This window comes from Amborella trichopoda, chromosome 6 (genome assembly GCF_054954075.1).
Source record: "Amborella trichopoda isolate Santa Cruz 75 chromosome 6, AtrichopodaSantaCruz75HAP2 v2.0, whole genome shotgun sequence".
Classification (NCBI taxonomy): domain Eukaryota; kingdom Viridiplantae; phylum Streptophyta; class Magnoliopsida; order Amborellales; family Amborellaceae; genus Amborella; species Amborella trichopoda.
Genome location: NC_142341.1, coordinates 1,890,233 through 2,034,411, shown reverse-complemented (window position 1 = coordinate 2,034,411; position 144,179 = coordinate 1,890,233). Strand labels below are relative to the sequence as shown.

Here is a 144,179-nt window from a genome sequence, read left to right as displayed (position 1 = left end):
TTAGTCACGATTTAAGAGTTTGGTGGTACTAATTTGTGATGCTTTGCTTGGTTCTTTGGCAGATTATAGGAAGCCAAGTGCTTGTAAAAGTGGTGAAAAACAAGCACGCACCACCATTCAAGACCGCAGAGTTTGAGCTCGAATTTGGCAAAGGGATCTCTCGAGATGCCGAGATATTGGATTTGGGTTGTAAGCATCGCTTCATCACCAAAGCAGGAAGCTTCTTCCGCCTAAATGGCCAAACTTTTCATGGAAAAGACGCCATAAAAACTTATCTTAGAGAAAACTTGGATGTTAGCGAAGACCTCTGCACTAAGCTGAAAGAAAAATTGTTGCAGCATGAACATGATGAAGAGAGTGAGGAGCCCACTTCACAAGAGGGTGTGTCCCCTGCTGAAAGTTGGCCACATGATATGGGCTGCAAACCCGAAGAAAGAGTAGCTTCCTCAGATGGAACTGAGGAGGAATCGATCAGTGCAGCTGTAGAGGCCTGAAACTGAAAATATTGGTTATCCATGTTGTAATTGCTCAAAAATGGTAAGGTGATGGATTTTCCAAAGAGCTTAAAACTGACTTAACAAGTTTTCCGAGAAAAAGTAGAGAAATTGTGGAGATGGGGTTGAAAGATTTACACTGCGGAATGGGAGCCCTTTTGCTCGTAAGCAAGTTGATAATTATGAGTAGGCTGGAAGGGCTTTGGAATTGAAATGGAGGGAAGTTTTACTGGAGAAATGTGGGTTTCTCAGTATTCCTCCATTAATTGGTGGAGTTTGGGGATGGAAAAGATGTCCTTTTTGTTTGGGGGGTGGGGATATAACGTCTCTCTTTTTCCTGCACTAATTAATCAAATGGGTATAGGTGATGGAATTATAATTTATGTGAGCTTGCAGTGTTCAATATTTTTGGCATATTTTAGACATTTGATCACGGCAGTTTGAGGGCAGTGGATCTTGTAAGATGGACACATGCATCCATGGGTCTTGGCATAAAGACAGGATGATACTTGCGTTACATTTATGAATCTTGGGCCATTACTATTGAAACTATGTTCTTGTCAGTTTTTGAAAAATTGCTGGGTGTCCTTTGGACCGTTGTTCTAGGCTCGGGCCATGGGCTGCCTAGTTGAAATTAGAAATGAAGCCTTGAATAAATGTGGTAAGTTGCACCAGATAATTTTTAAAGTTCTAACATAGGGAGATTCACATGGTAAAAACGTGTTCTCATTCATGAAAAAAATCCGTAGTGACATATGTAAAGCTATAAAAAGAGAAAGCATAGGCAGAAGAAATGTGAATATTAAAAGGGTGCGGTTCGTAGAGTCGAGGCTCTAAACAATCAAACTAAAATGTATCTCCAAATAGTGTTGAAAACATGGTTTCAATGTTGGAAATCTTTGTAATAGCTTTAAAATATATTTTCATTTCTAATTATAAAATTTAAAGCTTCAAAAATAGTGGATCATACAGATTTATGAACATTGGAAAATTAACGGCAAAAATTGTATTATAAGACGCACTATTTTTTAAACTTGAAATCTATTTTTATGTTTATGTATCTTGAGGTTGAGATGATCAATTTGAGGATATTTGAGCATCAAAACCTCTAGTGAAATTTTTGATATGCGTCTTAATTTGATTGTTCAGAGCCTTAAACTTATATAAACAAACTTAATTGTTTAGAGCTTTACACTTAAATAAACAAACTTTTTCCATACGATAATAATGTGTGCAATGTCAAGGCCATTCTATATATTTATAAACACAGGATAATTTTGTTGATCTCTCTGGAAAAAATCAAGAACATTTACCAAATACCAACGGCCAATCCGTTTCTCTTGTTTATACCCTTCATAGCCCATCTGATCTGTCTCTCATATTTGTACCCTTCATGGCCCATCTAATTTTTACTTCCCGAGTACAAATTACAAAAATGAAAATTGATTTTACCGATGTGTGCCTCAAGAATTGACCTATCCTAACCGGAAAACAATTGACTTTTAAAAAACAAATAAGTTTCTATAAGGCTTAAGCTTTACAAAAATAAAATAAAATACAATATACACAATTTTTAGAGCTTAAAATCCTAATTTTTTTTCACAACTAAATATCTTCAAGCTAAGATAATCAATGTAAAAGTTTTTCAATGCTTGAATTATAATTTTCAATGAATTATAAGGTGAAGCTTTACTTATTTTGAAAGGGCTGCCCTATCAAACCATTTTCTTTTAAAAAATATATATATTCCACCAAAATGCATCTTGGTGATATACATGTATCGTGCATGAAAATCTCACTGAACTATAAAAATATTGATTGGAAAAGGCTCTCCGATACGTAATCCTGGGCAATACAAAGAACCATTTCCCCTAGCCATCACCAAAATAAGTTTATCATGGTGGGTCCCACTCCCAGTCTTTAAGTTTTCCAAAATTAAAAAATATGACAATTTTTCATATTGTATGCAGGGTTTCCTTTTTGTCAATTTTTTTTTTCCACAATAGCCCCACCCTGAACCTGAAGGACCGGACAAACTCCATATCATGTCGGTCTGGCACTTTGAATGCCAAACCAGCCTTTACCAACTTTTTTTACCCCAAACAGGTCTCACTAGACTTCATTTTTTTTCATTCAAGTGAATCCAGACCAGCATAAAATAGAAAAGACTCGAGCCAGTACTACTAGTACCAGACCACATCTTTTTCATTATAACTCGAATGTCGGACCAAGTTTTGGGGAAAAAAGAAAACAAGAGCTCCTACATGCAGTCCAACTCAAAGTGCCAAAGGGTTATGATATTAAGATCCTAATTCCTCAGTGTTAGAAGTTACAGATGTTTATGGTAGTAAGATCCTAATTCCTAGCAGGAATGCCAGTGGCAGCAAATGCTGCTTGCGTTAAGCACTATGATCTTACTATTCCCATTGTTTATAGGTTCAGTGGAATGCACATTGTGCCCACTAAAAAGCTAAATTACTCAACTTCTAATTGCCTCAAACATAAATAACTCTTCATGGAAAACCATGCTATATACAAGAAAAAAAGCGACATATCAGACAGCAACGGGATGCCTAATCAACCCATGCTCTTCATCCAGCTCAAAATTGGCTCTCGAAAACTGGTTGCTGGTGAAGAAGGGCTTCAAATCATATATTTCATATTCTTGTGCCTGTATAACAAAATATATAAGACTATTCGGCCTCAGTTTATAAAATAAAGTTAATGCTCCATAAGGATTGATGCCATAGGATATATGCTTCCTTAAATGTTGTCAAAATCTTCATTAACATTGGTAAATTATAATTAGGGGCTGCATACCATACATTGACCTTCGGTACAAAAAGGTCACAATTACCACTAGACGAGGGATGTGAATCGGCTGGCGGTCCACATAAAATCAGAACATATTTTCCAAGATGGAGTACTCAACAGTAAAGCCTCAACTGCACAATTCTATATTTGATAGCTAGGAGTGATTGTGACATTTTTTGTACCATAGATAAAGAACCTTATTGTATAATCCTTGCTCAAATAATATATTGTTTATATTTGAAGAAATATCTTGAGAATACTGTCAAGATAACCATACAATGATAGTTTATTACATAATTCCATGTGCATGTTTATACTACTTAGACAGCAATCACACACAAGACAGGAATAATATGCCCAATTATCAAATTTCTGAGATAATTTTACCTTATTCCTGAGATCCTCAACTTTCACTTCAACATGTGTAGGCAGCCCGCCCGTTCTCGACATGAATTGTAGGAATTCCAACACCTCTTTCACAATGCCCCGCAGAAGATGCAGGAGCAGTTCATTGTAATCCTTCTTGAATGTCATATACTTCTTAAATCTCTACAAAAAAAAATTGAAATAACTCTTATAAATCCTAATCAATGAGTACATGACCCATAGAAATACAATAATTATTCAAAAGACGGGACTATTAGCTAATTAACCTTCTGCAAAGCCTTTTGAACACCAAACTTTTGTGTTGAGATAAACGAGTCAAGCAGGACCCGGATAGCCATATCAACATCCTCCTCTGATACATAACTCCTCAGATGCATTCTAGCATGGGCTTCAGACGTCCTTATCATCGACTCAATATGCCTTACTGCAATTGGAACTCCTTGACCATGCTGATGGTAAATTTCAAAAATTAGAACAATGGCATGAGAATGTGGAAAATAAGATTACACATACTATGCTAGAACGACATAGCAGCCCCAGTGAGAGAGTGGGGGTGATAACAGAAACAATTTAGAGAGAGAGAGCGAGAGAGAGGCTAAAAAATACACAGAAACTCACAGAAGACTCTCGACGCAATTCAGCATAAACATGTGTGAGTTTGTCCATATCAGAATCATGCAACTTGGGAAAGACATTTAACTTTGCATATGTTATGTACTTCCTGAGCATATCTTGAGATAATATCTGATAAAATTATGCCTTTGTTAGGTATCTGAAAAGGAAAAATAAGAATGAACAAAGAACTAAATAAGATTGTTGAATTTTGAACCTCAGGATCCACTGGGGGCTGAAAATCTTTTTCGACGGAATCATTTGGGTTGGGATTTCTAGGCTGGTCTTCCAGAATGGTTCCTTTGGGTTGAGACTTGGCATGGCTATCTACAACAAATCTGGCAAGCATTTCATCTGTAACTTCATCAACTACATCCTGTAACAGATATTGACACCATAAGAAGCATTTTCATATACCTCAGAACCCAAACTTATTCTCAACTTTTTGGGGGGTGAATAAAACAAGTAACAACCTTAACAACACAAAGGATATCAAATCGAGACAGGATCGGATCCGTCAGCTCCACATTTTGAACAAAAGTCTTTGATGAGTCGTATCTGTTTACAAAGCACTATTCTTAAGACCCAAGGAAGAAGGTATAATGGAAAGCCTGCAAAAGCAATCACAAAATATTGGTGGTATTTGTTGAACTAACCTTCCTCCAATTGGATTAGCTGCTGCAATAACAGAGCACCGTGCTTGTAGTGATGTCACAATTCCAGCCTTAGATATACTAATGCTCTGTTGTTCCATCGCTTCATGGATACTCACCCTAAAGACATGGTTAGTGAAGAAACTCCATAAGTTGGATACACAAAGATTATTTGCTTGCATGGGGCTACAGAAAAGAATAAGAGTAGAGTTCCAAAACGCAGTAGTGGAAAGTGACGTGAAGCCAAGCACATCCAAAACCCCACGACCAACCCCACTCACATACAACCCCACAAATATTACACGAAAAAAGAGACCAAGTACATTTGTTGTAGTTTACAGATCATCCATCTGTGCATGCTTTTCAGATCTGGCAGGACAAAAGTTTTACACAAACATCAATTGCACCAGAGTCGCACAAAAAACAGCCATGGCATTTTGATCATATTGGTCACTTTGGTTATTCCAGAAAAGATCATGAAAAACTATGGGGTAAAAGAAGATCTATGTAGGCCAGAAGTTTCACCATCAGAGGTTTTATATTGAGAACAATTGTGCAATTTTGTATTTAATTTAATTAAGGCACTCTAGTCATATTTAGAGAACAATTTGAAGAAGAGGCCAACAGCACAGATACATAACCATTTGAGATGATGTGACAAGCTCAAGATATTTAGACAACACCAACAAATATAAATTATAGAGTTTCTCTTACTTCAAAACAAATTAGACTTATGGCAAAAAGTCAGAAAATGGAGAATACGATACCTATGCTTTTAGTTTATCAAGGATGAAGAAGAAAATAAATCCAAGGCCAAGATTAAATACCTATCCTGGTCATTCATCTTGTCAAACTCATCAATCAAGCAGATACCTCTATCGGCTAAGACAAGGGCTCCACCTTCAAGAGTCCACTCTCTAGTGACAGGATCCTTGTGCACTGCAGCTGTAAGCCCAACAGCTGAAGCTCCTTTACCAGTAGTATAAACAGCCCTTTGCCCCGTTTTTTCAACATACCTATGGAGAAAGTAAATTACAAAAATCATAGATTCGAGCCAAAAACGAATAAGGCACAAACATCATGTGTTCTAGACCCAAAAGAACTCTTTTCCTACTTGTTTATGGATTTCTTTTATCATTGATGATGATTCGCTGAGAGATAAAAAGAGCAACAAGACAAATCGACCAAAAGAAATAAAATAAAATAAAATAACTAAAACTGAACTTCTGTAGAATATAATGAGAATTTTGTGCATATGAAATAAGCTTACTTGAGAAATTGCGATTTGGCTGTGCCAGGATCACCAAGCAGGAGAACATTTATGTCTCCTCTGAGGCGGTGCTTTCCTTTCACATTCTTTTCTTGGCCTCCAAACATTGCAAGAGCAATTGCAGTCTTTATGTCTTCATGTCCATAAATGGATGGAGCTATAGACTTGATAATCTGTAGGAACAGAGATGGGGACATTAGTAGAGAAGTGGATGAGAATTAGCTCACCGCAATTAAAAATAGACAGAACTCCAATCTCAACTAACCCTTTCTCCTATGCGTGGGTCCTTAGCCAACCTCTCAATTTCTATCTTATCATCATCAGTGAGCTTATAAGCAGAGAAGAGGTCCTGCTTTTTTGTGACATAGTTTGCTTCAACTACTGTTGCAAAGACTGGAAACCCATTCTTTGTATTGAGTGAGAAGTCAAAGTTATTTGTATATATGCCTGTAACCTCCTGAACAAAGTCACACGATACATAAATTAAATTCAAAACAACAATCCAGGTGGCACACTATTATTATCTTCATTCATTTTGTAACTTCAAAAAATATGTTCAGCACTATCATATGGGGAAAAAGGAAAAGGATTCAAATTTCATGCTCCACGTGGGAAATTATACCATACTCCAATAGACTATAGAAAACAGAGTCCACTAGGGGCATCAATATCCAATGAAACTCTGATGGAGAGATTGCAGAATGATAAGAAAAGAACATGTTGAGTCCCATGCTCTTTCTTTCAACACACATCATTTCATTGGACTGCAACAATCCCAATGGATTATGGGTGTTGGCAGTACATTAGGCTACTGTATATTTTTTTGTTTCTTTGCATAGAACTCACAATTTCTTCTCCAGGGCGTGCACAATCAATCAAGTCATTCAATAGAATAACTTCCTTGCACCGTGGAAGCCGACCAGCAGGCACAATTCCTGGACTTTCCTGGAGGGTCATTTTCTGGTAGTTCCTGTAAATTGTCTGGCAAATAAAGGCGGCTATTGGATCAACTAACAAATCTCTACATTTCAATTACTCACACAAGCACAAGGAAATGTCTAACAAACCCACTAGCCAAACTACCAAAAGTAAATTCATAAAAATAAAAAAATGAAAGAAAAAGGAACACACCCACCTGCTCAATATTGACAGTGAAAGGCCCTTTAGATTGGCATTCAGGGCAGGAACCCACTTTAACTTCTGAATAGGAGTTCTGGAAGAAAGGCCCAAGGATCATTCCACATTTGTTACAATCATATTTCACTTGTTGTAATTGAGGGAAAACCCCAGATCGCCTGGTCACAACCCCTCCAATGCGAATCATGGTGTTCAGATGGATCTGCCTGATATCAGTGAAAGAAGGCATATAAGGCAAACTACATTTATGTAATAGGAATCTAGGAAGGAATGGTACCATGCAATGAATTATGCAAAACCATACTCCATTGGGGTCACCATCCAATGAAATGATGGACAGTGATGGAGAGAGCATGACACTTACATTAACAAGACATGACCACAACAAGGGTCCCACTCCTCATCACTTTATTGGCTAGTGATGAACCCATTGGATTGAAGTACACTTTCCCGTGTCACCATTACAAAGAATAAAGAACAGAAAATTTGCCTTACCTAATATTTCTTATCTGATCATAAATTGGTAAATTGGTTACTCTCACATAAATCCGCTGACAGATGTTCTTGTAGTTCTTATGAAGATCCAAAACCACACTTTGTGCCACCTCTTCCATGACTTCAAGCACCGGCTGAGGTGCATCAGCCAGCCAGATAGCAATATTTGGATGAACAAATATGAATTGTTTATAATCAATCTCCAAACTACACCCATTAGCTGTAAAAAAAATTTCAAACGACAGTAAAAAAAAAATGCCCAAAATAAGAATTTCTTGAGAATATCCAAAGAAAAGAAAAATCCTCTGATTTACAAATCATACAAATTCTGGAAAATGCAAACTTCATTTTTTGAAAGGCTGGAAAATAAATATCCAAGAAAAATAAATGCAATGTAGCTTGTGAAATCTTCAATTCAGGGGCTTCCACAAAAGAGAATTCATTAAATGCACACAAAGTGCAAATATCTGATATCATTTCACACATACATACCATAGTACGAGGAATCAGGAATAAGAAATTATCACCTGCAACCATTTCATTTATCAGGCGAACGTATTCATGCTCCCCATTTCCATTCTTTGGATTTACATAGGTGAGCAAGAACTCCTTGAATTTCTTTGCAATGACACGACGTACTTCATCTCTTGTAACCCACTCTCTCAGAGTTCCTTGGACACGGTATATTCCATACTCTGCATCATCATCTTCATCCTAGTAAAATTAACAAACACACCAATCAAAAATATTATTGTTTAGCCAACCCAATTAAAAAGCCATCAATGTAGATGCAACTGCAATCAAGCTTCATAAGAAGCAAAAGAAGTAAAAAGTTTGCATAAGAAACCACGGTAATAAAGTGTAGTATTCTGACCTCATCTTCTGTTTGATCGGTAGTGGGTGGCTCACCTCCATGGTAACCTCCATGTGATCCTCCTCCACCGGGTGAGATTGGTGTTGCCCCGTCGACATCTTCATAACTCATTCCTCCTCTGGGTCGCCTGTAATCAACTCTAGACCTTTTCGGCCTGTAATCAATGTCATCATCGGTGTCTGCGACCAAAATTCATGGGGGATGAACCTTTTGTTTCACTCATCATAAAACTCGAGCTATAAAAATTCAGGAGTCTAAAGGCATATCATTTCAGGCTGCAAACAAATACAAGGGTTAAGAAAAGTAGAATGCCTATGGAAATTCGTGACCACTGTCAAAAATTCTTTCGGAGAAAGAAAATGATCAGGTTAAGAATGCATTTGGAATCAAATAGATGACCCATTCAGAGTGCAAACATTCAATTAACGGAAATAAGAACTGTTTCCTCCTAATTTTAAATTGAGATCAGTTTAAACGTAGTTATAGGAATAGTGGGAGGCTATAGCATTACGTTTCAGTTTAAGAAGGTTGGGACTTTGCATTTGTAGTATCATAGCTTATTCATAGAGTGATATGCAGAGCCCTGTTAAGTTTCTAGTGAGACTTTGCTTATGCACCCAAATCAGATCAAGCACTACTATTCGGTCTGGATTTTAGGCGGCCTAACCAACTAAAAATGGAAAGATGGTCACCAGAAGAGGAGGTGAAGAATCAATTGGTGTAATATCCGTGAATGATTTAAAAAAATAGAAGTAAAAAATAAAAAAATCTCAGCTGGTCTAAATATTTCCATTTGACATGATATAAGGATAGTGACCCAAGACTCAATGGAGACAATTATATTTACATCCTTTATCTCGTCTTTTAGTGGCCATCTTTCCCTTTTCTAATTAGTTAGGCAGCCTAAAATCAGGATCACAAAGTGGTTCTTCATCTGATATAGATTTTGAAATAGCTACTTAATGGGTGAAGTGCTTGAATTTTCATTTCATCTATCTAGGAGTTTCAGAATGAAGCACAAGAAAATTTATCCATACCAATGTTTGAAGACTCTAACAAGTCCCTGAAATGGCTGGCTTTTTGGGTATATTTTACATATCTTGTAGCAGGATTGTTAAATGGATATCTACTGGTTGCAAACTATGACTTCCTGTTCAAACATTTCACCTACCCCAATTCACATAAATCAATTTACACGACTTCCGCTACGAGAACAATGCAAATGCCCCCACTTCCAGATCTTGAGCAGACATTTCCAAGATAATATACATTAAGTAGTCAATCAATTAAGATAAAAAAGAACAATAACTCAACAAAACAAACTACGGCTCCACATTGGTCACCGTAAAGCTAAAGGATCACAACAGTCCAGGATCCTATCACATCCTGTGGAGAAAGACCACAATACCGAAACAATCCACTTCTTAATTAGTGAAATAGGTTCTTCCAGGATAAATCTTTGAACAAAGATACTTGATCTTTAACAAGAATTGAGAAATAGAAAGATCGCCTTGAATTGAGTTCTGAAACTCAATAGTAAAACCATTTGACCTTACACCTGAATCCACCTTCAAAAAAACAATCAATCTACTTCACCAAAAGAGTCAATACAATATCACCACCACCCTTGTGGCTCTAATACCATGTGAAGAAAGACGGATGCCACAATAGCGGAACAATCCGCTTCTCAATTAGTGTAATAATGTCACACTAGCTAGAGACTCACCGCCAAAGAGATAAAAGAAGAACAATCAAGATGAGGTAGAAGAAAAAACAATTCATTCAATGATGAAAAATGGGAAAAATAGTGTACATAAAAACATTACAAACTTGATACATGTGACCCAATTTCCCACAACACATTCTTACAACAATATTTACTACAATAAATACCCACCTACAACAATAACTACCTATTTACAGCAATAGCTACTCACCACGAGTAGTTCCATAACTTCCTAATACACAAAATTACAAATATAACCTCACTACATCACTAAAAATAAACTAAAATAAAACAAATATAATTTCTAGAATATACACTTTAACCATCTTGATATATCCAATAGAGAATGCAAGCAGCAATCATAAATGGGTCTCTTTTTCTGCATAAGCCAATGAAGGCCCAAGCAAACATTACAGAATCAGGGTTGCCTAAGTTAGCAACGAATAACCCAAGGAACCGAAAGCTAAGTTTCCAACAAGGTTAAGCCAAGAGATCAGCACAAACGATAGCCTTTCACCATATAGAAGCATAGAGACATGATATCCGAAAGATTGCAAAAGGAAAAATTGGCTCTCTCATATGACCATGAAGAGCATGTGGAGCATCAGTGAGATAGCGCTGTTTACCTTGATCATGGAGAAGCCTTGGGAGCTTCCTGTCAAATCTGGTTCCATCTCTTGCATCTAACTCAACTTCTGCTGCTCTTCTGTCCTCCATGATTTGATCCAGATCCCTCTCATCCCCCACGGAATCATCTAATCCAGCTGATTCGTATCGATCTTGCTCTTCCATGGGACGATAATCACTGCATGGAAAGGTACAATAAGTGGACAAATTATCACAAAAGTAATAGACTCCTTAACACAAAAATATTAGACTCCACAAAAATTTCACAAAAGAAATGGAGAATAAACTCCACAAAAGAATGCAAAAAATGCAGATAAAAACCTTTCAACCACAAACCATAAGTTCACAGAAAACACTAAAATCCAGGAATGTAAACATTAAAGCGAAATATTTGAGAAGTTAATCATAGTATTCATTTGATAGAATGAGAGAGAAGCAAAGATTTCACTTACTCAAAAAAATTATCAGTGTAGAGATCCTCGCCTTCCTCTTCTTCTTCTTCTCCCATCCCTTCCTCTTCTTCATCTCTAATGATCGCAGGATCAACTGCTGCTTCATCCGAAAGCGACTGAGAAGTCCTGCTTGTATTTGGTGGCAACCTGTCGGTGCTAAATCCAGCAGAGGTCGGAGAGGCAGGGGTTGATGGGTCATCGGAATCCTGAAAATATGGCCATAAAATGACCGGAAAATGGCGGAAAAAGTTCAGAAACACAAATCCCTGCAAGAAACATGCAGCAGAGAAATGGATCGTAGTTACCATGCTTCGAGGGTTTCCATTTCCACTAGGGTTAGGGCTTCGTGCTCCATTGGAATTCTGAGCTCCCGATCTCCTTCTAGGGCTCGCCATTTTCTCTTCTTCTCGGCTTTCTTTTCAGGGATTATGATGTGAGTTCAGTGAGCAGCATGTTTCCTTTCTCTATTGATGGGCTGGGGCTAGGGCAAGTTCTGGCGGGAGATTTTGGCGGGAATGTGAAATGATTACCATAACGCCCCTAAGTTACTGAGAGTATGACGATTTTACCCTTGACTTTAATACTGCTGGTTAGGTACGTGCTTTGTACGTGCGAGAAACGCGTTTGTTTCACATAAAAATGTTTTCATGTGGAAAACTTTTATCATGTGATTATATGTATGAAAATATTTTCGCACCAATTTATCTTGTAGCATCTTTTCTATAGGCAGTTGATTGGAGTGGAAATGTTATTGCGCCTATCTACACAATGGATGTAAATATTTTCAATGATTGTTTACCAATAGATTATTTATCTTTGGGTGCGGTTTGTATAGAGCATAGGAGCTGAACCATCAAATTAGAGCCTACTTTCAAATAGTTTTGAGAAACGTGGTTTCAATACTGAAATTCTATGTGATTGCCTTCAAATATATTTTCATCTTTATTTATAAAGTTTAAAGCTTCAAAAATAGTGTAGATCAACATATCTATGAGAACTTGATAATCTTGAAAATTGACGGTCCAAAAATGCGTTGCAAAGTACATTGTTTCCAAAACTTGAAATCCATTTTTCTCTTGTGTCCATGCATCTTGATGTCGAGATGATCAATTTTAAGATATTTGTGCATCAAAACAACCACTTATAGCGAGAATTTTGAAGTAAGTTCGTATTTGATTGTTTGGAGTCCCTATATTTTTTGTACATGGAGGTCACCATCATTATAGTCCCATTTGGGTGGTTGTAAAAATGTTATTGAATAGACACAAATTTTATATAATTATTTTTCTTTTATTTTTGTACATTGATGTCACAATCATTATAATCCCTTTGAATAGTTGTAATAATGTTATTGAATAGACACAAAGTTCTAAAAAAAGAAAATTTCTCACTTCACGACTTGCCCTAAACCATCAAATTTGAGATCTAATGAGTGGGGATGATTGTGACCCAATGATGAATGGTATATTCGTGAACAATCTCATGTTTTCACTCAAACCAAACGCGTCTTAAAAGATGAAAATAAATTAACAGAATAAAAGAAAATATAAAATTTATTAAAATAGTTTAACTTATTAAGCTTTTAATATTATATTTTTTCAACTATTTCAATTTGCGGCCGTGTGTATTTTATAAGTACTTTGAAATTAAATTAAAAGATATGGTTTAAATATTAAACAATTCACCTCACGGTAATAAAATTTCTACAAAATTGTGAAAGGTATACAATCCAAAAAAGAATTCAAACTGTTAAAATAAAATATACTATAAATATTTAAAATAGAAAACTAGATAAATAAAAGTCATATTTAATTGGAAATTTTGTTGGAAATGGGTTAAATTGAGAAATATGTGGAAAAAAAAATTTGTTATCAAAATTAAAAAGTAGAAGCGTACGAAATGACTACTTAATTTTAACGATTATCTACAAAGGAACCATTTATCTTTTGTACATAGAGGTCATCATCTTTCCCACACATTAGATATCGAATAGAATAGCTTGGAGAGAGCCACGAAATCCAATAAATTTTGTTTTAGAACTTTGTATCTGTTAAATGACACTCTTCCATTTTGAAAATTAAGGAACAATAATGATTGCGACCTCCATGTCCAAAAGATTGATGATCTATTTATAAACAATCCCTTCATTTTAATACAATAAGATTATTTCCACTCTTATCTGTCAAATTCTAAATTGAGTGATTGTGAATGTGTCATTGACTAAACTATTTAACATACTCCAAGTCATCCAATTTCAAATCTAATTGTTAATAGCAATTAAAATGTCTCGTAGCACACTATCCCAATTAAAAAGTAATCTTTTATATTTTATATTCATGCTCAATGTCCAATTTTTGAAAGCGCATATTGTTGTATCTTTTTCTATAGATCGAATTGAGCTCTAATCCGATGCATCTATTCCTTTCATCATCATCGTAATTATTATTATTATACAAAATATATTTGTTGTCTTTCATTCCCTTCCCATTTGGTTTAGCAATGGGCTTTACAGACAAAGCAAATGCCTTTACTAAACAAAGGTTGTTCATTTGCAAAGAATATAACGCTCATATATCCATTGTTTTAAGGAAAAAGTTTATATAGAGCCGAGGCTCTAAACAAATAAATTAGAACCCACCTAAAAAATTTCACTAGAAGAGGTTGTTTTTATGCTCAAATATCCCAAAATTGATCATCCCGATAAAAAGATACATGGACACGAGAAGAAAATGGATTTCAAGTTTTAGAAACAATGCATTTGTAATCATTAATTTTCAAGATTTTCATATATTTGCTCGTTCTACCTTATTTTTAAAGCTTTAAATTTTATAATTAAATATGAAAATATATTTTAAGGCTATCACAAAGATTTTCAGTATAAAAACCACATTTCTTGACACTATTTGAATATGCGTTTTATTTTGGTGGTTCAGAGCCTCGGCTCTATACAAATCATACCCTTGTTTTTAAGGATTGTATAGAGTGAGACCATTTACTTTTGATATGAGGAGGTTACAATTACTTGCAACTATACGAAGTGAAATCTGATAGCTTTGGTGTGTCACAAAGTTAGAGAATTTTTATTATGAAGTTTAAGCTTGATCAATGGAATAAATATAACCAACTGATTTCACATTTAATGGTTAACTGTGACCACCTTGTGCCAAAGATAAACGGTCTCATTAAATAATTTTTTTTGTTTTAAAACCATATTGATGGGGTTGATCATCTACCACAACGATCCATGTTAGATAGTTTAATTTTTTATCTGCATCAGTCTGGAACAATCCAAATAAGCGATCTAAAATAACCATTAAAAAAATTAAAACCAATAATAAAAATAAACGGGGTATTTGGGGAATAAAAAAACACTAGATAGACTTAGGAAACAAAAAAACAGATTTATAAGATGGGGCGTTTAGGGAAGGGATTGAGACTGTACCAATACCTTATTTGAACCAATTAAATCTTGATTGATTTCCGATCTATATCACTAGATTTTAAAACGATAGTTTGAAAGGAAAAACATGTATACCTCCTTCCCCAAAATTATTATGTCAAATAAACCCCTAGCCTGATACCTTTAAGCTAAATAGAAAATGATGTTTAACCACCTTCTCGTCTTTTTCATCATCCAAATTACAAAATTTATCCTTATTATTCTTTCTAATAACCACCTCATAAAAATCAAACTTGTGATGTCATTTTTTGTGTATTTGTGAGGTTCACAAGAAGAGAGAGAGATAAGAATTTAAGGTAATTTGCTAGAGGGAAATGGAGGAATAGGTTCACCGATGAGGAAGAAAGAAAAAGAGGAGAATAACTTTGTTATGATCCAGAAAACATGGTAATTGAGAAAAAAAGAATGGGACATCTAAAGTTGCCAGTTAGCTCAATAGGATAAACCTCATCACACTTCGTTTTATAAAGGTTGGACCAAAAAGTATTTGGCGACCGCCTATTGTTTTAAATTGAATTTTGGTGGTATTCATTACGTAACCCAAGGATGGCAGGAGTGGGTGATATTTATAGAGATAGTGAGGGTATAGTTATTTTTTGTTATGCCGGTCCTCATGGTTTTGTATTTGTCAATCATACTGAGATTGCTTCTCTTGTGCAAGGCGTCTTAATTTGGAAGGAAAGGTGCCTTCATGATATTCTGGTTATTAAAAGTGACTCCCTCAATGTATATAATTTATGTAATAAGATGTCGAGACCACCTTGGCGTATTAGATCCTTGTGTTTACTGGATTTAACAGTGTATAGAGAGGCGAATGGGATTAGGGATGATTTGTCGAAGAAAGGTACCTCATTGGACTCGTTCATGAGTTTTGTTTTGATCAATGTCTAATAATTCACTTTCAAGTAATGAAAAGTACCTACTATTGTCAAAAAAAAAAAAAAAGAAGTAATGAGGAGGTTAAACATTATTTTCATGGAGAGATTCTATGGAATATTTAAGGAGTTATTTAATATTATAAGTTTAGAGAGGGGGTTTATCTTAGTGATTTCCTGAAAAAATTAGGATTCATACCCCCTTCCCTCGTACAAGAAGATAATTAGTTGTCTACAACGTACTCGGCTGAAATGCAATAGAGAAGTAGCTATTACTGGCGAAAACACCCGTAAAAGCATTTTCTAATCAATGTCTTTAGGGGGCGACACCTCAACCTCGTTTTTAAATGTATTGAGGTCGCATTTATACATTTGAGGTCTCCGAGGTATAAAGCATCCACTTTTAGGTGGTCCATCTAAAATCAGTTGAAATTAAAAACTCACGGTCCAAATTGTTTATTAATAGAATTATTATTCTAAATATTTCAAAAATATTTATTTTTTTATATTCATGATCTCCATGTTAGAGATTACGTGTCCTTAAATATTATGTAAAAAATTCCATCTTAAAATAGAATTTTAAGAGATGACTCATTTCGACATAAACTGTATCCAATTTATTTTCTATCCCCCAAAAAAATAAAAAAAATGGAGCTTTAAAAAGCTGTACATATAATCAACCTACAAATTATTTTTTGAACTTGGACTGAAGATAATGGATATGAAGCTTTCCTAATATGCCACGCAACGGATCAGGCTTAGGCCGAGTCGGCTGCAAAAACCTAGAACCATAGCCCGAGTCAGGCAAGGCTCGGCCAAAAACTGCCCGGCCTAAGAGTACCCAAGCCATGGCTTGCCCCACCAGAGCCAAACCCTATGACAAGGTCGGGCCTTGACCATAATTCAGTTGCACATTGGCTCTGCCTTCTTTCTAGCTCCTTAACCATAAAAAAAAATTCTCATACCGGTTTTAAGTGAGGCTAGAGTCACACCATACCGATTTATTTGTATAAAATGGAGGTTGATGGTTCTAAAAAGGAGAGGAAATCTAAAAACATGGACACCAAATCTTTAAAATGAAATTTAATTACATTCAAATCAGTTGAATATCCTAAAATCTCCCAAATCAACGACTTTTTATGTGTGTTTTTTTATAAAGAAAAAGAAAAACCACCCAATGAGAATCTTTACCATAAAAAAAGCAATGATGCATCCCTACTTTTAAATTTTTTTGACTCATTTTAAGTATGGAAAACACACATTTACTCGGGGGAAAGCATACATCATGATACCTACAGAATTTGAACCCCTTGGAATTCGCATTTCCCATTTTATAAAGTAATGGTAATTCTATCAAAGGAGTGGGATTTGAATCTGAAGAAATGGCTTCAATGAATTTGAATTTGAAGAAGTATTCCATAATGAGCTGGTGACCATTGAATTTGAATAACTAAAGTTTTCTTGGATTGCCATTGAATTTGAATAACTAAAGTTTTCTTGGATTGCCAGCTATATGTTATCCATTGACTTGCATGGTAAATTGGATTGACTTGCATGGTAAATTGGATGTTGGAAGAATTTATGGATGATGAGTAGAGATGACTTGGCCATTTCTCACTCTAAACTTTTATAAGAAAATAAGTTTAAGACTATCACTCTAGGGTAAAAATTTATCCGGTTCGATCTAAAACCCAAATTTTAGACCTTATACGGATTTGAGTGTGGATCCAAGATTTGGATCCAACGCGTCGAATACAAATCCAAAAATTGGATCCAAATAATAATTCAAATCTAATACGGGTACAGGTGGATCCAATTCAATTATTAAAATATTATATATTATTTCATATATATACATATATGTTATATAGCATTAGTTGTTATTTCTCGTCATATATATATAATAAAAATTTGGATCTGATTAGATCCAGATCTTGTATATACTATTTAGATCATGATTTGAATCCGAATATTCTTTATCCGATTGGGTCTAGATGCAAATCCAGATCCAGATCTAAATTCCATGTTTACTTTTTGAATCCGAATTTGAATATGTGGATCCGGACTCAATCCAACCCATTCTGAGCCCTATTTCTCACTCTCACATATATATATATATATATATATATATATATATATATATATATATATATATATATATATATATATATATATATATATATAAGTAAAAAAAGTTCAAGGCTCTCTCTCACATATATGTCATATTAGATAGATGAATCATATATATGAAACTAATAAGCGCTCTCTCTCTCTTACGTCCATTAGAAGCATATGATATTAGGACCCATGATGCAGATGCATATAGACACTCCTTGTCCAATGAAGCACATGCTATTCTTCCTAGCATCTAAAATAATGGGTCCACGCCTCTTCACTCTTGGATGGTTGTGAAGACAACCAAGAGGGTCTACAACCAATTCCCATTTGTCCTCTCTCTCTCTCTCTCTCTAACTAATAGATAAAATGCCTTCTCTCTCCAACACACAAACGACTCTCTGTCTGCAATGTCTATGTTAAAGGAAGCATCAGGTACGTGTCTCTCTCATGGTCGTGATGACGATGAAGACAATTTATGATGCCCAGGGATAAGGCCTCAAGGACTGACACCGATCGAATTTCAGAAATGTCAAATCAAGATTGGTTTTGTTAAGGCGCAATACATCCGTATACCATTTAAAAAAGAACAGTAAAGGTTTTTATGTTACATTAAATATGGTTATGGTGAGATTTTATTAAAAACTGCTAAAACAAATGTCTAGATTTAATGCTTGATGGGGAGGTGTTAGTGTCATTGACATGTTGACACATACAAAACACTATAAAGACATGTGTTGATGTTACATAGGCTACAACCAATACAAATTCTCCTCCTCCGACACTCACACTGGCACACAAGTAGTAAGTGTCTCTCCCTCTTACCAGTAACACACCCATGGATGGACCTTATCTCTCTCCCTCTTTGATGAAATTGCTCTCGCTTTCATGCATCCACACATCAAACTTCTCTCTCTCCCCGGGAAATTACTATTTTCCCGAAGTTTAGGTATTAGGGGTGGTAATGGACCCGAGGGGCAGATTAGATCTGGTCCAGGTATGGGCCAAAAAATTGAACCTGATAGATGGGATCAATCTCCGATTCGAACACTATTTAGGTTGGGTCAAGAAATATTTTTGGGGTCCCAATATATAAAATATAATAAAATAAATAATTATTTTAATTTTTGGGTTGGACCTGGGTTTGGGTCCGGGTCCTGTACTATATTTTTGGATATAAGTCTGGCGAATTCGGGTCGAGTCCGGATCCGGATCCGGATCCGACATGTTGCCACCCCTATGAGGTATCATCAAAGCTATCACTGTGTATATATATGGTATGTGTGTGAGTGCATGGTCTATGAAATTGTTTGGTATTTACTTTCATCAGCAGCCGAGTCCTCCGGAAAGAGACGCTTCTTATCGGAACCTTACCTCCTTCCTTTTGCGCTTTCAATAAGCTTTTTGCAACTTTACGTTTCATTGAGAGTGGTGCACGTGAAGGATGAATTGATGGATAATCAAGTGGAGTTTTTCTATCCAAGTGGATTCATCAACTCGTTGAGAAATCCATCTCTCTCTCCCCCCCCCCCCCTAAAAGTTAATAAGATAACGGTTGCAACAATTGGCTTTTATTCCATCTTCCACTTAACTCTTATGTCATGGATGTCAATGATTCCTTGTTCTAATAAGAGAGAGAAGTGGATTGATGAATCCTTTATATCGGTTGATTAATGAAGGAAAAAGTTTATATAAGTGCGAGGTTCTAAACAATCAAATTTAATCAAATTAAGGTGCATCTAATAAATTTATTAAAAAAAAATTGTTTCAATGCTGAAAAACCCTCAATTCGATCGTCTCAACTTCAAGATATAAGTATTGAAAATAGTACATCTTGTAATGTAGTATCTGGACCGTCAATTCTCAATATTTTCAAGTATTCATAGATTTGTTCAATCTATACTATTTTTTAACTTTAAATTTTATTATTAGAGGAAAATAAATTTCCAGGCCATCATAAAGATTTTTAACATTAAAACAACATATTTCAACACTATTTAAAAATGCTCCCTATTTTAATTATTTAGAGCCTCAGCTGTACAAACCACACCCATTATTGAACCTCTGTTGTATATAGTCATACACCAACAACTACCAACAACTAAGTTGATAGAGAGAGGGATTGATGAATCTCCATTCATATACACCTCTGAACTTCATAATGAAATGCAATTTCGGTGTCAAGAATCATAAGGATAGTGCAAGGATCTATTTTTTCCCTAGTTATAAAAATTTAAACTCTAAACATAGTTAAAATCAAGTAGATTTGTAAACACATGAAAATAAAATAATGTTTCGCAAGATGTACGATTTTTAGGACGTTGAAATCTCTTTTTCTTCTATCCACTCCCATACATCTCGATGTCCATATTTTTCCATCATGAAACAACCTTTTCTTGAAGGATCTTAGAGGTGCACCTTAGTTCAACTGAGTCCATGGTTATGTAACGGAGGAAGAAACCAAAGGGATACTGCAACTAACACATGAGCATTCTACGAGACAAAATGTGATACCTTCACTATTATTATTTCTAACATTTATATATAAGGGTTTGTACAACCAGATGCCAGATGCTTAACAGAGAGTAACAAACAAGGAAATAGGAGCAATTCTCACAGTAAAAATAAGGACTCTCTCTCATCACTTGAGTCTTGAACTCTGACCCTCTACTTTGGCTTCCAATAGTCTAGACTTCAGACTACTCTCTCTCATCCCTTTTGCCATATCAGTTGCCTTTGATCTTTCACCAGATGCAGCAACTGATTCTTGTGAAGGCCATCTTTGGCTCCATTGCCTTGTTGGGCTTGCAAATCCTTGAGCAGAAGACACCCTAGTACCAGCCATCCCATAACTACTACGGCCCTTCAAAGATTTGAGCTTCTGTAGTTCACTGTCATTATCTCTCCTCACTCCGTTGATCTCGGATTGTGTAGGACCACGGCCTCCGTGGAGTTCACTAGTATCAGAGCATCTCCCTGGATCAAACCCATTTTTTTCTTGATAAAATTCATCAAACCCATCTTTGTGTTTAGAGATTTGATTGAACCCATCTTGTAGATTTTCTAGGTCTCTTCTACCGACCAATGGGGCAGTTCCAGTGCTAAAATCCCACTCAATTCCTTCAGATAAGCTTCTCTCTAGAGTAACCTTCGACAAATCATGGGACCGAGCGCCCCCATGAAGTGATCGGTTAACCCTGTCGAGAGAAGGAACTTTCTCAGACGACTTCCTCCCCTTAACTTCTTCCTCAAATGACTTTCTCTCCCCTGACACGTAGCCCCATTTGTAGCCTTTACTGTGATCATCCCTGTTCAATTCGATAGAGTGCATGTCACTCTCGGCTGAATCATCTTCTTCCTCATCCACACCCTCCTCTTCTTTTTGGTCACCTTGGGCTCTAACCCCAACTTTTCTCTCTTGGTTTTGCTGCCTTTCCTCCTCAACCTCACCCATGCTATTTGCAGGGGCAGCCTCTGTGGCTGTACCTTTAGTCCTTTTGGCTCTCAGAAAGGCTTCGAGCTCATTCCTAAGCTTGTCAAGAACAGCGTTCTTCTCTTCGAGTTGATACCTGGCATCTGCAAGCTTCATCTGAACCCTCTCTTCACGCCAAACATCAGCCAATTGAAGCATCTCTCGTTCTCTCTCTACTTCCTCCCTCACCTTTGCCGATTCCCTCTTGAGTTCCTCCACCTCTGCCTTGTCTTCCCCGATGCCCCTCGCCAATTCATCACACACCTCTTCCATCAACTCTCTAGCCTTCCTTTCTCTCTCTAGCTCTTTCTCAGTTTCCACAAGAGAGGTCCTCATGCTGTTTATCTCTCTAGAGAGCTTCTTATTCAGGCTCTCAGCTCTCCTCCTCAATCTCTTCTCGGCGTCAAGCTCTTCTGTTAGTGCTTGAACAGCTGCTCTGATTCTCTCTTGCTCCCTGCTCTTCCACATTGCTTTTTCGTCAGCAAAACGCTTCATTAAGTAATCTATTTCATGGCGATCCGATCGATGATCTTGCATTAGCTGATCAAGTTGAGACTTGGCTCTGTCAAGCTCAGCACGAAGGGCAGAGACAAGGGCTATGTGAGAAGAGTGTTGCTCTTCCATGCCCCATATTCGATTGAGTATCTTTAGGAGCTCTTTGGAGGTGGTTAGGCCATGACCCAACTCTTTGAAACGACTGTTCATTCCCACCATTGAACCAGAGGGAGTGAGGCCTCTAGAGCGGGTCTCGATCTGCATTTCCATAAGGAATATTTGTCAAAAAATAGTTTTCTTTCTTTTGAAAGTCGTGGGGAGTAAGATAGAGGGAGAAGGTAACTCCATTAAAGAGATCACTTCCCTAAGATTGGTGATAATTTCTGAAAAACAAACCCAAGTCCTACATAGAAGAATTTCTAGGTGAATTCAAAAGCATGTCTTGGTCTGAGAAAAAGCATAAGCTTGGGTTTCTTTGCCAGTTTCAAAGGCCAAATTGCTCATTAAGCTCTCACTTTAAAGAGAACGAGAGCTTGAAACTTTAATTTTTCAAAAGACGAAATGACCAAAGGAATCAGCACAACCCAGCTGCAAGGGAAAGTTGTTGATTTTACATAATGTTGAAATCGATAATTACTACGAGAAACTTTTTCCTTTAAAATCTTGAGAATTGAACCTAACCTCGGTTAAAGGTATCTCAAGTTCAGCAAATTGAGATCCCGAATTCAAGTCAAGGCTCTCTTCAGTCTTTACTGATCTCTTTCGCGAAAAGCATTAAGCATTTAACGTGTGAGTTTTATAAATCAAATTCACATAAAGTCATATACCATACAGAGGAAAGAAAATGAACATTAAGAAAGATAAATTATATACAATTCTAATGAATTAATCCATCCTTTCTAAAGAAAAAACTTAATTGATTCTTAAGCAAAAATTAATAAAGGAAAAAAATTAAAATCAAAAGGTAGAATTCAGATTACCTCCATTAAGCTTGTACTGCTACGGGAATCCATAGCTACACTGTTTCTCTCTCCATATTTATTATATCTCTGAGAGATTGCTGCCAGTCTTCTTCTCAAACTACCAGTACCAGATCTATCTCCCATCTGAATTTTAAGAAAAAGCAACCATAATCTCAAGCAAGTTATTACATCAATGGAGCAAAATCACATTAAAAACAAAAAAAAAAAAACAGTGAAATTAAACAAGAGGAGGAGGAAAGCATATTTTTTCAGAGCATATATTCAATTGAATGGACCAGAAAAAAACATGAAATACAATGCCAATGAAAATAAAGAAAAAAGGGGTGAACATAAATTTTCAGCAGATTCTAAACTGAACTGAAAAAAAAGAAGAACCACCCAAAACAATAATAATAGAAAACAAATCATAAATCTTATATAAATTCTCATTAAAGTGACAACAAAAAATGACCCATAATTTCAAAAGGGCAACAAGATAGAAAGAAACATACCATTTCCAATTAACAGATGCATTAAACATAATATTTAGAGAAAAAAATCAGTAATAGTAGTCATAAAAATAGAATTAACGTCACTTACAAGAACAAAAAATACTGTAATAACGCCGAAGTAAAACCCAAAAAAACAAAGAAGGAAACTGAATGCCGACGTAAAACATCAATCCAACACCCAAAGTAAAAGCCATCGCCTTTCTCTCTGTGTGTAAGAGAGAGAAATGAAAAGAAAAAGAGAGAGAAAGAGAGCCACCTCCGACCCTGGACTATGCGATGGATCCGAGAGCCTCCGAGGCAGGGAACTCGACTGCATAGACCTCCTCCTCGCCCTCTTATCTTTCCAATCTTCCTCCTCTTCTCTCTCTTCTTTCTCTTTCTTTCTCTGTTGCTGACCACAAGGAACCTCGTTCATCTCCCACAGAGTAGCAGCGAGCTTCCTCGCCGAGATAGTGCCACCGTTGCCATTTCCACTCTGTTTGGCCTTCGCCCCACTTTGAGAGAGAGACTGATAAATGGGGGATTCGGCCATCGAAGAAGGTGAGCTCATCTTCCATGTGGGCACAGGCGTGCTCGATCCCCCTCTTCTCCCCACCAAAATGGCTCTTTTAAACCTGTTATTTTGCAGAATAGAGGAAGAGGAAGAAGAAGAAGAGCACCCTCTCTTCCTAACCTTTCCCCTTACATGTATCAGACCCTCTAAGTTTCGATTATGCCTTGGCATTTCTTCTGCTTCTTTGTAGAGAGCGAAACAAACGCACAGTAAGAAGACCCACGGTTCTATTATGCTCTCTTTTTGTAGAGAGAGAAACAAACCCACAGTGAGAAGACCCACTGGTTCTACCCACAAACTAAACCCCAGAAAGAGAGAGATTATATATCGCCATTTTTGCTATTTTTGGAGACAGTACACTATTTTTAGAGAGAGAGAATACAGAGAGAGAAAACACTGTTTTTTCACTCAGATCAAATGGGTTTTTGGGGAACACAAACTCCAATCTCCAATCGGGTTCTTTGCTGCAACATTCTTTACTCACTTTTCCTAGAGAGAGAATTGAAAGCTTTCATCTTTCCCTTTTAGAGAGAGAAAAACTGTCTTCTGTGCAGAGAGTGAGGACTTTTTTCATGCGTTTTGGGTTCTTCACTCGTCTTACAACTCGGCCTCGGGTCCGCTTATATTGTTATATGAATCGGCGCGTTTTATTTTACATCGCCGATCATCTTAGTTGGTCGTGGCTAATAATGGGCATTTCCCCCAAAAAACCGCCGTGAAATCGACGGCTATTAATGTGGAAGCAACGGAGGGCTAAGATCTACAGTTGAGGGTCCATCAGTTATCCTGACCGTCAGATGAATCAGGAGTGATCTAGACCGTTAAGACTAGCACGTCATAAAAGCTAATGGGCTGTGTCGTGCACCGCACGTGTAGGGCATTAATTATTGGAAATGGAAGAAGGCCGAAACCGACATCGTTTCGTAAGTGGGGCCGAAATTTCAGTGAATTTAACCATGATCCGTTGCATTATAGAAGGGCAATCGTCCCACCCTCTCGCTCCATTGTCTATCAACTGATTGGACGGTGATGACACATGTGGCCAGAGCTTTTAATGGTCATGTAATATATAGGGGTGGCAAGTGGTCAGTTGAACCCAATCTGTCTTGTTCTGATTATTGGAGCCCTCAGGTTGGGTCTATGTCCTCTTAACCGAGACCCACTTACGTTAGTTCGGTGTCTTGTGCATCCTCGATGGGTCACATCTGGCCTGATGGTCTAGGAAGTGTGAGGATTTAAGACTTTCTTTTGACCTGTCTCCGTGTCTTGTCCAACCTAGACCTTATTAGGATGGTTTAAATCGAGCCCGGTGGTCATGTGTGGACCTTATATTTCTTTTTAACTTGTCTCAAACTCGAACAAAGGAGGTGAGTGTGGTAGATAGGCAGGAAGCGTTAAACTTTGTCAAAAAATTTTATGAATCTGGAATATTATCAGCTTATATGAAGGCATCGGCAAACTTTGTCAAAAAATTTTATGAATCTGGAATATTATCAGCTTATATGAAGGCATCGAAGCGTTAAACTTTGTCAAAAAATTTTATGAATCTGGAATATTATCAACTTATATGAAGGCGTCGATATGCCTTGAATAGAGCATAATAGGGGATTGAACCAGACTCCATCTGGTGGGTTTGGGTCCAGTGACTTAAGACTCGATCCGATTTTAAGTCTCGCCCCAATTTGGGACTGGTCTAGGTCCAGGTCGATTGGAGCCCATCTAGAGCCCCAATTATGTACATTTGCATTTGGATCGAGGGAGTCAACATGTTAATAACTTCTGAGTGGATTTTAAAGTGGGGATTTAGCTAATGGATTAGGCTTTGGTGAGGCTATTGACAAAGTAAAGCAAGACAGTATGTCAAAACCTTGCCATAAACATCACACCTTTTTTGTATCAAATTTTTTTGTGATGGCAAGTAAATCGACTTTTACTCGTGGTTCGTTCAATTTTAAAATCTAAAAATGATATAGATTTAGAAATCAGACTTAGGCTGACTCTTGAGAGGTTTGCAATTGATGTCAAGTACTGGTACGTCTCAACTTCAATTCCTACCACTAAACGGCCCAAAAAAAAAAAAAAAAAAATTTTCTTTTTTCAAATCCATGAACATCGAGGCAGAGATTATCTATTCGTGTATTTCTGGATCTACATTCTTCAAAATTCGCTGAGGAGATTTAAAATGCAGCTGCATACGATAAAGGAATAAGAAAGAGGGAAAATTGAATGATGACATGAGCATTTGTCTAGCAAAAGAGGGCTATTCAAAAGTTTTAAATTTAAACTTACGAGGAGGGAAGTAAAGTTGGTTTAGCTGGAAATTCAAAGTAATCAAAATCATTAAATTTTGGTTCACATTTCTTGTGGGTCGGTGAAAGACGAGTGTTTTTCGATGAGAAGTAAAGAACCGCTCCAAGGCACATAGCTGCATATAGATACAAGGGTACAAATTTGCAATAGTTGGACTGATTGAGTGATAATACACAATTTGTACCTACTATGCATTTGAAGTGTATATTTATAGGGGATAGTATAACCATTTATTTTTGGTATAGGGAGGTCACAATTATTTACAATCAACCGATGTGAAATATGATAGTTTGGGTGTATCACAAAGTTCAGGAAAAATGTTTTTGAACTTTGAGTTTGGTCAATAAAATAAATGCAACCACCCAATTTCACATCCAATGGTCAAGATTAATTGTGACCACCTTGTACCAAAGGTAAATGATCTCATCATATATTTTTCTTATTTATATAAGGGATTGTATACAATGAGCCGATTTACCTTTGATACAAGGTTATCACGATTACTTACAACTATCAGGTTTGAAATTTAATAGCTTGGATGTATCACAAAAATTATTTTTAAGTTTAAGCTTGGTGTGAACTTTGTATCATTCAAATAAGGCGCACTTCAAAAATCTTGATGAAATGAAGTACTTTGATGTTGGAAAACTCTCCAACTGATCATCTCGACTTCCAAATGTATAAATCATGAGTAAAAAAAGATTCCCATAAAAAAAAAAGTGTATTTTGTAACAAGTTATCTTGTTAAATATTAATTGCTTGTTGAACTTTGTGAGTCACATGAAAGTAGGATACTCAAAATTCGAGGGACAGTATTTTTAATTTCAAGTATTTTAGATGTGCTAAATATATACAATTTTTAGAAATTTGAATTCCATAACTATGGATGAAAATAGATTTTCAACCCATCATAAGGTTTTTGAGACCGGAACTATATTTCCAAGCAAATTTTGAGGTGGCATAAATGCCGTAAATATGATTTTCTAGAAATGTGATTTACATTATATCAAAAGTAAATGATCTCATTATATATATATATATATATATATATATATATAGGAAGTCATTATGCAACGCCTATGAGTAAAAATGAATAGTGCTTTTGGACGACGTGGAAAAATCAATTGCACCGTTCATACTATGTCCGTTGCGGTCGATTTTCAAGAGAAAATCACAGGAGCAAAACTGTAACGGCGTAGAGCTGTTGCAGTTGAAATCACTGTTCACTTTTATTTATTTATATATGTGTTATGTTAGGGTGCTCACACTATGGAGTAATTTATCATTGTACTAAATATTTTTTAGCACTTCTATATCATTGTTTTGTACATAAAATACTTTTTAATAAGAGTATTTTTGGTCGCTAAGAGGGGTGTGATGTCGTCTACATAGGGCATGACATCACCCACATGAAGCACACTAGTGGCATTTAATGCTCCATGTGGGTGATATGATACCCCATGTAAATGTTCTAATTATAAAAAATGCCCTTACTAAAAAAAAATTATAGATACAAAAGAGGGTATATATGTATCCGAATTTCGTTGAATACAGTGGTAAATTACTTCATATAGTGTGAGCACCCTAACATAAGCATTTATATATACTTTTAGTATAATGAGGTCACAATTACCCTTGCCTATTAGATTTTGCACGAGATTTGTTGACTATGTCAAATAATGATGGAGACAGGAGTGAGAATGTGAATCGGGCAAGTCCTGGTGATCGTACTGAGAAGGGAGGAGTGTCTCGTGGGCCTCAACTTTACAATATTTGGTAAAGTCAACACATCAAAATTCCACTGGAAATGTTGTTGGAATGCTGAAATTCTTGTAATGTTTACAAATTTATTTTGATATTTGATTGTCGAATTTGAAGTTCCATAAATAGTGTAGGTACAAATAATTCAAATTATTGATCTGAAAAATGTGCTAAAAATATAACAATTTTGGGTCAAATCTTAACCAGAGCCAAGATAGTGAAGATGAATTTTTACCGCAAATAGGATAGAAGTGGGAGATGCATATAGAAAAATTTGCCAATTTATGTGGCAATATTGTTTAGAAACAATGAACAACACAGAGAAAGATCTTCTTTTTTCCATGCTCATGTAAGATCATATTATTATCGTCAAATTATTTTTCAACTAATTGAGATAGTCTCCATGTTTATGCAATATGTTTTCTTAAAATAATATTCGCTCTTCGCATATAAGAATCAGTGCGAGTATCAGTTTTCATGGCAAATTTGTCCTTAAAGTACAAAGAAACAAGATCTCAAAATATGACTTCACTTATACAGTTTTCATGGCAAATTTGTCCTTAAAGTACAAAGAAACAAGATCTCAAAATATGACTTCACTTATACAAATGAACAAAAGCAATGAGTTCCATATAGTTCTTGCTCTCAGGAGAAAAAAGAGTAAAAGAGTGTCTTATCATGTAGAATCACATCTACTGATTCTTAACAGTAGTTAGTTGCATATGTATTGGTTGCCCACAATCTCACTTGTTCATTTTTGTCACTCTCCAAGTTTTAAAAGTGAACCATTGCACTCAAATCTGTTAATTCTAATTGTAGTAAGTATAAAAGTGCATTACCTGCAACCGAAACTAGTTGGTTACTGGTCATAAATGGGAAATGTTGTTATACTTCCCCTGCATATATATGCTTCCCCCTCATCTAGTTGTCCATTTAGATCAAGTAAGCCATTGACCGTTTGATTTAGATATGACGTCTCAAAGTATTTTATTTTAATTTTATTTTATAAATTATATAAATATATATTTGGCTATGTGCCTCAAATAAATATTTTAAAAATACTTTGGATAAAATGTAATAACCAAAATACCCTGCAACTTTTAATGGCATTTTGATCATTTTATTTTATTGGATGTTTTTTTTAATGTTTTTTTCCATGTGTGAGTTTAAGAGAGGAGTGGACACCAAAAATTTGGTGTCAAAATTGTTTGTAGAAAACAAATTAAATATAAAAGATGTGTGGCATTGTGATTGGGGTTATCTCAACCATCCATTCAGAATGAATGGTTGGATAGGGGAAAGTGTATAAGTTTTGTACAGTAGGGGAACTATAGAAAGCTTGCATATTAAAAATACCTTGTCTGTGTAAACAAACAAATTCTTATGCCCATATGGGTGAGATAAATACATTATGTGCAATGCCAAACAACATCTTACACTCATCTGCAATCAAAATTAATCATATGCATACTCGTGCAATTACTAAGGGATTGGTCTCACTGAAGGTATAGTCTTTAATGGAGCATAATAGAGGACCATCATTCATACCGCCGACTCCAATTAATTGAGAAAAAACTATGATAATGATAATAATGATAGGAAAAAATTTATATAAGGATACAACTTTACAATGTAGAACTACGGATGCACATAAAAAATCCATTGGAAAAGGTAGTTTTAATGTTGAAAAACCCTTTGATTGATCATCTCGACATCAAGATGTATGACTAAGAAAAATAAAAAGATTTTAAGTCTCATAAATAGTGTATTTTACAACATATTATCTACACTTTCAAGATTTTCATATGTTTATAGATCTACTTGATCTTAACCATTTTTTAAATTTAAAATTTTATAATTAGATATAAAAATAGATTTTGAGATAATCCTAAAAACATTTTACATCAAAATTACATGCTATAATAAAATTTAAAAGTGTACCTTATCTCTACAACTACGGATGCATCCGTATGCAAACTGCACCCATAATAATATTCACCTGTCAAACTTTGTCGTGCATCAAGCATAAAGTGGATCTCAAGTACCCTTGCACCCATTTGTCATATGCTTGGCATGATTCGATTAGCTTTGCTTTCTCATTTGTCATGTGACCACAAGATGAAATAAAGTTATCTATATATACGTATCTCTCTCATTCCAATTCTTTGGTGACTACAACCCCACCTTTTATCTGGACTTGTACAAAAACTATGGTTTAAAGATACTTCCTTTTTAAATTTTGAGTTGAGAACATGAAACTGTACTCGCCACAGTGGCAGCTGCCGGACAACCCAAGACTAGAGGCTATCCCTTATTTTAAAAGATATCGTTTTCAAATAAAATAAAATATCACTCTATTAAAAATATTAATTTATAAAGCCAAGGTTTTAAACAATCAATTTGAATCTACCTCAAAAATTTATTACAAGAGGCCGTTTTGATGCTCAATTATCCTCAAATTGATCATATTGACATCAAGATGCATGGACATGAGAAAAAAATGGATTTCCATTTTTAAGAATAGTACATTTAATAACACATTTTTGGACCATCAATTTTCAAGGTTTTCAAGTTTTCATAAATATGTCAATCTACATTATTTTTTAAGCTTTAAATTCCATAAATAAAGATGAAAATATATTTTAAGGCAATCACAAATATTTCCATTATTGAAACTACATTTCTTGACACTATTTGAAGGTAAGTTGTAATTTGATCGTTTAGCGTCTAGGCTCTATACACATTGCACCCTTTTTCTTTTTGTCATACATAAATTGTCATTGTGAGAACTGAGATTATTTATTGGGAAATGTTTCTATGCTTCTCCTACAACATAGAAGTTCTATCCTCCCCCTACCATCTAGCCATCTAATTTTGATCAAGAGAGCTACTCACTGTTGGTTCTTAAATCCGATGTTTTAAAGTATTTTATTTTTAATTTTTTTTATACAAATTGTATGAATATGAAATTTGGTACGTGCCATCTTTTTATTGGGGTGCACCTATAAAAAATATTAAAAATAATATTTTGATAAAATATAATGACCAAAATATCCCTTAAAATTTTCAGAGGTATTTTGGTTACTTTATTTTATTGAAAATTATTTTTTTTATATTTTTCTCTAGTAGAGTTTAATGAATGAATGAACGTTCAAATTTTGGTGTCAAAATAGTTTATAGATTTTTTTTTTAAAAAAAAATAATGTAGAGACATGACATTGTGATTGAGACAATCTTAACTCTCCATTCAGAATGGATGGTTGCATAAGGGAGAGGATAGAACTTCTATGCTATAGGGGAAGCATAGAAAGCTTGCCCTTATTTATTTGGGGAGGTGGCAGTGGATGGGTGGCCTGACCCTAAAAAGCTTGAACCTTGTCCACTAAATAGACTTTGGCCTAAAACTTAGGCCATGTAGCCGAATAGGGTTGGGTTGGGCTATGGTCATTGGCCGACTTTCTCCGACTTGTTCATTATTTTCTTTGTCCATATTTTTTAAATTGATTTTTACTTTGCCGGGCTCGGTGTTATCCAACCCATTATGGCCTGGCCCCATCACATAGCCCAGTAGGAGGGCTGACCCTAGTCAAGGGCCCCTTCATCCTGATCCAAGCTGGCCTGGCCCTAGTAGAGCCCCTAGTACCCCAGCCCAACTATGCTCAACTCTGAAGAACTCATAAATATTTTTTATATAAGCATTTTGTGGAGGGGTAACACCAAGCTCGATATCTCCCGACCGCAATGCATTTGGGTGATTGTGTCTTCAAGACTTCATCCATCTTTGTTCTTAGATAATAACCATGTACGTGGTTTGCACCTTAAACAATCAAATTACGAGATACCTCCAAATTTTATCATAAATACGCTTTTGGTGTAAATAATTCTTAAGATAACTTGAATATATATTTTCATATCTAATTACCAAATCTTGAACTCCAAAAAAGGTTCAATAAATTACATTTATAAATATTTAAAAATCTTGAAATTAGATGGTCCATGTTTCAAGATACATTATTTTTATGACTTGTAACATTTTCTTTCTTTTCATATTCAGACATCTTGATATCATGATGAACAATTAGATGATTCTCAAACTTCAAAACAACTTTTTATGACATATTTTAAAATTGTAACCTTCTATAAACTTTTTCAAATAACTATTTACTCTTTTATAAAAGGTGTGGTTTCTATAAGGTTGCAACCTTAAACAATCAAATTAAGGCGCAGCTCCAAATTTTATCATAACATATAATATTGTTGTAAATTTTTTTTAGGATCATCTTAAAATTTATTTGCATATATAATTAAAAAAATTTAAACTCAAAAAATGGTTAAAATCGAGTAGATCTATAAACATATAAAAATCTAAAAAATTGACGGTTTAGATAATGTGTTGCAAAATACACTAATTTTGAGGCTCAAACTTTTATTAAAAAAATATTCATACATCTTGAAGACAAAATTGTCAATTAGAGGGTTTTTCAACATTAAAACAATATTTCTCGATATATTTTTGAGGAGCATCTCTAATTACACATTTTAAAGTTGTAAATTATTTTCTTTTCTAAATGTTATTCTCATTCTATGAAAAAAAGCTGAAATCCCCATCACTCTTTTGCATTGAAAAGTGGTACTTGGCAACGTCACTTTGGTTGGGATGGGAGACGACTTCCTATCGTGCTTTCTATTCACGCAATGACAAGTGGGGCTTTCCGTGGGCCCCACATTTTGGACCTTTTTACATGCCCAATGCTCAGGTGAATTTACTTCAAGACAATAACCCCAGAAGAAACTAACAAGAAAGGTTTTATGGTCCTGCGTGATCCAATGCATATTTGATCCAGCAACTGATCTAGATGCTTAAGAGCGCAAATTATTATTTTTGTTTTAAAAATACATATCGTGGTGATCTAAAAATAATTTCCATACATATCAATAAAATTATCCTAAATGGGCCACTTTATCATGGTATCAGTGCGCATTTTACTCCTGCAATAGCACAGTATTCACCCTGTCACCACACAATCTCGTAGGCGAGATCGTATGCAAAGAGGCCATTAATCTGCATTACGAGGTTGTAGTCACAACCCTTCTTATTCATTAGATGTCACAATATTCATAGATGTCACAATGTGGCTTGGGGCGAGGTACGATGTTCAATTTATTTTTGTTTAGTTTTAAATTTTGTGTCTATATTTTTATAACTACAAATTTTAAAATTTAAATAATAATAATGATTATGACCTTTTTATATAAAAAATAAATGATTTTTTTATACCGTTCTCCATATTATATACTCAAATGAAGTATGTCGTGTATCATGTACATGCTTCATTCACTCTCCGGTATAGCTTTATTCTTGACCTAAATTTTTGGGCATGGAACCTCTTTAACCTAACGATCAACCCCCATAATTATCGAGGTTGGAATGTTCAATTTGAGGGTTTTCCAATATTGAAACTTCAATTTTTGAGGAGTTCTGAGATGTGATTTTACCTTATTTATTATTCGTACCGTTTTGCCTCTTGTAGAATAGAACTCCTTGTGTGGCCAATAAATAACATGAAAACTAGACCTTGTTTTGAGATAGACCAAGTAAGGTTTTAAATAGTTAAGAATAATTCCATCTAATATATTATTTCGTTGGAAATTGCTGGCATCTGTAGAAAGAATGTTAATAGAGATAATTTTGTAATACAAGTTGAAAAGTATTAAAGACAAAAAAAATACTCATCATGTATTTTTTTTTTTTTTTTTTTTTTAATTCAAGGATGAAAATTCAGCTAGGGCTGGGGACTTTGGCCCTACCCGAGCCAAGTTAGTAAAGCAAGTAGGAGTGGACTCGCTTCAAAAAATGCTAAAAAAAATAAAAAAATAAATTTATTTGGTCATTCTTTAGACTCTTTGCCCTTTGGGCAATCAAGTGGCCATATCTCGTTATACTTGTCCCCTAAGAAACAAAACTCCCTCGTCTTGTCTACTTCCATCAGGAAAACAATGGTCCCTCTCTCAAGCGGCACGAATGCTTGGAAGAGAAAAGAAGCCTATGCTCATTTATTGTTTCCAACCTTAAAAAAAATCACCAAGCTGACTCGTGACTGCCACAAATCAAGAGCCATGAGATTTTAAGACCATAAACTTGTAAATCGCTCGAGTTTCTTTATTTTTTTAACATTTAAAACCTTACTTGACTTGGATTCACCCACGTTGGAACGTAGGAACTTCGGCTCGAGCCTTGGGAAGTCGGATACTGAGTTTGAGCCAAAACCTGGGATTAAGTTATTACATTGGTTGTTTATAAATGTGTTTTCAAGTTAGTAAATTGTTGGATTTGACAATAAAGTACCGGATTTTTAGTCTAAAAAAAGTTTATATTAGTGTGAAGCTTATACGGTAGAAGTTGGGTCCGCGTCAAAAACCCACTGAAAAAGGTTGCTCTTTTGCTGGAAATCCATCCAATTGATCATCTGGATCTCAAGATGATGTATGAAAATAGAAAAAAAAGAAAAAAAAAAGAAATAAAGAAATAGATATTCTTAAAGATGGTGTAACTCATCATCTCAACTATCTACATACAAAATTTTTAAGTGTTTATAGATCTATTTGATTCGCATTACTATTAAAATTTTAAATTTTATAAACAGGAGTAGAAATGGATTTTCAAGTTATCCTAAGTTTTTGAGCACCGAAAACATATTTTTCAAAGGTGTTTGAAGGTGCAATATACTTTCATTGTTTAAGGTGGACCCCTTGTGTAACCTCACTCTTTATTTTATTAAAAGTTGTGTAGATTAATGGAGGGGAGGGGAAGGGTAGGGTTCATGGGAGGCACACTTGTGGACCCTCTCACAAAATTAAATCAAATTAAATACTTTATTTTTGTGGAGCCACACGGCCCTTTGCAATCTTATAGATAGATAAATGAGGCATCTTTCAATTTTATAAAATGAGAGTGGCCTCCATGCCAAGTGTTGTGCAAATAAATATCTGGTCGATTTGCAAAATCAATTCCGACGTGTCGTATGCGGACCCAGATGAATACGGTGTACCACACCACATGTGGTTGGTCGATCTAGAGAGAGAGAATGAGAGATCGAATTTTAGGAGAGAGAGAGGATTTTAAGGGAACGAGAGCAAGAGAGAGAGAGTTCGTCAAGAATTGTGCATAGAGAATGATGAGAGAGAAAGAGAGATTTGCACATAGATTTATGAGAGAGAATTGCCTCCTCTCAATTCAAAATCATCCTATCCTATTTCGATTGGGAATCGTTGGGATCATTCTAGTTCTAATTATACATTGAGAACTGGTTCATCAATCCGGATTGCCAATCTGTCCATGCGGATCAATTTTGCAGAAATGGGTCACCAAACCGTCCCTTTTAAACACCGCATGGAAGACTGACGAGAGAGAAATTTTGCATGGAGACTGATGAGGGAGAATGTTTACATAGAGAGTGATGAATATGAGAGAGAGTGAGTTGGCTCGGCCCGGTTACTCGACTCATACCCCATCCACATGCTCACTCGAGTCCGAGTAACATCATAAAAAATCCCAAAAAAATGTTGAAAGTAAAATTTATCAAAATACATCTAATTATAGTTAAAAAAGTAGCAAAACAATATATTTAAAAAAAATGAGTTCGTGACCGTGGGTATTTTCAAAGTTTTGTAAAATATATTGAAAACTGTAAAAATAATTATTTGCCGTCAAAATACTTTCCAATCATTGTCAAAATGACAGAACATGTAAATAAACATGTCACAAATATATTTCTTATTTATTGGGAATTTTTATAAATTTTTAAACTTTTTTTTAAGATCCCCAAATTGGACCTCCAACTCGGGCTCGGCAAGGGCTCGAGCCCGAATAACTTGGCCGACTTTTCAAACATTGTATGAATAGTATAATACTACATATATTCCATGTAGTTGCAACGATCCACTCAATAATGGGCGGTGGATATGAAATCTGTCTTGGTCGAACCGGCAATGGCTGATCCATTAGGAGGAATCTCAACTGTTCATTATTGACTATAGAAGGTTGAGATTACACGTAATATACTATACGACTATTACGCGTCATGTGCTGCGGATTTATGTGCCAAGAAATCTAGTAGGACACTTTAATTTTAGGAAAATGGTTTGATAGGGTTGCAGCCCTATCAAAGTAAGTAAAGCCTTACCTCATAACTCATTCAAAATTACAATTCAAGCATCGAAAAACCTTTAAATCGATTATCTCGAGTTGAACAAAAAATAGTTTACATTGTAACAAATTATCTAGACCGTTCATTTCATCATAAAAATAAGTATTTATAATTCCACAAATTCTTTACCATTTTGTTAATTTCAAATGTTTTTATTAGTGTTTAAAATGATTTTAGAGCTATCATGCAGATTGCCTTTGCTGAAAGTGGTTAGGATTTGACTAAGGCTTTATATTCTTTTCATAAAACCTAGGCCTTATAAACCTTATAATTCATTTTATGATTAAATTTCCAACACTTTGAAGGGTTTTTTAACTTATTTGTTGCCAAAATATTGTATTATTCAGCGGAAGTTAGTTTTATATTTCCTTCTAGGCAGAATACAAAAATTGATAAAAATTAAATATAAAAAGGATATTTGGACCTTATAAAAAAAAGTGAAAAAATAAAAAAGGGCATTTGCAACAAAAGAGAACAATTTGCAAAACTTGTTGTCTTGCCTTACATTACAAAATATGGGTTGGGTGGGCTTTGAATTCCATGCCAAAAGGACTAGTCGATTATTGCGATCACAATTGATATCAAGGCCAAACCACAAAAAACATTCATGTCCATACAAAACAAAAGCATGTATAGCATATACCATGAGAGCACATTATACCCTTGCTCCCTCGAATAAACCTAATTATGAGGGTGTTATCGATATGAAATTCTTGGAATCACTTTAAAATCATGAGATGAATATTTGCAAACAAATTTTGAGTTTTTTTTTTGGGTAATTTAAGTGGGGATGATAAGCCCCTACCTGTTTTTTGAAATCGTTAGTGGTTTTTGAATGCCTTAGGTGAGAATGGGAGCCTCAATTTTAGCTGGGGTACAAGTAGTGCTACCACCACAATCCTAACCCCATTATGAACAAAATTTGAGATCCAGATTATAAATAGTTATATGTAAAAAAAATGACAATATTCTCTGAATATCTGGATGTTATTTTTCTCAAACACTTGTAGGATCTGTATAAATTATTTTTTTATTTTGGATTTTTATTAGTTATTTATTATTATTTGAAACTTATTCCCGAGAAGGTTATATCCCAAAATTTTGCAGTCCTAATCATGATTATGACTTTAGTTCAGGGAGTGAATATTGCATGAGCATATAATCTTGGGAAAATACTGTACAGACCCCTAATTCCCCATCTTATTTTATGGTAGACCCTCATTCTATTTTTCTTTCAAACGACATAAAAAAACCCTCTAGTATAGGGTCGTACCCCCTCATTTATTCTCTCATGCGTTTATTCACTTTTGGCCACAAATACTAGCCCCAATAAATTGTTTTATTCCATCTCAATCCAAAAGCCCTTTTAACCCTATTTTGCACTTTTTAAAAAAGCTTTTGGATTGAAATGGAATAAAACAATTTGTTGAGGCTAGTTTTTGTGGCTAAAAGTGAATAAACGTGGGAGATAAGAGATGAGGGGGTACGGTGAAATACTTGAGGGTTTTTTTATGCCACCTGAAAGAAAAATAGAAAAAGGGTTTACCGTGAAATACGATGGAGAATTAGAAATTTGTATGAATTTTTCCCTATAATATTTTAGCTAAAATATTCATGGCCCATCCAAAATAAGTAATAAAGATTCCCTTGAATTCAATAAACTATTTTAATGTAGTCTCCCTTAAATGTTTTGGTTCTAGATTAGCTAGAATTGGAGCCTTTAAGACATGCTATTGTCCCTTAAACCCCAACTACAAAGAATTTCAACCGAAAACACCAATAGTTTCATAAAACCATTGTGTATAGAGATATATATTGGGATGGTATACAATGAGACCATTTATCTTTGGTACAAGAGGGTCACAGTTACTTATAACTATCGGATGTGAAATTTGATAGTTTGGACGTGTTACAAAGTTTGAGAAATTTATTTTGAACTTTGCGCTTGGTCAATGGTATAAATGCAACTATCCAATTTCATATACAATGGTCAAGATTAATTGTGACCACTTTGTACCAAAGGTAAATGATCTCATTGTATGCTTTTTTATTAAACATACAGGTGATTAATATATATATAGAGCCTGCAAACTATACATTATTATCCATTTTGAAATTATCAAATCACACATAGTAAAATTAAGTGAATCAAACTTTGGTATATGATTTGATAAATTTTCATTTTGGTTTTTTGTCTTTGTAAGAAATTTCATGTACGGACTCAATTTACTACGTATTTGGATCCACTCAGTTTTTTGTAACAAGCATTTATACATCATTTTTGACAAAGCAAATGAACATTAAGGTTCAAATTTATTTAAAAAACTAAAATAAAGTAACCAATATATTTTACTGGACCTGACTTGGGTCAAGTCTGGGGCCAGACCTACCTAAGACAAATTCGGGTTGGGTTGGGACCAAGCCCGGTCGATTCGATCCGATATATTACATATAATACATATGTTTTTTTTCATATATATATATATATATATATATATATATATATATATATATATATATATATATATATATATATATATATATATTTATTTATTTATTGCCCACCTAGCCTGGGTTTGAGTCCCACTAGGACCCAGTGGGGTCACCTCCAGGTCTTTGCACCCCTAAGAATTATCTAAGTTATTGCAGACTCACAAATTTTTTAAAAAAGACTCTAAGGAGATAATCATCTCTCTCCTAAATAGGCTCCACCATTTTCTGACTCGTGCAAATTCAGTTTTGATGAAAACTTAAGGAGAAATCAAACTAAGATTTGATGGTAGCTCGAATGGAAACCCTGATCATGTGGGGGTAGGCAAGGTCTTGAGAGATAACTATGGTTATAAAGTGGTGAGTTACTCAGGCCCAACTAGTGTTTGAGGTTTGAACGAAGCCAAGGCCCGCTCCATACCCAAAACCCTATGATTGATAAAGAAGGGCACAACTAATTTGTAATTGAATGTGATTGCTGGAATATTATCGAACAGTATGTCAGGGGTAGTTCTTTATATGGCAACTTCGCGAAGTGTTTGAAGAAATTTGGGTGCGGCTGGCCGCTCTCGATGACTAGTGTATCACACACTCAGAGCTAATACAGATGCATATAAACAACAAACATACGTATCGTAGATCAAGTACAAGGCCCTATGTTTTATCTTCTTAAGAGTTGTCCAGGATTGTCCATCCCTTAGAAGTTGAAACAAGCCAAGGCAATATCATTGGAGCCTAAATGGTGCATATCATTTATCTATGATACAAGGAGATCACAACCACCCACAATTATTAAAATGTGAAATTGGGCAGTTGGAGATGTACCATTAGATATGAAATGGATAAGTTGTAGTTGTGCCACATACTAGGCTCGAAGTCCTAAAAATTCTCGATGGTTGTAACACAACCCTACATGTTGATTTTCAAATATGATAGCTAGGGTGATCATAACCTTTTTGTACAAAATGTATATGATCTTATAATGTACTATCCTATAAAGAATTTGGATTGGTGCTTTTACAAACTAGATGAGTATAGAGAAACTACATCACAATGACTTAATCTCAACGAGCAAGACTCAGATTCGATTGAGTTACTCGCCTCGGCAGACTAAAATAATATGGAACCAAATCCATGAGAGTTGGCTGAGTCTCACTTGCTCTCAATATTTTATTGTTGACCTTTTTTTAGTAGTCGAACAAGTCTTTGACAGGCTAGGCTTAGTCCCAGGTTATTCACTTGGGCTCGAGACTCTAACGAGTTCCGAATTGAATCCTTGTCTTAAACAACTAAAAGCTTTGTAAAGAAAATAGTTATAAGTAATTGTAACATCCTTGTACCAAAGATAAATGATCTCATTGTTTACAATCCCATATTTTATTCATGTCTAATTTTTAGTAGTACTCTTGCCTCAAATCAGGACGATTAAGCATTGATGGGCAAATATTACTTTGAAAACGCTGGTATGGTTAAATTGGTGCTGCTATTATGCCCAATCTGCTGATTGTGATATGGTAGGAAGCTATTCCTCCCTATACAAAAGGATGAAAACCTCCAATGCCCTGCACCAGATTTACATATCGCTTTTTTTCCTGTTTAGTCCATGAGGATCAAACACCCAAATTTCACGATAATACAAACTTGTGACATTTAATGCAGTCAAATCCAAATTAAGTTGACCTTTATTCGGATAATACAAACATGTGACATGAAATGCGGCTAATCCAAATCAAGTCAGCCTATATTCTTTTGAAATTTGATCAAAAAATAATGAGCTATGTTAAAATTGTCTAATAGATATAAGTGAGATATTAATAATGCAACCCGTAGGTGTAGTTGACAAATTTCTCATAATCAAAACAAATAATGGGTAATATTCATCAGCTCAGACCTCATTGTGCACAATAGATATCTATGGCATAATTATAATATATGGGATTGTCTATAAAAAGATTATTTACTTTTTTTACATATATGGGAGCAGGAGTGGAAGTTGCATATACAATTCCTCCTCTAGGTTACCATGAAGAAAAGCATTGTTAACATCAAGTCGATGAAGGGACTATTGCTGAATGGAGGGAAGAGCTAACAAGCAACGAACGGTGACCAATTCCATGTGTGGTACTTTTCAAGGGTGCGTATCTCTGCAGCCATAGCATCTCGCCGCGCCACTCAGGGGATTTGACATCAGGTTTGAAAGAGGAGTGGAAGATAAGGCTACTTGAGAAGGTAAGATAAAAGTGTGATCAAAGGATGGGTAGTAGCTGACAATGAAGAGGAAGAGTGTAGGGGATGGGCAGGAGCGTTGGCCATGTTTCTCTGTTTGGAAGGGGGAAAAGGAGAGTTCCAATGGGATATCAGTGATCCATAAGGACCACAAACAAGGTAGAACATATTTTGAAAACGTGGAATCAAATTGCTGGAAGGGAAACATCCTTTCTTGAGAGAGAGGAGTGAAGAGTACCGAGACAATTTCTTCTTGCATGCATATCTATACGGGATTCAGCTAGCAAGTATTGTAGCACAAAGTTTTTCTATTTTTTAATTTTTATTTATTTATTTTTTCCATTGAATAGTAAAAACAGTTGAGGTTTTAGAAGGGCGACCTTTATAGTAATTGTTTTCTCTGATCCCACAATTTTATTATGGAGAGTAATCACCTATTTTTGAATGAATCAAATCACCAAAAATAGAACTCATGATTTTATTTTTGTAGAAAATATAATCCTTTTGATGGTTCTTGTTTTGAGACGCTTCATTCATAATGAAAGCCTTTATGGATGGGTTTCAAACTTTCAACCAACAAGAATTTTGATATATTTTCCTTTTGAAGTTGTAGAAGAACCCAAGGTTCATAAACAGAGCAGAACTGGACTATTCTCTTTCTATAAACCAAAAATACAGATTTCCCATTTCTGTGGCCATTCTTTTATTTATATCTTGTAGAATTACTGGATTTAACTTTTAATGAAATTTCTAATTTTTCAAAATTTTATTTATTACTTCAAATTCGTAGGAAATGCTCTTCCAAACTTGGGAACTTCCTGCCTCTGCATGTGTTGCTCCCCACTCCTGCTCCCAGCCCCTCCCCCTCCCCCTCTCCCTCTCCCTCTCCATCTCCAAGCAACTATGTTGCAGTCTATAAGTTGAAAGGAAGAATCATGTGGCAATGCTAATCTTGCAAATTACAAGAAGTGTGCGTTGGGCGAGTGGATCAGCGAGGTGCAGGTGAAGGGGTTGGTATATGTGTTGAAGTCTGGTTTGGCAAGCTCTGAAACTGCATGCTTGGCAACCTCACCAGGAAGAACCAAAGACCTTGAAGATGTACATCTTGTAAGAGCAGAGGAGAGAGAAAGAGCAGAGAGCAGTGAGCCGAGAGAGAAAACCAGGCTTTAGAGAGAGGGATACTTACTAAAGTTAGTGAGAGTTACTTTAAGGTCGCAATCTTAAACAATCCATTTAGGCCGCACCTTCAAATTTTATTAATATATAATTTTGATGTAAAATATTTTTAACATTATCTCAAAATCTATTTTCAAATCTAATTATAAAATTTTGAATTCCAAAAATGATTAAAATCAAGTAGATCTACAAACATATGAAAATATTGAAAATAGACGGTCTAGATAATGTGTTGTAAGATGCACCGTTTCTAAGACTCAAAATCTTTTTTTTTTTCATAGTCATACATCCAATATCAAGATGATCAATTGGAGGAGTTTTCAACATTAAAACAACATTAACTGATGGATTTTTAAAGTGCATCCGTAGTTCTACATTTTAAGGTTGCAACCTTATATAAACTTTTAGTGAAAGGCTTTTTAGTAAGGGTGTGGTTTGTATAGAGCCAAGGCTCTAAACAATAAAAGTAAAGCACAGTTTTAAGTAGTGTCAAGAAGTGTGGTTTCAATGCTGGAAATCTTTGTGATAACCTTAAAATATATTTGTCATCTTTAATTATAAAATTTAAAGCTTCGAATATAGTGTAGATAGAGGAGATTTATAAAAACTTGAAAATCTTGAAATTGATGGTTCAAAAATGCGTTACAAGATGCGTTATTTCCAAATTTTGAAAGCCATTTTTTTTTCTCATCTCTATGCATCTCGATGTCGAGATGATCAATTTGAGGATATTTGGTCATCAAAACAACCTCTTCTAGTAAATTTTTTTGAGGTGGGCTCTAATTTGATTGTTTAGAGCCTAAGTTGTATATAAACTTTTCCTTTTTAGTAAAAAAGAGACATACCGGGGGATTTTTGAGTTAAAATATTGGGAAAATTGTAAAAAGTTTTTATTTTTATTCTTTATTTTTATTTTTACGAAAGTGCCCTTCCCGTATATAAAAAAAATCATTTTACCCCAATATTGATGTCCAGTGTCGGACCCACTAACATTTGTGCAAGACCACGGTTGTGAATTACTAGACCACCCTTTTTAAATGCCGGTCTGCCCTTTTTAAGTATTGGACTGCCCCTTTTAAATGTTGGACTGCCTCTTTTAAGTGTCAGTTGTAAGTATCGGACCGTCCCTTCTAAATGTTGGACTGCCTCTTTTAAGTGTCGGATTAGTGTTATGATTGTTGGACCCCTTATTCAAGTAAAACTTGTGCCGAACTAGCTTTTATATATATTGGGTTTTTCCAGCAGCCAACCAAACAACATTGTGCTTAAAACCGGCTTTTGTATATACTAGAATCAACAAAACCAGGTATTAAGATAAGGAAAATCGTTGTATGTGGGCTTGACCGCATGACTACATATGCGATCCAAAATGTGTAAAGCATCCATCTTAAGTAGGTGTTACATCTAAAAACAATGAAAACTATCGGTACAATTGTTTTCTTACTACAATTATTATTTTTAAGTTTTAAAATTTACTTATTTTTTATTTCTAATTTTAAAATTTATTTATTTTTTCATATTCGTGATCTTCGTGTTAAAGATTCATGATCTCCGTGTTAAAACTTAAGTTCAAAGATTCATCTAAAAAATATATTTATTAATAGGCCCGCATTGCTATGGGCTTGGCCGCATAGAAACCAGGCTCTTAAGATAAACCCAAGATTTTTATTTACAAGGTTCCAAACGAGGGAGGTGAAACGACCAAAGTTTTCTTGAGATCATAGATTTTTGGAAAGTCATCTATTTGAAATCTGTACAAAGGATCGTGTCCAATGATGCCATTGCTTTCTATACAAACTCCCAGAGCCATCACATGTGAAATCAAAAAGCCAGGGTGTATCATTTTTTGCTGTAAACACATTTTCTCTCTCTTGACAACTTGTTTCTCTCTCTAACCTGCTCGTTCCTCTCACATGAGTTCGAGTGCTGAAGTGCTCACAGGCTGGTTTGGTATCCGTGACTGGCTTGATGATCTCTCTTGCTTCCTCCTCCTTTGAATTCCTCACTTTGTAATTGGAAAGCCTGAAGCCTCCAAATCAATAGCTTTTTTCTTGTTAATATGGTCCTCGAACGGTTCATGTACGAACCCATAATCATCTATTTTATAGTAAAAATGGAGAATAAACATGAATGAGAAATCTATCTGGGAACCACCCTTTTTTCCATCTCTCCAATTTTTCCATGTTTACATTAACAATTCAGCAGCAAATTAATTTATTGCATTGGCCTTTTTCCCCATCCCTTGCATCTTTGCATGCACTTAAAAAGAGCATTGAAGGAATCTACAGGACGATGGATTCCAAATTGGTGAAACGTTTCAGTGGCTTGCTTCACCATTTTACCTTGACCATAAGAGGTAATAAAGCCATGTAAGAACTTTTGCGATTTGATATAAGGCTTTTTCTTTTGGTTTTTAGTAAGATTACGATTTGAATAAAACATTGGGCTTTGGCAAGCTGCCTAATTTCTTGGTCCATCAAATACCGATCCCTAACCATGCCTGCTAGCTTAAGAGTTTAGTTAAAGATCTCACTGATTTAATCAGGGTCGCTCAAATGACGAAGTTTTGATTTTGCCGAGTTAAAAGTTAGGGTTTGGGGATAATTAGATTGAGAAACACAAGTGCCGTAATGGTGGGCATACAAAATAGCTCGACGTTTGGGGAAGAAAATTCGCTTTTTCCTATTTTGCACATAGAGAAATTACAGCCCATATGTGTAAAGGAAAAAGTTTATATGAGGATGCTACCTAATAATGTAGAACTATGGACACCCCTAAAAAATCCATCGGATTGAAAAACCTTTTGAATGATCATCTCCACCTTGATATGTATGACTATGAAAAATAAAAAGATTTTAAGTATAAAAAATAGTGCATTTTACAACATATGATCTACGTCGTCCGTTTTCAAGATTTTCATCTGTTTATAGATCTATTTGATTTTAACCATTTTTATATTTAAAATTTTATAATTAGATTTAAAAATAAATTTTGAGATAATCCTAATAACATTTTACATCAAAATTGTATACCATTTGGAGGACACCGTACCTCTATGTCCATGGATGCGTCCGTATGCCTACTGCGCCCATGTCTAAAAGGCACATAGGATCATTACTCTTTCAAAAAACATAAAAAAATGTTACGTCTTTTTCGAAAATTAGCTTATTGCATGCAACCCCTGATGGTCAGTTTTGAAATTAGATGACTTTCCCCATGCCACACAAATGATATCTCGGCTAAAGTGTACGTGACATTTGTATACGGAAATAGTCGGATCCCGGACCTAGACCGGATTGGACTGGAATTCACCGGACCTAGACACGAACCCAGACCTGGACTCAAAAATATAGTATGGGACCCAGACCTGACTCAAAGATAAAATATTTATGTATTTAATTATATTAAAATATATTTTATATATTAGGATATGGAAAAAATTATCAGACCTGGACCCTAATAGCGTTTGGGTCTAAGATTTGGACCCAGACCCAACCCACCAAGCCCAATTTTTTGACCCATACTCGGATCCGGATCAAGTCTACCCGTCGAGTCCCAAGGGGTTTGGGTCCATTGCCACCCCTCACCAGCTGTTGAATCCCCCATTATATTAGTCTTCTCTATGCATATTCCCAAGGTTTGTAATTAGGGAGTAAACTTTGGTGTAAAATATCCATATGTGGCTAATGCATGTGACAAATTTCTTAAGATTTTAGGGGGGGATATTGAAAATTCTGCTTTATTTAATTTTCTGATTATTTGGAAAGATTTGGAAAATCCGAAAGGGAAAGAAGAATAGCATCAAATTTTATTTCACTTAAACTCTTTAATTGACTGTTTTATATACTTCCCCTAATATATAATAGTTATATACTTCCCATTATCTAACTATCAGATCTTAACGAATGGCTGAGATGGATTCAATTACAATGTCATGCTTTTTAATTTTGTTTCTACAAAAATTTTGACACCAAAATGTGGGTGTCCACCTTCTCTTAAACTCGTACCTATAAGAAAATATTCTCGATAAAATAAACTGATTAAAATACTCCAAAAATTTTAGGAGCATTTTTTATATTTTATTTTATTAGAAATATTTTTTTATATTTGTTTTCGGTGCGTTTCATTGATATGATGACACGTACCAAATTCATATTCATATAATTTGTAGAATAAACACTAAAAATAAAATTATTTCAGGCGTCGGATATAGATCAAACGGTCAATGACGTATTTGATCGAAATTGAACGGTTGGATAGGACGAAATGTATAACTTCCATGCAATAGGAGAACTACATAAGCCTTTCCCTTATTCTAAACACGTGACTACTAAAAAACATGAAAAAAGATTTCCATTGTAACCCATTAAAAAAATTCTCACGAAGTTATGTCATATGTCTATCTCTTTCATAAATATCTACTAAAATTGCATATTTGCGTACGACTGGCAGCATTGGTATGAAAAATATCGTCGTTCCAATTATTTCGCTGTATTTAGGGCAATTGACATAAATATTCTTTTTTTTGATGATATTTAAAAATATCTATGATGTTCTAAAATTTACATAAGTGTCCTTTTTTTTACTGTCTACTTTTATCCTAACTTTTTCAATGGTTTTTTTTTTAAAAAAATTTAAAAGCAAATGTTAATTATTACAATATCAAGAGAAAAATGGGCAGGCAAAAAAGGGACATCTATGTAAAATTTCAGTTTTTTTAAGGACATTTTATAAGTATTCCTAAAAAAGGATATTTACATCAATTTCTCTTGTATCTATAAGAACTTTTTCTTTTGTTAATAATGTAATAATCAACATTTATCTTTGAAAATAATAAAACCTTAATTATACCCATTTGGGATTGGGATTGGGATTGTTTATGTAAATATCCACGTGAAAATGTTATCCTAGCCACGGCCGCTGCTTTTTAAAGCCTCAGCTCAATATACAAAAAATTAGAATTTAGGTAATAGGTATGGAAGAACCTCAAATTGATCATCTCTACCCCACCAATTATGGATTTCAAGAAAATAACAAAAATGATTTGAAGTTCTAAATATATTGTATCATGTTATATATTATCACGGCTGCCTATTTTCAAGCTTTCAAAGATTTGCAAGATTTACAATATTTTTGAAGTTTCAAATTTCATGAGCATTCAAAGCCTTCAAACATCTGTAAGATATTTAATATTTTTGGCGCTTCAGATTTAATAGCAGTAGTAGAAATTGATGTCCAGGCTATTATTAAGTTTTTGGACATCGAAACTGCAGTTTTTGACATAGATCATAAAGAACTGCTTGAGTAGTAAGACAAAAAGGAATATAATTCAAAACAAATTCATTCAGAAAAATTTAAGTGTGACAATTAATAGAAAATAAGATACGAGAGAGTAGATTTAGGTGGGCTGGTTATGTGTAGTGCTGACCCAATGTAATACCTGTTCGGACGTGTGAGTTAATTCAAGTTGAATGATTGAAAATGAGAAATGGTAGATCTAAAAGGATGTGGTTGGAAATAGTTCAAAAAAATATGGGGATTTTTGGCCTCACGGAGGATATATTCTTTAATAGAGCGGAATAATGGATTAGAATTCGTGTTACCAACCGTAATTAATTAAAAAAAATTTATGATGGTGCTAAAAAAAAATTGCTAAGCAAAATGTAAATGAGGCCGAGGGAGAGAAGGTAACTACTTAAATTTATTGTGATGATGATCACAAAGAATTGCTTAACAACGAATTAGTAAGGCCGAGCGAGAGAAGGACCGAGCGAGAGAAGGTAACTAGCTAAATTTATTGTGAAAGAAAGAGAGAGCCAAGGGTATTGAATTTTGAGTAGTTCACGTACAGATAAAAAAAAAAATTGAAAATATGAAATGGGCCAATTTTAGAGAAAATTAGGCAGAAAATCGGTTAGCCCATCTTTTTATATATTTTTCTAAAATGCCATACTCAGTCCAAAGAGGGGTCCGACATCCCCTTTTTTGAATTGCTCTTTGCTTCTAAAAAAAGAAACAAATCTCCAAAACTGATGCCTACTAATGAAAAAATAAAAATAAAAAAGTGGTTTGAAGATGCTATTTTGGAAAGGCCATTTTGAAAAAAAAAAAAAAAAAAAAAAAGCGGGTTCTCAAACCTTCCACTATTTTCGCTTAAAATTGGCTCTTTTCATATTATCCTTTTCTATTTCTTTTTTGGATTCCGTACATAAATTACTCTTAAAATTTTATTGTCCAAATGAATCAACCAAAATACATGTTGAGAGAGAGAGAGAGAGAGATAGAGAGAAAGCTGTGAGAATAAAATCTTTAATCTGTATACCATATCTGTTCACAAGAGTCAGGTGTGTTGAATTTTATTCTCTAAATGAATCAATCAAATACATTTTGAGAAGTCTGATTCTCAATGTGAGAGAGAGAGAGGTTTATTGAATTTCATTCTCCAACTGATCAACCAAAATATTTGTTCAGAAGGGTGATTGATTGATTGAGAGAGAGAGAGGTAGGTTTATTGAATCTCATTCTCCAACTGAATCAACCAATGTACACATTCAGAAGGGTGATTTTTATTTGAAATGTAGAAAGGGAATAGATACAGTTAGAGCCCACATATCCATGGTGTACATACATATACTAATTCCTAAACAACAGGTCATCACATATAAAAACCAATTCCATTTGTCATCAATTTCTGCATTTTTGTTTCACAGATTCTAGTCTTAATCAACTCAAGGGAGGGCCTAGGTTTCTCTCTCCTCTGAGAAAAAACTTTAGAAGAACCCCATTTGAACATATGCATCAAGGTCTAGTCTTTCTCCCTCTTCTCTCAAGAAGCAAAGAGCCACATTGGAGAGGAAATTCTTGGCTAAAATTATCTGATAATTTCTCTCTCCTCTGAAACATCAGAACCAGCTCAATCCATGAAAACGAAGTATAAGTGCAAGTGGGGTTCTCTTAAAATCATCTAAATACAATCAATCTCTGTTACTTTCTCTTTCTAACTTCTTCTAGGCACTCCTGTTAAGCATCTCCTCATACCTCTTAAAGGACTGCTGCTTCTGCATCTCTATCCTCTTATGAAACCTCTTGATGAAGAGATCGGCGACATGATCGATCTCGTCTTCGAGCTTGAAATCTGCCGTGTTCACTGATTGCTTGACCAGATCAATTGCAGATTGGCCTGGGTTTTCAAGCTCGGTGTCCTCCGAGTCGAAGAGAGAGTGGGTCAGGTCTGGATACTCTTCATCTTCCTCTGGTTTGTTGAAGCAGAGCTCCGATGTTGGCTCCAAAGCCATTGAATTGTAGACAACAATGGCTTTGCACTGGTCATCATCTTGGCGGAGGAGATGGTGAATTTTGTGAGAAATGGTGGTGAAAACCTTCTTATTATTTCTCAGTAAACCAAAGACTATGAGCCTGGTTTTAATGGCTTCTGCCTTGTGTTTAACTGAGCTCGATTTGGCCTTCACAAGGGACCCAATAACTGACAACATCTGTTTCAGGAACGTAGAAGCCCGGTTCTTCATGTTTTCTAGAGAGAAAAATTTGGAATAGGAGAGAGAAGAAGGTGATGGAAGAAGAGAGAGAATAGGGAATTTAGAGAGAGAAAAAGACCCCACAAGGCCAAGAAACAAGAAATGGAAAGGGGAGCTTAGAGAGAGAAAAATGGCCACCAAACAAGGAGATGGAAGGTGGGAAATGGGAGGCTTTTGTGAATAAACCACAATTTTGAAGAGAGAGAGGGGTGGGCACAGAACTGGAAACAAGGTGCAGGGTGATAGAGGTCATGCAATAAAGGAGGTTAGAGAGAGAGTTCTTGAAAGGAAGAAATTTAGAGAGAGAGAGAGAGTTCTTGAAAGGAAGAAATTTAGAGAGAGAAAGAAAGCCCACAAAGCAAGAAAACCAGAGGAATGCATCAAATGAGGATCGCGGTGTTGGGTTTATATAGAAGATGGAGAGAAGAGAGAGATTGTAAAAAAAAGAAAGAAGAGAGATTGTTAAAAAAAAAAAAAAAAAAAAAAAGAAAAAGAGAGAGGGGGGTGGGTTCTCTTGTTTGTTTGGAGGTAAAAAACGGAAGTGAGAAGAAGTAGGTCTGAAGAAAGCTAAAAGTGGGACAGGGATAGCTGCCTTCTAAATTCAAGTTTTTTTTTTAAAAAAATGTAAGACAAGTTTCAAAACTGCCCCTATCTCAAATATCTGGTCCACCGTGGTTCCCAGATTTACTGGTGGCAATGGGGCAGGTGGCCTTGCTCGGCAATGTAAAATTAGGGTATGGGCTACAAATTGCGCCCGACCGAGCCACTATGGCCCGAAGGTAGGGCACCGCCGCGATGGTTGGCCCTGTCTAGCTATTTGTGTCCTTTAATTTTTTGTTTTTTTTTTTCCGTCAAGTGAATTGGGCTTGGACCGGGCCAAGCTAGGTCCAAGACTTCTTCGACCTGGTTAGGGCTGGGCCTGGTTAGGGCTGGGCCAGGTTCGGACCGGCTCTTTAGATATAAGGGCCGGGCTATGGCCAGGGCCGGAGCAGCTCTCACTCTCCCCGCGCCCTCTACGTGTGTGTCCATGCAAAGCAGATGGAAGTTTTATTTATTTATTTGACCTGCCCTCTTCCTCTCTCTTACATTAATATTATTGAATGGTTATGTCAACTACGCACCATCAAAAAGCATAGTGGTATCGCCTTTTTAAGCTAGTGACATATTTGTCACAATGCTCAAAATGTGAACAAACCATCTATAACAGGGTTTGTGTCTTGTGTGAAGGCGCCAAGAAAGAGAAGAGAGGAGAGAGAACGGAGAGAAGAGAGGAGAGAGAATGGAGAGAGAGAGTGAGGAGAGAGAGAGAGTGAGTAGAGGAGATAGAAGAGAAAGAGGAGAGAGAAGAGGAGAGAGAGTTGGTGGTTTTAAAAGGGGGTGAGAGGGAGGGTGGTCTTAAAAGAGATGAGAGAGAGAGAGAGAGAGAGAGAGAGAGAGAGAGAGAGAGAGAGAGAGAGATGGTGGTTTTAAAAAGAAAGGGGTTTTAAAAGGGGATTCCATTCTCAAAAGCAAAGTTAAAAATATCTTCATGTGTTTGTGTTTTTCAGCTGTGCAAATTCAGGGGGTGGTAGGATTCTAAAACTTGGTCTCTCTCTCCCTTCCCGAAATGCGAGATGGGCTTCTTTTGAATCATTGACCGTCGGGCCTTAGAAAAGAGGAAGACAACACCACTAAGGTTTTGACTGTTTTATGATACCAAAACTACCCCTTGAGTATGAATTCATCAAAATGAAAGGAAAATTGTTTCATGTGAGCTCCACCTCATTTCTTCAATATGCGCTTTGGAGGTATAAAGCATTGATCCTCTAAAAACAAGTGTAACTAACAGTCCAAATGCTGTTTTAATATAATTATTATTTTTAGTTTTTTTTTTTTTTCATATTTATGATCTCCATGTTAAAGATTATCGATTACCTAAAAAATAGACTAAATTATATTTATTATTAATCCCGTATTTTTAAAATATGCGGGCTGGCCATATAAAAACCGTGTCCAAATGAAAATTCACACTCTGGAACTTTAGCAAAGCAAAATCACTTGCTGAAAATTTTCTATGTTTCCATCTGGTGTTTTTAAATTGGGGAAGTATTTGGCTTCAACTCATGCTCACATCCTACTTTACAATTATGGCAAATTTAACAAATTTTTTATTATTTAAACATTGTACACATTTGTAACTATTCCAAATTATGATGGGTATTTTGAAATTAAATTACACAATATGGCTAAAACATTAAATTATCGATCTCTCGTAAGTATTTTAATAAATTGCCTTATAATTATTTAGAGCCAGAACCACAAATCATATTTCTTTATATCCAATTTCCTCATTCTGCAAATTTGAAGATCAAGAAACAGTAAAGATAAGATGACGATTGAAGAATTCATATCAAATGTAAAAAATAAAATTGCTTGTTTTAAGCTTATTATTCTTTTTCTTTTTCTCTCAGATTCATGATCACTATAACTAGCAAACCTTGGATTCAAAATCCATCTCCAAAATGAAATATAAACCCTAAAGTTCAAGTCATTTCAAAATCTGTGGGCTTTTATGAGGGCTATTCATCAATATTTAGGACTGTTTTGGTCACATTTGAAGAAAGGGTTGCTTTTTGTAGATTTCGGAGGATTCTAGGAAGGAAAGAAGAGGACTAAATTAAGGGATGGTTTATTTTAAGGGAGGGTTTAAGGACCCCTTTAAAGTTGTCATTGGGATTTGGAGATTTAATTAAGGGAATGTTTGTGGTGCCAAAAGGCTGTAAAGGGTCACCCCACCAAATATGTATAAAGCAAAGGTTCCCTCACATGCCATTTTAGCAAAATAAAAAAAACAAAATAAAGAAAAAGAGGCCAAAAAATTATATGCTCCCTCTTAGACCTGGAGCATATTGAACATTCACTCCTTTGGAAATATATATCTTGGAGTAATTTAGGGCCCAAAATTTTGGGGATGTATCCTCCTCAACCTTGTGATCAACCTTTGAAAAAACAATAAGAATCTATATCTGTGCCTGAAAAATAAACTTCTTTTGGAATAGTGATCTTTTAATTTTTTTGATTCTCAGATGTAAGTATTAGGGAGTAAAAATTCAATTGTTTTTCTTAGAATACTCATCCATTGAATTTGAAGGGGTATCTCAAAATTTTACGTTGAAAATATTGTCATTTACCTAAAAGAGTAAGTGTACAGCATGCTCCCGCGGTAGTACCCTATACGTGCTATAAAAGAGAAACAATCAAATCCCAACTAACACAAAAGTCACGTGGGAATAATGTCACACCAAAGTGTTAACTGTTAAGTAAGGTCCATGTACAAAAGCTCAGGTTTTAAGGTTTTATTAAGGTTAAAAGCAAAGATTAGAAATCTTGGACTCATATGGGCAGATCAAATGTGAAACGAAATATCATCATTATCATCAATGTCAAATCATCATTATCAAAGTCAGATTTTTTTTCCAACTAATTGAAGATGCCTACAGGAATCCCGTACAAGAAGAAATTTGATAGGAGGGAAATGTAATCATGCATTTGATAGGAGGGAAATGTAATCATGCATAGTAGACCTGCACCCTTGAGAAAAATACCTAAATATAAGGATTTTCTCGACATGAAATTTTAGTATCAAGATTAGGAATGTGCTTTCAAAAAACAGAAATGAGAAAATAAGGATTTAAGCTTCTAAACACTAAAATCTGACCATCAAAATATTGGATAGTTTTGTCCAATCCTTGGACGCAATTCTTTTAAGTAGATATAGGTCATATGAAATTTCGTTTTACGAGATTTATGACCTCACTAAGAATATGGTCTTTAATAGAGCAGAATAGTGGATCAGGATTTGTGTAGCAGTCCCAATTAATTGAGAAAAAGCTTTGACGATGATAATAATGAAGTAGGCTGAAAAGGTTACAATTTTTTTTGACAAAGGTTATCAGCTTTATTACTACAAAATTACACTTCCAAATTTTGTGGTCCTAAAAATACTCCTAGATACAGTCATACCAAAAGGAGTGATGGACATTATGCACTCGCAGGAGCATATAATCTTTGGCATAAAAAAATGGAGTTTTCCTTCTTTCTTACTGACTATACTTTGTGGGTGAATAGTGTTGATTGAACCGTATATGGAACAATCATATCATTGAGGGAGATGGGAGCGAAATTATGCATATGGTCTCGCTCATGTTCGATCTTCACCATCTATCTCCAAATAGATAGTTGGTGAGAAATTGAGAGGATATTATATATGGGATTGCATACAATGAGACCATTACCGTTTGTCACCTTTGATACGTAAAAAAATTTGCAAACATCTGTATGGAATGATGGAAATTTTTTTGTACTCTAATACAATCACCATGTAGATTCTCGGCTGCACAATTTCACATCTGATAATAAAGGCGATTGTAATCTTTTTACACCAAAAATAGTTTCGTAAGATATATAAATTTTTTTTTTAAAAATTGTACTCTAATACAATCACCACATAGATTCTTAGTTGCACAATTTCACTTTTGATAATTAAGGGCGATTGTAGTCTTTTTATACCAAAAATAGTTTCATAAGATATATAAAATTTTAAAAATTTTAAAAAATATTTTCATTGTATGATGACTTTTTTCTAATGGTTATAGGATTCTAGTTAACACTAAAAAAAGAGGAGGAGAAATAAAAAGGAGGAGGTTCACATAGGATGCCTTTGATAATTTCTATTGACAAGAAATTCCGATTACAAAGACACAAGACCTATAACTTATTCACTGATGCTTTATGACTATTGAGACGTAAAAAATCCTCTTGTTGTGTACTAAACTTGCTGTTGCTTTGTTGATTAAAGCTTGCCTACGTAGTTGAGAGAGAGAGTGATTGGAGGACTTGTATTGAAAAAAGATGGATTTTTTGTTTATCCTATAGAAATTCAGGAAAAAAGTGCGTGAGAGAGACAGAGTATATTGAAAAGGAAAAAGTTTATATAAGTTTGCAACCTTAAAATGTAGAATTAAAGATGCCTCTAAAAAATCCATCGGAAAAAAGTTATTTTAATGTTGAAAAACTTGATCATCTCGACATCGAGATGTATAAATATATATAAAAAATATATATATATATTTTTTTAGTCCTAGAAATAGCACATCTTGCAACGCATTATCTAGACAATATATTTTCAAGATTCTCATATGTTTATAGATTTACTTGATTTTAACCATTTTTGGAGTTTAAAATTTTATAATTAGATATGAAAATAGATATTGAGATAATGTTAATAATTTTTTACATCAAAATTACATATTATGATAAAATTTGGAGGTGTGCCGTAATTGGATTGTTTAAGGTTGCTTCCTTATCGAAACCGCACCCTATTGAAAAGGGATAGTATATAATTGCTCTTTTTACTGTATTTTGATTTGAGTGGTTGTGTGCCCTTGACTAGATTTAGAGTTCAAAGAAATTTTTTTGAACTTCTTTACACATTTAAATCCATCCAATTTGACATCTAATGGCTAGAAATATTTGTGACATTCTTCTAAAATAAAATTTTATGACATATAATCCCAAAAGAAAAAGATGAATAGTTTGATAATAGAATTCTCCTCTGAGAGATAGAGAGCTTTCTTTTTTTTATTTTTTAAAAGAGTGAGAGACTTTATAATGAAAAAAATGGATATTTTACTAATCTTTAATGGGAAGAGAGAGAGCACTTTCTTTTTATATTTTTTGAAAGAGAGAGAGACTTTATAGTGAAAAAAATGGATATTTTAATAATCTTTAATGGAGAGAGAGAGAGAGAGAGAGAGAGAGAGAGAGAGAGAGAGAGAGAGAGATGTGATATTGTTATAGAAGTTCACGAAAAGTGTATGGCCTGAAGATATCCATGAAATGGTGTGACCTTCATGCAAAAAAGAAAAAAGCAAAAATAAGATGAAATTTAGTTAGGGTTCACTTTTTGAAAGGAAAATGGATACTGAAGTGTAACATTCTAGAGATCCTACATTTTGTTTGCGTTAATTAGGAAAATCCATAACCAGAATTTGGACAGTTGGCAGGCAGTGAGGAGTTGGAAAGGAGGACCACCAAAAAACATAGGGCAACTTCACCTTCACAAAAGACGTTCAACAGTAGATGGTTGCAAGTAATGTGTAACCGAAAGAGGAGAACACTTTCGGAATTAAATCTCGTGCATTTCTCCTTCACCGCCAAAGAAATAAGAAAGTAGATATAAATCCATTCTCCTATCACTATGAGAGAGAGAGGTGATATCATGGATATTGTAGAGAGAGAAAGAGGTGATATCTTGGATATTGTAGAGAGAGAAAGAGGTGATACCATAGATCTTGTAGAGAGAGAAAGAGGTGATACCATAGATCTTGTAGAGAGGGTGATGGTGTTTATCAAAAAAATTTCATAAAATCTTGTGGTTTACACCTGTGACTATGTTGAATGGGAAAGGCTAAAGGGTAACCTCACTCTTTGTCGCACTTCATAAAAAGGAGGATGATTATATATAATGAGAGAATTTACCTTTTATATCGAGAGATCACGATTACTTACACACCATTTGATGTGAAATTTGATAGCTTGAGTTTGTCATAAAGTTCGAGAAGAATTTCTTTTGAATTTTGACCTTGATCAATGAAATAAATGTAGCCACCAAATTTCACATCTAATGGTCAAGATTAATTTTAACCACCTTGTACCAAAAGTAAATGATCTCATTTTATACTTTTTATTTAGATAAGGGCAAATTTTCTAATACTCATTATATTTATGAAGCAATTAAGGAGGTCATGATTGGCAATTTTAACGTGGAAGGATAAAATCTTGAAGTATTGTCCACTAATTATTATAGATACCAAAAATCTAATTGTTTCGTTTCCAATTGCATATTATATGGGAAATGTATTAAATATAATTATTTACCTTTAGTACAAGGTGGTCACAATTAATCTTGATTATTAGATGTAAAATTGAATGGATACATTTATTACATGGACTAAGCTCAAAGTTTAGAAGAAATATTTCCGTATTTTGTGAGACATTCAAGTCATCAGATTTCACATCGGATGGTGAAAAGTAACTGTGACACCTTGTACCAAAGATAAATGATTTTATTGTATACAATCCGATTTATATGTATAGAAAGATGATTTTTTCTTTTCCAGCTAGAGTATTTTCTTATTTTGCTTCCTCAGGTAAACCCAACTTAGATGTATTGTTAGGACCTCTAGAGCTGCAAACCTGGTGATCAACCTTATAGGGGAAACGAAAAAATACTCTTTTTAAGTCCTTGAAAAAGTAAATATCAAAATACGAAAATTATCATTATTAGTTAGTTGCAAAAGCCAAGAGAAATATAATAACTATGTTTGTTCAAGGCTACAAACACGAGAAAGAGAAAAAAAAAAAAAGAAAATCGACAAAAGCTATCTTTAGATTTGGAATCCAGAATAAACAAGAGTATTTAAGTTAGTTGGTTGTAGTACAAGTGACAAAATTACAAAAAGGCCCTCACTTATTGAGTGTTTCAAAGTCAGAACATGGGTAATAAACACATTTTCTCGGCAAATAGTTGTTGAGGTACCTAAGTGAAGTATTTCATGGCAAGTAACCACTATCTTGTGGAAAATTAGTTGAGGTAAAAATAAATTTTAAATAAAATAAAAATATAAACTGAAATTAATTTTTGACAGACTAGATATTGCTCAGTTCAATTTGAACCGATCGTCTACATGATATGAATGGGAGACTTTCCCATAACCAATCACTGGTTTTGTACATTGAATGCCCTAGGGAGGATATGTATAGTATCCTCACTAGGGATCATGCAATCAACTTATTTTTTTTTTTTTCTTGTCTTTTGGGTAGGTTATTTTCTCTTTCTTTTTCTCTTTTGGGTAGGTTGGGTGAAATTCAAAATAATAAGCCAAGCTCCTCAACAATAAAAGTCATGTTTGGTGGAAACATTTACATTTTACCCATGCAAACCTAATTTCTCCTCATACTTGTATTTCATTGTGAACCAAACCAACACTAGTAGCTATGCCTAATAACCGTGGCCAAACATGTGGATTTGATAACAAATTTCGTTAGAGATAAAGTGTATTTAAAAAATAAATTTTTTATTTGTTATGTTCTGATTTCTAGGCCCGGATCGAGGTCCAATTGACTTGAGCCCGGTTCGGGTCTAGGTTCAAGTGACTTAGACCCAACCTCGGTCTGGACCAGGTTAGGGTCCATGTGGGACTTGTCGAGTCGGGTCTGGGTCCATGCCAACTCGAAATTTCGGATGGTCACAAGGAAGTATTTAGGAACCCAATTTATACTTTATTTAAAACGTGCGGTTTGTATATAGCCTAGGCTTTAAACAATCAAATTAGAGCCTACCTTCAAATAGTGTTGAGAAATGTAGTTTCATTATTGAAAATCTTTGTGATACTTTTAAAATATATTTTTCTATTTATTTATAAAGTTTAAACCTTCAAAAATAGTATAGATCGATAGATCTATTAAAACTTGAAAGTCTTGAAAATTGACGGTCCAAAAATGTGTTACAAAATACACTATTTCAAAAACTTGAAATCTATTTTATTTTTCTTATAGCCATGCATCTTGATGTCGAGATTATCAATTTAAAGATATTTAGGCATCAAAACAACCTCTTCTAGTGTAATATTTGACGTAGGCTCAAATTTGATTGTTTAGAGCCTTGGCTCTATATAAACCTTTCCCTTATTTAAAAAATACTCCTCTGGTGATTCTAAAGTCTGCAATGTTTCTTATTGAAGATCCTTTTAAGCAGCTCTTGTGCGCAAGGGAGAAAATTCACAGTGTGCTCTTCCAAGACCACACAACCCAGCGACCTTTAAATACTATAAAACATTTCAACCTAACCAGATCCTTTGATGACTTCTATAGGCCATCAATTTTCTCCTAAAATTTGTAATTCAACCCATTGCTTTGGCCGGCGTTATGGTTTGTTTCGTAATATGGGATTCAACCATTTGGATCAATGTCTTAAAACCAGGATTGACCAGGTGGATTAGCCATTTGGAAATTTGATCCGCACTGAATGAGAGATTGTGATCGGCAAATCGGACCAATTCTCAGGTAGTGAGAATCGGTAAAAAAAAATGATATTAAAAATACGATATGTGGGAACTCGGGGAATCGGCTGGTTCAGATCGCTAGTTCCCTGATAGAATGGCCCATTTCCTGATGGAATCTGGTGATTCCAAGGAAACTGGACCAATTCTCGACTCCAACAGGGAACCAAGTCAGTTTACACAGGTTCTTGATCCAGATCTGCAATTTTCCATCTAAATCATCCGGTTCTAAACACTGATTTGGATACTAAATTCCGGTTATAACTTGTTTCAATTTCATCTCATGGACTTTCCTATCTTTGGACCAAAGACGGCACACATGCCAAATGTATACTAGGTGGATATTTCATATTTTGTCCATTTTTTTATACTTTTACGACATACTAACTTTTGGGCCCAACAATCAACTTAGACACCATTTTTCTTTTGTTTCCTCTTAACATGAATGTGAATAACTAACAAATAGTATTAATTAAGTGAGATTATTTGTTTCATGACATTTATTTATGGGTGCGGTTTGCATAAAGTGTCAACCTTAAACAATCCAAGTAAAGCGCAACTCTAAACCTCATCACATGGTGTATTTTAGTATTGAAAATTTCAACAAAGACCTAAAAATCCATTTCAAATCTAATTTTAAATTTTACAATTCAAAATATGGTGCAAATGTAGGAGATCTACAAATACTTAAAAAATCTAAAAAATGAACAATATCGCACATTAATTAAGACCTAACAATGCCGCTGGTGCTAGCCTATAAGTCAACATTACTCTCGAATCCCCCCTAATGCTCCAATCAACACCAAACAACCACAATACTCTCGAATCCTCCTAATTCTCCAATCAAGACCAAACAATCACAAGTCTTTAAACCCATAGTTACTGTGTATACTATGCTCCCATAGGAGCTTACTATTTATTTACTCCCTTAGGCTAAATAGGTACTTCAGACTTAGTTACTTCAGCATTTAGGTTAGGCTCAAGAGACCTAAGTAAGCCAACTTACCAAAATGTTATTGTTAGTTCGGGGCTACCAACTTGGTATACTGGAAAATTGATTGTTTTCAAACAATACTCGTGCGAGAGGCACCTAATGGAATTTTTTTAAAGAATAAACAACTTTTTTGGTAAAATTGTTAATTTAACGAGCTCATTGTTTTTGAGGTGTTTTGACCACTTTAGTGATAGATATTTTTCCACCTTGAAGCATTGGATGCAATACCAAAGGATAATATCCAAAGATTGTTGATTGAATGGTCCCATATTATTACATGGCCTATTGGGGAGGCCACCCTTACTAAAAAAAATTGGTTTTTCTTCTTTTCCTTCATGCATGCCATTTCCATTTGGGCCCTATATCCGAAATTAATATACTCTACATAACATTATTTTGTTATTAATTTGATACATAGCTTGTATTATATGTAATATTACTTAATTATATGACCTTTTTGATGATTTTCAATTGTTTATAGCTTTTTTTTTTTTGGCTAAAAACATGTAATTTTAAGGAAATTAATTGAAAAATAAACCAACTTATCGAAAATATGAACTTATATATAAAAGTGCATATAAGTTTATCACATAAATTTTCATGAGGGACTATAACAAACAATTCATTATTATAATTAATTTTATTGAAAAAATGAATTATTAGAGATGACGAGTACATTTAAACAACGAGATGGTGATCACGAGAAAGGGCTTCTAAATCCTTGGTTATCAATTTAAGGTTTATTTAAAATTCCTAAAGTCCCCAATCTCTTAACATTAAAAGGAAAAACATCAAATTACTTTTTCTTATAAGGTTATGTTGGTTGTTGTGGGGTTTTTGGGCTTGCATGCTCACATCTAAATATATACAAGGGTGACTGTAATACAAATGGTGTTATTGCAGACTTTTGATGGGCAATGTTTTCAATTATGATATGTGATAACTTAATGGCTATGTGGATGGCGTGGCTTTATGATATTCTACTCTTGCAGGAGTAGAATGTCCATTTACGGCCTCAGATAAATTGCCACCTAGAATTAATTTTGGGATTCTAAATTTTGGGGTTGTGATCTCCTCAACCTCTACATTAACCTCAATAAAAAAATCTTAATTGTACCCTCTATACATATTATATATATATATATATATATATATATATATATATATATATATATATATATATATATATATATATATAAATAAGGAAAAGTTTATATAAGGTTGCAACATTAGAATGTAGAAGTACAGATGCACCTCAAAAATCTATCGAAAATGTTGTTTTAATGTTGGAAAACCCTTTATTTGATCATCTCGACATTGAAATGCATGAGTCTAAAAAATAGTGCATCTTGCAACACATTATTTAGGCCGTCCATTTTCAAAATTTTCATATGTTTATAGATCTCCTTGATTTTAACTATTTTTGGAGTTTAAAAATTTTCAATTAGATATGAAAATAGATTTTAAGATTATCCTAAAACTCTTTTGCAACAAAATTACATGTTATGATAAAATTTGGAGATGCTCCTTAATTGGATTGTTTAAGGTACATTACAGAAACTGCATCTATATATATATATGGAAAAGTCTTCCCAACGCCTATAAGTGAAAATGAACAGTGATTTTGCCTACCCTCATCACCACTCAAATTTCATCACACGGTCACGATTGTTCAGTAGTGTTTTATTTTTTATTTTTTTTCACAAATTGGAATGACCTGAAATTTGGAGGGTATGTACATCTTACTGAGGCGCATCTAATAAAAATATAAAAACAATTATCCGTGAAAATTAAATTGACCAAAATACCCCTAAAACATTTTGGGGGTATTTTGGTCAATATTTTTCATGTAATTTTTTTTATTATTTTTCAAAGATTCTCCTATTTTCGATGAATACACGCTCCAAATTTTAGATTATTAGGATTTGTAGAAAAAAAATGAAAAATTAAATACTACCAGACAATCGTGACCGCGCGATGAACTTTGGATGGTGATGGGGATAGGCGAAATCACTGTTCATTTTCGCCTATAGGTATTGCGTAGGGTTTTCATATATATATATATATATATATATATATATATATATATATATATATAATGATCATATGAGACACCCCGACACTCATGTGTGTAGGACCCCAAAGGATCACCGTTTTTTATGAACATGTAGGACCCCAAAGGATCACCGTTTTTTATGAACATACGCCTAAAATTTCAAGTGATTTGGATTTGTAGAAAAAATTAAAATTCAAACACAATCAGGCATCCGTGATCGTCAAATCAGCTCAGATTCAATCTGGGTCGTTGGACTCATTTTTACTTGTGAGCTCACTGGCTCACATAATTATTTTCCATATATATATATATATATATATAATATTATCGAAGTTTTAGAGTGGAATGAGAAAATATATAAGTTTCAGGGAGTGTCAAAATTTAGGGATCATAATACATTATAGCTAGTGGGTATAAATTAAAAATAGATGAGAAGCAAAAATAAATAATATACTAGTTGGATCGGTGAATGGCCATAGGTTCTACTCTGATTCAATAATATGAATGGAGTGGCCAAGGGATTTGTTGGGAGCTCGACTGGTCGGATCAGCAGGCCCGGTCCAGTGTTCGAAAAATTGAATCGGCCGCAGAAACCAACCAATGGCTGGCTCCAAGTAACCGGTAAACCGGCCTAATTAGGCAGGTCCTAACAGGTCTAAAAAATGTTAAAAAAATACAAAACAAATCGAAAAAAAATATGAAAAATATATTTAAAACATGATTAAAAAAACACATTCAAATGAAGTTGAAATTAGTGAAAAAAATGGATTTTAAAAAATCGATTAATGCTTATGGGTATGTTTGAATTTTTTTTAAAAAATAAAAAATGTAAAAACAAGTATTCATGATCAAAACATTTTCCTACATTTACCAAAATGATAAAAACATTAAAAAATACATTACAAACAAATCCCATATTTTTAAAAATTTATATAAATTTTTTTAATTTTTTTAAATCTCGACCCGTTCACTAAAACCGAATTAACCAGTACCCATTCCAATTATGAGTTGGACCGGCCGTGTTTGCGAACACGGGTCCAGTCTTGATCACTCTAGCAAGAAAAGTACTTCTCTACATACTCTTAGAGTGCCAAGATGGCCCTTCTAAGGATAATGATTGCTTGGTTTATCACGGTCCAATCAATACATCGATGCTGGAGAAAATACATGGACGTTGAATGCAATTAATGATTGTATGTTGGGACCCAATCCCATCCATCACTGTTCAACCTTGGAAGAGATGGTGATAACCTCTTGGTCATGGTGCTAATGACCTTATAACCTATGAATCGTGCTACTAAAAGGGTACTAGGATTCTAGCATATTTTGCCAATTAAGATACTTATTTTGTGCATGAAACCAACGCCCATTGTGCCGATTAAAAAAGTGGTACCTATTTTTGCAGAAATGCAACTAAGTACTTGAGAAACTTGACCCATATGGACCTCTTGATAATCATATCCTTTGCGCATCTTGAATAATCTCAGGCGGCAATTGGAAAAGGGATTGTATAAGGCCATTTATCTTCGATACAAAGAGGTTACAATTACTTATAACTATCGGTGTGAAATCTGATAGCTTGAGTGTATCACAAAGTTGAGAAAATTACTTTTAAAGTTTGAGTTCGATCAATGAAAAAAAATGCAGTAATCCAGTTTTACATTCAATGGTCAAGATTAATTGTGACCATCTTGTACCAAAGATAAATGATCTTATTTTATATTTTTCTATTGGAAAAAATATATAGACTTAAATAGTCAAATATATATATATATATATATATATATATATATGGAACATGTTCCGATATATACAGAGGAAAAACTTTTTCTCTCTTGCCTTCGGTAATATAAGGGATTGGATATTTATGAGTAGTCGGGTGTATCAAGCTCACAAGCCACCCATTCACAAGAGTAATGGAGAAATATTTGGTAGGAAAGTTCTTTGGGCTTCGGCTAAGTGGTTGGTGTATGGATGGTGAGGGAGTATAGGGGTGGTAATTCGGGACGGATGGACCTGTTGACCCGACCTGGATTTGGGTTTGGACCCAAATACTTGATCTAGCATGTCGGACCGGCCCATTTGATTTCAACCTGGTTGGATCCGGATTGGGTCAAGCCGATCAACCAATAATTTTTATTATATTAAAATAGATCAAATAAAAACTTATGTATTTTTAACTATTTTAAAATATTTTTTGGTATTTATTACCAATGTGACATGGTAAGAAGTATTAACTCACGAAATTTTAGCTTAATCCTATGTATACATGTATAAAAGGAAATAAAATACAATATACACTATCAAAAGGTGGATGTATAAAATTTTAAATATACAAAACTAATTTTCAAATTTATAATAAAGTGAAAATGTTTGGTAAATTTCCCCAATTTACATTATAATGCCAAAAATTAAACTTTTGGTTCCTAACGAGGTTTAAAAAATCGGATCGGTGGATCGGCAATCTGGATTGAAGAATTCCCCATCGGCTTAAAAAAAGTTTTTTGTAAAAAAACTATAATATCTCAAAAAATCCAACTTTCTAACCATTTTCTCTTCACTTTGATTTACTCCGACAATTTATCCATTTAAATCGAGGTGGTGCTTGTGTTGGGATATCGAAATCCTAAAATTTCGTCAAGATAACACCGTAAGTCTTCCGTTCAATTTTCAACCACAACGCATACTCATCGTGTGGAAGGAAACTGGCTTTGTAGGACTGCGACCCTTTTAAAATAAGTAAAGCCTCACCTCATAGGTCATAAAAAATTGCAATTCAAGTATACTAAAACTGCCAAATCGGTCATCGCACCTTAACATTATGGTAGTGCAAAAAAAATTAGGATTTCAAATTCTAAAAATAGTGTATATTACAACAAATCATCTAGACCATTCATCTCACCCTGAAAAGAAGTTTTCACATATCCTTAAGATCTGCACTATTAATTTATTGTTAAATTTTATCGTTAGTACTGAAAATTAATTTTAGAGCCATCATAAAGAATTTTGATTCCAAAAGTGCTCTCCAAATGAGGATTTGAGGTGAAGCTTTATTTTGTTTTTATAAAGCCCAGGCCTTATAGAAACCTCATCGATGATTGAAAGATATTTATACTATGTTGGACAGGCGGCATGATGTGAAAGAGGGTAGGACCGATTCAGAATTATAAAAGTTGAAAAGGTTAATCAATCTTCATCATGATATTCTCCTGCATAACCATGGGCATGGGGGCACTTGCCACTTATCTTATATCATTGCTATCCCACTTGCTTATGTACTTTAAATCAAGACTAAAAGGCTTTTCCATACACTTTTTATAAGAAAGGCTAAGGAAATGCATCATCAAAAATTCAATATGGTAATTAAATTAATATTTTTTTATATATAAATTTTTAAAAATCTTTCATTTGAGTATATTTCGGGGTATTTTGTAGAAAATCTCCAAATTGTCTTTATTCACAACTATGACTTTGAACAAGCGAAGGGATTTTAGTGCTATGACCTATTTAAATCAATGGACTTAGATGACCTAAAGTACCCTACTTTAGAATTTCAAACCCATAAATATGTTCTTTTACTCGATATTATTTTGGATTTAAGCTTGGAAAAAGCGGTGTTATTTCACTATTTCGATTCCATTTAAGTCACCTGAGCTAAAAAACATAAATGCCTTATTTGATTTGGGTTCCAACATAAAAACTAATTTTCTTTTTAGAAAAAAGAAAAAAATGTAAATGATAAACAAGCAGGGCTTTTTAGTTTATTTGGCTTCAATAACTTACATAGCCAAGTTGTTAAAATGTCATTGTTCAGGGTTTTGAAATCCAAACAGGGGCAATTTTAGTGTTTTCTAACAAATTAGTGAAGGAGATACCTAATTAAAATGGTTTTCTAAAAAACTAACCACATTCTTCTATTGTGAACAACTTCAATAATTTTTTGAGGTGGTTTGAGCATAATCTTATTAATAATTCGTGCAATCACTTGTCACATTCTGGTTAGGTTAATTGTTAGGACTTGATGTAAAATTTTGAAACTTTGATCCACTTTGGTCCCAATATGTACATACATATATCTATTATTGAGTGTACTCATAAACTTGCTGGCCACCTTCTAAACAGTAAACAGCTTGAAAAAGTAAGTGTGAGAAAACAAAGTCATTGAAGTCATAAGAAAATAGAAGTCAATTTTGAATGTGTCCAAGATTTCACTAAAGTTTAGGCCCAAATTTGGTTTTCTGTCAGCTATGCTAAAGACTTGGCAGGTGTGTTCTTGAAACAAGGCCCTCAGACCACAATAATTGGGTTCACTCGTCAAAATTTGGTCCACTTCCCACTTCCAGTTTCCTTAGGGACAAAGAAAAGTAACAAAATTGTAAGTTCCTTTACCCAGCTTTTCATGAGCTTGAGAGTTGGAAGGGTTTTATATAAAAAAGAGAAGACTTAAGGAAGTTAGAAAAGTTCAAAGGGTAAAATCTGTCTAAACAAATGATTTTAAAAATATAGGGTTCTGGTTCGATCTGAGAATTGGTCACTCTGGTTTAGTTCTACTTATATATAGAAAAACAGCTAAGTCTAGAAGGGAATCAGCGGTTACACACAATAAGATGCCTATTCTCTACAATAAAATGGCAATCTAGACCACCAATTCATCGATCTAAATTGGTTTTGGCCAATACATTTTTATTTTTATTTTTATTTTTTTAATTGTTTTTGTCGGTTTACTATTTTTTCCATAAAGTTAAATACTGATCCAAACCGCCGTTTTCTCCAATATAGACCGGTTTTTGAGGTGTCCGATCTAAGGCTACCGATCTATTTTTTAGATAACTGGTCTAAATACAAACAAGATAGCCAAGGAGTTCACAAAGGATCAAAAAGATTTTGAACAATTGGATTTGAATTTGATTAGAAACTAAGGTTTTTTTATGGCTAACATAAGAGCGTATGCCTCTAATTTTGCCAACATGCAATCATACTGACGAGACTACAGACCTAACTAAACAAATCTAAAATTTACAATACTAGTACTTGGTTCAATTTTATCATTTGTAAAGGAAAAAATATTTGCAACAATATCTGCCCCGTTCTTATTTTGGGGGTTCTACGAGCTCTCGTTTTTCCTCAAATTTGGTATAATACTTGGACCCGACCAAGAAGATTACGAGAAATTTGAAGAATGATTGTGCAAATAATAATAATAATAATAGAAAACACTTATGTAATTTCCATAAATTACGAACTACGCGCTAGGACTCGTTAGGGTCTTACTCGATTCGATTCAAATGATTCCTAACTCGAAACGGTGATTTTTAAAACAAAAAAAAAAGCATTTAATGTGGGAATTAGAATTACTCCCAAGGTTTGCTTGTTGACTCGCCTGGTTTCCCAATTGAGCCAGCCCAAGCGAGTCGATTCCGAGCCTATTAAACCATTGTTGTCCTTTGACAAAAATATGGGAACTTTACCATTGAGGTAACTATTTTTGTTTTAAAAAAGTACACAATAAGACTATTTATTTTTGGTATATGGAGGTCACAGTCACTCTCGGGCATTCGATTTAAAATTGGTTGGATAGATGTGTGCCATTGACTATTCGTAAAGTCTTAAAAGAACTTTATCAAACTTTGTGATACACTCCAAGCTATCAGATTTGATATCCGATAGTTAGAAGTATTTCTAACCTCCTTATTCCAAATATAAATGATTGCAGTATGCAAACCCTTTTGGCTTGACCAAAATAACCTATCCTTATGGTTTTGCAAACCTCATTTATTCTCACTAGAGATGCGAGTTAATTCAAGTGGAATGCTAAAAAAACGATGGGATTAGACCAAAAGGATACGTTTGAGACTTGGAAATAGTAAGAAAAGATATAGGTACTTGTGATCTTATTCAGAATATGATATTTAATAAAGCAAAATAACGGATCATGATTTATATAATCGATTCTAATTAATTAAAAAAATACTATGACGATAATGATGAATCATTCTTGCTTGAAAGAAAGCATAAATCTAAAACAAATTTAAAACTTTGGACTACTCTTACTATTAACACTTATTTCTTTAATTCCTTCTATAAATTAACTCATTAAAAATTCGCATGAAGAGGAGTCCAAAAGCGAAGCAACAACACAGCTCATCTTAAAGCTAAAATGTATAGCTTAGGGGAAGGGAAAAGCCAGTCAAAAGTTTCCACGACATGTAATTATAGCCGTACACGTGGCACTTTCTGTCCCCAATTCACGGACTTGGATATGTTGGTCTTGGTGCCCTTGGAACCCTGCTTTCCGCCTCCTTAAGCACGTTTCTAGAGGCACCTTCCCTTTTAAAGAGTAAAGAATAGGAATTTTGATTAAGGATGATTAATAAGTAATTAAGCTTCAATTTTAATTTACTTTTGTTTTGTTATAGGATTGGTGAGGTATGATTTTTGATAGAACATGATAGCTAATCAGCTTTTATGTAATTTCAATTAGTTAAAATTTTTTTTTGACAATAATATGATGAAATAGTTCTATAGCCGGTAGCTTTAGAATTTATAAATAAGTATATGCGACAGGTTGGACTGCCAATTGGTGTTTTGTATAGTCGAGTTCAAAGTAAAAATCGAGTTATATAAAAAATCGGTCCAAACCAATATATGCCCAGTTTTAGGCAATCAAACGGACAAACTAGCCTGACTAGTCAAACAAAGTTGTCCTTACTTTAATTTATTACATATTTTTATTTATTCTTCATATTTTTCTACTATGAAATCTAGTTAGTTAGACAAGGTTTTGAGACCCTTGAATGGTTGATCTGTTCATGATAATTTTGCTTTGCGTACTCCCGCGGGAGCACAAAGTTCCATGTAGCTTAAGCTTACTTAAAAAGCCAGGGAGCCGCGCTAACGTTCTCCTCCTTTGAAATTACGTAGCATGTGCCCCAAAAGCGATTCACATAACACGCTCCCTCCACGGGACACGTGGAGCGTCCTTAGGTTTTTAGCCCTTCTAGATAAAAAACGGTCGAGATTTTACCTCTGAGAATGTCAATCACCATCCGGCCGTTAGTTTTAAGACAACGAAATATGATCTCGAGGAGCATGATGTCATTGTAAAAATACTGCTTAATCGATTCTCGAGTGCACTCGCCATTGTAGCCCGGCGGTCCTATACAGCGACATCGGTCAGACTCATCGATCCATAAAATATTAGAAAATAACAAATTAAATTAGGATTTTATAAGAGAGATATAGGGGACCTAAAAAAATGTTAGGTTAGGTTAAAAAATATATATTAAAGGTGGGAGTTTTAAGGGGGAGGAGGGATTAGAACAGGTTCAGTCCTGTTGATTCCCAATATGGATCCATGATTTTCATTCCAGATCGGTGAAATCAACTAAAGGCATCATAGGATAATGAAAATCGATTGGAATTTAAGAATCACCATAGTCCCAACAGTAAAATGAACCGCTTAGCTCTGGATTACATGGGTAATTCCTCAATTCAAGGGCCATCCGGAACGATGGACCCCAAGGTCCTATTGGGTTTGGCGATTTTTCAAACACAGGTTAGTAATGTCACTAATGTTTTTTAATAAGGAAAATTGTCTCATGTGGGTTGGACCGCATTACTATATATATGCTGTCAAAAAAATGTAAAGTATCCATCTTAAAAATGAACGCAAGTAGGTGTTCCATCCAAAAAAACAATAGAAACTAACGGTCCAGATGTTTTCTTAATAAAATTATTATTTTTAGGTTTTGAAATTTATTTATCTTTTCATATTCATGTTAGAGATTAGATATCTTTAAAAATCAAGTCCAAAAATCCATCTCAAAAATATATTTATTAATAAACCTGCATTTCTACATATACCGGTTTGGCCGCATAAAAACTGGGTCCTATGATTGGCCGTGTTATGCAACTCCGTTCAATGGATGGATGGACAAGAATGGAGAGACCGCCGGGACCCACCAGTACAAGACATCATCCAGGCGGTATTCCTATCTCTCTCCATCACCGTCTATCAGTTGCTTGGACGGTATTGGGCACTTGTAACCCTATGTTTTCTTTGGGCATAAGGACGGTAACATGCTTTAGAAAGTGATTAAATCCTTGTGTGCTTGGCCAATCTCAGATGAAAATCAACGATGATGGTATCAGATTCATACATATATATGTTTCCTTTCCAATGAACAAATTACAAGTACCTAACAACAAACACAATTTATAGTTCGTACTATCCACAAGGAATAAGAGAGAGAGTCCCAACAAGCGTTTCCATTATTGTTGTATTTTTTTAGAGAGAGAGAAAGAGTCCAAATACCCAATAAGCGTTTCCATTATTGTCATTCAAATTATATAGAGAGAGAGAGAGTCCAAATACCCAATAAGCGTTTCCATTATTGTCATTCAAATTATAGAGAGAGAGAGTGAGAGTCATAGAGAGAGAACAAACGTTTAAATCACCGTCCTTATTAAATAAAATGTATGATAGAGATGGGTAGTGAGGTGGGGAAGAGGGAGAGAGATGGTTCATCATTCGCAAAGAGACAGCTAGGTGTACCTACAAACGGTGCAAAAATAAGTTTAAAATGTTCAAGATATTTTATACATATATATTTATATATATAGAGAGAGAGAGAAAGGGAGGCGTAGCCATTGTCGTAGAAACAGGTAGAAATCTAGAGAGAGAGAGAGTTAGCTAGCGGTGCCCAAAAAATAACAAGATGAGAGAGAGAGTAATAAGGAACCTATCCCTAATTGCATAAAAAATTTGGTCTCAAGCGTAGGTGTGCGGTGCAAAATAAGTAAAAACCTAGTGCTTATGTGTGTTTGAGAGAGAGTAGCTCCATTACGAAACAAATGATGTGAACTGGGCTGGTCAAACCGGATCTATGCATTGGCCAATTTAGTTTTGGCTTGTTGGCCAATCTAGTTTTGGCTGGTTTTGGTGGTCTAATTGGGTATTTTAAAAAATTATGTGAAGTTTTAAAAAAATAAGATATTTGTTTGTAATATGCTTTTGAATTTTTTTATCATTCTGGTAAAGATTGGAAAGTATTTTGGATATTAATATTTATTTTTATATTTTTTCATCTTTTAAAAAAAATTCAATAAACCCTTGATACAAATTCGATATTTTAAAATCTATTTTTCACTAATTTTTAACTTCTTTTGGATTTGGTTCGTTTAATCATGTTTTAAATATAATTTTCAAAAAAATTTAATTTTTTTTTTCTTTTTTAAGAATCAATTTACCGGTTACACAAAACCGGCCATTGGCATGTTCTCGAGGCTGATTCGCTTTTTTTCCCAAACACTGATATGAACCACCTAGTTTTAAGGTGCACAGAACCTTCAAATGTGTTTTAAGATTATTATTATTATTTATTTATTTATTTATTTGGGGTGGGAACTTAATAGATTGAGATATAAGAAAGAGAGGCAATAGCTGAACAAACTTAGGTTTACAATTAAAGGAGAGAGAGACTAGCTGAACAAACCTTTTTACATGTTTACAATTTAAGGGGTAGAGAGAGAGAGAGCAACCAACCAATACGATTTGAAATTTAAGGAACTTAAACCACGGTTCATAAATCTAAAGTTGTAAACCATTCATAACGTGTTGTTTCTCTTTATTTCAGAAAACACCACTTTCCCTTAACCTTTAAAAAACACAGATTTAAAACCCGACAGGCCAATGGATTTGTTGGGAGACTTTTCCTAAACGCCGCTGCCATGGGCTCCACTCGCCCGCTTCTCTTTCAATCCAACTCTCTCTCTCTCCTCTCTCTTCTAACCCATCTCTCTCTCCTCTCTCTTCCAACCCAACTCTCTCTCTCTCTCCTCTTAAAAGGCTCCTCTCTCTTTCTGGAGGCCCCTCTCTTTCTCTCTCTTCCAACAAAAAAAAAAAAAAAAAAACCTTTCTCTCGTTCAAAGGACTCCTCGGTCTCTCTCTTCGAAAAAGCACGCACTCTCCCTCTCTCCTCCAACCCAAAGCTCTCTCTCTCTCTAAAATTCGAAACTATAAATCCCCCACCCACCATCCCCCTGATAAGGGTTCTCTTCCTTCTGCGAGGTTGGGGAACCTCGCAGAAAAAGAACCCACCTCTCAAACCTCACCTCTTCCCGGCCACATCGCAGGAAAGACCAAATTTCCGGCTAAATCATCCCTCAAACTCACGGGAAAACCTATTTTCCGTCCATGGAGCTCCATTCTCCGGCCATGGCCAAGCGGCTGTGGAACCTTCTTCGCCTTGCCTTCTTCATGGTGAGGAAAGGCCTCATCTCAAAGAGAAAGCTTGTCATGGACATGAACCTTATGACGAAGAGGGGAAAATTACTCGGAAAGTCCTTACAAAATCTGGTATTCCACCACCACCCCTCCTCCGAATCCACACGTGCGTTTGGCCTGCAAGACTACGAGTTCTCTTGTAGCAATAGCCCTGCTATTTTTTCGCACGTGTCGAAGAGGAGGCACCATTTCCCCTCCTTCCCATGCATTCACTCACATGTTTTAGATGAAGAGCCAAGGGCCATTGTCATCACATTGCCGAAATTCTCACCGGAAAATCGGCTCAAGTCACCAGGAAATTTCCTCAACTCGCCGGAGTATTCCATCGGCTTGCCAGAGTATTCCCCCGGGATGACCCCATTGGTCATGGCCTCGCCGGAATATCCACCGGAAAACGACGATAGCGGGCATGTGGACGCCGAGGCTGAGGAGTTTATAAAGAGGTTCTACGAGGAGTTGAGGGTCCAGAGCCGGACGGCCAGGCTGGAGTACAGGGAGATGGAGTACAGAGAGATGCTAGTCCGGAGCGCCAGCTGATTATAATCGCTGAAAGAAGGACGAATTCGTGAAAAAATTGAAAATTTCGTCGAGAAAATGTCAAAAATATATGAAATAAAGCTGTTGTGGATAAATGGCTTGGAGACTGGACATTGGAGTTTGTTTGTTCCAGTCCATGCACATCCATTTCCTGGTTGTTCACTTCTTCTTTTCTTAGTTATAGAGTTACAACTATATATGAATATAAATATGTGATATATATGTTTGGTTGCTGAATTTTGTCTATGGTTTTTTTTTTATTTTTTGCAATGTTGGATTGGTTAGGTTTTGAGTTTGGGTCTACCATTTTTTTTGGTTTAATGACCCTGTTTAAGCATTGAAAGGTTTGGGTTAAATAAAATGATGAGAGGTTATGTGATGTAATGATGTCTTCAAACTTTAATTTGGGTCTAACCACATGCATAATGCTATGCCATATAGTTTTTTGCCACTTTTCAATGAGAATGATGATGTTCTAGAGAGGATGGTATTCGGGTTCAGATGATCTGGGACACCTTTCAATCTCAGCCATCCATCGTATAAATCAAATGGTAGATGGTTACCCTGTTATAATCATGCTCTTTTTCTTCGATCCAGATTCATTTTTTAAATTGGATTGCTCGAAGCTCTCGATGTTACGTTGTAGCTCTGGCTACGCTGGCTAATGCAAAGAGCCCAAATCCCCTACTATTTTTAGGACTCCAAATATTGGAGATGTAACCTCTTCAATAATAAAAGTTTTCTTTGGCACTTCATAGCAAATAACATTAGAGGCTTCCATTGGATCCGGATCTAACTATTTGGGAACTCAAAATCCTTTTTTCTATTTTTTTGAAAATATTTGTCTCAGGGATTCTAAAATGGATCACAAAATTTCTAATCAAGAAAATCTTTTTGTCATTTTCCTGATGGAGTAAATACACAGTGCGCTCCCATGTGCGTACGATATATACTCACTATTAAAACAAAGAAAAGGATGCGAAAACCCAAACCCACATTTTCACCTCTTTATTCTCTTCTTTTGCCCTACCAAACTACGCCCCTCCAACGGTGCCAAGAAAAGTTGTACTACAAGTTTGCTCCCCCTAAAAAAATGTGTAACTTGTAAATACATTGTTTTGCTCTTATGCCCCCAACAGCTTAAATATTGTTGGGAAATGTGGATCGGGTTATGAAAAATTTACAAATCTATCATCTCTACCTCAATGATCATGGGATATGGAAAAAAATAGATTCTTAACCCGTGAAATCACCCATCTTGCAACATTGTATCTTGCAGCATTTATGTCGGAGAGTTATTTTTTAAATGTTCACAAACCGTCAAGATCTGTCTCATTTTTTGATCTTCAAATTTGATAGGTAAGGGTAGAACTAAATTTACAAGTTGTAACAAAAAATTTCTCTACCAAAATTGATTTTTCTAGCAAGATTAAGGAGTTTAGTCTTACCAAGTTTGTAAAGCCGCATCCTTACTAAAATCTTAGTCCCTTAGAAAATGACTACAATAAAGTGAAGGTAATATACATAATGAAAAGGTCCATGTGAGTTTAGCATGTTATCAAATGAATCACACATGCATTAATGTACTTGGTTTTAGTGGAACGCAACGCTTTTGTTCTTAGTTTCTTATAGCTAAAAGGAAAAGGTACGGGACCTTCAAAGGAGCAAATGTAGACATCTATATTCAATAAAAAGTGAGCATGTATATTATGCTCCCATAGAAGTATAGTGTACACTTACTCTCTCAATGAGAAAACTAACATAGAAAAAATAATTTTGTTCCAAAATATTTAGAATCACCTAAAAGTACCTCGATGATTGCATTCAAAAGAAAATTTTTAATTTTGAGATTCGTAACATTTGATTTTACCCTTCAAAAATTGGATGGTTTCTATTCATTCCTCATGCATTATTTGTTACAAGCCTATAGATAATGTATTTTGGAAATCATTTTAACCGGAGAATTGTATATAATGAGACCATTCACCTTTGATACAAGAAGAAGGTCACAATTACTTACAATCTTTTGATGTGAAATCTGATAGTTTGGGCATATCACGAAGTTTGAGAAAAATACTTTTGAAGTTTGAGTTTAGTCGATAGAATAAATGCAGCCACCCAATTTTACATCCAATAGTCAATATTAGTTGTGACTACTTTGTACCAAAAATAAATAATCTCATTCTATACTTTTTCTTTTAATTGAGTATATCATATATATTGAAAAGGTTATATCCCCAAATTTGGGATACTAAAAAACTTCTAGATAGTTTGCCTGAGGGAGTACTTGGACATTAAGTGCCCTTGTGAGCATAGAATCCTTTAGCATAAAAAAATTGGGTAATGTGGAGAAGCTTTTATAAAGCACATTGTTGTAGCCTGGCAGGCATTTGTACTTCAACTTTGGTTAACGTCTAGATTGGGTGATTCCCTTTGAATGCTTTGTGCGTAAAATACATAAAGTACCCTCATATTATAGTCACGTGAAGGTGCACAGTACATGTAGACAGGCAAAGTTTGAACTTTGAAGCTTACGCTCTTTTTGGTCCCTTTTTTTTTTTTTTTTAATCTCTTTTGACTTTTCTTGATAGGAAAAGAGTGCATTCTTCTCATAATTGCCTACGCAGCCCATGGTGCAAGGAAATTCCCATACAACTATTATTATTTACGCATCCATGATTTATATCATAGGCAAGCTTTTATGCTTCCCACTTGCATGAAATTTATATATTTTTTCTATCCAACCGTCAATTTTGAATGGGTAGCTGAGATGGCCCCAATCACAATGTCACGTTTCTACGTTAGTTTATTTTTAATTTTTTCTATAAAATATTTTGACACTAAATTTTGGGCGTCCACTCCTCTCTTAAAATCACACTCATACAAAATAAAAAAAAGCTATTCCCAATAAAATAAAAAAACCAAAATACCCCTAAAAGTTTAAAGGGGTATTTTAGTTATTATATTTTATCAAAAAATTCTTTTTACTTTTTTTTTTTAGGTGCGTCTCATTGAGAATAAGCACATACCAAATTTCATAGTCATAAAATTTTGTAAAAAAAATAGAAATAAAAGACTCTAAGGCGTCAGATAAGATCAAACGGTCAATGACTCACTTAATCTAAATTGGATGGCTGGATGGGAGGTTGTTTATATATCTTCTATGTTGTACGGGAAGTATAGAAACCTTTCTCTATATTATAAAAGAAAAGTTTTTGGTGAATGTGCTCACTCATGCATCAACCTCAATTTTTTATGGGTTTTAGGACCCGATGTACATTTTGATGAGACGATTTCAACTTCATATCTATGAAATTGGCCTCCAAGAGTAGTGCATATCTGGTCATCTTTTTTTTTCCTTTTTTTTAAAAAAAAAAAATTGGAGGGAGGTGGGTTGGTTGGTGTTCTTTTGGTTGGGTTGGGGTGGTAGTTCATCGGTAGGAATCAAACTTGAAATGTAGCATTGTTAATCTCGTCTATGAACCACTCAAGCCCCAACCCGATTTTTCATATATGACAAGATGAAGAGTTAAAATGAAAGGTCCAAAATAAAAAGAGTACAAGAAATCACTTTTAAGGCTTATCATTTCCCTAACAAATTCAAGATTATAGTGGTTGAGATGATATAACTTAAAGTTTTGGACTCCAAATCTACAAATAAAATGGATTTGGAAGGGTGTACTCACTACAATAAGTTTGTTTTTAGATGCACCAAAACCCTAGCCCTCCATTAATTAACCTGGCTTTTTGTTTTCGTACACCCACTCTCTTAGCCAGTCTCTGGATCTGGTCAGCAATTGGTTTGGTGGATTGAGTAATGCACTTATTAGGGTGGTCATGTGTTCCTTTTGTTTGCAGCACAATCATCCCCCCAGCAAAACCCATCTGCAAGTATTTTCAAGACCTCAAATTCTAGTAACCAAACTCGAAAAAAGAATAATTCGTGCCATTTATATGTGCTAGAAAAAAATAATGTTCTAAAATTGATCAGTCAACAACTGACCGTCCAGTTTTTAGACTGTGAAACTTGAGCGCGGGGAAATCCAAAATGCATTTGTTATTATGTGTACAGTGTTCTTGAAGTTAATAAGTGTACAGTGTTCTTTTACTTGAGTTAATAAGTGTATAGTGTTCTTGGAGTAGGTTACATAAGCTCCTCTTATTTTAGAACTAGAAACTTGTTTAAAGTGGGAGCATCTCTTGATATTCTCTCTCTCCTTTCTTTTTTTTTGGTTTGTTTGTTAGTTAGTTTTTTTTTTTTTTTTTTTTGTCGAGTGGGAAGCCATCTCCTGATATTTATTTTAATTTTAGACTAAAAGAACCCTTTGAAGTTGTATGCATGAGGCACAATCAAAATTTTACGTAACGTCTAGTGAAGAATGAAGACTAACATAGATGAAAGGAAGAGACTACAAAAGTCTATGAGCGAAAATGAACAAGTTTAGTGCCGTCGGGATTTTTCAGACGGCGTGGATTTTCGCCCATAAGCTCGGTGCCGTTTGGTTTTTTCGGACGACGTGGATTAAAAACCGTCACAGATATAGAATGTCCGTGGCAGTCCGTCATGGCTATTGCAAATCCGTGACGGGATTTTTTTCACACAAAATTGACACAAAATATATAAAAGGACCGTCATGGCTCCAATAAGTTTGTGGTGATTTTTAGTCAAAATTGTCACAGACATAGCATATCCGTAGCAATTTACCTATAGGCATTTTTAAAAGTTTTCCTAGATGAAAACTTAGGTTCAGTTTGGGTGGACCATTGTTGATGATTAAAAGTATTTTTTTCCAATAGAGTAATATTCAATGGAACATTAAAAATAAAGAGAAAAGAAAGAAATCAATAGTAACTTCCGCGAGATGTATGATCCGCTCCAGCCTAACCATATATATATAAGCGTCATTATTGAAACGCCTTTGTTTGCACAACACCACAATTTTCTTCTAAAGTTGGGTGCTTTTTTTTGCCGTTGAAAAGAAAGAACACGAGGCTGTGGAGGGTGACATCCTATCATGTCTTACTCCTACCTGCCCTTATTTATGTATGGCCCCAGCTTTATAAAGACACCTCAAATCTCTTTGGAAGAACGCAGTTTCATGCTAGAAAGTATCAAAATTGATATGTTCCATTTTGACAATTATAGATCTAGAAAAAATAGATTTGTTCCATTTTGTCAATTCATTTTTTACTATTTTCTATACCGTTTGTTTCAAATGTTTGTAACGTGTCTAATTTGTACTATTCTTCAAATTCCATATTCAAAAGTAAAACTAGATTTTCAAGCCCTGTAAGGATCTCCAGTGCTGGAAGTATATTTTGAACATGATTTTGAAGTGTGGGTGAACCCGCACTGCCGCTGCTCTACAAAGACCATGCCCTTATGTGTAATTTCTCTTAGACCTTGAAGTCATGAGTTTGATTACATGTGCCTAAAGTAGGGGTGGCAATACCTGATCCATCGGGTCAAAAAGTTGGACCTATACTCATGCCCATAACTTATACGATCTCTTCCCAAACCGAACATGAATCTTTCAATTCATTTGGCTCTCACGCTTAGTTACTTATGGGACATTCCTGTATCTTTTAATGAGCCTTCGGATCCCGGGCCTATCCCGTCGGTTCTTGGGTTTGGCCAGATTCGTTGTTACCCTCACTATGGGCTTTTTCTTCTTTTTTTTGCTCTTTTTTTACCATCTTATACTCATATTATTGGAAACAAGATAACAATCATACGCCATCAAATTTTAAGCCATCTGATTTGTCGTTTAATAGTTAAAGATGACTACTAGTTTTTATTGTATATGACCTATAATACACCCAAACGAATAGGGTTTGAAGTATTTTATCTCCAACAGTTTACGGGATGGGCAGGGTACAGACTGGATCCAACTGAATCGGGACCCAAATAGTGTTCGGGTCCAGGTTTTGGAAGTGGACCCGAACCACCAGCTCCAAATGTTGAACCCATACCCGGACCGTGTCGGGAATACCTAGCAGGTCCTGGGTCGGGTTCGGGTCCATTGCTACCCCTATCCTAAGGGAAGCCCAAGACACTTTTTCCGTGCTATACAATGGCCTCTGATAATTGGTCCTATTGAACCGTTTTTTCTTTTGGACAAATTTTCACAAATTTTATTAATAGATAAACATCAAAGAGAGCAACATTACAATAGAATTGCACCAAAAGAGAGTAAAAAACAACTCAGGAATCAAGCCCAACCCCTCTCTTAACCAAAGCATCAGCAACATCATTGGACATCATTGGCTTCTCGATTGACATGCCGAAACAAAACGTTCATGCTAATACAAGTATCCATCATGTCAAGCCAAAGGGACCTTAGAGTCCAAGGTGGCCTCCCTAGTTTGTCTCACCAATTGATCACATTGAGGAAGTTACCCTCCACAATACAACACCTGCGTGGCAACGGGTCAGGCCTAGGCTCGGCTGGGCCAGTCTTGGCCTTGGCCATGTTAGGGCTCGTTGGCTAACAACAAATTAATAAAAAATAAAAAAAAAACAAAAGAAGCTAGAAAACAATAGTCGAGTTGAGCCTGCACTAGCCCTAACCCGACCGTTGGGCAATTATCGTGGCCCACGCCATACCTTTTTAAGGTTGGGGCTGGCCAATTTCACAATCCCCTATACTCCTGGCTTTCAAAAGTTTTAAACCATGAAATAAAGCAGTTAATTACGCGTTGTTAGCTGTAGGCACACCAATACTCCAAAATCAGATGCACCGGCAAAGAGCTCCTTTCAAGATTTAGTTTGATGTGTCCTGGCAGACGTGAGATCCATCAAAAATTAGTTTGATGTAGCCCAAGCCCAAGCCCAAGCCCAACCCCTTGGGCTATATTTTGATAGTCCAAGCCTTAGTTTTACAGGGCCAGGCAACTCGGCCAAATAATTGAATACATTATGCATCCATTTTCCATAGCAAATGATGAATGATTAGTTTAGGGTACCATTAGGAATTGATTGTCTCATTGGTGTGCCTGTGTACAATAAATGGAGCATGTTATATTTCTTTTGGGACCTAGGTTAATTAATTTATGATATATTTTCCATTAAAACATTAATAGAAATTTATGATATATCCTCACTGAAGAGCGTATATAAAAGGAAAAAATTTATATAAGGTTGCAGCCTTATGCTATTGAGGTAAGGTGCACCGAAATGCTTTTCTAGAAGAGTGTTTTGATGTCGTAGAACCCTCCAATCGATCATTTTGACCTCCAGATTAATGCATATGAAGAAAAAAAGACTTGTAAGTCTTGAAAATAGTCCATACTGTAATAAATTATCTAAACCGTCTATTTTCAAGATTTTCATGTGCTTATAGATTTGTTCGATCTTTACCATTTTTAAAATTTTAAATTTCATACCTATGGATAAAAATAGATTTTCAAACAATCCTATGGTTTCTAACACCGGAATTCAATCTCCATGCAAAATTTAAAAGTGCACCTTACTTCTACAATATAAATATAACTAGGGCTCTTAACACAGACCTAACTCTATTTAAGATTGGGTGTGGTTTGTATGAGATACGGTATTTCCAATACTTGAAATCTATTTGTTTTCTCTATTTTTCTTCATGTCCGTTCATCTTTTAGTTGAGATGGTCAATTTGAGGAATCTTGGGCATTGAATCTGATAAATTTTTCAGTTGGAGTCTTATTAAATATTTTGACAATTAGGAGAATAATTCGTACCAAATGGCAAAAGTGGCATCCCACGCACCGCGTTATCAAAACTTTGTATTCATTTCGTTTGAATTGTTCAAATAACTTCAATTTTATGATCAAGAATAGGCCCACAATACTCTGGTGTCGAATCTCACCTTTCTCAGGGACACTACCACTTACCCACCAAGAAGAAGGAAGATAGTTGGTCGTCCTCAATAACAATAAGAACTTTCAAATGAAAGATCTCAATAAGACAGAACACTTATAAATGTCTTGTTGCTCATATATTTGGCCCTTAATCTTGAAAGGAGTGAGCAAAAATGGTAAGACCTCCATAAGAGTTTTGAATTTATTTTTAACCTGTGTTATCAAGATCAGATCGGCCACCAAATTGATGAGGGTTTTGGTCTGATCAAAACCAATTCGACCGCTAGTGGAATTAGTTTGATTGGAGTATAGAAATTTTGAAAAATAAATATAAATAATAGTTTAAAAATATGTGATGTATTCAATAAAAGTTGTTCACTTTGTTTGGCCAGTCGAACCAGTCAAAATATGCCCGTCGACTACAGAAGTGGCAATGGACTTGGACCCAACCCAGGACCCCGCAGGTATACCTGACACGGGTCCGGGTATGGGTCCAACATTTGGACCTGTGGGTCAGGTCTGAGTCCAAAACCTAGACCCAAACACTATTCAGGTTTGAATCTGGGTCCCGTTGGACCCGACCCGTACCCGTAAACTATTAGAAGCAAAATACTTCAAGCCCTATCCGTTTGGGTGTATTAATGATTATATATATGATAAAAATTCATCATCATCTTTAGCTATGAAACGAGAAATCAGACGGTTTGAAATCTAATGGCAGGTAATTGTGATATTGTTGCCAATAATATGGGTATATGATAGCAAAAAAAGGGGCAAAAAAAAAAAAAACTCATAGTGATGGTGGCAACATACTCAAGTAGACCTGGGATCCGACAGGATAGACCCGAGACCCAAGGGGTACAATTATGGGTCCTACTTTTGGACCCAATGGGTCGGGTCCGAGTCCAAAACTTGTACCTGAATACATTCGGGTCTAGGTCTGGATCCAGCTGGACCCGACCCGTTGCCACCCTATCTGATCGGCCAAAACTTATCAAACATAAATTATGACTAGATTTTTACCAAACTTTTTTTTTTCTAGACTATACCGGTAAAAGCATCAGTTAGCGGTCTCATCAGTTGGACTGCCAGTCCCGTTCGGTCTTGATAACTATGGTTTGAACTTGGAAAATGACTTTGGGGCCGAAAATAGAAAAATTTAGGAAAAAAAAATTAAATGTGCTCCTAAGCAAATGTTCCATTTGCTGCCTCGGTCAAAACCCTGTTTCGGATTATTCTGACCCTAAAATTTGGGGATGTAACCTTAACCTAGCAACTAACATCAAAAAGTGAAAATTTTCATACTTTATGATCGAACAAAGACGATCTAATTTTTAAATCATATGGTGATTCCACACAAATTTACAAATCAAGAAGGTCGTTTGCCCAAAGAAGTACGAGCAGCTCTAAGGTGGGTGAGCAAGCATGGAAGCAATTTATCGCCAATGGGAGGATCCCTCTGGTATGGAGGAGTGAGGTTTGGGAGATCACCTATAATGGGGAATTTAGCAAGATCGCTGTTTTATTTTGGCTTGGAGAAATACCTTATGTTATTTCAAAATAATAATCCAATAGGATTTTGGAAATTTTAAAGCTCTGAAAATTGTGTTTTGTTATTTATCCCACATTTAAGATGTGGAAGATGTAAACCTATTTAAATATGTGGATATCTTTGTTATTTGTTTTTTAAGACCAAAATGGGAGATAAGACCTATGCAGAGCAAAATGTGATCACAAATGTGCACATCTGCGTGAGAGGGGCAAGGGCGCAAGGTGGTGCACTTTGCATTTTGCACACAAATCAGTAGCGAGTCTTGATTTTTTAGAACACTCATGAAAAGTAAAAGGGCATAAAAGCAATACAAATTTTCTAAACCTTTTTCTAAAAACTTTCTCTCTTGAAAGGCAACTCTTGTACTCTAGACCTTGCAATATTTATGCTTTTATATTGGCAAGCTCTTATGCTCTAGAACTTACAATACTTGTGTATTTATATTGGCCAGTTGGCTTTCTTCAATATTCTGCCATTTTGTATCCCGAAGAAGTGAAAGGGCATGTTTGACATAAAAGCATTAGGATTTTCCTAAGCTTTTTTTGAAAAACTCTCTCTAGAAAAAAGGCAACTCTTATGCTCTAAAACTTACCATACTTATGCATTTGTATTGACAAGTTGGCTTTGTGCAATCTTCCGCTTTTTTTGTATCTCGAGGATAAATTTACCTGGTCAGAACTTAAGTGCACACTAATTTTAATAAGTAATGGACAAATATTATCTTGAAAAAACAATATATGGCATCTAGGATCAAAGAGATTAAAACAACCTTTGTTTTCCATATCTTTTATTTTTTTTTTCGTTTCACCCTCTATTTCCAACGATTCCGATATCACCCTCACTGTCCAATGCCACGCCACAAAGTTCTTACCCATATTGTTCCTCTAAATCAGATCCGTCGTGTTCCACACGAAGTACATGCTTTAAATGTCAAAGCCCATACTTTTCCCAAAAAACGCATTGAAGAGAGAAGTGTTCCACCGAATTTCAATGGCCATACGTTTTCAAGGGGGAGAGAAATCCATTTTCACTGCCTTTTGAAAGTTCTCTCTAGGTGCCATAAATTTACCAATTCTTGCATTTTTGGTTCAATTTCAGACATCAAACAAAACTCATAGGACATTTTTGTTTTTTTTTTGTTCTTTGAATATCATTAATTGGTACAACTTTATCTCCGGAGATTGATCTAAGAGTTTGGAAATTATGGAGATTGCACAGGGTATGAATGTTACATTTAGTTACGTCATATAAAAAGGCCAACTGACTCTTTGGCTAAAAGGGGTGTCTCTTGGCAATCTTTGATTGTCTCAAATGTTTTTCTTTTTTGAGTCCATTTTAATATTTTCAATGAAGAAATAAAGTTAGTGCAGCTTATATACATTTTTGGGAAAGCAACTGTTCAAAATATGGGATTTGGGTGCTAATATTCACTACACTTTCCATCAAATTCAGGTCCCGAAAACCATTCTCCACTAACCGAAAATTCTTGAATGAGTACGATACTGTAGGGTTGCATTTCAAAACTCTGCAGATGAGGTGTTAGAAACTATTGCAATGATTTATAAATATGTTTATGCTTTTATTGTGGAATTTAAAGATCCAAAAATCATACAAAAGTAAGAAATCATTGTCTATTAATGATTTAACGGATATATTTATGCTTTTAAAGTAAAATTTAAAGCTCCAAAAATAGTAGTGTACTAAAAACCATTGCAATGACTCCATTGTAATGACTAGTAAATGTGGTTCTACTCCCTCTGAAAAATTTGAAGCTTCAAAATTAATATAGAGCTAGCGATTGTGTAGACTTGCAATGGATGGTCCAAAAATCACATCACGAAATAGACCATTCCTAGGCCTTCGAATCTGTTTTTTCTTAGATCCATGATCACCTTGGAAACTAGTTTGAAGGTTTGATGGTGCCAAAACTGCTTTTCCTAAAAACTAGGGCATCCCTTAATAAAGAGCAACTAAAACGTGTAAAACTTCAACCCTACCAAGATATAAAGAGGCTTTGTTTATTTTTAATACAACGAGATCGCAAATACTTTTATCCGTGAGACTTCAAATTGGGTGATGGAAAATTGTTTCATTGGGGCTGAATCGCATTTCTACATATGCGGTCTAGAAAGTGTAAAGCATCCATCTTAAAGATAGATGCACAGAGGTATTCCATCTAAAAAACTAACCGTCGAAATGCTTTCTTATTAAAATTATTATTTTAAAATTTAAAATTTTATTTATTTTTTTTCATATTCATGATCTCCATATCCTTAATAATCAAGTCTTAAAATCCATAAAAAAATAAATTTATTAAGAAGCCCACATTTCTACATATGTGGGCTTGTCCGCATAGAAACCGAGTCCTTGGCTAATTGCATCACAGTCATTAACTAACTAGATTCAGAGTTAAAAAAAAAAAAAAAAAAGTGTTCACTTTGTTCCCAAGCTTTCTAATTTGACACGAAATGATTAAATTTGATTGTGACCACATTTGAACAAAAATAAATGGTCGAATTGGAAAAAAAAAATTTCTCTAACTTCGTGACGCACCGCAAGCCTTCTAACCCAACATCTCATGGCTAGGATTGATTGTTCCCTTATTGTAACAAAAATAAATAGCCCCATATTAAAGAATCACAAATTACATTACCTGATCCCTCTTAGATACTATTTAAATTGTAAACTTTTCCACGACTCGTGCCAAATTGCAGACTGTACTACTGTACAAAGGTAAATGATACGTTCGAAACATTACAAAAAAAAAAAAAAAAACTCCTACAATTTTCATTGATTTAGGGAAAATAAAAAATAGGCTCCAAATATTAGTTACCTAATAATAATGAGTTCCTAATCCCCTCTCAGAATCATTAATCCCCCAAAACCCTGGGCCTTGTGTTGCCGGGAAATTATATTGACAACATTCCAGGCGCCAGGAACTGTACGGATCAAACGGTGGCAGGGGAGGCCGAAAAGCGAAATATCCTGGGGGAGGAGGAGGAGGAGGAGGCGGCGAGTGGAAAGGTGGAGGCGGCTGGCCGATGTTTTGAGCCGAAATTTGAACTCCATGGGGAAAATACGAGATTTCGGGCTGCGGCCGAGTACAATTTTCCTGGGAAAATTGCGCCTCCGAAGAGAATGAAATATCGCATGGGTCATGCTCCACTGTCGGATAAGGGGCAAAAACCCCATTTCCCTGTGCTTTGAAATCCTCTTCACCGGGAAATTTGGAAGGAAAATCAGTTTCCGGTTGAAAAGTCCCGTTTTCTTGGACCACAGCAGCATATTCAGTCGCCAGAATCTCTGATTTTCCGGGAAAAGTTTCATTTTCCAGAAAGTTTCCGGTAATTTTGTAAGAGAGACTCAAAACTCCATTAGGTTTTCCATTAGGATCGCTAACCTGATAACTGACGTACCTTAAAACTCCAAATCCTTCTTCTAGGAGGCTCTGCACAGGGATGTGAACCTCGCCGATTAATCGCTCGAATAAACCCTCGCTCTTGAGTTTGACGGTCAGGATCATCTGATCAAGGCCCGGATCGTCGAGATCGATGGTCATGGCGTGCTTCCACTCCGGGTTCCCATCCCCGATTTTGTCAGCTGGGATTTTCTGCTTCGTCTTTTGATCGCCGACTGAAACCTCTGCAAAAACAGAGAGTTTTCGGAAGAAATTGAAGGCTTTCAGGCCTTTGCCAGAAAGGAGAGTAAGCTCCATCTTTTTCTTCGCCATTTCCGGCTACTTTTAGGCGTTTGTAGTAGCCGGAAACCTTAACACCAGCAAGATTCCTGCTACTTTAGGACATTTACGCCTACTTTTAGGAGTTCATATTGGCCGGAAAACCTAATACCAAAGAGATTTCCGCAATGGGGCCGGAAACCCTAATTACTAGTGATATTGGACGGTCAGGATTGAAGATTGGCTGAGACACATTAACATAAAATAATTTCTGGCTCAGACAAGGGCTTTGTAGGAAAATGTTTCATACTGTTATCCTTGAGAAATTGAGCAATTCCAGGGATATCCTTGCCTTCGCAGTTGACTTACATTAGACGAAGTAAGTAGGAAAATGTTTCATACTGTTATCCTTGAGAAATTGAGCAATTCCAGGGATATCCTTGCCTTCGCAGTCGACTTACATTATACGAAGTACGAAAAAGATTAAAGGGTGCGGTTTTCTATAAGGTTGCAACCTTAAACAATCCAATTAAGGTTCACCCCCAAATTTTATCATAACATGTAATTTTGTTGTAAAAAATTCTTAGGATTATTTTAAACTCTATTTTCATATCTAATTAACAAATTTTAAACTTCAAAAATAGTTAAAATCAAGTAGATCTATAAACATATGAAAATCTTGAAAATAAATAATCTAGATAATGTGTTGTAAGATGCACTATTTTTGGGACTCAAAAACTTCTTTTTTTTTAATATTCATACATCCTAATGTCGAGATGATCAATTAGAAGGCTTTTCAACACTAAAACAATGTTTCCGATAGATTTTTGAGGTGCATTTGTAATTCTACATTTTAAAGTTGCAACCCTGAATAAACTTTACCCAAGCTTAAATGTAGTCAATGCAATCCCAAAATCGGTATTAGAGATGGGTGAAGTGGTACATATTCTAATTCCTATCAGATCTATTCACTCACCCCAAAAAATTATCAGATGTATATGCTTTTTAGATCCGTGGTTTTGCAAACACTACATCAGCTTAATTAGAGATATGTATAAGCGAGCGCTAAATAGTGTGTCGATAACTAATAAAGAGACGAGTAGGTTTTCAATGACAAAAGGTCTATATCGGGGATCAACATTAAGGCTACAAATCTTTGTCTTAATTATGGACGATTTAACTAGACACATACATGATGAGGTACCACATCGTATGTTGTTCGCAGACGACATAGTTTTGATTGATGAAACCTGAAATGTTGTCAACATAAAGTTTAAACTTTTGAGGGATGCTCTAGAATATATATATTTTTAGAACGATAAGAATGCTCAAATCTTTGTCTTAATTATGAACAATAGGATAACTGCAAGATCAGTTTTGTTATATGGGGTGAAATATTGGGCTGTCAAGAAACAATATACCCATATGATCAATGAGTATTTTAAAAAAAGAATCGATGACTCAAATCGGTCACACCTATACGGATCAAGGGAATTGGTGTATCGGATCGGAAGAAATGGCGGAATAAGTAATTTTTGTCACAAAATTTTAAAAAGATAATTCAAGAAAAAATGTTCATCCTTTTTTTCTCGCTTTACTTGGTGAATAATCAATTGTAATCGATCAAAAATCGGCGGAATCAACGGTTCCGCAAAAAATAGGCGAGTCTACTATTTTGAATCGACCGAATCTCGGTTTTTAACCGGATTCAGGATGGTCATGGCGATTCTTGATTTGGATCGTCCGATTTCGGATTGGGAAACTGATTTTTAAATCACTGTAATCAGTGTAGCAAAGATGGGGATGTTGCAATAAATAAGTGGCAAGATAATAAGTGATAGAATTCGAAATAAATCAGGGAAGTTTACGTATGGCACCAATAGGCGATAAGATGACAGAAAGTAGACTTAAGTGGATTGGCCATGTATTGTGAATATCCAGTACAATATTTGTTAGGAGGTGCGATTTAGTTCAAGTGGAAGACCAAAAATGACAATGGATAGCCCCAAAAGGGTATGACTGAAAGTAGTGTGAAAAAAATTGGGATTTATGGATTGACTAAAGGTATAACCCTTAATAGAGAAGACTGACATATCAAGACTCGTGTAGCTGGCCCTAATTTATTGAAAAAAAGCTCTAATGATAATAATGATGATCCACGATTTTACAATTTAGTGCAAGTTGATGATCTTTGAAGTTTTAAAATAAAGGATAAAAGTTTTATTAGATGGCAACCGTATTGTAGAAGTTAAAAAAATTATATGTTGATGATGTTAATAAATACTTTTTGTTTTAGCAAAAATTATTAAATTGTATAGGAAGGGCGTCAAGTGTCTAAAAATATTCAATGGATTAGCCAAGGGATCACATAGGCAATGCTGTCATGGAAAAACAAATCTTTCTACACATGTGAGACATGAAAAGATTTCATGCCCTCGTGAGAGCATATACTGCCCAATTGTTTTTTATACTAAATTTTTTGGGATATAATATTTATAACCTAGAGGCCAACCTCATCGGAAAATAAATATTTAATTTGCGCTCTCTCTCTCTCTCATCCAAATAGAGCGATATCCCAAGATTGAACAAGAACAACCTAATTTTTAGAGGGGAAAGATCTAGATGCTCAAGAAATTAAAATCAATTTATATATATATATATATATATATATATACTTACATCCAGAATTTGGACAAAAAATATTTTCTTAAATATTTATTTCGTCCGAGGAAGTTTTTGTCCAGTAAGCTCCTGCGGGAGCATTGCTAGACGTTCTCACGACAATCATCTTCTGTTCATTGGTAGCATTTGCGGGGGGTATTTAGGGCCTTACATAAAAAATGCAAACATGTAGCTTACTTCGTTGCTACAGTGGTAGGGTATGTTGCTATTTTTCTAAAACTGAGGGGTATATTAGGTAAATAGCCTCTACCGAGCAATGACTCAGTTGCTGGAAACGGGCCCTCTAAAAGAATAGGGCCTGAGCCACGAAAATGTGACCGGAGTGGCGGGCTACGGCCAGTGCGAGTCCAGTTTTTACTTGCCCGGCCGTAATAGGGTCGTATTCGGGCCTGCGACGGTCCTATGAAGACAAGTGCTGGGATAGAGACAGGGATGGGCTGGTTCCGGGCCCGTCCATTGGCACCCTGTGGCATGAGAGTTTCGTGGTTCTTAGAGAGAAAGAAACATTTCACCCGACCTTTGACTGCATTGAATTTCTCGAAAACAACTGTCGGTTCTCGTCATCAACGGGCATCACTCGACAGCGAAATGAAGACAGCGGCTTTCTTCTTGGACCCACTTTTCAGTCCATGCTACATAGTCGTCCACGTGTTATTGACAAAGGTCATGCTGGTACTAGCACCTCCAATTCCTGAACCTTGAAATTGTAAATTTCATCAAAGTTATGTGAACTAAATTTGGGCGGATCCCAAAATTTGACTTCTAAATTGAAAATTTTTTTATTTTGCCCCACATGTGCGATCCTGTGGTAGGTATACGATATTTCCACACAAATTGGAGATTTTTTTTTTTTTTTTTTGGACATTGAATCAGGTAATTTTTAAAAGGTAAGGTCCAATTCGGAACTGGCTGGTCAAACCGGAATCGGGCACTGGCCAATCCGGTTTTGGTCAATTTTGATAGTCCGGCTTGGTATTTAAAAAAAAAACAAAAAATATATAAAATCTCAAAAAATAAGAAATTTGTTTGTAATATGTTTTTAAATGTTTTTTTTATCATTTTGACAAAGATTTATAAGTGTTTTGGTCGTATATACTTATTATAATATTTTCTCTATCTTTTTTAGAACATTTCAAAAATACTACTGGCACAAAACATTTTTTTAAATCCCACTTTTTCACTACTTTTCAATTTCATTTGGACGTGTTTTGTTTAATTATATTTTAAATATATTTTTCATATTTTTTTGGCTTTTGTTTTGTATTTTTTGTACATTTTGGACCGGTCGGGACTGCCGCGTTAGGCTGACTGAATCAGGAGGTTTACCAGTTAGTCGGATCTAGCCCTTGGCCCGTTTTGGAGGCAGGTTCGATTTTTCAAACACTGGACACATATAAAAGTGAGATCACTCTTAAAATTTAAAGTTTCATTTTTTAGATAGATTGGACCTTATTTTGGGACATGTTATCTCTAATGTCGAGATCATCGATATGTAAACAAATAAACCTTAAAAACTAAAAGTAATAATTTTACGAGGAAAATATTTAGACCACTAGTTTTAACTTATTTTAAGGGACCGCCCATTTGTATCCATCTTTGGATGCTTTCCGGGGCTCATACGGCATTTTTCCATTTTCAAAAGTAAGGGTTTGCCTTAGTTTTTCATATGTATATATAGGATACCAAACACATCTTAAACCACAACCAATCACGTTTATGTTGGTATGATGATCAATGAATAATTACCTTGAATGGTTAAAACAAAGGGGTTTAAATTGAAATTTTATTTTATGTTTTGTTATTTATGAACCAAAAAGATGGGATTTGGTAGGAGATGAATTTTGAAAGGTGGAGGCATTTTAATATGTTTGTTAAGCAGAATCTCACCCTTTAATTTATCAATAAGTGGGCCTTGAGTAATATTGAAATCCAAAACTTTAATAATGAAATTAATTTTTATTATATTGTGGGGTCGTCAGTATAAAATGAAAGAGGGATCTTGTGTAATGTTAACGGATTCCCCTTTTAAAGGGCTTTCGTTGTAGTTGGGAAAAGTAGGGGTGGCATTGGGGTTGGATCGACCCAAACTAGGTCCGGGTCCGGGTTCTTGTGTTGGACTTGGCAGGTTGTCTCCAGGTCCAAATGACTTGGATCGGACCTAAATTGGGTTCATGTCCTAGTCCAAATGCTTTGGTTCGGACCTAAGTTGGACCTGCATTCAGCTTGGAGCTGACCCGACGGAACTCGATATAAATATATGTATATAATATATGTATGATAATTTTTTTATTTTTTAAATTTCTAGACCTGTCCGAGTCAGATTTGAGTCACCCCTAGGGAAAAGAAAGCGCTTTGGCTGTTTAGAGGATTTAGGGGAAGTTCTGAGATGTATAAACAAAGATAAACAAATAAAATAAGATATTCTGCAATCTTCACAACTTTATCATCTCAAACTCGTTGCTTACGAGCTACGGCCTTGCTGGAGAAATGGCATAGACAATAGAGGCCGCTCAGAATTCGGACTGGGCAACTCTTTGGGGGCCCGACTAGGATTAAGAAACACAGCCGAGTCTAACTAAAATGGGCTGTTGCACTCCAGGCTTTGTCAAGGGCTCCGATTTGTTCATGTTGGGACCCTCTAAGGCTGGTTCTACGGGAGTCATGGTCAGGTCGGGCCCAAGTTGACCCTGAGTTGGACCCAACCTAGTTAGATTTCACTTGGATTCAGGTCTTGAACCAAATCGATACCCAGGTATAGAAATTTAAAAAAATACACATTTTTTTATATATTATTTCGTACATATTTAATATAGTTTATACTTGGTCACGTCAAGTCCAACTCAGTTTCACCCAAAACCCACCCGTTAGACCCAGACCCGATTCGGTTCAACCTGGTGGGTTGGCGAGTCGATCTGATCCGACCCCATTGGCGCCCCTAGCCAATTCCGAGTGACTCACGTGACTGTCCACTCGAGTCATCCATTTTTCTAGCGCGTCTCCCAAAAATATGAGTCATAGAAATATTGGGATTTCGGTGAAGGCATTCCATTTATCCAATAAAAGAAAAATAAAAAAAATAGAAAATGTAAGAAAATTAAACAGCCAAAATCATATCGAAAGAACTAAAAAGAAAATAAAAATAGAAAATGCCATATATTAGATGCCAAAAATATGAATATTTTGAAAAGAGAATAAAAATAAAAAACACCATATATTAGATGCCAAAAATATTAATATTTTAAACATTGCCAAACGTTCCATTTTTTCTCTTTTCACAAATTTAGTTAAATTAAAATAAAAAATTTGTACGCAAAATCTGTTAATTACAAAAATCATGTTAAGTTAGAGCTTCATGCAACGCATGAGACATTAACTAGGTACAAAACATACTTTCTTAATCCCCTGAATTAAATTGGAAGGAATTATTTTTAACAAAAATTCATGACCAGAAATAAAAATTTATAAATTTATATTCCTTAATTCTTATGTAAACTTAAAATTTCAAGGAAATCCTTGTAAGTTGATATTTAAGTTCATTACTAGTTGGATTAAGTGCGTTACACATAAAAAAGAAATAAAAAAATACAAAAAAATGAATATGATAATTTAAAATTTTCTAGTGAAAATATGAAAATTAATCATAAACCTTGATAAATTTTAAACATCACACTATAAAATATAGATTTATTAAAAAATTCCTAAAAGATAAATAGTTGAATTTCTACTTTGTGGTAAAGACAAAAAATTATTTTCTAATATTGTAAATTTTATAATAATACTAAAAATTGATTACGAATAACTATGGATGCATAATAATTCATAAAATTGTAGTTAAAATTTATAAATGACGGTGCATAATTTTAAAAAAAAAATTTAAAAAATTTTAAAATTAAAATTCATTAATGTAAAATATAAAATTCATTAATAAGCAGATGCATCAAAACTTTTAAATAAAATTATGAATTACATGTGTTGCACCCAAAAATGAAATATGAACATACCTAAAACAAATCTCTTCATAATATGAGAGATAATATTATCTTGTTGGATAACATGTGCAATGCACCGGTATGATATGTATCATTCATGCAAAGAGTGCTCAAATTATGTATGCCATCAACATAGAAAAAACAAATCACTCTAAAACAAAAGGAATATATATATATATATATATATATATATATATTTATATAAAAGCTCTTAACCCGGTAAGAAATTATTTCGTTTTAATGCTCTCAATGATTAGCTTTGGCAACTCTTGTAATTTTGATAATATCTAACATAAAATTAAGAGAAAGTAAAAAATAAAAAAAACACAACGGAAAAGTGTTTGACTGAATGTAAATATAATGTTGAGAGAGAAGAAGAAAGAGACCACATTGAGAGAGAGAATAAAGGTTATGGTTTAAACGTAAAAGGGTAGAGGCTATAAAAAGAGGTGCTTGTACGGTATTTACCGATCATATATATTTAGAGGGTATCAAATATCTCGTAAGTTTGGAAACTATATATTAGGCAGTATTTTTTACTTGGAAACAAAGTTTGAAAGCTATGATAAAAAAGATATTAGGCAATAATTTTATTTGGAGAAAAAGTTTGGAAGCTATGGAAAAAAAAATATTAGGCAATAATTTTTACTTGGAGAAAAAGTCTAGAAAGATATTAGGCAATATGAATTTGTAGTTTTATTTCCTTTGAAAAATATTCACTAAATAAAGATGTACATTTCACCCATTTAGGTCATCGCCTTAAGTCTCTCTCCATCTATCTCATCTCATGCGCTACTTTCTAACATCTATTCATCATCTAAATTTTAGAAAGAAATTAGTCTATCACTGATTGGGTAAGAAAGTGCGTACTCTTTCTCATTTGGTTCCTCATCTAATTAAAAAAAAAACAAAAAAAAAGATGATGATTCAGTCTCTCTATAATTAGGATATGAAAGTGCTTACTTTCTCTTTCATCCTGTCCTACAATCTTTATAGAATTGCACCCCTTCTTATTTATGCATGTCCACCCCTTAATTTCGGCTTACTAATCTAGTATATATAGATACTATATATAGAAATAAACTTTTTTTATTTGGACTCTCCTATATAATAATAGCTTATATTTTAACTTCCTATAGAAAAACTTTTTAAAGCTAATTCTTCGTATCCGGAAAAAGAAGATAATAAAAAAACCCAAAAAAATTAAATATTTATCTTACTAACATGTATATAAGGAAACATTGTTATAAAGAGATATTCCTACTGTACTGGGAAGAAAGGAAAATATACTTAAAAAAAGGGATGTGGTTTGTATAGAGCGGAGGATCTAAACAATCAAATTATAGCCCACATTCAAATAGTCTCAAGAAATGTGATATCAATATTGGAAATATTTATAGCAGTTTTAAAATATATTTTATCTTTAATTATAAAATTTAAAGTTAAAAAAATAGTGTAGATCGAGCATATTTATGAAATCTTAAATTTTTTTAAAATTAACCGTCCAAAAATGCATTACAAGATGCACTATTTTCAAAACTTGAAATCTATTTTTTTCTCATGTCCATGTATCTTGATGTCAAGATGATCAATTTGAAGATATTTAAGCATCAAAACAACCTCTTCTAATGAAATTTCTGAGGTAAGCATTAATTTGATTGTTTAGAGCCTAAGCTCCATATACACTTTTCCATTAAAAGAACGACCAACCACTTATCAAGATTAAACAAGATTAAAAACTAATGAGGGGACAAGTCCAATCAAAACTAATTTTAGCCTCTCGATAAATTGATTCGATCAAACTTTAAAAGCAGAAAATATTTTTTTTACCGAACTTTGTTTGCCCCTCAAACTAGTCAGTGGGCCTGCCAAAATGGTTTTTAGCAGTCTAACAAATCCGACAACAGGTTAAGTATGGTTAGGACCCGATGTGCCGACTGGCGAGAGATTTTCCTACTGCTCCAGGCGAGAATACAGATATAAATGCAATTTGTTAAAAAAAAAAAAAAACTACATGCCTTACATTGCATGTTAATGGCGCAGGCATGTATCCTAAGAAAGTTTAGGGTTTCGGGTTTTTCTTGAACTTTTTCTTCCTTCTTAACAATATAAACTCTCTTCCTAATTCATGTCTCTCATAAATTTTCTCTCTCCCCACCTCCCACCATGAAAAAGCGTAAATATGATTCTACAACCCCCTGCACCTATCTTTCATCTCAAGGTCTCAACTGTTTCTTCCATGGCCTCCAAACGATGGCTGCAGAAATCAGAATACAGAGAGGGAAGCCATTGGGCGATGGAGAAGACGAGTCACAAAGACTAGTGAGATTACTCGAGCCTTGTGATGACTACATTTGTCAACGAAAACTCTTCTCTTCTCGAATTCGTTCGATGGTTCATCCTGACATTGATCATGTCGTTCTTGAAGCTCAAGAATCTGTTCTGTTCAAGGTGGAAGATGATCTTCTCCATGGACTTTGCTCCTCTATCAAGTGTGATTACAAGGGTGCAATACCTCACTTTGATGTCTCCCCAAAGTTGGAGAACACAAGAGAGAGATTGAAGCAGACGAGCAACAACTTAGTTCTTGGCGTTGAAGAACTGTGTACTCTAATCCGGTCTCAAATCCATGGCGACCAAGAACTCTATACTCGAATCCAGTCTCAAACCAAGTATGTCAAATTGTATGGAGGAGAGGGACTATATGATAATTGCGATGAGCTCCTCTATCGTATAAAGTACTTCTCTGGTCGAATGACTGTTGCAGGGAATGACCTTTTACATGACGCATGTCATGACAATGTTCTTGATTGTGAAACAATCGCCCTTCTCCAAGCTCAAGAAGCCTCAATGTGGGCTGAATGGCGCGATATTTTTCGCGATATTTTTAAGGGTGCGGCACCCAATTGGGTTTGTGAAAGTGATGGGGTTTGTGGAATCTGTCTTGATGATCTTGAGAGGTGGTTTCAGCCCACGAAGCTGCAGTGTCTTCATACGTTTCATTCTACATGCATAAATGAATGGAAGGAGTGCAAGAACGGGTGCCCTGTATGTCACAGCAAAAGTGAGTCTTCCTCTTTAAACATTCCGAATAATTTTCTTTTGGTAGTTCTTCCTGCTAAAATGGGTGCATATAAACCCATTACTGGATTTTCTTTTTCTTGTTTTTGAGCATGGTGTTTCGGGCATATTGTTAAGGAGTTCCATGACTCACAAAACATGTGCAAATTATGCCGAACAGTTACTTTGGATCTTCTATCGCAGAGAAAATAGATATTTGTATTTTTTTGAGAAACAAAAATAGATATTTGTATCGTTTCGGTTTTCTGCCAATACTATGATATCTGTTGCATGCTGACATCAGCCTCTGTTGCCTTGTCTACGACAGACAGATGATGTGATCTACCATGTTCTGGTTAAGCGGATATTGAGACTTGAGCAGAAAAACCAGCGAACCTTTGTTGACATAGCCATTACTGATCTTCCTGCAGCATATCCAATGGGGAAATAGGGCACTGCAAGGGTCATGATACATATACTTGATTCAAAATTGTGTTAGTTTAGCTGCTCTGGCCTTAAACCCAGATGTTAGAAACCAGAGTTCTTGCCATGGTGAAACATCTTCGCTTGCATTTCTACTGAAGCAACTCCAAAGCCATGAGCATGATGATCGAAGAGCAGTTCTTGGATCTCAAAATAGTGAATACTCAAAACCTCTTCCAGGTCTCGGCTTCTTCAAATCCTTTTCTTCCATAGTTCCATAGTATCTGAAGCACAATTCAGTGTCTAATATCATAGAACAGAATTACCCAGAATGTTGAAAAGCTATTCACCGTTTTGGTCTTCACCGTTTTGCTCTCTAGATTTTGGTAGCCTTGTGGATCATTAAACATGGTCGCTGGTTCTTGTGAAGGTAAGCTAGTGCTGTACCTGCTGCAATTATTGTGGAACTGCCGTGGCAATTTAGTACCATGGTTAATCATGAATCACCCTGGATTTGTGATAACTTGTCCATCTGTATGTCGCAATTTCAATTTTTGGTTGTCATTTACAAAATTCAATAAATAACAAAAATTGACCAGTGAATGTTGCAGGTAAAAAAAAAAGGTCAAGAAAAAGGAGAATGATTCATAATCAGATCGCTAGGTTGTTGCCCTTGCATAAAGTACCTCTGTGAAACCAGTGTTAGAACAATTCAAAGGAAGCATCTAACGCATAGTAAAATATAACACGAATATTTGCAGGCTATTCATGAGAAATGAGGTTCAATGTAGTTTGAAAATATTCATTGTGTTAAAATGTGCTTTCTTCTATCTGCTTTCCAGATAAGAAAAAATAAAGGTTTGCAGTGGATTACTCCTCAATTTGTAATTAAATTTATTTTGCTGAATTTTCTAAATAATAGGAACATTATTTCAACATCCGAACATTGTTTCAATATGTGACATACCATGGAATGATGAGTCCAATTTTCTTTTCTCTTGCATTATTTCGTTCAATCTGAAGCCCCTCCGTCCCTCCCTCCCTCCCAAAGACACAAAATGCTTCAAGGACATAAAAAGGAAAGAAACAAAAAAAGGAATATAATGCATACAATTGAGAAAATCACATTCCAATAAAAAAGGTTCCATTGATGCATTTATTCACACCTATTTCACCAATTATATAAGGAAAAGTATAAAAAGAGACAATTTACTTTTAATACAAGGAGGTAAAATTGAAATCGGGTGGTTGTACGTATATCATTGACTAAAATCATAATTCAAAAAAAGAAATTCTCGAACTTCGTAACACACCTCAAGCCATCTAATTTAACATCTAATGGTTAGGAGTGATTGTGACCTCCTTATAATAATGATATATGATCTCATAATATAAAATCCTATTAAATAATTGTAACACATTATATTGGTGTCACAAAATTCAATTTCATACATTGTGGTTTCTATAACAGTGACACTTGTCAAATCAATACAACATAAATCTCAAAAATCGCTTCCTCGATGGATCTGCTGCCCGTCAGCTTACACATTTCATCACAATGAGCAATCAATTCACAGTATGATTGAAATCCAAAGGAAAAGTAAACTATAGTCAACTAGACTGTTGACAACCATATCCATTAGGGTCATCATCATCAATGAAATGATGCATGAAGAGGAAGAGAGTGGATTCAATAGCATAAAACATGACCCCGATGTTAGGTCTAAAATCTCTTCTCCATCGTCTTCCATCATTTCACAAGATGAAAATAAGAGCACTGGGCTTTCTATTGAATTATCCAAAAATCATTTGGAACTGCCTCATTGAAGTTCCACAAGCTACCCATTGAAATCTGTCATATCAACAACTAATCCCAAATCCTTAATTTGGCGATTGAAAATCTCAATAACTCCATAGATCTCTTCGGCTTGAGAATGCCCCTGGTCCCCTGCAACAAAGACTTCGACTTGGCTCTGCACAGCAATCCAACTATAACCAGGTTGCTTTCTCACTCTAGCTTTTTCCATATCGTTTCTCACTTTAACTGCATCACACCACCTCCCTGAATCAGCGTACAAATTAGAGAGCAAAATATAAGGGGCTGAACTCTCAGGTTCGAGTTTTAACAGTTCCTCTGCAGCCAATTCAGCTAATTTGATATCACCGTGATTTCTACAAGCACTGAGCATAGCTCCCCAAACTGCTCTATCCGGCTTCATTGGCATGGTCTGAATCATGGCCATGGCTTCCTCTAGCTTGCCATGTCTACTCAAAATATCAACCATAGAAGCAAAGTGCTCAACCTTAGGATCAATTCCATGCTCTCTGATCATGGAATCAAAGAACTCACAGGCTTCGTCCACTAAGCCCCCATGGTTACAGGCTGAAAGAACAGATATAAAGGTTATATGGGTAGGTGAAACCTTTGATTTCTTCATCTCTTTAAATAGCAGTATAGCCTCATTTGCATGACCATGATGGGCATAACCCCACATCAATGCATTCCAAGAGACCACATCTCTATGAGTCATCTCATTAAACACCTTCATAGCATCTCCCATGTCTCCACATCGAGCATACATGGTGATCAATGAATTCCCAATGGGTATATCTGAAATCAAAGTCTTTACTATCTGTTGATGAAGTTGCTTCCCTTGAACCAGAGCTGCCATGGCTGCACAAACACTAAGAATACAAGAAAAGGTATGCCTATCTGGCTTCTCCCCAGCTTCTCGCATCTGTAGAAAGAAACCAATTGCCTCTTCGAACCAGCCATTTTGCTCAAACCCTGAGAGGATTGAATTCCATGAAACCAAGCTTTTCTGGGGTATTGCATCAAAGAGAATTCGAGCCATTTCTGGTTCCCCAATCTTCGAATAACCAGAAATCATCGAGTTCCAAGAGTGGCAATCTGGTTCAGGCATTTGCCTGAAAAGTGATGATGCTTTAGCCAAATCTGATGCTTGAACATAGCCAGATATCATGGTATTCCATGAAATCTGGTCTTTTTCAGGCATGTCATCAAATAATTTTTGGGCCTCAGACAATTTTCCGGCCCTTACATACCCCATCATCATAGAATTCCAAGAAACCACATTCCTTGCTAGACTCCTGGGTTTTCCATTGGCACAATTTAGAACTTTATGTGGGATTTCATCAAAGAACCTCCATGCTTCTTCTAACCTAAGCAATGAAAATGGTGAGAAAAGATTCAAAAGGGATAGCAGAGATAAAAATCATATTAAAAGGGAATGCAACAGGGAAACAACTTAATGGATTTTTCAAAAATGGCAAAAGCTACAAAGTAAGGAGACAAAAGGGGTGTGTGTGCGTGGGTGTGTGCATGTGTCGAGAGAAAGAGAGAGAGAGAGGGCGAGAGAGAGAATTTTCACTCAGCATATAATCAGAAAGATTCCATTACATGCAACACATTCGTGGTAGCAGAGATAGAGATCTTTCTCTCAGCAAATAACCAATCATCATTGAATCTGCAACTGAGAGAGAGTGGGAATTTTATCATCAACAATATCAGGTGCTTTGCAATCTCCCACAAGAAATTAATTTTGGGGAATTGCTACATGGATCTGTTCAACCACTGGCTCTCTGTCAACAGCACTCAAAGTACTTAACATTCCTCCACCACTCGGATCATTAAACTTGACTTTGATGGCTCCTCAAGAGGTCATCCAGGAGCATCAAGCATTGAAGGCCTTTCAAACTTACAAAGGAGCAGAGATTCTATCTTTCTACAGCCGACTGGATGATACAGATGCAGCTGAGACAGAAGCAAATGCTTTGTTTACTAGCCTCCTATTGTATGATCCCTTTCAGGGTCCATTATTTGCAGAAGGTGATTAAGAAAACACAATTTTAGAGCTCTGTGGAGGTTAGACAGAATTCTCTCTGAAAGTTTAGAGCGAAGTGAAAGGATCATAGTGTGTTCCGAACACGTTTGGAGAGAAGAAAACAACCAAGAACATGGACTAGCAAGAGAGCAAATGCTACCAAGCCCCGTCGCAATACGCAGAGAATAGTTATAATAAAGTCCTGAACTTTTGTGTCTACAACGTTTTTCTGCACTTTTCCATAACTACTTTGTGCAATTTTTCATACATGATTTGTTAAAATTTAGTAGTGTCACTTTTGGGCGATTCTGGACATGCTCCAAGGGCCATACACACAATTTTGTAAATTTCCACACAATTGATAAAATTTTAAGCTAAATTTCATGTGTGTGCGCGACAGAGACAGACCAACCTCCCACTCTGCGCATAACCAGCAAGCAGCGTGTTATAAGCATCGATTCCTCCATCGCCAACCCTCTCCAGCAATCCAGCAGCCATGTCCAAGTTCCCCCACCTCACCAGACCTGAAACCATAGCATTCAAGGTCCAAGAATCTCTCTCAGGCATGTCCTCGAAGAGTTTCAGAGCCAAACCCAACTCCCCATTCTTCAAATAACAAGTGATCATGGCATTCCAAGAAGCCACAGTCCTAGAAGGCATCGAATCAAAGAGAGCTCGAGCCTCTGATAAAAACCCAGTACTCCCATAACCACTGATAAGAGTGTTATATGAGACTGCATCTCTCTCTGGTGAAGCTTCAAAAACTTTTCTAGCTTCTCTGAGCTCACCCACCTTCGCAAAACCAGAGATCATCAGGTTCCAAGAGACTACATCTCTATGAGGCATTTCATCAAACAATTTTCGAGCCTCTGACAGATCCAGGGCATGAACATAGCCAGAGAGCATAGAGTTCCAGGTCACCGTGGTCCGGCATGGAGAACCATTGAAGATTCGGCGAGCCTCTGCAATCTGGCCTTTGCGTGTGAGCTTTGCAATGGCTTTGTTCAGAGAAAGAACAGTGGTTTTCACGGTTCTGAGAGCTATAGATGGAGAGCTCATCTCTCTGTGATTGAGTCATGGCCATGGACACTTTCTCACTCTACAACCACAGATAGATACAACACCCATGCAACCAGTTTTGAAATTTTTGAAAGAGTGAACGATTTTTAAGACTCTCTCTCTCTCTCTCTCGCTCTAGAACTATCATTACAGTGATTGCCCACAATTGAGTGTTACCCTCTCTAGAAATAGTGCAGATTTTTAAGCGGAATCGGTTTCTCACACTAAAATGCGTGAGAAAAATTTGAGTGTTCCTCTCTCTAGAAGTAGCTGAAGCCCTATCAAAACAAGTAAACCCTAACTTTATAACTCATTCAAATTTGCAATTCGATGTATTGGAAAACCTTTATATCCATCATCTGGGCTTCAACAATTGTTAAAAAAAATTAAGATTTAAAGTTTGAAAAATATTGTATGTTATAATAAATTATCTATACTGCCTATTTCGTCCTAAAATTAAATGTTCATAGATATGCAAGATCCATACTATTTTTTGAGTTTCAAATTACATTATCGGTGTTGAAAATTGATTTTAGAGCCATCATGAAGATTTTTGTTGCTGAAAGTACTTTTTGAAAGCGGATTTTAACTGAGGCTTTATTTTGTTTTCATTATGCATGGGCCTTGTAGAAACTTCATCCATTATTGTATGGTCTCCCTACCAAATAATCTCAATAATATATTTTCAATTCAAAATTTTAGAATTCAATAATCTCAACGATGACAATAATCTAAATTTGAAATTTTTATAAAAAATATATATAAATATTATTTTTTGAATTCCTTTGTTTACCATCTATTTTAACTTTAAGTGGAGATAATATTTTTTTTACATTCATTTTAGAGATAGACATTAGATAGACAAGGGACCGCACAGTAATAGATGGGTAAGCTTAATCACCAAAACCTTGTCGTTCTTGTTATTGGACAAATGCCCAACAATTTTCTGCTTCCACATGAGTACACTGTCTACTTACTCCCTCAGGTAAAATTCAATCTTAGGACACTAAATTTTGGGATGTAACCTTTTCAGCCTGTAAAATAACCTCAATAAGAAGATGGGATAATATATAAGGAGATAATTTACTTTTGGTACATAGAGCGGTCACAATTACTTACAATTATTTGATGTGAAATCTGATAGCCTGAATGTGTCACAAAAAAATAATGTCTCGAGATTGAACAAAAAAAATCTTGAAAGAAATAATGTCTCAAGACTGAACAAAAAATTTTCAATTTTCAAAAATGAGATCTAAGCATTAAAAAAACTCAATATTTAATTTTTTTTTCTTTTGAAAATAATCATCTCAGGTGATTTGACCGAAAGAGTAAGACTAAAAAGAATTCTAAAAGTGGCTACTTATTTTCTTTTAGGGAAAATCCTTTTATTTAGACCACTTCCAGTACAATTGCATTCCACTAAAAAATAGGGAATACATATAGTCTGAGTGGCCAAGTCCTATACAAGATAAAAAACATGTTTATAAAAAAAAAGTGAAAAAATGTTTTAAATAGTTAAAAATCAAAAGAAAATAAAACAACTAATAGAAATCATTTAAAGTCTTCTAAAAAATATATAAACGATATAAAATTGGAAAAAAGTAAATTTATACATTGAAAGGTCAAAAAAAGAAACTAAAAACTTGGTACATGGAATAAGAACCCGAATCATCTAAAAACCATATAAATCATATAATAATGCATTTCTAAATCATTAATTTTAAATAGGGGCAAGATGCCCATAGGCCTAGTCCTAGTGGACTACGCCAAGTCATGAAACACTGATCTCAAATCCTAAGATCATGAATCTGGAAAAATATGAATTGAAATTTAAAACTTAGGAAATGAACTAATACAACGGTTGTATCATAGTATAATGCAATCATACATCTAGAAATCGTGTTTGTGATATTTGTATGGTCCAAAATTTTGCACACACACTTTCTTCATCTCAATAATCAATAAAAAACAAAACAAACTCAATTTGAACCCTAGATATGGTCAAAAGGAATCCCCTTCAACAACGAATCTAGATCATTCATTTGGTAAATTTCAATATCTTAACCTTTACAAACTCAAAATCTTTTTTTTCTTTTTTAACATTGTTCATCTAATGATAATAAAGCCATCTAGAAAACTTGGAAAAGAAAAAAATCCTTTGAAGGCCTAAATCTAAGCATCTTATCAAAATAGACGGTTTATGTTAATTGGGGTCAATAGTACTTTATAGGTTATGTTTTCAAATTTTTATTTTTTGTGATTGTTCAATAGAATGAAAATAATGTATATTTCAAAATTTGGATCAAACAAATGGCCCAAACATGATTTTTGAAGATTGTTGTATTATATTACTAGACAAATGTTGCATGAAAGCACTGGGGCTAGCCTACTAGCTCATATGAACATATGAGCCCAACGATCCAGATTGAATTTATGCCGATCTGACGATCACAGATATCTGATAGCATTTGAATTTTATTTATTTTTTTACAAATCCAAATCACTTAAACTTTTAGGCATATGTTTATAAAAGAAATAGGTGAATGTTCGAAAAATATCAAAAATATATTTTATATGAAATAAATTGACTAAAATACCCTCAAAAAGTTTGGGAGTATTTTGGTTATTTTTATTTTTACAAATATTTTTTTTAATATTTTTATTATGTGCGCCTTAATGAGAAGAACATACACCTAAAATTTTAAGTTATTTGGATTTGTAGAAAAAGAAATAAAATTCAAGCATTACCCAACTCCGTGATCGTCAGATCGGCCCAGATTTATTCTGGACCCGTTGAGCTCATATGAGCTAGTGGGCTAACCCCAACTTTTTCCATATATAATAATAATAATAATAATAATAATAATCCCATGAGACCCTCCCACACCCATATGTGTAGGACCCCAGAAGATCACAATTAAATTTGACACAAATCTCTAAAAAAGTCAAGTCTCACACTCATACAATCATTTTTTTATAGATTTGTGTCAAATTTAATGGTGATCCTTTGGAGTCTTACATACATGGGTGTGGGAGGGTCTCATAGGATCATGACTCATATATATATATATATAGGGAAAAAGTTTATATAGAGTTTAAGCTCTAAACAATCATAATAGATCCTGCTGCAAAACTTTCACTAGAATAGGTTGTTTTGATGCCCAAATGTCATCAAATTGATCACCTCCACATCAAGATGCATAACAATGAGAAAAAAATGGATTTCAAGTTTCATAATTAGTGCACCTTGTAACGCATTTTGGACTGTCAATTCTCAATATTTTCAAGTTTTCATAGATCGGCTCGATCTACACTATTTTTTAAGCTTTAAATTTTGCAACTAAAGATAAAAATATAATTTAAGGCTATCAAAAAACTTTTCAGTATTAAAATTATATTTCTCGACACTATTTAAAGGTGGGCTCTAATTCGATCGTTTAGAGCCTCGGCTCTATACAAATCACACCCATATATATATATATATATATATATATATATATATATATATATATATATATATATATATATATATATAACCTGCAATGATTGTATCATAGTATAATGCAACCACACTTCTAAAACATCATGTTTTTGGCATTTGCATGACCCTAAATTTTGTACACACATTCTCTTCATCCTCATAATCAATCCTACAATTTTTTTTTTTTCAATTTGCACCTTAGATATAGTCAAAATTAGTACCCTCTAACAATGAATCTCAACCATCCATTTAGTGAATTTCAAGATCTAAGCCTTGAAAAATTCAAAATCACTTTTTCTTTTTTTAGCATTGTTAATCTAATGATGATGACACTATATAAATTTTTTGGGAATAAAAAAATCATTTTGAGGACTATATCTAACTATCTCACTAAAATAGACGGCTTATATTAATTAGGTTGGAAAAATGATTTCTACGACGTTTTTTCTTTTCTTTTTTTTTTCCTTTTTTTTTTGTGATTATTCTTTAAAATGAAAAGCGTGTAGATTTAAAGATTAATGTCCAGAAAATGTTTGTAACATCATTTTTTAAAGTAGTTGCATTATACTATAATACAACCGTCATATATATATATATATATATATATATATATATATATATATATATATATATATATATATATATATATATATATATATATATATATATGAGCAATGATCCAATGCAACGGTTGTATCATAGTATAATGCAATGACAGTTTTAGAAAACCATGTTTGCAGTATTTGTATGACCTTAAATTTTACACACACAATCTCTTCATCTAAATAATTAATCCCCCCAAAAAAAAAAGTTCAATTTGAAGCCTAGATATGGTCAAAATGAGTCCCCTCCAAAAACGAATCTAGACCTTTCATTTTGTGAATTTCAAGATCTTAGCCTTTATAGACTCAATCATTTTTTTCTTTTTAAACATTGTTCATCTAATGAATATTAAGCCATCCAAAAATTGGAAATGAAAAAAATCCTTCTAAGGCCTAAATCTAAGCATCTTACCAAAATGAACGGCCTATGCTAATTAGCTAAAAAAATATTTTCTAGATTGTGTTTTCAATTTTTCCTTTTTTTGGTGATTGTTCATTAGAATGAAAAGAGTGTATATTTCAAAAATTGAATTAAACAAATGGCCATAAGATGGTTTTTTAGGGTTGTTACATCATATTACCATACAATGGTTGCATGAAATCATTGCTCATATGTATATATAGCAATGAGATTTTCCAAAATTATACTAAAAATAGCTAGGATTTCAAGGAGAAGATGTCATTCGTTCGATGAAAAATAGAAAGGAATATCGAAATTTCAAGTGGTTAAAGCTAAAGCAGCTACTTTCAAAGTAACAGAAAGAAAAAAAACGACTGGAGTGGGAGAGTTAAAGTCAAAAAGAGGATTCATCACTTCTTTCTCTTATTCAAAACCATGCATGAGACTTTCATCTTGCACGAATCCTAAGTGATAAAAGAAAGAATATATATATATGGAAAAAGTTCATGAACGCCCATATGTGTACCTTTACAGTAAACACCCAACGGCTCATACCGAATCTGGGCCAATCTGACGGTCACGGTCGTTCGAGAGTATTTTAATTTTAATTTTTTTGTACAAATTAGAATGATCTAAAATTTGAAGTGTGTGTTCATCTTAGTGAGGTGCACCTAATAAAAATATATAAAAAATTATTCGCACAAAACAAATTGACCAAAATACACCTAAAAATTTTAAGAGGTATTTTGGTCAATTTATTTCATGTAAAATATTTTTTTGATATTTTCGTAGATTTTTATATTTTTTATAAATATATGCTCCAAATTTCAGATCATTCTGATTTGTAGAAAAAAAAAAGAGAAATAAAACACTACTAGACATCCGTGATCGTCAGATCGGCCCAGATTCGATCTGGGCTGTTCAGCGTTTACTGTAGTGGTACCATAGCATCTTTATATATATATATATATATATATATACTAAATTATTATACATAATAAAGTATATATAAATAAGGTGTGTATATTTTCAAGTCAGAGCGAGGTTATAAGCTGGTCACTTTGAAATTTCGTGACACAATGTATTATTGCTAAAGTATTATCTATAATAAAGTATATATAAATAAGGTGTATGTATTTTTATGTCAGAGCGACGTTATAAACAAGTCACTTTGAAATTTCGTGACACAATGTATTATTGCTAAGACCTCATTTTTAACAGTAGAATATTTCTGTTGTGCCGGATTCTTGGCTTTAGAGGTAAAGCGTATAAGTTGTTCCTCATCTAGGATTTTTTGTTTAAATATACCTCCTAATCCTATTTCAGAAGCATCAATTTCTATAATTTTAAAAGCTGTAGGATTGGATAGAGCTAAACAAGATAATTCTTTGGCCTTCTGTTTTAAATTTTTAACTGTCATCGTATGCTCATTAGTCTAATTTGGAGGATTCTTTTTTAGTCTCTGGAATAAAGGTTTAGTATCTGAAGCTAAATCTTCATAAAAATTTGAAATATAATTTAGACATCCTAAAAATCTTTGTAATTCTTTTTTATCTTTTATGATGTCAGGGAATCTGGAAGCAAATTCAATTGCTCTATCTATAGGAATTATCATTCTTTAAAAGATATTATGCCCAAAGAACCTAATTTTTATTTTAAAAAGATTTATTTTTCTAGCAGAAACAACTAGACTGGCATTTTTTATAACTTTAAAAATATATTTAAATGTTTGCAATTGTTTCTCAATATTATCTATTATTTTAATCTTTGGTACAAGGCGGTCACAATTAATCTTGATTATTGGATATGAAATTAGATGGCTGCATTTATTCCATTGACCAAGCTCAAACTTCAAAACTTTGTGACACACCCAAGTAATCAGATTTCATATTGAATGGTTGTAATAATTGTGACCACCTTATACAAAAGATAAATAGTCTCATTGTGTACAATCCCTTATTGTATTTTGTATAAACTCCTTTGTCTTTTTCTTCCATATAATAATTTAACATAATGTAATACACTATATTATATTACAATGTATTAGATTAGGAAACTGTTTATATAAGGTTGTAAGCTTATACTACAGATATATGGTGCACTTCAAAAATCAAGTAGAAAGAGTGTTGCAAAGTTGGGTTTTCCAATAAAACTCAATTTTTATTATGGGTTTTCCAATTTTAATGTAAACCTTATTTTTAGACACTAACCTCGCTCCTTTAAAATCTGTAACTACAGATGAAAATAAAATATTAACCATCAGTAAGTAATTGAACACCTTAAAACCCATATATTTACAGTAAGATATGTGTTTACTCAAATCTAAGATTTGAGTTTTAAGCGGTAGGATAGAAATAATCATTTTATATATATATAAATATATATATATATATATATATATATATATATATATATATATATATATATATATATATATATATATATATATATATATATATATATAGGTTTGTCTAGAGTTAACAACCCTTCAAAATACAAAAGTTCAAGTTAGAAGGGGTTGTGATGGGTGTATTTATCAAAACAATGATTACTTTATTATTAAAAAAGTATTTAAATATGTAACTTTACTATTAAGCAATAACAAATTTAAAATTTTCACAAACATATAATGGTATTTTGGAAGTTAGTGTCTTAGAACTTTATTTGTAGAGTGCTCTTATCTTTTTGTTAAAATTTCAATTTTACCCCTTATGGAGAAAACAAAAATATCTTTTGTCTTGTAGTAAGATTTACAAAATTGCCCCACAAAAGTGATTTTTTTTAAAACATAGACTATAAAATTAATAAATCCATCCTTCACAACTCTCTTTATCTTAACCTTTGTAATTTGAAGGGTTGTGAAGTTTAGATTTTATATATATATATATATATATGGGCAATGATTTCATGCAACCGTTTTATAATATTTGTTATGCAACAATCCTAAAAATCCATCTTATGCCCATTTATTTGATCCAATTTTTGAAATATACTCTCTTTTCATTCTAAAGAACAATTACAAAAAAAAAAAAAATTGAAAACACAACTTAGAAAGTATTTTTTAGCCCAATTAACATAGGCCGTTCATTTTGGTGAGATGCTTAGATCTAGGCCTTAGAAGGATTTTTTCATTTCCAATTTTTTTGGATGGCTTTATTATCATTAGATGAGCAATGTTAAAAAATAAAAAAATGTTTTTAGTTTATAAAGGCTAAGATCTTGAAATTCACAAAATGAATGGTCTAGATTTGTTTTTGGAGGGGACTCATTTTCACCATATCTAGAGTTTAAATATAACTTTTTTTTAGGGGAGGGGGGGAGGATTGATAATTGAGATGAAGATAATGTGTGCGAAAAATTTGGGGTCATACAAATACCACAAACATAGTTTTCTAGAAGTGTCGTCGAATTATACTATGATACAATCATTGCATTGGATCTTGTTCTATATATATATATATATATATATATATATAAGAAAAAGTTGGGGTCAGTCCACTAACTAACATGAACATATGAGCCCAACGGCCCAGATTGAATCTAAGTCGATCTGACGATCTCGGATGTCCGGTAGTATTTAAATTTTATTTATTTTGCTACAAATTCAAATCACTTGAAGTTTTAGGCGTGTTCATAAAAAATAGGTGAATCTTCGAAAAATATATAAAGAAAAATATTTTACATAAAATAAATTGACCAAAATACCCCTGAAAAGTTTCGGAGGGCATTTTGATCATTTTATTTTTTGTAAATAACTTTTTATATATTTTTATTAGGTGCGCCTTGATGAGAAGAACACACACCTAAAATTTCAAGTAATTTGGATTTGTAGAAAAAAAAAAATTCAAGCACTAGCGGAGATCTGTGATCGTTAGATCAGCCTAGATTCAATTTGGGTAGTTGGGCTCATATGTTCATATGAGCTAGTGGGCTAACCCCAGCTTTTTTCACATATATATATATATATATATATATATATATATATAGATCTGAGGTTCTAAACAATAAAATTAAAGCCCACCTCAAAAATTTCACTAGAAGCGTTTGTTTTGATGCCCAAACATCCTCAAATTGATCATCTTGACATCAAGATTCATAGAAATGAGAAAAAAAAAGATTTCAAGTTTTGGAAATAATGCATTTTGTAATGCATTTTTTTACCATCAATTTTCATGCTTTTATAGATATGCTCTATGTACACTATTTTTTAAATTTTAAATTTTATAATTAAAGATGAAAATATATTTTAAGGCTACCACAAAGATTTCCAGTATTGAAACAACATTTATCGACACTATTTAAAGGTGGGCTCCAATTTGATTATTTAGAGCCTCGGCTCTATACAATATATATATATATATATATATATATATATATATATATATATATATATATATATATATATATAAAAGAGTAACGATATATGAGACTCTCCAACACCCATGTGTAGGACCTCAAAAGATTACCGTTAAATTTGACACAGATCTCTAGAAAAGTTATCACATGGGTATGGAACTTGACTTTTCTAGAGATCTGTACCAAATTTAACGGTGATTCTTTGGGGTCCTACACATGGGTGTGGGAGGGTCTCATATGATCATTATATATATATATATATATATATGAAAACACTACGCAATGCCTATAAGCGAAAATGAACAGTGATTTCGCCTACCCCCATCACCGTCCAAAGTTAATCATGCGCTAAAATGAACAGTGATTTCGCCTACCCCCATCACCGTCCAAATAGCGATCATGATTATCCAGTAGTATTTCATTTTTTTATTTTTTTTTCTACAAATCGGAATGACCTGAAATTTGGAGCGTGTATTCATAAAAAATAGAGAAATCTTAAAAAAAATATAAAAAACATATTTTACATGAAATTAATTAACCAAAATATCCCCGAAAAGTTTGGGGGGTATTTTGGTCAATTGTTTTGCAAATAATTTTTTTTTATATTTTTATTAGATGTGCCTCAGTAAGATGTACATACCCTCCAAATTTCAGGTTATTACGATTTGTAAAAAAAAATGAAAAATAAAATACTATCGAACAATCGTGACCGTGCGATGAAATTTGGATGGTGATGAGGGTAGACGAAATCACTGTTCATTTTCACCTATAGGATCATCTCGACATCAAGATACATGGGTATGAGAAAAAAATGGATTTCAAGTTTTGAAAATAGTGTATTTTCAAATGCATTTTTGGACCGTCAGTTTTAAATATTTTTAAGTTTTCATAGATCTGTCGATCTACACTATTTTTGAAGCTTTATACTTTGTAAATAAAGATGAAATATATGTTAAGGCTATCATACAGATTTCCAATATTGAAATTACATTGACACTATTTGAAGGTCGGCTCTAATTTGATTGTTTAGAGCCTAGGCTCTATACAAACCACACCCATAGATAGATTTTCAGCTTCGGGCATCAGGGGTTGGGTTGGTAGACCTAGAGCTATGATCAGATAGAAGCAGTAAGGAAAACACCAGGGCATGCAATGGTCGAGGTTAATGATAGGATTACAGGCTTTTAGTGGGAGAATAATCGAACCCAGGATCTTAATTGATATATAGAGAGCTTGAGAGGAGCATGTATCAGATTCGAGAAGCCGGTTATCTGCCAGATACTGACTTTGTGCTCCATGATGTAGAAGAGATGATGTAACAGAACACACTTGTTTTTTTCAGTGAGAAGCTTGCAATTGTCTTTGGGCTCATGAATTCAAGGCCAGGGAGCACGATGAGATCAAGAACAGGAAGAACCTTCTGGTGCGCGGGTTCTGCCACAATGCGACTACATTCACATCCATGTTGTTAGGAGACTGTAACTCATAGATTCCACCATTTTGAGATGGGTCCTGAGATCCTGCTCTTGTGGGGACCACTGGTGAATAGAACCCAAAAATTTCTCTTGAGCATCATGTAGGATAATTATCTCGATGTGAATGAGCGGGTAAGATGGGAGTTTCAGATTCATGGAGGATGATAGCAGCAGTCTCAGGAGACACATTTCCACACTCATGTGAGTGCATTTGATATAGAACCCCTGTTGTGAAAGTTAATAATAAATAAAAAAATTATTGGATAAAATCATTTCATTGGATATATGAGCCTCAAATTATTGCATCACCAAAATTATTACAGGAACTATGGTTCCATGTATTTTCTTTTGGTTGTCTTATGTGTGTGTGTTTTGGCATGGGTGTGTGTGGGTAGGTGGGTGGGTGGGTGAGTGGATGGATGGGTGGCATATGTGTGTGTGTGTCGGCATGGGTATGTGGGTAGGTGGGTGGGTGGATGGGTGGGGTATGTGTGTGTGTGTGTGTGTATGGGGTGTGTGTGTGTGTGTGTGAGAGAGAGAGAGAGAGAGAGAGAGAGAGAGATGGTGTCTCAAGATCTTTGAACAGCAGAAAGATGGTGTGTCATGATCTTTGAACAGCACAATTGATGCAATGAGATCTTTACAGAAAAGATGTTCAAACATAAGAATTTTCAAGTTTTCTTCAAAACGGATAGGTGCAACGTTAGATGGTACCCATGGTCGACCATTGCGATCCAAAAACACAATGGGTCCCAAAGAACTTCATCTTGGTAAATACAATAATTACACACATCTCAAATGCAATTTAAAGAAAAAAAGAATCAGATAACTAGTATTGAATGCTTTACTCTTAAGTACAACTTCTTTTCATATCATGCAGTCGCCCCTATGGTTTTACATAAGCAAAGAAGTGGTCTCCATCTCTTTTCCATCCTCTTCTATCAAGCCCTTAGCCGAACCAGTGTTTCTCAAGGACAAGAATTTCTCTTGGTCCAAATCACTTCCTCTGAAACTTGTTGTCATCCGAGAAGATAGCATGGGCATTGTAAGAACCGATGAAGCGCCGATCTGATCCTCGCCTAAGCCTAAGGACAATGTACAAGCAGCCTGCACAAACCAATGCAATGGACAATTAGTACGAAAACAGAAATTGAAGAGGGGGGACAGGGGGTGGGAAGAGAGAGAGGGAGCTCTTCGGTTGTGTAAAATGTTCAAATACAGACCCTCGCTTTGATAGTGAAGGTTCTTGCCCTTGTGAGCACAGCATGTCCTAGTGATTTTGGGTCTCTTACGTCTTTTTCAATTAAATTGAGGGACCTGCAGCATCAAGCCCATGTTAACTCAAAAAAAAAAAAAAGAACGTGACAAGAGTGAGATTAAGATCTGAAAAGAAGATTTCCATACACCAAAAAGGAAAACAAACTAAAAGCTTTATAAAGGTATTTTGTTGGTTCCCCTTGGAAGTCCATAATATGAGAGGAAACCAAGATTGAAGAAAACAACACTTTTGTAGTCATTGAAACATTTTCTTCTTCTACTTCTTCCTTTTCTTTTTCCAGTAACTTTGTAGAAAATGAGAAGATTTTCAGGTTACAGGAAGGATACAAATTATGATTTTTTTTTAAAACGTGTAACTATTAAAAAACGGTTTATAAAGAGGAAACAGTTTTTCTACCATTTTGTTTCCCATTTCTTGTAATTTTTCCTTTTTTTAGTTATCTCCAATATTTTCCTCAGAATTTACCGAGAAATATTTTTTTTTTTATATCTACAATCAAACGAAATCGTAAACAATTTCCAAGAAGGCTACTTGTCAGTTGCCACTATCCTAGAAACTTCATACAAATCATGTGTAGATATATCTTTATAGATAAACAAAATCTACCACATGGAGTTAGAAGAACAATGACCTTTTCAAACTATGCCAATCCACGCGACAATGTTAAAAAGAAACTAAGAAGAAGAAATATATTACCTGCTGAGATCAGTTGTAAAGCTTGAAGGTTGAGATGTTATAGGAAGAGCATTCTTTGTTTCATGGCCTGTCCAAAAAATTCAGATGTTAAAGGACACTCTCTCTCTCTCTCTCTCTCTCTCTCTCTCTTTATATATATATATATATATATATATATATATATATGTGTGTGTGTGTGTGTGTGTGTGTGTGTGTGTGTTTTATATATATTAACATAAAGGGATATACAATATACCCTTGGAATCCTCAGGTGCTAACAAGGAAATTCCAGTAAAGACTGAAACCATGCCAAGTATAAACATCGTTGTCCTCAATGAATTGAAAACCTGTCAAAACAAAACCAGTTGAAGCCATATATGTGGGAATATAAAGAAAGGTGGTGGAGACTCTTTTCTTTATGACTAGACCATAGTGATTTGGCAAGGAAAAATAAGCAACCTTTCATGCCCAGGATTAGGAGTGCTAATCAGGTCCTGTCGACATGGAGTCTGACTTTGGACTCAAACACTGGAACCTGTGGATTGGTCGAGGTCCAATAGATCCAAACTCGACCGGGTCAGGGGTCCAGTCCAGATCTATCCAGGTTGGGCCCGAATCTGGCTTGATGCAAACCAGTTGATTGTGTGCCCTTCCGCAGGTCTGGATCCGGGTTGACCTTACCCTGGTCGGGTCCGAGTCCAGGTCAGGTAGGATCCAGACCCTACTGGTCAGGGTTGACCCAACCCAGATCCTGCCAATTTATAGGCCTACACAGGAATGGATGCCAGTTATAGCCTTAGAGTAACAGATACGTCATCCATTGAACCATTGGTGTACTTCCCCATTGATAAAACATAAAGCAAGAATGAAACAAGAGCTATTTTCTAGACCTGATATTCTTGGAAGTATATAAAGCCTGTACAAATGGAGAAGAAGGTCCAAGCAATTTGAAACATTGGGACAATAAGTATTGCATCAAAAAGTGCCAGTCCCTCATTCAATCTCGTCATCTACAAGACCCAACAAGAAATTAAAAAATATATTAGTGTATCTCACTACCAAAATAATGTATTAGTGGGAATCCCAATTCATCTCGAATATAAGTAAATCTTGACTAAAAACAAATAAAAGAAACTCTTCACCAATAAATGAGCCAAATATATAAGCCCTTACCCAAAAACCAGCTGTGCTCAGGAAGAACAAGAGCATGGAGTAAGTGAACCAACTATGAAATTCATAATGGCTGCTCATAGTCAATCGCAGCAAGTTTGATCTATCAAGTTAAGGAAAAGAGGGAGCTCAGACTTTACAAAATGGCATGAAATTGAAGGGTAAAATCCAATTCTAGTACCTTTTCCAAAATTAAGAGGAAAGAAGAAATTTCATTTACGGCTCAACATTGTATCATTCTGAAGAATAAACTTACAATGACTTTGCAAATAATACTGAGTATGAGCCAAGTGCGCCAGAAACAATAGCATATGAGAAAGGCAATAGCAAGGGCCAATAAGGTTTGAGGTCATGCCCAGCAGATGAAAGTAGAAGCTCACCTCGCCTGTAAAGTTGATTCTGGTTAGGGTTGCATGCCTACTTTTATTCTATAGTATTTCAAGACTAATGGAAAAAGAAAAGGAACAAAAAAAGAAAACAAAATTACATAACAATGCCTATGACGTGCATGTGATACAGGTGCCCCAGAAGCTCATAATCATACAGAATGTCAAAATGCTTAAACATGAGAAACCGTCTTGGTGTTTAACATTTCATACTACACTTTTCTTTTAGGAACCAAAAGGTTTGCGCACCAGATTGGGTGGGGCAGAATGGTAAAAAGGGAAAAGAAAGAAAACAAAGGAGAAATGATAGATCTATCTGAGCACCTACTTATAGCTATGAGTTTCCACGAAACCTGCATATCATACATAGCTGTCCAAGGCACTGTTATATAATTTTACAAAAAACAAATGGAAAATTCATATAGAAGATGGAGCCTCACCTATATATTAAGTGATTAAAAACAATAACCAAGATCAGGCCAAGGCAATAAAGAAGGAATATCAGATTGCTAAATTTCTCCACTAGCTGCTCAGGAGTGTAAACTACAAAAGAAACAGTTTAGTTACACCAGTATTAAGATTGAATAATTAGACTGAACATGCAACATTGATCATTACACTAATTGTTGGACTACCTACCAGGTGATTGGTGATTGCCAAAGGCAACAAGGAATATATTCCCGAGAACAATGAAGACAGTAGCAAGCATGACCCTGTGTAATAGGTGGAATATTGTTAAATACAAAGATGATGCAAAGAAAAATGAATATGATAGATACCATTGTTTGTATCGAACTACTTAGAAGAACATACTTTGTTGTAACTTTTGTGTCCAGAACAAAGTAAGCAAATGCAACATTTGATACAAACTGAACTGACCCCAACGCTGCAAGAAGTGACTGAAAACATATAGCATTGCAGATTTGAAAAAAAAATGTTAGTTGAGAAAACTGAATAAAACTAAAATGGAGAGAAGCAAAATCAGTAGTGCTGCAATAATTGAAGATTAAAACTAGTTTGAACCTCTCTCTCTCTCTCTGGTTATATATATAACTCTTGGCATTGTTAGCATATGATACCTTCCTACCTGCGCTGCATATCCAAAGGAAATGAAGTTCAGACAGTTCCCCAGTGCAAAAAACAGCAGACCTGAGTAGCAAGGACGCAAACCATGAAAAGCCGATGCTTATTAATCTTCAATGGTGTTCCGTGACCTCCGACTCTATAACACCAAATACAGACGCTATAAGTAGATAAAACATCTTGTAATGGTTAATTTACTGCATGACGTACCAAATTGCCAAGTCCGGAAATAAATAATTGGCTTCAAGATAACCTTTCCTCCATTCCCAGAGCTTTGCAGAATTGCTAGTTTCTCTCTCTATATGACAAGTTTGAAAACAACTTCATTAGAATGACTTCAAGCGTGTAAATGAAGTCCATCCTAGATCAGAGCATTTTTATTATCCACTGTGGATTAGTATTATGGTCTAATAAGGATGAGGACCTTAAACTTTCCCTTAATCCATCCCAAGCCCACATAAGGTGGGTCGTGTTAAGTAGGCAGCTTGCATAAAATTGTGCCATATCTTATCATGAATCCTGAACCTATTTTGGTCTTACTGAAGGTATGACCTTTGATAGAAAAGAATGGAGGAACATGATTCATGTTGCCGACTCCAAATCATTGGTATAGTGCTTGGATGATGATGATTGTGGATTAGTATTAATAATTTTGGTTTCATACAAAGCCAACACTGTGTAGGGAACTAATAACAGAGCTACTATATGCTGCTAAAATGAAGTATGATTCAATGATTACATTAAAATAAACAAAAGAGCTTTGAAATGTGATATTGAAGGAATCAGCCTTAATAAGCCCAATGATACAAAACAATACCTGGTTATGACCCAGTTTCAAAAGGTTTGTCCCAAAATTAATGCCGATACTGCCAATAAGATTGATGACAGCACCAATTATCCAATCTCCCATTTAAACGTTCATAGAAGTTCCTCTATATGCAATTGATATCCACTCCACCCATGAGAAGTTATCGAGCTCCCAAGACATCAAACTAAAGGCTCACTTACTGCAAAAAAGATTCCTACCCATCATTATTGATATTACTGGAGCCAGATAAATTTTCAAGAGAAATCTCACAAAGATCAATAGAGATGAAAGAATACCTGGAAGAGAAAGATCCCAAATTTATATGACAAAATTCTTAGGAACACTTTCTACATAAAAAGCAACTACAACAATTAAGAAGGTCAAACCATCAAAGCAGGGGAAATTTTCTTCATGCCATAAAAAGAAGAAAGTAATCAAAATCCATTGGGTGGCATTGGACTCAGCCCTGACCCGAGGTAAGTAACTTGGTAGAGTTTGAGTGGCCTTAGTCGTGTGCAGGGCCAGAAGGCCTAAAAGGAAAATAAAAATAAATGCTGAGTATAAATAAAATAAATTTTTTTAAAGTGAAACAAAACCTAGGGCAACATAAAAGGTTCAAAAAGCTAAAAATATGGGTGTGTGTGCATGCATGTATGTGTGTGTTTGTGAGAGTGTAATTAATGGATTTAGAAACACTGATTTATGGTTGGAGAATTTTAGAAAATCCAAAAAAAGAGAGGAAAGTATAAAAATAGGGCTGTAATTAATGGATTTAGAAAAACTGATTTATGGTTGGAGATTTTTAGAAAAATCCAAAAGAAGAAGAAACTATAAAAATAGGGCATATGAAAAGACAATTTCACAAATCATTGAAAAAAAATTACATACATAATTTTTAAACATTGGTTCCATATTGTTTTCATATTTCTTATGATCTTTTTGTTTTATCAGGTGGCCTGAGTTGTAAGGAGCCGAATCTGAGAAACTCGGGCCAAGTCCACACAGACTCGGCCAAGTTCTAGTCACTGCTCACTAGATATTTATCGAAATAAAACTCCGTGAGAATAATTAGTGGGTATAAAGCAGCATCACAAGAAACAAGGTCTACAACAGAAGGAAGAACTTCTCTGCAATGAGTAATAAAAACCAGATCTCATTCCACCTCATTATGTAATGCGTTCATATCCAAATTCTCAAAATTCATCATACAGTGCCAAAAAATCAATGCAGAAAATTGGCATTGCAAATAAAAAGACAAAAGAAATTGGATCATGCTTCAATGCCGTTTCTTCTTCTATTCCATTCAGTAACTTTTAGATCTAATAAAGCAAATAAATTACATACTCACCAGAGATTAAACATGGAAATCAATATTGAACCATCCAAGAGAAAAAGAAAGAAAGAAGAAAAAAATAACACAGATCCTATATTCACATGGAAGTGCAATACCAGGAAACACAATGCCCTAAAACGACAGTAAAAATTCTACAGTTCCATCACAGATCTTCGCATGAAAGTGAAAAGAGGGAAGGAAGAGAATTCAAGAGAAGAAGGGGAAAAGAAAGCTGGTAAAATTACCTGGGGTCTTAAGCTGGATGAATGATGATAGAACTAAATCAATTGAGTGCAATGCATCAATGAAGAGCGAGAGAGAGAGAGTATTAAAAAGAGCGCTTCTCTCTCTAAATTTCTCTCTCTATATTTATATATATCTCTCCCTGCAACCGCATATGGAAGGAGGAATTGCTCAATCACGCACAGTTGCAGATGGTTTGGTTTCTCAGGATTCATGAGAGCAGTTGAGAAATCAAGATTGACAATAACAAATACTAAAAGGGTGCAGTTTGTGTAGGGCCTAGGGCTCTAACCAATCAAATTAGAGCCTACCTTAAAATAGTATTGAGAAATGGGGTTTTAATATTGAAAATCTTAGTTATTGCCTTAAAATATATTTTCATCTTTATTTATAGTGTTCAAAGCTTCAAAAATAGTGTAAATCAATATATCTATAAAAACTTGAAAATATTGAAAATTGGCGGTTCAAAAATGTGTTATAAAATACATTATTTCTAAAACTTGAAATTCATTTTTTCTCATGCCCATGCATCTTGATGTCGAGATGATCATTTTGATGATATTTGATCATCAAAACAACTTTTTTTAATAAAATTTTTTAGACAGACTTAAATTTGATTGTTTAGAGCCTCGGCCATGAATTCAAAAATATCGTTTGTACCCTTTTCACCTGATAGTTTGGATGGGTGTTTTAAAGCTTCCAATCGAGTTTTGGATCGCCCCCACCCTCTCTAGTCCTGATCGGTCGAATCGGCAATCATGAATCACAAAATCATTGAGAATTTGATTCAAAAATATTAAAATGATAAAATTGAGGGGTGTTGGCAAGACGACCGACTTGGATATGTGATTCCCAATGGAGACCGTATTTTAATGCAAAGAGGCTTTTTATACGTACATTTTAGTTTTTACGAATAAAAGTTGCTTTTTTCAACTTTTGATGTCAATGATAGACGGTTAAAGTATGTCCTTCTACTCATCAGCATCATCATTATAACTTTTTTCTAGTTAATTGAGGCCGGTTATACGAATCCTCAACCACAATTCTGCTATATTAAAGGTCATACCGTTAGAGAGGTCTTAAATCTCCATATTTTGTATCCTCTTCAAACTAGATCAATTTTTTTGTTTTACATTGAGTAGTGGATTGAAATCGACGATTCCTTGCTGACATCCAAGGGTGAAAGTGATACGTGGTAGGAAAATCAAATGCTAGCATGGAAAACCTTTCTTCGTAAAAAAGGTAAAAGTTTATACAATAGGTCAAACTTATACCATTGAAGTAAGATGTGACTAAAAAATCCTCTAAAGTGATATGTTTTTGGAAAACACTCAAATTGATTACTCGACCTCGAGATATATGAATATAAAGAAAAAATGAATTTAAAGTCTTAAAAATAGTGCATCTTATAACAAATTATCCAGATCGTTTATTTCCAATATTTTTAAGTATTTATCAATCTGCTCGATCCGTACAATTTTTTGAATTTAAAATTTTATAACTAAAGATAAAAATAGATTTTTAGATCATCATAAAATTTCTGATACCATAATTGCATCTCTAAATAAATTTCAAAGATGTGCCTTACTTCTACCATGCAGGGAGGGTGCCTTAATAGACTTCTACTTCCAACTTTTGTCTCTTTCGTTTTCACTTTCTTGTGAAAATTTAAACCTTTGTGAAGGTTTCCTTTGGGGGACTTTTAATACAAGGATTCTTCTCCCTTGCACGAATCGTTCCTCGTAAAGACCCATAAATGTGCCTTAAGAGAGTGGATTTCCCTTATTCTAATGACTTTTCATTTCTAAATCAATAGTACATTTGAAATTGGATTCCAAGCAAGTCCACATTTTCAAATACTGGTTTGACAGTGGGCATGACCCAGACCTGGGCCCAACTGGCATCCCGGTGACCCGAAATTGTAGGAAATCTCGCGTTTGATAACGGGGTGTAGCGATAGTGATCCTGAAGATGCATAAAATCCAGGCGAGGTGGAAAATACTGGCCTCATTCCGGGCGAGGTGGAAACTCACTGGCCTCATTGTCATGGCTTTGGGGAACTCCTGAAACTCTACCAAAAGCCCACCCCTTCAGCCACCCCTCTTCAAGACATGAAACAAGCATTTTTCAACTTCAAGATATTATAACTTAAGTTTCTAAGAGTTCAAGTGATTTTCCCAATCCCACCAATGATATAATAAGGATAGATACCACATTTTATTTTAGCCAAAAGCAGATAAAGTTATGTCCTTTGATGACTAGAAATGGGGTTGGGGCCGATGTCTCGACATAGTGTCCTGCTTTCCATTCCTACGATTAACATGTCAAAAGAAAGGTTATTGTTTTAGGGCTATGTTAGGATGCTCATGTACAAAACAAATGTATATAAATGTCCAAATTTGTTGAGTACAGTGATAACTTACTCCAAAATGTGAACACTCTAATATAACCCATTGCTTTATGATTTAAGGAGTTGATTAACCCTATGTGAAAGAGATACTTCCTACCATGCCCATGCAAGCGATCACTTCGTGACCAAAATGGAGTAAAATCCAAAGAGATGTGACTCTCCTCTATAGAGTCCACCATGGAACCCTACCTAAGTGAAGTAATATCAATGTTGGAAAAGTCGGCCAACTTTTTTCAAGTCATTAATTAACCCAGACTTGGGCACTGGCCGAGCCCAAGGAGTCTCAATTTCATAAGCCATCCTTTGGGACATACTTTTACAGTGCATTAATTGGCTGATTTACTGTACAAATCGGCTAATTTATACACTAATCAATCTTAATTAGATGATTTGCAAGACTAATAAGCCGATTTGTAATATTAATCGGTGATTTATTAAAAAAATCATGTTATTCCTGCCCTATTATGGGAAAAGCATGTCAAAAGCTTTTTGCATGTCCAATAATGGACTTTGCAGGCCTCCATTGTCATAGAGTGCGAGGTGCCACAAGGTACTAATACCTACACTGGGGAAGAAGTTATATCAAAGAAGATAAGGTGCACATGCAGCTTATCCACTGTCCATTTTCACAACGTCTGGCGGAGATGAGCCACCAACTTTTCACCCTTTTCATCACTACAGTATTTATGTGTAAGACTAGACGGTGGATCATCCAGCACATATAGTATAAACTATAAACTAATACACATCACGTATACATGCCACCCTCAAAGCGATGACCTCATTACTGTAGTAGTTGATGGATTGTGCTTGGGCTGGGCTAAGGTGTCCTGGCGTGGCCTGGCCCATATTTCTTGGCTATGCGTGCCTCTCAGAACCATTTTAATTCTGGCCTAAGAGTCTAGTCAGGGTGTTTGAGACTAAAATTGGGCTTGCATGGGGAAAATTTAGGGGTGAGAATTGGTAGATCAGGTCTGGATCCGGATTAAGATACAAAAAAGTATATATGGGATTTGTATCTGGATCTGGACCCAATTGTATCCAAACAAATTATTTTATATCTACAAAATAAAATGTTATAAACATACTATATACTATATATTATTTTAATAACTAGGTCGGATCCATGTGTACTCGGATCCGATCTGAATTACTATGCGCGTCCGAATTTTAGATCTAGATTTGACCAATCGGTTCCAAATTTTAGATCCACCTAGATCCAGATAGGATCTAAATTTCAGGTTTCGAATCCAAATAGGGTAAATTCTCAACCCTAGAGGCTAGAGGCTAGTCTAGCTTAAATGGCAGTCTTACATTTCATGGTTGCCCAGCCAACATGCCAAAGATAATGGATTGAGGCCTTTGCGGTAGTATTGCTGAGCCTCATGATGAGGTCTCTAACTTCATTCTCACCAATAAGTAAGGGCCCAAAACCCAACGGATGTACTAGTTTTTTCAAGAACGGGGTTGGGGTCGTAGTGGTAACACCATTCGTGCCACAACTAGGGTCTAAGCTGTATTTCTCAAGAATGAAAGGAATGGGGTTGGGGTCGTGGTGGTAGGACCACTTGTGCCCCAACTAAAGTCTAAACTGTCACTCTCACCAAACGCATTAAAAAACCACTAACGATTTAAAAAATTAGTAGAGATCCCTATTGAATTACCAAAAAAAAAAAAAAAAACAAATATGCCAAATTCTAGTTGGGCTAAGTTTGGACCAACATGACCCAAACTTTTAGACACAGACCAACGAATCCACCCTATAGAGCATGTAGGCATGATGGGGCTGCCTAAGTTCAGCTGGAAACCAAAGCGCGGCATGGGGGGTCAAATGGATCGGGGTTAACTCGAATTAGTCAACTAGACCCAAGTCCTGGTCCGAACCCATAAAATAGACCCAGATGGTTGGGTTTAGTCCACTTTGCATGGACCAGGAACTAGGTCTGTTCTGTGTCTCTGTCCCACTCCGACCTAGATAAATTCAGGACGGGTCGGGCTTGACCTACTCAACGGGGCTCAAACGCCAGTCGACCCAACTCTTTGAAGTCGTAAGGCCACCTCACCCATCTCTTTCCCGCCATTATTTGTTTACTTCAAATTTAAGGAATGGGTCAAAAACCCTTATGACTGAGGCCTTTACCAGAGCATTTCCTATAAGTGGTTGCCCTGATTTTTTTTTTCTCCACCCATTAGTATCACGGTTTCAAACTTCAGCAAACCCTAATTCTCAGTGTAGAAACCTTTGCATCTCCCCTTGGAAGCCTTAATTATCGTCCATAGAAGGAATTAAGGAACCTCTGCAAATCCAGGTTCATTTTGCCATTAATGGAGACATCTGAAGCTCTGGATTCGAGCTTATTTGAGGAGTTGGATGAGAATGGTTTCCTCCTTTCTGATTTTTTGTGTGAAGAAGTTGCTGAAGGAGCAGGTATGGAGGGCAACGCTGGCCATGAAAGCTTTGCTGAAGCTTTTTACAGGTCTGGATCAGATTGGTCTTGCTTGGTTCAAGAGGATTTATCTGATTTGAAGCCAGAAATCGCGAGTTCTTCGTCCAAGAAGGTTGTACAGGCTGATCTATTCAAACTATGGGGTCTGAAGAAACCGGTTCAATCCAAGAATGAGACGAAGTTGGCCCCTTCAAGGAAGAGAACAGTGGATTTAGAATCCATAGACGATCAAAGTGGGAGAAAGCTTCTTCGATCCAGTGATGAAATCAATCCAAACTCTAATCAGCAGCGAACCTGCCCATTTTACAAGAAAATTCATGGTAATCTAAACTTAGCTTGCCGTTAGAATCTGACCATGCCAATTGGCTTCTTGTTGATAATAAAAAAAAATCATTTTGTAATATTAGAACATATTGCTTTGTGCAGAGAGGTTAGCTTTATTATATTTATGATCTACTGAAAAAGACATTTAAGTTATTGAGATCCCTCTTTAAAAACGTCATGAAAAATTTGATAACAACAATTAATTGTGACAATTCATTTTTATTTGCTATGGATAAAATTATTTGAGAACCTCACGGATGACTAACTGCAAATTTCTTCAATCATCCTAATCTCCCCCATTGACTGTTTAAAGCATTTAGCTTTCTGCGAATGGCAGCGAAATTATTTTTCTGCCAGTCAATTACAGCAAAAAAAATTGTGAATCTGCATATTTGATAAAAAACTGAGGTAGCTTATGCTCTTCTTGAACTACATGTTCTTGCAAATACTACTTCTGTGAATCTGAATATTTGATCAAATAATTGGGGAGAACATTCACATCCTCCAGGTATTTGAAGGATTGGTTCTTTGACAGTTTGATTGTGGTTACCAATGAACTGGAAACCCGTTATGCTTGATATAGAATCTTCTGAAATTGTTACTACTTAAAATTTTTTTGGTTGGAAAGCCACACAAAAGGAAGAAAAAGGGGAAAAAAAAATGGTATGCATGTATGTGTTTCTCTTGTGCATCATTTTGAGACTTGCCTCGGCCCAGGTACTTGGCCTTGGCCCAAGGGGAGTTACTTGAGGGAGTTCGAGTGAACTCGCCTAAGTAATGTACAAGGTCAAAAGGCCTTAAAAAATAAAAAATAAAAAATAGAAAGGTAAAATAAAACCAAAAACAACCAAAAAGGCCAAATATCTTGCGGGTTGCCTATAAGTATTTTTGTATTACACTATGATGTTTAAACTTTAAACTGCAGTTAACCTTTCTCCAAGAAAAGGAAAGGCCAAAAAATTTCAAATAAGCTTAGAAAAATATATCAAATTAGGATTAAAATAAAAGGGAAATTTGTCATAATACACTGGTGAGATTAACTATGTAACATTTTACCCATATGTTTTGAATTTATTTCAAAGTGCCATCAAAATAGATATGATTTAACTTGGAATAGAAGTAACCGACAACATCCCATGCTACAATCCTAAGATCACTGTTGCATAAAAGCCTGCCTAGAGCCTAGGCAGCTGCCCTGCCCTGCTTAAGGGGCCAAAGCAACCGATCCGTTCCAAAGTGGGCCATGCTGGGCACAAATATATTTATATACTTGGTTAGAATATATATAAATACATTATTTTGACACAATGAAGGATCGGAAGATTGATTTCGTAGAAGATTAGGGAGACGAATAATGATTCTTAGAATCACTTGTTACTTTCATTTATCCCTTGTATCCTCCTCCCCTCACCGCCAATTGGGTACGTACAATAGAATAGAAAGAAAGTAGTGACACATTCCATAGCGTTTATAGTGCGGGAGGCAATAGGAGACCCAACATAGTCACAACATCCCTATTTTGATTGAATCAAATCACCTTCTTCCGGAATAATAAACGTTGGATGGACTGCATTGCTGATATTGACCCTAAGAAAAAAACTATAGGTACAACTAGTTCGTGAAGAGCCAACCATCTCACTGTAAAAGTCAAATAGGTTCTATCTATGGTGATTGGGACCAACTAAAAGGATCTACTAATTCATCAAGTTGTTCCAATGAATCGAAACGGCCAATTATTAATGGAATCCCTTGTCGACTCTCTATGAAATACTTGTCGAGGACTTCCAAACACATCGTAAGCTATGCCCGTGCCAACGAATAACCAACCTGCAATGTGTGTGTGTATATCATTATGTAATTGTGAAGATATCGAAATTCCATCAGGCAAGTTAATATCATTAAGCAATTGTTTGTGAGATAAATAAAGTTTTAACGTCTACATGTGTGTGCACATGTGATAACTGACAAGTATGTTACTTTCGTTTTTGACCTTACTTTGTTAAAACAAACTTCAGGCATTTCTGCTATGCACTGCAGGGACCCCATTCACTGTTGATGCATTTCGTTACGGTCTTATTGAGGGATGTGCTGCATATTTCCTTAGCCACTTCCATTATGATCATTATGGTGGATTAAGCAAGAAATGGTCACATGGACCTATCTATTGCACCCACCTAACTGCTCGCCTAGTAAAATTGTCTTTATCAGTAAATCCTAGGTGAGAACATTATATGAGCACATTTCTCTCTATATATACTCGCTCTTTGCATAATTATTTGTCTTTCTCTCGAATGTGGCCATCTAGGTGGGCTTCTAGAAACCCAGGTGGCCAAAATAAATGGGGTACTTTCAGAATATTTTATAATCATGCATATACATCATTATCAAGGTGCAGCAAGTGAGAAGAGAGAGAGAGAGAGAGAGAGAGAGAGAGAGAGAGAGAGAGAGAGTTTCTACAATCTTCATGGCAGTTATGGTTTTTGTTACTGTTTTTCTCTCTTAATCCTGCTGTTAACATCCTGCTCTAGCTTGTGCAAGTGAGAAAAAAGAGGAGAGAGGAAGGAGAGGGAGATGAGAGGCTTTCTTCAACGTTAATGGCAGTTCGTGATTTCTATTCGTGATACTACTTCTCTCTCTTGAACCATGCCTTATATTTCTTCTTCTTCTTATTTTTGTTCTTGTTACATTTTTTTTTTTTTTTTTAACTTCCTTTTAGAGGGGCTTGCATACCTTTTTTCATGACTTTAATAGATTTTTTTAAAGAGTGCTGTCTTTCATTTTTATTTTTATTTTTTTTGGGCGCCTAGGGAGATGGCTCCCAAGGGCACCCAACTGGGCCTGTTTGGTTATGTGGGCTGCCTAGACCACCTGGCTGCATGCAAGATTTCTTTTTGGTGTTCTTAATCTGATTTTGAGGTGCACTGGAGTCTTTATACGGTTGCAGGTTCATTTGTCCTATGGAGTTGGACACTGAATACATTATTGAAGGTGTAAAGGTGACAATGCTCGAAGCCAATCATTGTCCTGGTGCAGCTCTGATTCATTTTCGTCTTAAAGATGGTCGGTGCTATCTACACACCGGTGATTTCAGAGCATGTAGAGAGATGCAGAGTCATCCACTTCTGATGGCTCAAATGGTCAATGTTCTCTACCTGGATACAACATATTGTAATCCAAAGTACAGGTATTAGTTTCTAGGGAACATATAGCATAATCCTATGGAATATGAAAAACCATAATCCACTGGGGTCATCACAGTTGATGAAATGGTGGTTGGTGATGGAGAGAGGAACCTCATGTCCTGTTCTGGTGGGACTCACTCTTTTTCCTTTGTCATTTATCATTTTATTTTACATTGAAGATCCAAATTGATGGTTTTCTTTTTGCAGTCCATTGGGTTATGGTATATTGTCCCAAGTTTGTCTATCAGTATTTGGTGCTTATGTAATGTGATTCCATTTAATGTGATTGTTGTTTGATTCAGTTTTTATCATTGGACATGATTTCTTGTTTCAGATTCCCATTGAAGGAGGACGTTGTGAATTTTGTGGTGAGGATTACTAAAAGTAGTGTTGCAAAGCAGCCAAAGACCCTCATTGTTGTTGGGGCATACAGCATTGGCAAGGAGCATGTATATCTTGCAATTTCTGAGGCATTAGGAGTATGGAATTATAAAGCCTTGCAAGGATATTCATAGCATTTCTTTGCTCTTTTTCTATCTCTTTTCCATGCCCTTATAGTTGTATCTTTTGTACAAGATGGCTTTATGTAAAAAATATTTAGTCTTGCACAGCTCATTAGGAATTTGGCAAGGGACAAGCACACTATCTATCCTTGGTAAAATTTGTCACTATCACAATGTTCAGTTCAAAAGACACCCCAATATGGCTGTTTTTTCAGTTGGTGACACCTAAAATTACAGGAACTTGGTCATGTATGCTTAGTATGTTTAATACAGACATCAGTTTTACTTGAAACAACAACTTATGAGATTTCTCTCGGTATACTGTTCTTTCTTCAATGTAAGTTACCACAATCCCTAAGCGAATCATGTATTTCATTGTCCCCCATCCTTGGGGATATAGTAGAATCAATAAGCTACATGTGATACAAGATAACTTATTTTAGAGAATCAATATGCTATAATACAATGTGGTACAAGATAACTTATATTAATACAGCATTGTGTTATATGATATTATGATGAGTGTGTACAATACATGAAATATTCTGTTCCCTGGGTGGAAGTCTTGTGGTTTTAGGTGCTACTAGCCTTCTGTGCCTCAAGTTGGTGCCTAAAATATTATCCTCTAACCTTTTCCCAATTACCGAGTTCAACTTTAGTGGGCTTTACCTATAAGCATTGTGGTGGTCCCTGCAGGTTCAGATTTATGTGGATTCTTCCAGAAAACGGATTCTGCAGTCCTATGGTTGGTCTGGACTCGATAAAAGGCTTTGCTCTGATGGAAAGAGTACACCATTGCATGTTCTGCCCATTTCATCCTTGCACCCTGAGGTTCATTATTTTGGGTTTATTTATTCTTCCTATGCAGAGACCAGAGAGTAACTGATTCAGTATCCTCCTTATTAATTGTGGTAACTCCTTTGTTTTTTTCCTGGTCTTTTCCAGAGGTTGAAGAAGTATTTAGAGGCCTACAGACATCAGTATTTGTCGGTGTTAGCATTTAGACCAACAGGTATTTTCATACATGATTGCTATCACCAGTTTAACTTTTTTGTAATAATTTACATCCACTATGAACTGTGATTTTATCTATAGAAAAGATCCTGATTTGTTTGTGGTTTCACTTCCTTCAGGCTGGACATTCTCGGAGAAGATTGGGAGTCAGTTGGATTTAATCAAACCCAATAGCAAGGGAAACATTACGATCTACGGTGAGATATTTTGACTTTGGTTACTTTGATCTTTATTAAAATGCTCTTCTATGCACATTGACATCGATCAGGTCCTGATATGCTGCTGGCTACAGGCAGTGCGTTCATTTCCTGGTACGCACACTACCATGAGTAAATATTAAAAATTCTTGAGCCATTTAGAGGCAGTATGGAATTACAGTTGGCCTGCATATGCTTAGTGTAGCAACATTACCATCCCAAATCCAAATGCGCTAGTTCTGGATAAGTTTTCATGCCTAGCAGGTCATAAGCACTTAGAAATTTTTTCAAGGATATAATTTAGATACAAATAAATTTATAACCGGTCATGCATTAGTTAAGAAACAAAACAAGGTGAACCTTTAATTGGTATCGTTAAAAGTACATGCAACGTGAAATCGTCACTAATTAGAAAGTTGGATTGGAAAATAAAACCCTTCCCAAACTTCAAGTCCATCCTACTGAACTATATCCGTTCTTACTTGCTAATTTTAAAGCCAAGGACCACACAAGTGGGAGGCTTTCTTCAACCCTCTGCTGACATAACAAATCATTTGGGATATATAGATTTGTGCAGCAAGAGAGGATAGGATCTCCCATTTAGTATCAAGTGTCAACAAACAGCTCATAGCCAGAGCATTGATGGTTTTGACTGATTTTATAAAGCCTGCTTTCAATCACCAACTCCTCAGTTATGATTATGAATGAAATGAGTCTATCGAAGAGACTAGGATCTACAATGCCCTTCACCATCAGTGTTACATGATCACTAGTGTTTAGTATGTTGGCTAAAATAGTTGATATGACTAGACTTATCAGTATATTTAGTACTTTTGTAGGTAAAATATTAACTAACCTGAAGATGAGCAGTAGAATGAATGGGGTTGGCTCAACGTGACCTGAATTCAATCAAGTTCCCCCATGCTCATCTCTTGAAATTTTTTTAGCAGTTTACATCATTTATAACAAGTAGTGTCCCAAGGTGTTAACACATGTCGAGGTATCAACTCGTTTTGACATGCAACACAAGGCCAAGGGCCATGTATTGCGGTAACACTGTTCACCATTCAATGAACAAACATGAGAAAATTTGCTGAAAGGTGGTCTCATTTATTATATCTTCTTTCACAGGTGTTCCATACAGTGAGCATTCTAGCTTTACGGAACTCAGGGATTTTGTTCAGGTTTGGGTTAACCCCTATCTTTCTGCTACTTTTGGTCTTTGCCTGCTAATTAATATCATCGTCCTTGACTTTTAGCATGAAATAAGGAAACAAAAATGTTTTCATCTTCATTTCCTTTCTAATCAGTTCCTTCGGCCTGAAAAGATCATACCAACTGTCAATGTTGGAAAAGCTGCTGCTCGTGACCAGATGCACTCACATTTTCGGGAATGGCTGAAAGCTTAACAATCGAGAGGTGTTAACAGTCGTGACTATCTCTCTACCAATGGTGGCTCTCATTGCCTTCTTCAATAAACTTCCTCTTTTCATGTATGGAACTTTAGACCTTGAATTTTGATAATTTATTAGACGAGCTGATTGGGCCCTGCAAAACTGTGAGCAAATGATTTTGACCTTTATCTTGTTGGGGAAAAAGGTCATACGACATTCTGCCGGCAATTTTTCAAAGATTCAAGATACGCGTAGCACACCACAACATGCAAGGGGAAGAGAAAAGAAGATTTTGTAAGTCGTAAGATGTCATCTTTATAGAGCCTTTGAGATGAAAGGAATGCATGATGATCTTGAACTCAATGGGTTTGTTCTCATTCTTTACAAATAGTGAGTCAGTTCCAGGTTTGGTGAGTCACATGGAAAGCAGCGAGCCGGAATCATGAAGAGTCCAGATTCCATGCCTACATACCCCAAAGCGGTATGCAAACATCTCTTCAAAATAAGAATCTGTTTTGTATTGTATACTTTTCTCATTAGTAATCTGTGATTTGTACTAAAGTGGAGATAGCTAGCAGAATTGGTGCTCTGTCTCTTCATAACTAGTTGTAGTCTCAAAATGTAAATTATAAAGTCTCTGTGGTTCAGAGTTTATTGTATCAGGGGTGTGCCTATCCATGGATGATTTTTCCATTTCAAGGTGTCAGGACAATCCTTCTGTATTTTTTTCCACTTTTAAGATTGGATAAGAAAGCATTAAACTATGTTTATTTCTTCTTTTCCTGGAAATTTCAAGTAAAAAAATAGTTGAAAGCATGACCAAAATACGCAAATGTTTTGCTTACTACAATTGATGACAGTATGTTTAGAAGTGTTGCCATGCAATCCCAATGGATATTTTCAGAATGGTATCTCGTGAATCTATTAATGGATATATTATATTTGCAGATCATTATATTGTGAAAATTGACATGAAAGGAACAATTTCTGCAATACCGATCATAGTTAATTATCAACAAACGCAATCTTCTGCCTACTAAATAGTTTTGCAATGGCAAGCATATACTTTCTAAATATTTTAGCGATCACAACATGCACCAAGGAACCAGCAGGAAATTAAAATTGCAAAAGTTTTAAGACAATTTGTAAAAGAGTGGACTACTTATTGAAAATAACATATAACTATTTGTAATTGGGATATATTATATGAAATAATTGTGTTGCATGAAAATGTGCCAATGAAAGTCTATGTTAGGCCATGGGGTTGCTATATTAACGTGTAAATTGCATCATCATCATTGTCAAAGATTTTCTCAACTAATTGGGGTTGGCTAACATGTAAACTGCATATATAAGATATATAAATAATAGTAAGTCACCATGTAAACATATATTTCACAAAGATAAGGGAAATAAAAACATAGAGTCGAAATTCGAGGTTGCCAAGATAAACAAAAGATTGCTGTCCTGACAATCTGAGTCTTTGTGATTTGATTTGTTTTGGTTTGTTTTATTCTATTATTCTTTCAATTTTAATTTTTGGTTAGTATTTACCACTAAGCACGTGTTTGCCTACATTTGGTGCAATTTGACGTGCACCATATATAATTTTATAATTCGAAATATTTAAACAAATAGAGAGGGATGAGACAAATATATATTTGTACTTTAGGGAGGAAATAGAGTTGGGCAAGAGGAGGGGAAGGGAAGGAATTGGGCTTGGGCTTGGGCTTGTGCTTGTGCTCGAGCAGTTAGCAGTAGATGTTTGCTACATGTCAAGTTTGATTCCTATTGCTGAACTAACTAAAAAAAGAGATTCCTACTGCTGAACTAACTAAAAAAAGAGATTCTTAGTGCTGAACTAACTAAAAAAAGAGGAGGGAAAGGGATAGTTATGGAACTGAAGAAATTAGTCTTATATTTGGTTGGAAGAGAGTAGGAGAATGAGGAAATCTATAGAAGTGTCTTTTGCATATTTCCACTGGAGCACTTACTTGTATATGGGTAAAAGAGTTCCTTGGGAGGATTTTTTCAACTTGGAATTTTGGGATATACTTTAAAATCACCCAAGTATTTTGTAGTTCTTAAACCCTTATGACTGACCATTCAAGAATTGGATAGTCTCTAATCAATCTTAGAATGGTATTCTATCAGGCAGGTCTAGAGTGCATATAAATTTTTTTTTCTTTTTTTCTTTTTGAAGTTGGTCTTTAAGTTGCAGAGGTTACATCCCAAAATTTAGGCTCCTAAAAGTACTCCTATATAGGGTTTTATCCAAGTGGGAAAATGGCCACAGGAGCATATAAGCTTCTGGAAATATTAGAGTAGAAGGGAATTGTTCTCGTGTATATTATTATTGAACATTCTGTTTCTTAGGGATTTGAACCTGTTTGACTTGAAGAAAAAGATGAACAACTCATATAATCAAGACTAATTTAACTATGCAAATTCGGAATAGTGGTAATAGTTTGTGCCTCTGCTCTCGCTAATCTGCCAAGTCTGAGTATACCCGGCTGAGTCCTGAAACACTGCTCTCGACTAATTTTATTTGCCTTGAACAAATAATGGACTATGAATGTTATGATTCTCGGTTTGCAGGGGAAATCATCCAATTTGATATCAATACACCTTTGCCCAAGAACTAGTAATTTGTTATGGGAAAATCTAATACAAATGGAAGGCAAATGTAACTGCTTTAAAGCAAGTTTGTGAGGTCTTCCAAGCCATCGCAGGTGTTTTGGTTTCCTTTCCAGAGTAAGAGGTAGCATTTGGAGCAACATCATTACCCATAAGTGTTTAAAAATTTAGATCTGTTGAGCGGATTGTTCACCAGAAATCTGGTGTCAAATCGTTAGATTGATAATCTAGATTGGGTCTGAGTTTGCCCGAATCAGCGATTTAAAAAATATGTAAACCATAAAATAAATGAAAAATAGGGGTTTATAGGGTGAGTATTGTAGAGAGAACCTAAAAAGATATTAGATAATTTAAAAAATAGAAAAAATATATAAGGTCAGGTTTTTAAGGGGGAATCAGGCCAAGACCATATCATCCTGTAACTGAATCGGTCCCTATAGGTTCTCATCCAAATCATCAATCCAGATCAAAATACGTAGGGTTTTAAAACACTGTTACCCACCCACCCCATTACGAAAGTTGTCGCTCGTAACTTTTTGTGGACTCGAGAGCTTATATGCGACTGCAATACCTTTTGTAGACCTAGTGATTTATTTATTTATTTATTTGAACGGTAACATACGACTTATCCTTAATTCATATGTAAAACACAAGATGTTCAAGCAAAGACACAAGATTATAAAAATGAAGTAACCAACAGAGAGAGAGTATGGACTCCTCATTTGACAAGAACATCGACATCTTCATTCGCCTCTCTATAACAATGTCGGACTGTTGTCATAGAGGTTGACAAAATATCCCAAATTTGATGAAAAATAGTCTTTAATCTCCAAGGAATAAGGGCCTTTCTCTTACTCCAGGCAATGACATTTGTTGAGTCTCCTTCGATAATCTTGCCCCCTTCCAAAGTGCATAGCAATTTCAAACCTTTTAATAAACATTGTGCTTCTGCCTAGTTTGCTGTTGTGATACCACAAGGACTCGAGTAAGAAAATATAATGTGACCCAAATTATTTCTGATGAGTCCACCATAACCAGCTGGCCCTAGATTGTCAAGTGAACTTTCATCAAAATTAAGTTTGACGGAATTCACTGGTGGTGGTATCCAAATAATCTCACTACAATTGTTGGTGGTAACACCCATAATAGCCACTGCCAAGGGATTGCTAATGATAAGACTTTTAGGAATAAATCCACTATCCTTATGTGCAAGAAGCAATCAGCTGCAATTGCCAAAATATTCGATTTCAATGTAGACAGATCTGTACTTATACTATCAAATACTCTTCTATTTCTTTCCTTCCACACATTCCAAATAAGGCTAACCCAAATAGATATCAAAGAATAATTCTCATTTTTTAAATATCGGGTGTGATCCATTGGTCAAGAAGAGCTTTGACATTTTAAGGTAATGACAGATTGAGGCATTGCCGAGCCCAATCCCAAAGATATGTCACAAAAGGGCATGAGAAGAAAAGATGTTGCGAAGTTTCATCACTGTTTTTGCATAAGATACATATATTGGTGATAATAAACCCTTTCTTTCTCAAGTTGTCAACAGTTGCTAATTTATCTTGACACAGGATCTATAAGAATAGTTGCACTTTAAGAGACACATGCAATGTCTTAATCTTAAATAAACCACTCTCCAACAATAAAAAAATATCTGATTGTAGGTTGACTTAACTGAAAAATCTCTTGACGGGGTAAGATCCCAAATTAAGCTATCATCTATATTTGGAGTCCAATATATGTCATTTAATAATCCCAACAATGTCTGATACTCTTCAATGAATTTGTCTGTACCTACAAGGAATGGATCAAATAATATTAGTATAAACACCCCAGTAGCCTCATTGACAGATGCTAACGGGTTTAAAGCTTTTGAGAATACCTCAGGGAAAAGGTTCCTCAACAGGTTATCTCCAATTCATTTATCAAACTAAAATAGTGGATTATCCGTTCCCCACTATTTTTCGAAATTACCGTAGATACACAGATTTCTCATAATCAATACATCTCCAAACATGAGACAAATTTGTCTTGTTTCTTGGACTTTTAATGAGGCCAAAGTTCAAATCAATTTCATATGTATCTCTCAGAACAAGCACTCAGAAAGACTCAAGCTGTGTATGGATCCTCCACCACCATTTTGTAGACCTAGTGATATATTTAAGGCTACAAACACACGGTTCTAAAATGTGAGGTTGGGATTTAGTTATGGGAAAAGTTTATATAGAGCCCAGGCTCTAAGCAATCAAAATAGAGCCTAGGATCTAAACAATCAAATTAGAGCTTACTTCAAAATTTTCATTAGAAGAACTTGTTTTGATGCCCAAATATCATCAAATTAATCATCTCGACATCAAGATGCATGGACATGAGAAAAAAATGGATTTCAAGTTTTGAAAATAGTGCATCTTGTAACGTATGTTTGCACTGTCAATTTTCAGGAGTTTCATATTTTTATAGATCTGCTCAATCTACATAATTTTTTAAGCTTTAAATTTTATAACTAAATATAAAAAATATAATTTAAAGCTCTCACAAAACTTTTTAGTATTGAAACTATATTTCTCAATACTATTTGAAGGTGGGCTCTAATTTGATTGTTTAGAGCCTCGCTCTAGATAAACGGCACCCGTTAGTTATTGGAGTTCCATGCTAGTTTGGGCAAAAGAGGGCACAGGTTATTCTAAGACGCTGATTGTCTGTGTACAGATAAGACGCCAGTTGTAAGGTACATGGTTACCACTTTGTCAACGTTGATGGGGTTCAACATATTTGACAGCCATGCAAATCTCTACTAACTATAAATAAAACCACATTTTGTGTTTCTAGATTTGGTGGGAGAGCAATCTTTTGCAAATCTCCACTAAGTATAAATAAAACCACATTTTGTGTGCCATATTTCTAGATTTGGTGAGAGAGCAATCTTGTGAGATTCGTTTCAAAGTCTTTTTGACTTTGGATATTTTGTAAATTTAATATAAATAAATTAGATAATTTTATATAAAAATTATTAAAAAAATAAAAATAAAAATTTTAAAAAATAAAAAATATTTATATATAGATATTTTTTTGCTTCGACCAAATTGGCTCGAAGCTAACCACGGCAGCACCAAACTTTACTTCGCTTCGATCTAAGTCTAAAATCCGAAAGATTAAGCTCTGGCCGAATCAAAGTGAAATTGGCAAGAGAGAAGGGGGAATACTTGGATGTATTTTTTGAGAGAGGCCTGGATAATGGGAGTTCTTTTATTTTTCCAGAGTCCCATGTGTTGAGAGAGAGAGAGAGAGAGAGAGTGCATTTAAAAGAGAAGAGAAGAGAGGGGGTGGGGGCACGGAGAGAGAGAAAAAGAGAGCATTTAAAAGAGAAGAGAATGGAGGGGATGATGAATAAGAGAGAGAGAGAGAGAGAGAGAGAGAGAGTGCATTTAAAAGAGAGAAAGAGAGAGAGAGTGCATTTAAAAGAGAGATGAGAGAGAGAGAGAGAGTGAGGTATTTAATGAGAGCATGGACCCATTGGATACTGAAATATTCGACTTTAATAAAGCTAACTAAAATGAAAATTACTATTTCACCCTCAGATTTGCAAGTCCCTACTCTTCCACTTTTGGGGGCATTTTAGACCGCTAGCAAAATTCGTTGGAGGATCTTTCAATGCTTTTTCTTCCTAAATTCGCATGCCAGTCAAAAAAGACCACTGCGAAAAGTGGTCATTTGTACTACATCGCTGTCCCATTCTGTACTTTTACCTTATCTACCCTTTTCCTTTTAATACTATTCTCATCCGTTAGCAAAATTATTTGTACCATAAATAATAGGAAGGATACGGTTTTTATGCGGCCAGTCGGCATAGTGCAGACTTGACCATAAATATATTTTTTAAATATAATTTAAATTTAATTTTTAAAAAATATATAATTTTTAATATGAAAATCATGAGTATGAAAAAATAAATAAATTTGAAAACCAAAAATAATAATTATATTAAAAAATATTTGGAGCGTTAGTTATACTTTTTTTTTATTTTTTATGAATCACTTATTTACATTCATCGTTAAGATTCTTTATATCTCTAGACCACATATTTTAAAAATGCGTTCAAGCACGCATGAAACAATTTTTTTAATGAAAAGTTATATAACGAGAGCACTTATTTCTAATAAAACGGGTCACAATAATCATTGACCATTATATTTGAAATTGGTCGGTTGAATACATGTTATTGTTAGGGCATAAAGTTCAAAATAAAAATTTTTGAATGTTGTAACATACTTTCACCTAATGTATTTTGCATCTAATGGCTAAAAGTGATTATGATTTTTTTGTATTAAAAATAAATGGTCTCATAGTATGAAATCTAATGGTTAAAAGTGATCATGATTTTCTTGTACTAAAAACAAATAACCTCATAATATACAACGTTATAAATAATAAAGAGGTGGACTGTTACAAACCCTCATTTATTGGAGTTTTCTCCCTTCTAGATATATGTGTATAGGAGCTTTTTCCAAAATATTTGTATTTTGCATTCATATTCATTTTCTTCTCCATTATTTCCTTCTCTAATTTTCTCTTTTATTTTAACGGTTTTCTATTGTTATCCCCCCACCCCTTTGTTTTTTTTCTTTCTTTGCAAAGGAAAATAAGTAAATATGCAATTTTGAGAAATTATCATAATATTCCTCAAAGTTTTAAAAATTACTAATACATCTAAGTCTTACTTAATTTGCACTTATACCCATTTTCCCTAATTTTTAATTAATTCCCATTTTGCTCTTATACATACTTGTTGATCATCTACTCATTCGTTGAAACCCGCCACAGACCACATACCCATTAGCAGGTCCATGGCAAATGTGAGTTTTAAGACCCTCAGTGGTGGCGTAGGCATTGCTACAAGTGCCTTACACACCATAACGGACCTAGTAGGTCTACGACAGGTTCACCATAGAGCAACAACAAATGAATCTGTGGTGGTTGGGACGTCACAAATGAATCAAGTATGTAACAAAGACAAAATGAGTATTAATAAAAATAAAAAAATAATCTTATAAGACTTTTTTTTACCCATGTGTGTAGAACTCCAAAGAATTATTATTAAATTTAGTATAAATTAATAGAAAAATCAAATTCTACATCTATAATAATTTTTTTTGTCAATTTTAATGGTGATTTTTGGGACCTATAAACATGGTTGGGAGATGGTCTCAAAAAATTACCATTAAATTTGATACAGATTTTTAAAAACATTATTACATGATATAAGACTTGATATTTTAAAAAAATTACATCAAACCTAATAATAATATTTTTTGAAATCCTATACACATCGTAATAGAGGGTCTTCCAAGGTCATTTCCCATCACAATTTCCCTATAATTTTCGTTTTTCTTTTAGGCCCTGATGGTTACAACATAAACAAAACTGTGGTTCTGTTACGTTACGACCGTCTTTTAGAACCAGAGAGAATTGGACCCCTTCATTGTAAGGAAAGTATCTTCATGTGTCTCAATCTTAGAATCCCAAAAAGGGCAAAAAAAAATAGAGAATTGATGGGCTTTCATGAAATGACGTCCCTGTTTTGTCTATTCAGTCATTGTCTCCTCCTGTCGGGGCACAACTGTTTTTTTTTTTTTTTTTTGTCCCTTGCAAAATTACTATGATGTCCTTGTCTGCCAAAATATGACAGAAACACCCTTGTGATTTTCTCTAGTTACCCAGAACTATCCTCTTGAGATGAGGCACCATGTTAAGAGGTTGAGACACGTCGCGTAAGGATGGCAATAGGTCGTCGGGTCACGTCCGGGTCCAGACCCAAAACGGATACCGGACAGAAACTTGAGAAAATGATATGAGACCTAGACCAAGAGCTGAATTTACCAGATCAGGGCCCCCAAAAATTTGGTGCGGGTCCCGAACTTGGACCGACACAAAAATTATAATATTTATGAATGGGCGCAGTTTGTAAAGAGCTAGGCTCTAAACAATCAAATTAGAGCCTAACTTCAAATAGTATCGAGAAATGTGGTTTCAATGTTAGAAATCTTTATGATAGCCTTAAAATATATTTCATCTTTATTTATAAAGTGTAAAGCTTAAAAAATAGTGTAGATCGACCGATCCATGAAAATATTGAAAATTGACAACTCAAAAATGTGTTACAAAATACACTATTTTAAAAATTTGAAATCCATAATTTTTTTCATGTCTATACATCTTGATGTTGAGAGGGGACCAATTTGAGGATATTTAGGCATCAAACACAACATCTTTTAGTGAAATTTTTGATGTAGGCTCTTATTTGATTGTTTAGAGCCTTGGCTATATAGAAATTTTGCCCTTTATGTATTTAACTAGGGAAAAGGTTTATATGAAGTTACAACCTTAAAATTTGTAGAATTAAAGATGCATCTAAAAAATCCATCGGACAAGGTTGTTTTAATGTTGAAAACCTTCTAATTGATCATTTTGACATCAAGATGTATGAATATAAAAAAGAAAAAGATTTTGAGTCCCAAAAATAGTGCATCTTCCAACATATTATCTAGACCATCTATTTTTAAAATTTTCATATAATTATAGATCTACTTGATTTTAACCATTTTTTGAGTTAAAATTTTTATAATTAAAGATGAAATAAGATTTTAAGATAATCCTAATAATTTTTTACATCAAAATTACATGTTATAATAAAATTTGGAGATGCGCCTTGATTTGATTGTTTAAGATTGCAACTACATAGAAACCACACCCTTTAACCAATATTTAAATATATTTTATAAGTTGGGACCCAAAAAATACTACTGGACCTGGACCGGATCGGCAGACAAATCGGCAAGCGTTGTCAGCATTGGATTGGACCGATGACTGGTTCAATTGATCAAACTATGAACTGGAGCTTTGGCTTGTCTGGTTTAGAGAAAAATTTGAGTTTCGTAAAGAGATTGGTTAAAATTAGTAGTTGATGCTGGTGGAATCAGGGAAACAAGATGGGGATGATTTTCTTTTTGAATGTTTTCTATGTTTAAATTATTCTCCCTATTTTTTATTATCTTCTTTTTTAAAATTTGGTCAAACTAGTTCAATTAGTGCTTGAATCAGTTTTTACTGGATTAAATCCCTATCTGATTTAATGGCCAGTCCAATTATGATAACAATTTGGCTATCACTCCTAGCCAGCGTTTTAAAAATCGCCGAGTCGAACCGGACTCGCCCGGTTCGACTCGGAATTCACGAAAAAGGTACCGGATCGGTTCAAAAACCGGGAATCGTCCGGTTCTAGAGAGAACCGGACGATTCCGCACAGTGACTCGCCGATTCATTGTGCGGAATCGACGAGTCCGTGAAGAACACGGGTTGCACAGTGTTCTTCACGGATTTTTTCAAATTTGTCTTTTTTTTATCATTTTTTTTGTTTTTTTCGGCATGTGATCTGTTTTGCAGGCTGTAAACAGCTTTATTCAGCTTTTTCAAGGATTAAATGGTGGAAAAATTGGTTGTTTTTGGATCAAGAAAAATTCGAGGTTTAGGGTTTCCGCCATTTCTGAAATTTCATGCCAAATAGGGCATGAATCTTTCAAAATTTGTAGGCATATTGATCTTAAAGCTGTGAATCAAAAGCTTTTGTTACTAATTTGTGATAATCGTTGAGAAAAACAGAGTTTTTTGGAGATTGAAGGCTTCGGTTCACAAAAACAGGTAAGAACTTTGGGTTTTTTTTTTTTCCGCCATTTGATTTATTTCACGGCATATTTTGAACAAAATGAGTTCAATAATTAGGGTTTTTAATCTTTATTGTGTCTAGTATGATTTAAAATTTTTCATTTTACGTAATCTGGTCAATTACAGCAAGAAATTTGATATGAACAGTGAGATGTCTGCGGAACCAAATTCTGCTGTTTTTTTTTTTTTTTTCCGCCTTTTGATTTTGTTTTCGTGATATATTTGAAATAATGTGTTAAAAATTTAGGTTTTTGATTCCTTATATTGTTGTTTATCAGAAAATATAGTCAATTGGATGTAATTTATTCACTTGGAGGTGAATTTTTGAGTTAAAATCGCTTATGTAAAACGACTCTGTGAAGAACAATTTTTTTTTTTTTTTTTTTTGTGTAGCCCATGATAGAATTTTTTGTAATCTATGATCGAATTTTTTGTAATCCATGATCAAAATGTTTGTTTTTTTTTCTTGTAATCCATGATCGAATTTTATTTTTTATTTTTTATTTTTGTAACCCATGATAGAATTTTTTGTAATCCATGATCGAATGTTTTGTAATCCATGATCGAAATGTTTGTTTTTTTTTGTAATCCATGATCGAATTTTTTGTTTTTTGTTTTTTATGTAACCCATGATAGAGTTTTTTGTAATCTATGATTGAATTTTTTGTTATCCATGATGTAATTGTTTTTTTCTTTTTTTGTAATCCACGATCGAATTTTTTGTTTTTTTTTGTTTTCTTTTTTTTGTAATGCATGATCGAATTTTATGTAATCCATGAACGAATTTTTTGTAATCCATGATAGAATTTTCTGTAATCCATGATCGACTTTTTTGTAATCCATGATCGAATTTTATGTAATCCATGATCGAATTTTTTGTAATCCATGATAGAATTTTCTGTAATCCATGATCGACTTTTTTGTAATCCATGATCGAAATGTTTGTTTTTTTTACTTGTAATCCATGATAGAATTTTTTGTGTTTTTTTTTTTTTTGTAACCCATGATTGAATTTTTTGTAATCCATGATCGAATTGTTTTTTTCTGTTCTTGTAATCCACGATAGAATTTTATGTTTTTTTATGTTTTTTTTTTTTTTTTTGTAATCCATGATCGAATTTTATGTAATCCATGATCGAATTTTTTGTAATCCATGATCGAATTTTTAGAAAATTTATGATTTTTTTTTTTTAATCCATGATCGAACTTTTTGAAAATTTGTTAATTTTTTTTTTTAATCCATGATCGAATTTTTTGAAAATTTGCTGTACTTTTTTTTATTTATTTCTTTTTATCCATGATCGAATTTTTTGAAAAATGATGATTTTTCGAAAAGATGTGAAAATCGTGATAAAGTTTTGATTATCATGATGTATTAAACATTTAAACCCAATTTTTAATTTTTATTGTTTGAGTTTGCTGTAATTTTTTTTTTTTTTTTTTCAAGATCGAATTTTTTGAAAATTGATGATTTTCTGAAAAGATGTGAAAATCGTGACAAGGTTTTAATTATCATGAGGTATTAAACCATATTTTAAATTTTTATTGTTAAAGTTTTTGTTGAAAAAATTGTATGTTGATGGATTATTTATGCAAAAAAATGCATGTTATTATATTTTCAATACAAAACTGTATTTTTTTTATCTGTTGTTCATGGATTTTTTAGTTGGAATGACTGATGTTAGCCGGCTCTTTGAAGAATTGTTTTTATTATTAATTTTTTAATGCAAAAAATGTATGTTCTTGATAATTGAGTTGTAGCCATGTTTGGAGCTTGCATTTTGTATTATTCTAAATGTTTGTAATTGATATGCATGAAAATATTATTGTCAAAAAAGGTATTTTGTAATAACAAATAACAACGAATATGACTACATGAACTACCGCAACATATTATCACTACATATGGTGATTATTTTTCTTTTTGAACTGTCAGGTTAATTTAAACTTTTTACATCTTAAAACAGTTGAATCATGTCAAGATCTACAGAAGACCCTGCATGGCAACATGGGGTCCGACTTGATCCCAACAAGAAAGACAAAATTATTTGTAATTACTGTCAAAGATTGATAAGTAGTGGGGTACATAGGTTCAAGCAACACTTGGCAGGGGTTAAGGGAGAAGTTTCTGCATGCACTAGTGTCCCTAGTAATGTAAAAAAACAGATGGTGGCAATTCTTAATGCTAGCAAAGGTAAAAAAATTGCCAAACATAGGATGAATGAGGAGATAGCTAGTTTATATACACCATCAAGCAGGAATGATACAGAAGAGCAATATAATTATGACCTAGAAGAGCAATATAATAATGAACTGGACATGGCCACAAGATTGAGTTTACATGAACAATATCAGAGGGAATGTGGGTTTAGAATGCCTAGTGGGTCTAGCTCAGACATGCATGGTGGGCCTAGCTCCGATATGCATGGTGGGCCTAGTTCAGATATGCATGGCGGGTCCAGCTCGAGCATGTATGGCGGGCCCAACTCAAATATGTATGGAGGGGTTGGTGGCAATATGTATCAAGAAGAATCAGTTGTTGAAGAAATTGTTTCTAAGTTACCTAGGAGTGCCAGTATTGCAGGTCATGGTCGTAAAGACCCATTTCTCTCAAAGCCTAAGTCACAACAGATGACCCTAAAAGGCATGGTTAAAGGTACAAGAAACATGTTAGGGAGATATGTTGGTAAATGGTTCTACGATAAAGGGATTCCCTTTGATGCAGCCAATAGCCCATATTTTCCACCTATGGTTAGTGCAATCCAGAGAGCCGGGCCCGGGGTAAAACCCCCGACGGCATATGAGCTCAGTGGGCCAATATTAGACGAAGAGGTAGAGGAAGTTAAAAAGTGGATTGAAGAATATAAACAGAGTTGGCCAAGGACAGGAATTACTCTCATGAGTGATGGTTGGTTGAATAAAGTTAGCAAAAAGGAGTTTTTAAACTTCTTGGCCTATTCCCCAAAAGGTACAACTTTTTTGTCTAGCAAAGACGTATCAGGGACGAAGAAGGATGCAAACTTCTACGTACGACTATATGATCAGATAGTGAAGGAGGTGGGGGATAAGCATGTAGTCCAGTTTATTACGGACAATGCGCGCGCATGTGTTTCTGCGGGCAGCAAGTTGATGGATAAGAGGAAGCATCTAGTATGGACCCCGTGTGCTGCACACAGCATCGATCTTATGTTAGAGGAAATCAGTGAGATCAAAATTGTGAAGGAGACTCTAGATGAAGCAAGGTTGGTGTCGAGATTTATATACAACCACTCGAAAATATTATTTCTATTTAGAGAACACTCTAAGAAAAAAGAGATAATCAGGCCTGCCATAACCCGCTTTGTGACCGATTACTTAGCTGTGGACTCCATTCGACAATCTGAAGGTGCATTAAAGAGATTGTTTACTTGTGAAGAGTGGTTAAATGACCGCCTCTCGAAGTCCAGTACCGGTATAAAAGTGGACAACATAATCTCAAATAGGCTGTTCTGGTCTCGATGTTCCAGTGTTGTAGAGGCCACTGCCCCTTTGGTCACGGTGTTAAGAATGGTGCATGCTGATAAGAAAGCTACCATGGGTATCCTTTATGAAGGTATTGAGAGGGTGAAATCAGCTATTGGGGAGAAGTGTAATTTTGCTAGCAAAATGATCGAGATTATAGAAAAGAGGTGGAACACCAAATTCGGACGTCCAATTCATTATGCTGGTAAATATATATTTATATCATTACAATGATTCAGTTTAAATCATTTTTTTATGAAATTGTAAATGACATTTTTCTACCTATATATTTTTTAGGTTACTACTTCAACCCAAAGTTTTTCTATTTGACACCTGAACAACCCCACAAGATTATGGAAGGGGTCAGATACATTATTGCAAGGTTGGAGAGAAGCCATCGAAACCAAGTAGCAGCAATACAAGAGGTATTATTTAATGTTTGGGTAAGAACTTCATTGAGTTGTTATATTTGTGAGGAATAATGCACTAAAACGTAATATATTTGTTTTAGCTTGCTATGTATAGGGATGCTATAGGATCCTTCGGAACTAGACTTGCCAGAAATTCTCGAACTATGATGGATCCAGGTTATCCCCTCGCTAATATTTTGTTTATTCATATATTTAATCTTATGAATTGTTCTTGCCCTTACAATGCTTTTTACATTTTAATCCAGCTGAATGGTGGGAGATATATGGTACTGATGCATCTCACCTAAAGATGATAGCAATCAAGGTGCTCTCCCAGACATGTTCTGCTACTG

At 34.9% G+C, this 144,179-nt stretch overlaps 10 protein-coding genes across 14 annotated transcripts in view; 4 read left to right on the top strand and 6 right to left on the bottom strand.

Moving 5' to 3' along the window:
* Nucleotides 1-1,043, top strand: part of RECA2 (recA DNA recombination family protein) — an 8,782-nt gene extending 7,739 nt beyond the window's left edge. For both annotated transcript variants that reach the window (XM_011625179.3, XM_011625181.3), the window contains exon 8: nucleotides 63-1,043. In XM_011625179.3, the coding sequence (XP_011623481.1) occupies nucleotides 63-494 (432 nt within the window). In that variant the 3' untranslated portion in view covers nucleotides 495-1,043. The remainder of the gene's footprint in view (nucleotides 1-62) is intronic.
* Nucleotides 1,044-2,776: 1,733 nt separating this feature from the next.
* On the bottom strand, nucleotides 2,777-11,982 carry MCM2 (minichromosome maintenance (MCM2/3/5) family protein). The gene is made up of 18 exons (XM_020667434.2): nucleotides 11,847-11,982; nucleotides 11,542-11,747; nucleotides 11,089-11,267; nucleotides 8,737-8,915; nucleotides 8,390-8,576; nucleotides 7,863-8,082; nucleotides 7,366-7,573; nucleotides 7,077-7,211; nucleotides 6,496-6,687; nucleotides 6,231-6,403; nucleotides 5,788-5,976; nucleotides 4,964-5,080; nucleotides 4,781-4,865; nucleotides 4,525-4,683; nucleotides 4,314-4,439; nucleotides 3,962-4,144; nucleotides 3,696-3,857; nucleotides 2,777-3,165 (listed from the first exon to the last, which is right to left on the bottom strand). Exons 1-18 carry the CDS (start codon nucleotides 11,934-11,936, stop codon nucleotides 3,049-3,051), a joined length of 2,907 nt encoding a protein of 968 aa, XP_020523093.2. The 5' UTR covers nucleotides 11,937-11,982; the 3' UTR covers nucleotides 2,777-3,048.
* An 8,507-nt stretch (nucleotides 11,983-20,489) lies between these two features.
* On the bottom strand, nucleotides 20,490-24,569 carry LOC18434543 (uncharacterized). Its single transcript, XM_006844611.4, has 3 exons — nucleotides 23,689-24,569; nucleotides 22,939-23,064; nucleotides 20,490-22,216 (listed from the first exon to the last, which is right to left on the bottom strand). Exons 1-3 carry the CDS (start codon nucleotides 24,154-24,156, stop codon nucleotides 20,633-20,635), a joined length of 2,178 nt encoding a protein of 725 aa, XP_006844674.1. The 5' UTR covers nucleotides 24,157-24,569; the 3' UTR covers nucleotides 20,490-20,632.
* Nucleotides 24,570-48,699: 24,130 nt separating this feature from the next.
* LOC18434545 (transcription elongation factor) lies at nucleotides 48,700-50,215 on the bottom strand. The gene has a single exon (XM_011625182.3). It carries the CDS (start codon nucleotides 49,679-49,681, stop codon nucleotides 49,163-49,165), a length of 519 nt encoding a protein of 172 aa, XP_011623484.2. The 5' UTR covers nucleotides 49,682-50,215; the 3' UTR covers nucleotides 48,700-49,162.
* A 21,548-nt stretch (nucleotides 50,216-71,763) lies between these two features.
* LOC18434547 (uncharacterized) lies at nucleotides 71,764-72,900 on the top strand. Its single transcript, XM_006844615.4, has one exon. The coding sequence runs from the start codon at nucleotides 72,037-72,039 to the stop codon at nucleotides 72,661-72,663; it is 627 nt and encodes a 208-aa protein (XP_006844678.1). The 5' UTR covers nucleotides 71,764-72,036; the 3' UTR covers nucleotides 72,664-72,900.
* Nucleotides 72,901-84,654: 11,754 nt separating this feature from the next.
* LOC18434548 (protein SRC2 homolog) lies at nucleotides 84,655-85,908 on the bottom strand. Its single transcript, XM_006844616.4, has one exon. The coding sequence runs from the start codon at nucleotides 85,779-85,781 to the stop codon at nucleotides 84,885-84,887; it is 897 nt and encodes a 298-aa protein (XP_006844679.2). The 5' UTR covers nucleotides 85,782-85,908; the 3' UTR covers nucleotides 84,655-84,884.
* Nucleotides 85,909-94,427: 8,519 nt separating this feature from the next.
* On the top strand, nucleotides 94,428-96,226 carry LOC110007283 (uncharacterized). Its single transcript, XM_020667298.2, has 2 exons — nucleotides 94,428-95,462; nucleotides 95,787-96,226. Exons 1-2 carry the CDS (start codon nucleotides 94,565-94,567, stop codon nucleotides 95,792-95,794), a joined length of 906 nt encoding a protein of 301 aa, XP_020522957.1. The 5' UTR covers nucleotides 94,428-94,564; the 3' UTR covers nucleotides 95,795-96,226.
* Nucleotides 96,227-97,260: 1,034 nt separating this feature from the next.
* LOC18434550 (pentatricopeptide repeat-containing protein At1g62260, mitochondrial) lies at nucleotides 97,261-101,436 on the bottom strand. 2 transcript variants are annotated; one of them, XM_006844618.4, is made up of 2 exons: nucleotides 100,139-101,436; nucleotides 97,261-99,064 (listed from the first exon to the last, which is right to left on the bottom strand). In XM_006844618.4, exons 1-2 carry the CDS (start codon nucleotides 100,783-100,785, stop codon nucleotides 97,720-97,722), a joined length of 1,992 nt encoding a protein of 663 aa, XP_006844681.2. In that variant the 5' UTR covers nucleotides 100,786-101,436; the 3' UTR covers nucleotides 97,261-97,719. The 2 variants fall into 2 exon arrangements, with proteins under 2 accessions (XP_006844681.2, XP_088726208.1); XM_088870082.1 differs by having other exon boundaries at nucleotides 97,261-99,059; nucleotides 100,139-101,107.
* Nucleotides 101,437-111,722: 10,286 nt separating this feature from the next.
* Nucleotides 111,723-118,438, bottom strand: LOC18434551 (magnesium transporter, putative (DUF803)). 3 transcript variants are annotated; one of them, XM_088870083.1, is made up of 15 exons: nucleotides 118,079-118,298; nucleotides 116,797-117,030; nucleotides 116,510-116,699; nucleotides 115,903-115,990; nucleotides 115,697-115,758; nucleotides 115,423-115,508; nucleotides 115,249-115,322; nucleotides 115,050-115,152; nucleotides 114,480-114,608; nucleotides 114,227-114,326; nucleotides 113,944-114,063; nucleotides 113,310-113,400; nucleotides 113,075-113,141; nucleotides 112,323-112,416; nucleotides 111,723-112,206 (listed from the first exon to the last, which is right to left on the bottom strand). In XM_088870083.1, exons 3-15 carry the CDS (start codon nucleotides 116,600-116,602, stop codon nucleotides 111,994-111,996), a joined length of 1,320 nt encoding a protein of 439 aa, XP_088726209.1. In that variant the 5' UTR covers nucleotides 116,603-116,699; nucleotides 116,797-117,030; nucleotides 118,079-118,298; the 3' UTR covers nucleotides 111,723-111,993. The 3 variants fall into 3 exon arrangements, with proteins under 3 accessions (XP_088726209.1, XP_020522956.1, XP_011623485.1); XM_020667297.2 differs by having other exon boundaries at nucleotides 116,797-116,847; nucleotides 118,079-118,297; XM_011625183.3 differs by lacking the exon at nucleotides 116,797-117,030 and having other exon boundaries at nucleotides 118,079-118,438.
* Nucleotides 118,439-122,305: 3,867 nt separating this feature from the next.
* Nucleotides 122,306-130,206, top strand: SNM1 (DNA repair metallo-beta-lactamase family protein). The gene is given in 10 exon segments (XM_006844620.3): nucleotides 122,306-123,253; nucleotides 125,295-125,475; nucleotides 126,202-126,441; nucleotides 126,774-126,918; nucleotides 127,639-127,773; nucleotides 127,888-127,954; nucleotides 128,076-128,153; nucleotides 129,285-129,337; nucleotides 129,464-129,523; nucleotides 129,526-130,206. Coding segments are annotated over 10 exon segments (1,455 nt in total). The 5' UTR covers nucleotides 122,306-122,811; the 3' UTR covers nucleotides 129,580-130,206.
* The last annotated feature ends 13,973 nt before the right edge of the window (nucleotides 130,207-144,179 follow it).

What these genes read in the sequence shown, in the direction of transcription:
- MCM2 (XM_020667434.2), bottom strand. Translation starts at nt 11,936, where the DNA reads ATGGCGAGCCCTAGAAGGAGATCGGGAGCTCAGAATTCCAATGGAGCA. An exon ending in GATCAGATAAGAAATATTAG is followed by an intron (nt 7,574 to 7,862) that starts GTAAGGCAAATT and finishes CACTGATATCAG; the next exon opens with GCAGATCCATCTGAACACCA. An exon ending in TCACTGTCAATATTGAGCAG is followed by an intron (nt 7,212 to 7,365) that starts GTGGGTGTGTTC and finishes TTTATTTGCCAG; the next exon opens with ACAATTTACAGGAACTACCA.
- LOC18434543 (XM_006844611.4), bottom strand. Translation starts at nt 24,156, where the DNA reads ATGCCAAGGCATAATCGAAACTTAGAGGGTCTGATACATGTAAGGGGA. An exon ending in CGCATAGTCCAGGGTCGGAG is followed by an intron (nt 23,065 to 23,688) that starts GTGGCTCTCTTT and finishes CTTAAAATTCAG; the next exon opens with ATGGGAGATAGATCTGGTAC. An exon ending in GCAGTACAAGCTTAATGGAG is followed by an intron (nt 22,217 to 22,938) that starts GTAATCTGAATT and finishes ATGGAAATGCAG; the next exon opens with ATCGAGACCCGCTCTAGAGG.
- LOC18434545 (XM_011625182.3), bottom strand. Translation starts at nt 49,681, where the DNA reads ATGAAGAACCGGGCTTCTACGTTCCTGAAACAGATGTTGTCAGTTATT.
- LOC18434547 (XM_006844615.4), top strand. Translation starts at nt 72,037, where the DNA reads ATGGAGCTCCATTCTCCGGCCATGGCCAAGCGGCTGTGGAACCTTCTT.
- LOC18434548 (XM_006844616.4), bottom strand. Translation starts at nt 85,781, where the DNA reads ATGGCGAAGAAAAAGATGGAGCTTACTCTCCTTTCTGGCAAAGGCCTG.
- LOC110007283 (XM_020667298.2), top strand. Translation starts at nt 94,565, where the DNA reads ATGAAAAAGCGTAAATATGATTCTACAACCCCCTGCACCTATCTTTCA.
- LOC18434550 (XM_006844618.4), bottom strand. Translation starts at nt 100,785, where the DNA reads ATGAGCTCTCCATCTATAGCTCTCAGAACCGTGAAAACCACTGTTCTT. An exon ending in GGTTATGCGCAGAGTGGGAG is followed by an intron (nt 99,065 to 100,138) that starts GTTGGTCTGTCT and finishes TTCATTGCTTAG; the next exon opens with GTTAGAAGAAGCATGGAGGT.
- LOC18434551 (XM_011625183.3), bottom strand. Translation starts at nt 116,602, where the DNA reads ATGGGAGATTGGATAATTGGTGCTGTCATCAATCTTATTGGCAGTATC. An exon ending in TGAAACTGGGTCATAACCAG is followed by an intron (nt 115,991 to 116,509) that starts GTATTGTTTTGT and finishes CTTGTCATATAG; the next exon opens with AGAGAGAAACTAGCAATTCT. An exon ending in TGAGCACAGCTGGTTTTTGG is followed by an intron (nt 114,064 to 114,226) that starts GTAAGGGCTTAT and finishes TGGGTCTTGTAG; the next exon opens with ATGACGAGATTGAATGAGGG.